This window comes from Bos taurus, chromosome 10 (genome assembly GCF_002263795.3).
Source record: "Bos taurus isolate L1 Dominette 01449 registration number 42190680 breed Hereford chromosome 10, ARS-UCD2.0, whole genome shotgun sequence".
NCBI classification, from domain to species: Eukaryota; Metazoa; Chordata; class Mammalia; order Artiodactyla; family Bovidae; genus Bos; species Bos taurus.
Window position 1 is genome coordinate 26,311,893 of NC_037337.1, and position 142,177 is coordinate 26,454,069.

At 43.0% G+C, this 142,177-nt stretch overlaps 7 protein-coding genes, 1 long non-coding RNA gene, 9 other non-coding genes and 2 pseudogenes across 19 annotated transcripts; 10 read left to right on the plus strand and 9 right to left on the minus strand.

Moving 5' to 3' along the window:
- Positions 1 to 7,751: 7,751 nt before the first annotated feature.
- LOC783267 (ribonuclease 7) lies at positions 7,752 to 9,413 on the minus strand. The gene has a single exon (XM_015473107.3). It carries the CDS (start codon positions 8,502 to 8,504, stop codon positions 7,998 to 8,000), a length of 507 nt encoding a protein of 168 aa, XP_015328593.1. The 5' UTR covers positions 8,505 to 9,413; the 3' UTR covers positions 7,752 to 7,997.
- A 15,133-nt stretch (positions 9,414 to 24,546) lies between these two features.
- LOC783301 (heterogeneous nuclear ribonucleoprotein A1-like) lies at positions 24,547 to 35,482 on the plus strand (annotated as a pseudogene).
- LOC132346352 (uncharacterized) lies at positions 26,030 to 34,056 on the plus strand. Its single transcript, XM_059890791.1, has 2 exons — positions 26,030 to 26,659; positions 28,233 to 34,056. The coding sequence occupies exon 2, from the start codon at positions 28,233 to 28,235 to the stop codon at positions 29,307 to 29,309; it is 1,077 nt and encodes a 358-aa protein (XP_059746774.1). The 5' UTR covers positions 26,030 to 26,659; the 3' UTR covers positions 29,310 to 34,056.
- An 8,633-nt stretch (positions 35,483 to 44,115) lies between the features above and the next one.
- On the plus strand, positions 44,116 to 45,699 carry LOC282340 (ribonuclease, RNase A family, 1 (pancreatic)). 2 transcript variants are annotated; one of them, XM_005211462.3, is made up of 2 exons: positions 44,116 to 44,226; positions 44,896 to 45,699. In XM_005211462.3, the coding sequence occupies exon 2, from the start codon at positions 44,921 to 44,923 to the stop codon at positions 45,371 to 45,373; it is 453 nt and encodes a 150-aa protein (XP_005211519.1). In that variant the 5' UTR covers positions 44,116 to 44,226; positions 44,896 to 44,920; the 3' UTR covers positions 45,374 to 45,699. The 2 variants fall into 2 exon arrangements, with proteins under 2 accessions (XP_005211519.1, NP_001014408.2); NM_001014386.4 differs by having other exon boundaries at positions 44,116 to 44,160.
- Positions 45,700 to 56,692: 10,993 nt separating this feature from the next.
- On the plus strand, positions 56,693 to 66,567 carry LOC132346353 (uncharacterized). The gene is made up of 2 exons (XR_009496160.1): positions 56,693 to 57,348; positions 66,315 to 66,567. It is a non-coding gene; the product is annotated as an uncharacterized lncRNA (long non-coding RNA).
- On the minus strand, positions 58,438 to 60,066 carry RNASE6 (ribonuclease A family member k6). Of its 2 annotated transcripts, none has more exons than XM_010809076.3 (2): positions 59,829 to 60,066; positions 58,438 to 59,231 (listed from the first exon to the last, which is right to left on the minus strand). In XM_010809076.3, the coding sequence occupies exon 2, from the start codon at positions 59,224 to 59,226 to the stop codon at positions 58,762 to 58,764; it is 465 nt and encodes a 154-aa protein (XP_010807378.1). In that variant the 5' UTR covers positions 59,227 to 59,231; positions 59,829 to 60,066; the 3' UTR covers positions 58,438 to 58,761.
- Positions 66,568 to 72,512: 5,945 nt separating the features above from the next.
- Positions 72,513 to 75,128, minus strand: LOC100296953 (epididymal secretory protein E3-beta pseudogene; annotated as a pseudogene).
- A 4,220-nt stretch (positions 75,129 to 79,348) lies between these two features.
- On the minus strand, positions 79,349 to 101,088 carry RNASE4 (ribonuclease A family member 4). The gene is given in 2 exon segments (NM_001040590.1): positions 79,349 to 80,605; positions 100,959 to 101,088. A coding segment is annotated over 1 exon segment (444 nt). The 5' UTR covers positions 80,589 to 80,605; positions 100,959 to 101,088; the 3' UTR covers positions 79,349 to 80,144.
- ANG (angiogenin, ribonuclease, RNase A family, 5) lies at positions 84,501 to 101,074 on the minus strand. Its single transcript, NM_001078144.1, is given in 2 exon segments — positions 84,501 to 85,108; positions 100,959 to 101,074. A coding segment is annotated over 1 exon segment (447 nt). The 5' UTR covers positions 85,091 to 85,108; positions 100,959 to 101,074; the 3' UTR covers positions 84,501 to 84,643.
- ANG2 (angiogenin 2) lies at positions 89,281 to 101,119 on the minus strand. Its single transcript, NM_001099396.1, has 2 exons — positions 100,959 to 101,119; positions 89,281 to 89,889 (listed from the first exon to the last, which is right to left on the minus strand). Exon 2 carries the CDS (start codon positions 89,869 to 89,871, stop codon positions 89,428 to 89,430), a length of 444 nt encoding a protein of 147 aa, NP_001092866.1. The 5' UTR covers positions 89,872 to 89,889; positions 100,959 to 101,119; the 3' UTR covers positions 89,281 to 89,427.
- Positions 101,120 to 101,523: 404 nt separating this feature from the next.
- TRNAP-UGG (transfer RNA proline (anticodon UGG)) lies at positions 101,524 to 101,595 on the minus strand. The gene has a single exon. It is a non-coding gene; the product is annotated as a tRNA-Pro (tRNA).
- A 1,136-nt stretch (positions 101,596 to 102,731) lies between these two features.
- On the minus strand, positions 102,732 to 102,821 carry TRNAY-GUA (transfer RNA tyrosine (anticodon GUA)). Its single transcript is given in 2 exon segments — positions 102,732 to 102,767; positions 102,785 to 102,821. It is a non-coding gene; the product is annotated as a tRNA-Tyr (tRNA).
- Positions 102,822 to 104,392: 1,571 nt separating this feature from the next.
- Positions 104,393 to 104,465, minus strand: TRNAT-UGU (transfer RNA threonine (anticodon UGU)). The gene has a single exon. It is a non-coding gene; the product is annotated as a tRNA-Thr (tRNA).
- A 20,806-nt stretch (positions 104,466 to 125,271) lies between these two features.
- TRNAL-UAG (transfer RNA leucine (anticodon UAG)) lies at positions 125,272 to 125,353 on the plus strand. Its single transcript has one exon. It is a non-coding gene; the product is annotated as a tRNA-Leu (tRNA).
- Positions 125,354 to 126,938: 1,585 nt separating this feature from the next.
- Positions 126,939 to 127,020, plus strand: TRNAL-AAG (transfer RNA leucine (anticodon AAG)). Its single transcript has one exon. It is a non-coding gene; the product is annotated as a tRNA-Leu (tRNA).
- Positions 127,021 to 130,190: 3,170 nt separating this feature from the next.
- Positions 130,191 to 130,280, plus strand: TRNAY-GUA (transfer RNA tyrosine (anticodon GUA)). Its single transcript is given in 2 exon segments — positions 130,191 to 130,227; positions 130,245 to 130,280. It is a non-coding gene; the product is annotated as a tRNA-Tyr (tRNA).
- Positions 130,281 to 130,859: 579 nt separating this feature from the next.
- Positions 130,860 to 130,949, plus strand: TRNAY-GUA (transfer RNA tyrosine (anticodon GUA)). The gene is given in 2 exon segments: positions 130,860 to 130,896; positions 130,914 to 130,949. It is a non-coding gene; the product is annotated as a tRNA-Tyr (tRNA).
- Positions 130,950 to 133,627: 2,678 nt separating this feature from the next.
- On the plus strand, positions 133,628 to 133,718 carry TRNAY-GUA (transfer RNA tyrosine (anticodon GUA)). The gene is given in 2 exon segments: positions 133,628 to 133,664; positions 133,683 to 133,718. It is a non-coding gene; the product is annotated as a tRNA-Tyr (tRNA).
- Positions 133,719 to 135,474: 1,756 nt separating this feature from the next.
- TRNAY-GUA (transfer RNA tyrosine (anticodon GUA)) lies at positions 135,475 to 135,564 on the plus strand. The gene is given in 2 exon segments: positions 135,475 to 135,511; positions 135,529 to 135,564. It is a non-coding gene; the product is annotated as a tRNA-Tyr (tRNA).
- Positions 135,565 to 142,177: the final 6,613 nt, after the last annotated feature.

Below are 142,177 nucleotides of genomic sequence, written 5' to 3' on the forward strand. Positions count from 1 at the left end.
AACCTTTGTTGGCAAAGTAATGTCTCTGCTTTTGAATATGCTATCTAGGTTGGTCATAACTTTCCTTCCAAGGAGTAAGCGTCTTTTAATTTCATGGCTGCAGTCACCATCTGCAGTGATTTTGGAGCCCAGAAAAATAAAGTCTGACACTGTTTCCACTGTTTCCCCATCTATTTCCCATGAAGTGATGGGACCGGATGCCATGATCTTCGTTTTCTGAATGTTGAGCTTTAAGCCAACTTTTTCAATCTCCACTTTCACCTTCATCAAGAGGCTTTTTAGCTCCTCTTCACTTTCTGCCATAAGGGTGGTGTCATCTGCATATCTGAGGTTATTGATATTTCTCCCGGCAATCTTGATTCCAGTTTGTGTTTCTTCCAGTCCAGTGTTTCTCATGATGTACTCTGCATAGAAGTTAAACAAACAGGGTGACAATATACAGCCTTGACGTACTCCTTTTCCTATTTGGAACCAGTCTGTTGTTCCGTGTCCAGTTCTAACTGTTGCTTCCTGACCTGCATACAAATTTCTCAAGAGGCAGATCAGGTGGTCTGGTATTCCCATCTCTTGAAGAATTTTCCACAGTTTATTGTGATCCACACAGTCAAAGGCTTTGGCATAGTCAATAAAGCAGAAATAGATGTTTTTCTGGAACTCTCTTGCTTTTTCCATGATCCATCGGACGTTGGCAATTTGAACTCTGGTTCCTCTGCCTTTTCTAAAACCAGCTTGAACATCAGGAAGTTCACGGTTCACATATTGCTGAAGCCTGGCTTGGAGAATTTTGAGCATTACTTTACTAGCGTGTGAGATGAGTGCAATTGTGTGGTAGTCTGAGCATTCTTTGGCATTGCGTTTCTTTGGGATTGGAATGAAAACTGACCTTTTCCAGTCCTGTGGCCACCCCCCACCTAAACAATATCTCCCACCACAGGGCACAGCAGGAAAAGCTGGAAAGCTAGAAGGGGATTATTTCACAATGAGAAATTATAGCTGTTTTGGAGTCCATTCCAAGAATGGGTTCGTCACCCACGGCACACCAGGCGGCAATGTAGTGAGAACCGTGCTCTGGGAGTCCGGGACCTGAGACTGGAGCTGAGCTGATATTCCACTGCCAAGATGCATCCGTCTGACCCTGGGACCGCTCTGGCCCTCAGTCTACTCAGGTGTGTAAAGCTTGTGTGCAGTTCATCCTTGAGTTCAAGGTCACTGTCTACATCTTTTATGAGTTGAAGTGTTTTCTGTGGCATCAAGAGACTTCTACCCTGGCCTGCATTTTATTTCTGTGCCATCTCCTGTCTCCTCCTGGCCACATGGAGAAATTTGCCCTTTTCTAAACACATGGTGTGGAGAAGGCAATGGCACCCCACTCCAGTACTCTTGCCTGGAGAATCCCATGGACAGAGGAGCCTGGTAGGCTGCAGTCCATGGGGTCTCGAAGAGTCAGACACGACTGAGCGACTTCACTTTCACATTTCACTTTCATGCATTGAAGAAGGAAATGGCAACCCACTCCAGTGTTCTTGCCTGGAGAATCCCAGGGATGGGGGAGCCTGGTGGGCTGCCGTCTATGGGGTTGCCGAGAGTCAGACACGACTGAAGTGACTTAGTAGCAGCAGCAGCAGCAGCAAACACACGGTGCTTTGCCAAATGTGTCTAGTATCTCTTTCTGGCCTTTTTTCTGAATTGCCCTTCCTCTACTCCTAATGATGGGGTGGGAACCCTATTTATGCTTAGAAGTGTTCCCCAGGGAACTCTGCTCTGGAACCTTCACCGACTCCCCCTCACTCCACCCCTTTCCTCTTGTTGCTTTCTGATAACTCCATCCTCACCTCTCCTAGAGTTCTTCTCAAGGTCTGGTTTGTATTACGACTTGAGAGGCTGCTTCTGTTGGGGAGAATTCTCAGCACTTGTGTCTTAAATAAAAGTCTGTGATTTAGTTTCTTAGCCCCTCTTAGAAGACAAGTATGTGGCTCTGGGGGAGACTGCAGATCTGACATTCCTAGAGCCCTCAGGTGCCCTGCCCTCCTCTCTTACCAGCTGTTTTCTTTCACACAGGCGTGGCTGGTCAACAATTAATGCCCCTGTGATAAGTCACCAGAAGAACTGGCACAAGTGGCTATCCCTGATATAAAGGGTGGGGTCACTGGGGCTTGTTCTAGGGGAGAAGCAGGGCCAGGAAGGGGAGCGGCTTTCCTAAAATAGTTGAAGCCCAGAGACCACTGAACAACCCAGGTTAATTAGATAATTAAATAAGCAGATCTTCTTCAATCAGGAACAGCAGACACCCAAGTCTTTCTTTTCTCAGATATCCTGGGCAATGTCTGACCTCACATTAAGAAGACCTAGGACTGGGAATTGGAGTGGGAAAGGACATATGGAGAATGTGTGTGTCCTTGGGCTGAGGAAATAGTGATAATGTGAAAAGGCTAGGAGGTGGAAGCAGGAGACGGGGGCCCAGCCCTGTGTGCACCCAAGTCCAGACTATGGACTGCACCTGGCGGGTCACAAGGGAGTCAGCCACCCTCTGGGAAAGGGCAGCCTGTGCTCAGGTGTTGGAACCCCTCCCCATTTTTATCTTTTGACTGCACCCCGTGTCTTGTGGGATCTTAGTTCCCTGACCAAGAATGGAACCTTGACTCTTGGCAGTGAAAGGACAAAGTCCTAACCATTGGTCCACCAGGGAATTCTGGAACCCCTTTCTTTCCCAGTTTGGGCTGCTGGCTGTATGAGGGTGGGATGGACAGGAAGAGACAGGGGAAGTCCTGTAAAATGGGGATCATCAACAGGGACCTGCACAGCCTTGAAAGCTTTTTACCTTTCTGCAGTTGATTTGTCTTGAGAGGTGAAGTGTTGGGGTGTCAGCAGGAGGTGGAAATTAGGAGAAGACTGTACAGCCCCCGGGCAAGGGGCTGCTCAGTAAAGGTTGATAAATGCAAAGCTTTGTGACAGGCTCGATGGGCCACTTGGGCTGTTTGACTCCTCGGGAACTCCCAAATTACCTCCATCCACGGTGACCTCTGTCTCCATGGAGTTGGCTTCAGAGGACCCAGAATCCAGAGCCCCACTCCTGAAGCAGAGCCAGGAAAACTGTATAAGCTGGGAGAGGGGCAAGTGCCCTACCCGAAAGGAGAGTGTGGGGGTGTGGGTGGGCCTGGCCACAGCCTCTCTAAGGAGGTTCCTTGGGGCCCGGGGCCCAGTGGTGTGGTAAAGTAGTTCTAACCTTCCTGGGCTGCCTCTGAACTTAAGGGGATTTCAGGGGTTAATTTCCAAGCATTCTGTGAAGGGGACAAACATGGACTTCCCTTCACTTTCTCACTTGGGCCTGGGATCAGCCAGTCGCTGATGTGGCTTCATGATGTGATGTGGTCTCAGGAGCCTGCCTTGAACACACCACCCTCACAAGCATGAAGCCTGGGGCCCTGGATAGTTCAGTCATGTTTGGTGACAGGAAGAGTGTGGATATTGCAAAGAGTGGTAGGAACCCTGACACTACACAGTCCCTTCTCCAGGAGGACAAGCTCAGGATCCCAAGGGCTTGGGTATGTCAGTCATATTCAAACTTTTCGAGGCTCAAGACACCATCCACTTGCTTCTCATTTGCCTACAACTGGATTTCCTCGGCAACATCATCCCCTTTACACTCAGGCTTATCATCAGTCTTCTTGGAGAGATATCAGAGTGTCAGGAACTCTATACCTCTATTCAGAAAAAAAAAAAAAAAAAAAAAAAAATCCATGTATATCCACTCTGGTCAAATGAAGTTGCTTAATACAAAGATCAAAGTCTTATTCTGTGTTTGGAAATAAGGCTTAATTCAGTTTTACTGGGTTTTAGATGGTTTTGGATTCTTAAGGAGGAAGGTAAAAGAAGAGAAAAGCCAGGAGCTTCTGCATAGAGATGTGGAAGAGATAAGCAGGGGAGGTAGCTCAGAGAGGGAGGCTGAGATCTGGAGGAAGGAACTTTTATGAGGAAATTGTATTCCTGTCCCTCCTATGCCCCTAAATATTCTCCTTTTGCTTAAATGTTTGAGAATCAACTCTTAAGCATTCATGTCCAAACACTTTCAGTGTCTGAGTCCGAATGGAGGGAAGGGAAAGGAAAAGTTCCCAGAGGATGAGATCTTAAGCTGGAGATCCCTGACACCTACTCCCTGCCTGCATCCTCTTGCCCAGTTCTCCACTCTGACCTATCATAGGCCAGTGTTAGAGCTGGGGAAGAGACCTAGTTTAGGAACAAGAATAGCTCTTTGCATAAATCCCACAGACTCATTTTCCAATTCTTCCCCCCACCCCCTGCCTTGTCATGCTGCCATGAAAAAATGGGTTAAGGGAGAGAAGTATGAGGAACAAACCAGGAATCTACACCCCTAAGTTTTCTGAGGATAGTTCAGTTCAGTTCAGTTCAGTCACTCAGTAATGTCCGACTCTTTGCAACCCCATGAATTGCAGCATGCCAGGTCTCCCTGTCCATCACCAACTCCCGGAGTTCACTCAGACTCACATCCATCGAGTCAGTGATGCCATCCAGCCATCTCATCCTCTGTCATCCCCTTCTCCTCCTGCCCTCAATCCCTCCCAGCATCAGAGTCTTTTCCAATGAGTCAACTCTTCGCATGAGGTGGGCAAAGTACTGGAGTTTCAGCTTTAGCATCATTCCTTCCAAAGAAATCCCAGGGCTGATCTCCTTCAGAATGGACTGGTTGGATCTTCTTGCAGTCCAGGGGACTCTCAAGAGTCTTCTCCAACACCACAGTTCAAGAGCATCAATTCTTCGGCACTCAGCTTTCTTCACAGTCCAACTCTCACATCTATACATGACCATTGGAAAAACAATAGCCTTGACTAGATGGACCTTTGTTGGCAAAGTAATGTCTCTGCTTTTCAATATGCTATCTAGGTTGGTCATAACTTTTCTTCCAAGGAATAAGCGTCTTTTAATCTCATGGCTGCAGTCACCATCTGCAGTGATTTTGGAGCCCAAAAACAATAAAGTCTGACACTGTTTCCACTGTTTCCCCATCTATTTCCCATGAAGTGGTGGGACCAGATGCCATGATCTTCGTTTTCTGAATGTTGAGTTTTAAGCCAACTTTTTCACTCTCCACTTTCACTTTCATCAAGAGGCTTTGAGTTCCTCTTCACTTTCTGCCATAAAGGTGGTGTCATCTGCATATCTGAGGTTATTGATATTTCTCCCGGCAATCTTGATTCCAGCTTCTGCTTCTTCCAGCCCAGAATTTCTCATGATGTACTCTGCATATAAGTTAAATAAGCAGGGTGACAATATACAGCCTTGACGTACTCCTTTTCCTATTTGGAATCAATCTGTTGTTCCATGTCCAGTTCTAACTGTTGCTTCCTGACCTGCATACAAATTTTTCAAGAGGCAGATCAGGTGGTCTGGTATTCCCATCTCTTGAAGAATTTTCCACAGTTTACTGTGATCCACACAGTCAAAGGCTTTGGCATAGTCAATAAGGCAGAAATAGATGTTTTGCTGGAACTCTCTTGCTTTTTCCATGATCCAGCAGATGTTGGCAATTTGGTCTCTGGTTCCTCTGCCTTTTCTAAAACCAGCTTGAACATCAGGAAGTTCATGGTTCACGTATTGCTGAAGCCTGGCTTGGAGAATTTTGAGCATTACTTTACTAGCATGTGAGATGAGTGTAATTGTGTGGTAGTTTGAGCATTCTTTGGCATTGCCTTTCTTTGGCATTGGAATAAAAACTGACCTTTTCCAGTCCTGTGGCCACTGCTGAGTTTTCCAAATTTGCTGGCATATTGAGTGCAGCACTTTGACAGCATCATCTTTCAGGATTTGAAATAGCTCAACTGGAATTCCATCACCTCCACTAGCTTTGTTCGTAGTGATGCTTTCTAAGGCCCACTTGACTTCACATTCCAGGATATCTGGCTCTAGGTCAGTGATCACACCATCGTGATTATCTGGGTCGTGAAGATCTTTTTTGTACAGTTCTTCTGTGTATTCTTGCCATCTCTTCTTAATATCTTCTGCTTCTGTTAGGTTCATACCATTTCTGTCCTTTATCGAGCCCATCTTTGCATGAAACGTTCCCTTGGTATCTCTAATTTTCTTGAAGAGATCTCTAGTCTTTCCCATTCTGTTGTTTCCCTCTATTTCTTTGCATTGATCACTGAGGAAGGCTTTCTTATCTCGCTATTCTTTGGAACTCCACATTCAGATGCTTATCTCTTTCCTTTTCTCCTTTGCTTTTCCCTTCTCTTCTTTTCACAGCTATTTGTAAGGCCTCCCCAGACAACCATTTTGCTTTTTTGCATTTCTCTTCCATAGGGATGGTCTTGATCCCTGTCTCCTGTACAATTTCATGAACCTCAGTCCATAATTCATCAGGCACTCTATCTATGAGATCTAGGCCCTTAAATCTATTTCTCACTTCCACTGTATAATCATAAGGGATTTGATTTAGGTCATACCTGAATGGTCTAGTGGTTTTCCCTACTTTCTTCAATTTCAGTCTGAATTTGGCAATAAGGAGTTCATCATCTGAGCCACAGTCAGCTCCTGGTCTTGTTTTTGCTAACTGTATAGAGCTTCTCCATCTTTGGCTGCAAAGAATATAATCAGTCTGATTTTGGTGTTGACCATCTGGTGATGTCCATGTGTAGAGTCTTCTCTTGTGTTGTTGGAAGAGGGTGTTTGCTATGACCAGTGCATTTTCTTGGCAAAACTCTATTAGCCTTTGCCCTGCTTCATTCCGTATTCCAAGGCCAAATTTGTCCGTTACTCCAGATGTTTCTTGACTTCCTACTTTTGCATTCCAGTCCCCTATAGTGAAAAGGACATCTTTTTTGGGTGTTAGTTCTAAAAGGTCTTGTAGGTCTTCATAGAACCGTTCAACTTCAGCTTCTTCAGCGTTACTGGTTGGGGCATAGACTTGGATTACTGTGATATTGAATGGTTTGCCTTGGAAACGAACAGAGGTCATTCTATCATTTTTGAGATTGCATCCAAGTACTGCATTTCAAACTCTTTTGTTGACCATGATGGCCACTCCATTTCTTCTGAGGGATTCCTGCCGCAGTAGTAGATATAATGGTCATCTGAGTTAAATTCATCCATTCCAGTCCATTTGAGTTCGCTGATTCCTAGAATGTTGACGTTCACTCTTGCCATCTCTTGTCCGACCACTTCCAATTTGCCTTGATTCATGGACCTGACATTCCAGGTTCCTATGCAATATTGCTCTTTACAGCATCGGATCTTGCTTCTATCACCAGTCACATCCACAGCTGGGTATTCTTTTTGCTTTGGCTCCATCGCTTCATGCTTTCTGGAGTTATTTCTCCACTGATCTCCAGTAGCATATTGGGCACCTACTGACCTGGGGAGTTCCTCTTTAAGTATCATATCATTTTGCCTTTTCATACTGTTCATGGGGTTCCCAAGGCAAGAATACTGAAGTGGTTTGCCATTCCCTTCTCCAGTGGACCACATTCTATCAGACCTCTCCACCATGACCCACCCATTTTGGGTGGCCCCACGGGCATGGCTTAGTTTCATTGAGTTAGACAAGGCTGTGGTCCTAGTGTGATTAGACTGACTAGTTTTCTGTGAGTATGGTTTCAGTGTGTCTGCCCTCTGATGCCCTCTTGCAACACCTACCGTCTTACTTGGGTTTCTCTTACCTTGGGCGTGGGGTATCTCTTCACGGCTGCTCCAGCAAAGCGCAGCCGCTGCTCCTTACCTTGGACGAGGGGTATCTCCTCACCGCTGTCCCTTCTGATCTTGAGCGACTGAACAGAACTGAAGTTTTTTGAGGATGAGATTCCAGTAAAACAGAAACAAAAATTTGAGAGATCACCATCTTTCTGGAGCTTAGACTATTAAGGTATCACCTGAACTCCCCAGACCCCCATCCTCTCAGAAAAACCTGAGCTAGCAAGGGCCCCAAGAGATATCACAAGAGAACAAGCTGAGCAGAGGAGGAGTGGTCCAGAGGCCTGGAGAGGGAGTTACGGCAGGACCCAAGGCCAAGGAAAGATAAAAATATTAAGGACCTTGTCCAGATGGACAGGAACCAGCTTGAATTTCTTAGAGTACTTTTTCTCAGGAGGCTCACAGGCCACAATATAAGAAGCATTCCTTTCCTCCTCATTGTACCTGCAGTCTGGGTATTTCTCTGAGGTGAGCTTACACTCAATCAGGGATACAGGCATCTGGCTCTGGTGGAAGTTATTACGGCCATTCTTGCAGGCTATGTTGGGCATCTGACAACTGGTGGTCACACTGGAGAAGGACTCATGCAGGAAGGTTTTGAGGTCTTTGCAGCGTTTGGAGAACTTGTTGATTTTGTGCATCGCGGCACTGCAGCCTTGAGGACTGGGCTGCACGTGCTGAGTTTCAAACCACTGAGCTGGGGTCATGTTCCCAGGCCTGGCACTGACTGCGTCCTCGGCCACCCACAGCCCCAGCAGCAGGAGCAGCAGCAGAGGGCAAAATCCTGCTCTGGCTGGCACCATCTCTCTTAGGGGGCACAGTTAGAAGGGAGGACTGGGGTCTCTGGGGATAGAGAGCAGGAGGTGAAAATTAGCCCTCCTGAACCTGCTCCTTCCAGCTGATCACCGTCTCCCTCCCCCTCCATCTCCTTCCTCCTTCTGCCTGTGTCTTTCTCTTTCTGTCTTCTCCGTGTGCCCACAGCTGCTATGACTCCACCCCATACACCTAGCGCTCTGTTCCTCTCCTTCATTCATTCTGTCCCTTATGCCTCCCACTCCTTGCTCCATCTCTTCTCTCTCTGTGTCCTTCTCTCTGTGTCCCTGAGTCCCTGTGTCCCTATTTGTTTCTCTGTCTTATCCACTCCATGACTCCATCCCCATCTCCTCCAGAGCCCCATTTTGTGCCCCCAGCCCCCAGCATCTCTCTCCTCTCTCCCGTGTGTGTCTTCATCCCTCCACATTGAGTCCCTTTGTCCACCTTGTCACTCACCTGAGGGTATACTTATCTGAGTAGAACCCATCCCTTCCCTGTCTTCTCTCCCCACCCACTGCAGGCCTCACCTCCTCAACAAGTCCTTGTGCTGTGGTGCCTGCTCAATCGCACACACCTCCCCTCTGCTGGGACTCAGATCTCTGAGGGCCTCTTCTTACTACGAACTTCTTAAGAGCTGGCCTGACCTGTGGTGCTTCTATTTGCGGGCCTGGATCAGGAAGTATATCAGTTCAGTTCAGTTGCTCAGTTGTCTCCGACTCTTTGCAACCCCGTGGACTGCAGCATGCCAGGCCTCCCTGTCCATCACCAACTCCCAGAGTTTACTCAAACTCATGTCCATTGAGTCGGTGATGCCATCCAACCATCTCATCCTCTGTCATCCCTTTCTCCTTCTGCCTTTAATCTTTCCCAGCATCAGAGTTTTTTCAAATGAGTCCGTTCTTTGCATCAGGTGGCCAAAGTATTGGAGTTTCAGCTTCAGCATCAGTCCTTCCAATGAATATTCAGGACTGATCTCCTTTAGGATAGACTGGTTGGATCTCCTTGCAGTCTAAGGGACTCTCAAGAGTCTTCTCCAACACCACAGTTCAAAAGCATCAATTCTTCAGTGCTCGGCTTTCTTCACAGTCCAACTCTCACATCCATACATGACCACTGGAAAAACCATAGCTTTGACTAGACTGACCTTTGTTGGCAAAGTAATGTCTCTGCTTTTTAATATGCTGTCTAGGTTGCTCATAACTGTTCTTCCAAGGAGTAAGCGTCTTTTAATTTCATGGCTGTAGTCACCATTTACAGTGATTTTGGAGCCCCCCAAAATAAAGTCTGTCACTGTTTCCATTGCTTACCCATCTATTTGCCATGAAGTGATGGGACAGGATGCCATGATCTTAGTTCTCTGAATGTTGAGTTTGGAGCCAACTTTTTCATTCTCCTCTTCCACTTTCATCAAAAGGCTCTTTAGTTCTTCACTTTCTGCCATAGGGTGGTGTCATCTGCATATCTGAGGTTATTGATATTTCTCCTGGCAATCTCGATTTCAGCTCGTGCTTATCCAGCCAGTGTTTCTCATGATGTACTCTGCATATAATTTAAATAAGCATATAAGTTAAATGCAGTACTTGGATGCGATCTCCAAAATGACAGAATGATCTCTGTTCTTTTTCAAGCCAAACCATTCAATATCAGAGTAATCCATGTCTATGCCCTGACCAGTAATGCTGAAGAAGCTGAAGTTGAATGGTTATATGAAGACCTACAAGACCTTCTAGAACTAACACCCAAAAAGATGTCTTTTTCATTATAGGGGACTGGGATGCAAGGGTAGGAAGTCAAGAAATACTTGGAGTAACAGGCAAATTTGGCCTTGGAGTACAGAATGAAGCAGGGCAAAGGCTAATAGAGTTTTGCCAAGAGAACACACTGATCAGAGCAAGCACCTTCTTCCAACAACAGAAGAGAAGACTCCACACATGGACATCACCAGATGGTCGACACTGAAATCAGATTGATTGTATGCCAGGGTCCTGCCCCGGCTGATCCAGGGTATTCGAAGGAGAGACGGCATAGGCGAGGATCAGGATACAATAGCTTCAATTAGATATTAATTAAAGATATAAAGAGTAATAGGATGAGGATAGCTCAGTAGGAAAATTCAGTGGAGAAAAGAGGCTGAGTGGCTTGGTTTACGCGGGAGACCAATAAAACTTCAAGACAAGAAGTTTGCACCACTTACGTAGGCCACAGGCATCCTTCCGTTCTCCCGAAGGAGAGGAGACACTGAGGCCTCCCCGGTCGGATCTTAGAAGCCCAGGCACAATTAGTAAGCATGGTGGGTTCCGCACTCCAGATGGAGATTCAGCCAGAGTGGGAGAGAGAGCGACATGGGGAGACCAGTATTTCGAGAAACTGATCCCAATTCTTTATTTTCCATGGTCTACTTTTATACACTGAGATGTTATGCAAAAGTCACGCGGGGTCAGCAGTCCTGACTTTTATCAAAGTCAGGTGCTTCATACAAATGTATACAGAGGTCTTAGGGGTGTTACATCATCTTCTGGCCAGGGGGGCCTGCTGACAATTTACGACCCTCTCCTTGTGACAGCGGTCAGTCAATCAGGACACTTATTTCTCCAGGGCTGATTATTCTCAAAACAGACGCCACCCAAATAAAGTTACATTCCTACAGGGTGAGGGTGTAGTGGGTTTTAGTTAAGGAAAGAATTTACTTAGCCTAAGGTCTAACGTGATTAATATCAAAGGTTAATACTTATTCCTTCTATATATTCATTAGTGTGTGTAAGGGCAGGGGATATGGAGACTTAGCAACAAACATTGGCTCAACAAATGAAAAACCCTTCACCAACACAATTTCTAATTAGCCCACTATACTTATACTTATAGTTTTCTAACCTCTCTAAAGAACCTGTTTTTAGAGGGTTTAAAGCATCTCGTGCCTCTCACGGTTGGGAGGCTGTGAGCAATCACATGTGGCCCGATGAGCCTGTCAGGCAGGCTAGAGAACCTTCAGAGGAGTTTGTAGGTTAAAACACTCTTGTCACACCCAAGAGTTTTTATTGACTGGAGCTCTAGGTTAACTCCTTCTCCGAAAGAGGTGGTGGGGGACAGCCCCCCGTAAAGTCAGAGGTGTAGGTAAGAGCACAAAGTAGTAAAGTAGGCAGGCTCTGGTTATGGGGGTAGACGCTCGAGGATTTCCAGGGGGACGCCTGAGGCTCGATCCTGCCTTTGCGTATATCGAGCCTCCTTCCTCATGACCTTTGTCACGGGCGGAGTACCTCACTCTGGCCCCCAACAATTGTATTCTTGGCAGCCAAAGATGGAGAAGCTCTATACAGTCAGCAAAAACAAGACCAGGAGCTGACTGTGGCTCAGATGATGAACTCCTTATTGTCAAATTCAGACTGAAATTGAAGAAAGTAGGGAAAACCACTAGACCATTCAGGTATGACCTAAATCAGATCCCTTATGATTATACAGAGGAAGTGAGAAATAGATTGTAGGGACTAGATCTGATAGACAGAGTGCCTGAAGAACTATGGACAGAGGTTCATGACAGTGTACAGGAGGCAGGGATCAAGACCATCCCCAAGAAAAAGAAATGCGAAAAGGCAAAACAGCTGTCTGAGGAGGCCTTACAAATACTGTGAAAAGAAGAGAAACTAAAGGCAAAGGAGAAAAGGAAAGCTATACCCATTTGAATGCAGAGTTCCAAAGAATAGCAAGGAGAGATAAGAAAGCCTTCCTCAGTGATCAATGCAAAGAAATAGAGAAAAACAACAAAATGGGAAAGACTAGAGATCTCTTCAAGAAAAATACAGATACCAAGGGAACATTTCATGCAAAGATGGGCACAATAAAGGACAGAAATGGTATGGACCTAACAGAAGCAGAAGATATTAAGAAGAGGTGGGAGGAATACACAGAAGAACTATGCAAAAAAGATCTTCACAACCCAGATAATCACAATGGTGTGATTCCTCACCTAGAGCCAGACATCCTGGAATGTGAAGTCAAGTGGGCCTTAGGAAGCATCACTACGAACAAAGCTAGTGGAGATGATGGAATTCCAATTGAGCTATTTCAAATCCTGAAAGATGATGCTGTGAAAGTGCTGCACTCAATATGTCAGCAAATTTGGAAAACTCAGCAGTGGCCACAGGACTGGAAAAGGTCAGTTTTCATTCCAATCCCAAAGAAAGGCAAAGCCAAAAATGCTCAAACTACTGCAAAATTGCACTCATCTCACACGCTAGCAAAATAATGCTCAAAATTCTCCAAGCCAGGCTTCAACAGTACATGAACCGTGAACTTCCAGATATTCAAGCTGGATTTAGAAAAGGCAGAGGAACCAAAGATCAAGTTGCCAGCATCTGTTCATTGGATCATTGAAAAAGCAAGAGAGTTCCAGAAAAACATTTACTTCCTCTTTATTGACTATGCCAAAGCCTTTCACGGTGTGGATTACAGCAAATTGTGGAAAATTCTTAAAGAGATGGGAATACCAGACCACCTGACCTGCCTCCTGAGAAATCTGTATGCAAGTCAGGAAGGAACAGTTAGAACTGGACATGGAACAACAGACTGACTCCAAATTGGGAAAAGAGTACATCAAGGCTGTGTATTGTCACTCTGCTTATTTAAGAGAGATAGAATGAGGTAAAACATAAAACAGTTGAGTTTGCGGCAGAACCAACTCAAGGATTAAGAGGGATTAAGGATTAGCCCTGAGAAGTGAAACGCCCATGTTGAGGAGGTATTGGGGGTGACAACACTGGCTGGATCGGATTGCAATGGGAGAAGGCATCAGGACTGTTTAATTCAAGGCTCAAAGCAAGTCAGCCAGTAGGTCAAGAGGCTGAACTGAGTGACCCCATGAAAGACCCCACTTAAGTAAATGTGAGGCTTATCCCCTGCTTGATAAGGCTGAATCTCTTCACCTTAGATTCCGGCATGTCTTCCATATCCACGTGACTTGTCTCTTGATAATAGCCTCCACCTAAATAATATCTCCCACCACAGGGCACAACAGGAAGAGCTGGAAGGGGGAAATCCAAGGTTAGAAAAAGGGTATTATTTCACAATGAGAGACTGTAGCTGTTTTGGAGTCCATTCCAGTTCCCCACCCACGGCACAGGCTTTGCTCAGGCATCCTAGGCAATGTTTGACCTTGCTTTAAGAAGAAACAGGGCTGGGAGCTGGAGTGAGAAAGGACATGTGGAGAATGTGTGTGTCCTTGGGCTGAGGAAATAGTGATAAGGTGGAGGCTAGGATGTGGAGTTGAAAGATGGGAGCCCAGCTCTGTGTGCACTGGTGTCCAGACTGTTGACCGCACCTGTAGGTCACATGGGAGTCAGAGCCACCCTCTGGGAAAGGGCAGCCTGTGCTCAGGTGTTGGAACCCCTCCTCACTTTTATCTTTTGACTGCAACTCGTGTCTTATGGGATCTTAGTTCCCTGAGCAAGAATGGAACCTTGACTCTTGGTAGTTAAAGGACAGAGTCCTAACCATTGGTCCACCAGGGAATTCTGAGAACCCTTTTCTTTCCCAGTTTGGGCTGCTGGCTGTATGAGGGTGGGATGGACAGAAAGAGACATGGGAAGCCTGGTAAAATGGGGATAATCAACAGGGAGCTGCAGAGCCTCTAAAGCTTTTTACCTTTTTGCAGTTGATTTGTCTTGAGAGGTGAAGTGTTGGGGTGTCAGCAGGAGGTGGAAATTAGGAGAAGATTGAACAATGTTTCCCTGGGGAAGGAGCTGCTCAGTAAATGTCAATAAATGCAAAGTTTTGTGACAGGCTAGATGGGCCACTTGGGCTGTTTGACTCCTAGGGAACTCCCAAATTATCTCCATCCACGGTGACCTCTGTCTCCATGGAGTTGGCTTCAGAGGACCCAGAATCCAGAGCCCCACTCCTGAAGCAGAGCCAGGAAAACTGTATAAGCTGGGAGAGGGGCAAGTGCCCTACCCGAAAGGAGAGTGTGGGGGTGTGGGTGGGCCTGGCCACAGCCTCTCTAAGGAGGTTCCTTGGGACCTGGAGCCCAGTGGTGTGGTAAAGTAGTTCTAACCTTCCTGGGCTGCCTCTGAATTTAAGGGGATTTCAGGGGTTAATTTCCAAGCATTCTGTGAAGGGGACAAATGTGCACTTCCTTTCACTTTCCCATCCAGGCCTAGGATCAGCTAGTTACTGATGTGGTCTTGGGAGCCTTCCTTGAACACTCAAGTTGGTCCTCCCATCACCCCTCAGGAGAATGCAGACCAGGGAAATGGATAGCTCAGTCATGCTTGGTGACAGGATCCCCGAGCTTGGAATCCCAAGGGCTTGAGTATGTCAGTCGCGTTCCTGTCTTCTGGGTCTTTGACACCATCCTCTTGTTTCTCATTCGCCTACAGCTTGAGATCCTTCCCAACACCATCCCCTTCACTCTCAGGCTTTTCAACAGTCTTGGGAGATTTCAGGAAGTCAGGAACTTCATTTCTCTGTTCCAAAAAAGTCCACTTATATCCACCCTCATCAAATGAGGTTCTTTAATAAGAATATAAAAATTGTATTCTATGTTTGGAAATAAGGCTTAAAGTATATGCTCAGTATGGTTTCTAAATGGTTTTGGATTCTTATGGAGGAAGATAAAAGAATAGGTGAAGCAGGGAGCTTCTGCACAGAGATGTAGAAGAAATGAGCAGGGGAGGAAGCTCAGGGAGGGAGGCTGAGACCTGGAGACACAGCATAGCTTTGACAAAGATGCATCCATGCCCCTCCTGAGCCCCTAAATATCCTCAGACCTAGCAAACCTCTTCTCACCTGATTGTTTGAGAATCAGTTCTTAAACATTTATGTTCAAACACGTTCAGTGTCTGAAGCCAAAGGGAGGGATGGGAAAGGAAGTGTCCCAGACGAAGGAAGCTTCAGCTGGAGATCTCTGACTCTGCCTCCCTCCCTGCAGCCTCTTGCCTAGTTCTGCTTATGACCTGTCACCACTCGTAGGTCAGCTTTAGACAGTCTGTGGAGTCTCAAGGAGTCAGAGTTGACTGAGCGATTGAACAGCATGCACAGCCTAAATACAGAGATTCCGGGAAAAGGATCCTGCAGCAGGATGGAGCTCTGTAGAAGACAGGAAGAGCTAGAGCTGGGAGAAGTGTTGCTCATTATCTTAGCTTAGCCTCCACCCCGTGCTTTACATTCTCCACATAATTGCTAAAAGCTAGTTTTTCATCTCCTGAGCCCACATGCTCTAGAGGCAGTGTTCCACAACTAGAGAAGCTTGTATACCGCAACGAGAAGTCCTTGTGCTGCAACAAAAGAAGCCCATGGGCCACAATGAGAGAAAGTCTGCACACAGTAATGCAGATCCAGCGCAGTTAAAAGCAAACAAGCCAAACCAACCAACAAAAAACTTGTCTTTCATCTCAGGCTTAGAATCGCATGTGGAATTACTGGATGGAAGAAAATGAATTAAAAGATATCATCTTGGTGAGGTTAGCCAATTTCCCTCTGGGGGAAATTGGGCATCTGGATTGTAGAGGGAACCAGGGTGGGTGAGGTCAGGGACAGCACTGACTTCAGATATATCTTTGGGTCTTTCTTCCTTCCTTCTTTTCTCCTCACTGCCCTCTCCTTCCAATCACTGGTCACCTCTTTGCCTGCCTCCACTTTTCCATCTTTTCTCCTTCTAATTATTCTCTGCTTCCTTACTTTCTACATGTGACAAGGAACTCTGGAATATTAATGAGTGTGTGTGTGTGTGTGTGTGTGTGTGTGTTTGGGGGGCTGTCCTTGAGATTTTACAAACCTTCCTTGTAAAATAAAACCCTCACCCTCTACATACCCCTTTCTTTGCAGTTTTAAAGATCATGTGGAAATGAACAAAACCACTCAGATGGGAACAAGAAGAGTGAATTTATTTAGTTTATTGTAGTCAGAAATCTTGAGAGTCCCTTGGACTGCAAGGAGATCCAACCAGTCCATTCTAAAGGAGATCGGTCCTGGGTGTTCTTTGGAAGGAATGATGCTAAAGCTGAAACTCCAGTACTTTGGCCACCTCATGCGAAGAGTTGACTCATTGGAAAAAACTCTGATGCTGGGAGGGATTGGGGGCAGGAGGAGAAGGGGACAACAGAGGATGAGATGGCTGGATGGCATCACCAACTAGATGGACATGAGTTTGAGTGAACTCCGGGAGTTGGTGATGGACAGGGAGGCCTGGCGTGCTGTGATTCATGGGGTCGCAAAGAGTCGGACACGACTGAGCTACTGAACTGAGTCAGAAATCAGCCACTATCCCTTTTATTTGTCAAAGACTCAAAAGCAGGGAAGTGGGAAACTTTTATTGGTGGAAAAAGAAGTTTTCAGATGTGCTCTGAAATTGGAGCTGCTGGCATGGAGCTGGAAGTGGGCTAACTAGAAGCAGGACAACCTACAGTTAGAGATGCATATTTGGTTTTTTCCAGTAAGTCCTAATATGGGGAAGCAGAGACAAAAATTAGGAAGCTTTAACTTAGTAATCTAGTCACAGCTGTTTGAGGCCAATAGACCACCTGTTTTGCTAACTCTAGCAGCTGCTGTTAATGACACTACCTTTGCCCTGGATGGAATATCATTGTTTGGCTTCCTGGACTGGTTTATGACGTAGAGTAGGTTTCCTGGATTTATTGATGCTGATTGTGGATCAGAAGTTTATCTTAAATATAGTCTGGCTGTTGTCTGTTCATGTATTTCGGTCTCTCAGTCCCTCTTTGTGTTCATTCTCTCACTTTCAAGAGGTTGGTCAACTTGTGAAAAGCAAGAATTCCAGATCTTCATTGCTCAGGAACAGTTCTGTTATCTTCATAGTCAACTGTATTGTAAGATCTTCTTGATCTTTCTATTTTTGTAGATGATCATCATGGTGATCATCTGATGAGAGAGGGGCTGCACATAAGCATTTAAGACTGTACAGCAGACCAGCATAATGATCACTATCACTAAAACAAAAGAAATTAATAGTCTCTCTGAGGAGCTTCAAAACCAGAAAGTCCAGCTGTCCAACCCAGGCCAAGAGACATATTCCATAGGTCATGAAGCTCAATCTTAGACATCCAAATAGCTTTTCTTTAAAGACAATGGAAGGCCTGTTAAATTTGCCTATTTCATTGACAAATACAACAGGAAGTATTAGTACTGGCCCAGGCATCACCATGACTAGCCAACAAGAAATCTTAAGCAATGTGAGTCTGTCACTACTCATGCCAGTGAGCTGAGACTGACCTCTAATCCATCTAAGGCAAAGGTTAGTGTCATTAACAGCAGCTGCTAGAGTTAGTAATAGGCTTATTATTTTTTAAGATTTTATATTAAAGTGTAGTTAGTTTATAATGTTGTGAAAGTTTCAGGTATACAGCAAAGTTATTCAGTTATACATACGCATATATCTATTCTTTTTTCAGATTCTTTTCCCATATAGGTAATTACAGAGTATTGAAGATAGTTTCCAGGCTATACGATAGGTCTTGGTTGATTACCTATTTTATTTATGTATAGTGGTGTGGATTTTTTAATCCCAACCTCCTAATTTATCCCTTCCCCCAGTAGTAGGTTTCTTAAAGGTTTTCTGTTTGTATGATTCCCACTGATGGGAACACTGTTCTGATTATTCAAATAAAAATGAGCCTGTAACTCACCCAAGTATTAATAATCCAGAATGGCATCATCTTGGCTTTGTATCTAAGCAGGAATTTCCAGTCTTGGTGATTTATAGAATTACAGACAAGTCTTGGAATACTATTCCTAATGATCATGAGGTGTTAGTCTGAGGCAAACAGGACCAGGCATCCTGATCACAAAGGAAGTAGTATCCCGGAGAGGTATGCGGAGATCCAGGGAAAAAAGTGCTGTTTATGACATGAGGTTGGAACCAAGGCCTTACATAACATGTTTGGATTTCTACTAGTCTTTTTCAGGTTTGGCTCACCACCCTACAAAGATTGTTGAGTTCAAATTTGGAATTATCTAGGGTCTGAACAATAGATTTTATTAACTGAGGGTCTTTTTCTGGGAGAGAGTGCATGCTTGACCACTGGTCACTGGGCACTTCAGTTGTGTGAAGGACACTAGCAGAGTCACCGCTTGACTTGTTTGGAATCAATTGTTCAAGTGGGTGCAAGTAGAAATGCCATTGACTGTGATCACCTGTGGCCTTATTTGATGAAATTGGAATTGCTCAGAGGGCTTTATCATGGGAATCTGGTGATTGTTGGTATATTCAGCAGTCAGTAAGACTGAGAACAGTCTTGTGGCTACCACTTGGGATCATCTGAAAATGGCAATTGAATGAGTATTTCCTTTTCTTTTTAACTTCATTGAGATATAATTGACAAATAAAATTGTAAGATATTTAAAGTTTACATTGTGACAATTTGCTATATGCAAACATTGAGAAAGAATTCCTTCCACTGAATGAATTGACATGTATCACCTGATGTATTTATCATTTTAGAATGAGTCTATTCTGACCTAACAATTATAATGTCAGGAAGAAAAGAGAAAAAGGCTCTTTATAGGTGAATGACAGTAAGCAATCTATAGAAAATAATAAGAATTATAAGCAAGCAGATAAAAAAAAAACCAAACAAGAATTGGATAGAAGTTTTGGTCCAACATACTGGCTAGAGGCTGTCCACTATCTGTGATCATCTGTTCCAAAGGTCTTAGGCTAGCTGTCTACTTCTGAAGATTAGTGGTTTCTGAAGGATCTCTGAGAATCCTCAGTTTGAGATCTTGTACTGAAATAGCCCTCTACTTACATGAAATTCTAAATTGCTGTAGTTGTGAATTGTGAACCCAGTAATTGATTTCCTATAGTTTTACTGCTGTATTTGTTGTTAACAGTATTTTGATAAGGTCCCTTCCTATGAGGTTCAATAACAATTTTTCTCTGATGTGTCTTTCAATAGATAAAATCCTCTGATTGAAAATAATGCAGAAATTGTTTAGAAAGATGTTGTGGGAGTGTGGCCTTAATCTGTTGGTGACAGGACTGGGTATATAGCATAAGAGTCCCTCAAAATATTTTGCCGTATCTGCATATGGTAGGGATGAGTCTAGAATTGGAGGTGAAATTTCAAATGCATGTGCCTCTGTGGGTTAGTCGCTCAGTCATATCCAACTTTATAGGATCTATGGACTGTAGCCTGCGAGGTTCCTCTGTCCATGGGACTCTCCAGGCAAGAACAGTGGAGTGGATTGGCATTCCCTTCTCCAGAGGATCTTCCCAACCCAGGGATCAAACCTAGGTCTGCTGCATTGCAGGCAGGTTCTTTACTGTTTGAGCTACAGGGAAGTCCCAATGCATATGCCTTCCAGTTATCAATTCATAGGGGGATAATCTATGTATTCCTAAGAGAGTTGTCTGTTAGGCCATAGAGATAGTGGCCAGGAGAAGCTGTAGTCAAGAAAACTCAAAGATTTCTGAAAATATTGCTAGTTTTTTTGGCCACACCTTGCGGCTTACGGAATCTTAGCTTCCAAATCAGGGACCAGACTTGGGCCACCACAGTGAAAATGCTTGGTCCTGTTAGGTAGGTAGAATAGGGAAAAGGAGTCCTAAATGGCGGTGACTATAAGACAAGGAAGGTCAAAGGAAGATCCGAGGACCAGAGTGAAGACTTCAGGCAGAACAAACAGCACTCCTGGCTAAGCCCAATTTGCATAGGGCAGGCCCAGGTGGAGGAAAAAACATATAAAAGGAGGAGCCAAAGCGCTTTCTCATGGACTCTCTCTCCCGAGGGCATGTGCATGCTCTCTCTCTCTCTCTTTCTCTCTCCCCACGCACTCCTCCACTCTCTTGTCTTCGAGTCTTGGATTCTCCTGCTATCTTCTAAATAAAATGGAGCTGTAACACCGATTTGCCTAAGAGCTGTAACACGGTTTGCCCAAGACCCGAGAGCTGTGATGCGCCGAGGGCTTTAATGTCCGTCGCTCCAATTCTTTGTTGTGACGAGACAAAGAACCGAGGAACATACACTCGCGTGACAGTCCTAACCACTGCATCGCCAGAGAATTCCCAATAGTGCTAATTTTATTTTATTAAAAAATTTTTTATTGGGGTATAGATGATTTACAGTGTTGTGTTAGCTTCATGTGTATGTCACTCGAGTGTATGTTCCTCGGTTCTTTGTCTCGTCACAACAAAGATTTGGAGTGACGGACATTAAAGCCCTCAGCGCGTCACAGCTCTCGGGTCTTGGACAAACCATGCTACAGCTCTTAGGCAAATCAGTGTTACAGCTCTATTTTATTTAGAAGATAGCAGGAGAATCCAAGATAGCAGGAGAAGAGAGCGGAGGAGCGTGCGGGGGAGGAAGGGAGGGAGGGAGGGAGGGGGAGAGAGAGAGTCCGTGAGAAAGCGCTTTGACTCCTCCTTTTATGTTTTTTCCTCCACCTGAGCCTGCCCTATGCAAATTGGGCTTAGCCAGGAGTGCTGTTTGTTCTGCCTGAAGTCTTCACTCTGGTCCTTGGACCTTCCTTTCACCTTCCTTGTCTTTTAGCCACCGCCATTTTGGACTCCTTTTCCCTATTCTACCTACCTAACATGTACAACAAAATAAATCAGTTACACATAGACATATATCCACTCCCTTTTAGATTCTTTTCCCATATAAGCCATTACAGAGTATTGAGTAGAGTTCCCTGTGCTATACAGTAGGTCCTCGTGATTGTGAAAGTTACTCAGTCATGTCCAACTCTTTGTGACCCCATGACCTTTACAGTCCATGGAATTCTCTAGGCTAGAATACTGGAGTAGGTAGCCTTTCCCTTCTCCAGGGGATCGTCCCAATCCAGGGATCGAACCCAGGTCTCCTGCATTGCAGGCAGATTCTTTACCAGCAGAGCCATAAGGGAAGAACATACAGTTGGTCCTTGTTATCTGTTTTATATATAGTAGTGTGTACAAGTCAATATCAATCTTCCAACTTATTTCCTCCCCACTTTACTCCCTGGTAACCATATGTGTATATATATATATATATATATATATATATATATATATTTTTTTTTTTTTTTTAAGTCTGTAACACTGCTGTTGTTCAGTCGCCAAGTCCTGTCCAACTCTTCATGACCCCATGGACTGAAGCATGCCAGGCTTCCCTGTCCCTCACCATCTCCCAGAGTTTGCCCAAGTTTATGTCCATTGCATCTGTTACTGTTTTATAAATAAATTCATTCGTACCTTTTTTTAAGATTCCACATATAAGAGATATATCATATGATATTTGTTTTTCTTTGACTTATTTCACTCAGTATGACAATCTCTAGGTCCATCCACCAATATTGCTAATAATAATTTAAGGATGCTGTTAGTCCTTTACAGAATTTCCAGAAGATTGTGTATGAAAAAAGGACAGCTTTCTTTATTTCTGTTTTTGCTATTATTTATTAATTTGTTTTTTTGTTGCCTTCAGTTTTTGAGTAAGAGGTAACACCATAGAGAGTTCTTTTATAATTGTTCCCATAAAGCTTGTGCCTCAATCACTTGATATTAAAGTTGGGATGCCCTTAGAAGAAGAATCTAAACCAAGCAGCTTTTTTAGCAACTGTAAAGCTGTAGCTTTTGGGCAAAGTGAAAGTGGCTCAGTCCTGTCCAACTCTTTGCAACCCCATGGACCATAGCCTGCCAGGCTCCTCTGTCCATGGAATTCTCCAGGCCAGAATATTGGAGTGGGTAGTCATCTCCTTCTCCAGGGGATCTTCCTGCCCCAGGAATCAAAACTGGGGTTCCCTGCATTGCAGGCAGATTCTTTACCAGCTGAGCTACCAGGGAAGCCCCTTTGGCAAAGATACAGTGCTATTAGATACAACTCATCCTGAAACTCTACATAAAATAACTAAAACATTTAAATCCCATGGAGTGTAGAAGTTAGGGGAGTATCTAAAGGTATCCAAAGGGCACTTGAGGTTTTGGTTCATGACCATGACCAACCTTTACAATTTTCCCAGAATTCTGTTGTTGACAGGTAACAGTGACCCTGTTGGGACTAGGGCAGGCCAGCACAGAATACATCAAGGTGACATATTGATTATTTTGAATTAAAATTACAAAGAAACAGCCAGTGCAAAAAAGAAACTCTGATCCTTTTCTTTGTTTCCCAGAAAGCAGTAAATAAATATCCCATGCGAAAGGTCTCCTCCCTGTCTAGGAGGCAGAGAGATATCTTTATCCCCAAAGATAAGGAAACCAGGGCTGAGAAGGCTGTAAAACTACCCTTGTTATTTCTTTACTAAGCAACTGCCCCAAGCCCAAACTCTGTTTAGATTCTTTACTAAGACTAAGTTTCTTAGCTCTGTCCATTCCTCACAAATATATTGTGCTTTTTGTGTGTGTGTGTGTGCTTTTTTAATCTCATCAGTATAACAGCTACCTGCCTTGGACACTTCGTAGGTCCTACTTCTTTTATTATTAATTAATTAATGTTTATTTTTGGCTGAGTTGGGTCTTAATTGCTACACACAGGCTTTCTCTCTCTGCAGAGAGGGTGGGGCGGCTAATCTCTAGTAGCGGTGCTAGGGCATCTCATTGTGGTGGTTTCTCTTATTGCGAAATGCACGCTCTAGGTGCACAGGGCTTCAGTAGTTGTAGGTTGTTGTTTTTGCTAAGTCACGTCTGACTCTTCACAACGCTATGGACTGTGGCGCACCAGGCTCCTTTGTCCTTCACTATCTCCCAGAGTTTGTTCAAATTCATGTCCACTGAGTTGGTGGTACTATGTAATCATCTCGTCCTCTGCTGCCCCCTTCTCCTTTTGCCTTCAATCTCTCTCAGTATCAGATAGAGCACAGGCTCAATTGCCAGGAAGCATGTGGGATCTTCCAGATGAGGAATTGAACTGGTGTCCCCTGCATTGCAAGGTGGATACTTATCAGCTCCTTTTTCTATGAGACCTCTATATACACAAAGTAAGTCTGTCCCCTTATTCCTGTTAATCTGCATTTAACCTACTTATTAGAATAGCCAAAAGAACTTGAGAGAGGTAGGAGGGACATGTTCCCATCCCCAGCAATTGGCACAATCAGCATGATACTGCCCAGACTCCTCTTCCCCAGAGGCTGTTGTAGCTGAGAGATCCTGGGACACCTGACAAAAGCTGGCAGAAAGTGGGATTTCTTATCCAGCAACCTCCTGGATATCTGCCTGCAGGATTAAGTGGAAAGGAAGTTGTGAGAGTCCCTTTTCTCTCTTTCTAAATTTAAATTACCTGAAAAAAAAAATACTTTCAGAATTAGTTTCCTGGACATAGTGACTCTGGCATTGAGCCTTTTCTTCTCAGAGATGGTCACTGTTTGTCTTTGTCTTTTGTCATTGTCATAAGGAGGAAAAACTATGGGGCAGAACACTGGCATAGCCTGATGTTCAAACTGGCCTCACAAGACTGGGAAGTTAATGGTTCTCATCAGACTGGCATCTGTTTGGACAAACTTTGCTGTGGGTCTCCTATGTAAAGACAAGCTGAGATTTTTCCTTTCGTCTTTTTCTATATCCTGAGAGCTTGGCTTTGTAACCAACAAGAATATTCTCTGTGGTCTCCACCATCCAGAGAGTACACTTACACTTACCAGGGTGCAGTTTCGTGGGTCAACCCAATAGCCAGCTCTCAGGGGAATTTTTCAGGAGTCCAAGTCTGTAAGGGGTTTCTGTCAACTTAATTTTTGTTGCTTTTTCAGTGTTTGTTTAAAACATGCCATTCCAGTAGCACCCTTACCTGGTATCACAGATTAGTGGGTCTGTCACTGGAGGCATTTCACATTCTCCTGGGAAACTAGAGACACCATTTTCACTACACCAGGTGCTACCGCCTGTAGCACCGAAGGCTTGTACTTTCTTAGACTAACTCTAGGAGTAAACTTTCTGGGTCTTGTGAAGGCTGCATACTCTATTTTGAGATGTAAGCCATGGAAATGAATTGATTTGAGTTGCTATTTAAGATGAAGATCCTACTCATCGATGACCAGATGATGGATCCTTTGAATTAGGAAATGGCAACCCACTCCACTGTTCTTGCCTGGAGAATCCCAGGGACAGGGGAGCCTGGTGGGCTGCCGTCTATGGAGTCGCACAGAGTTGGACACGACTGAAACAACGTAGCAGCAAGAGAAAAAAATTGTTTTAGTGAACTCTCTTTCTAAAACCAAATTTTAAAAGTGGACAAAATGCAAGCAAAAAATGTATACAGGCTTACCTTGAAGATATTATGGCTTTATTTCCAGATTATTGCAATAGCGTGAACATTGGAATAAACTGAGTCACATGATTTTTTTTGTTTCCCAGTGCATATACAAGTTATGTTTATACTGTACTGTTGTCTATTAAATGTGTGAAGCATTATTTCTTTAAAAAAAATATGTATACCTTAATAAAAATACGTTATTGCTAAAAGATGCTAACCATCATTTGAGCCTTCAGCAAGTCATAATATTTTTGCTAGTGGAGGATCTTGCCTTGACAGCTGACCAGGGTGGTGGCTGCTGAAGTTTGATGTGTCTTCAACAGTTTGTTAAAATAAGACAACAATGAAGTTTGCAGCATCAAATGATTCTTCCCTTCAAGAACAATTTATCTAGCCTGCAATGTTGTTTGATAGCACTTTACCCACAGTTGAACTTCTTTAAAAACTGGAGTCAGTCCTCTCAAACCACTGATTTATCAACTATGTTGGTGTGTGTGTGTGTATGTTAGTCGTTCAGTCATGTCCAATTCTTAGTGACCCCATGGACTGTAGCCCACTAGGGTTCTTTGTCCATGGGATTCTCCAGGCAAGAATACTGGAGTGGGTTGCCATTTTCTTCAGGGGATCTTCCCAACACAGGGATTGAACCTGGGTCTACTGGATTGCAGGCAGTTTCTTTACCATCTGAGCCACCAGGGAAACTATATTCGTATTGTAGTCTAAATCCTTTGTTGTCATTTCAATAATCTTCACAGTATCTTCCCCAGGAGTAGATTCCATTTCAAGAAACCACTTCTTTTGCTCACTCATCAGAAAGCAACTCCTCCTTCGTTAAGATTTTCTTATGAAACTACAGCAATGAAGTCACATCTTCAAGCTCTACTTCTAATTCTGTTTCTGACCTTGGGTGGCCTTGGCCAGGAGTGGCTTGAAGCAAGATCTCATATCCTCAACCAAAGATTGAAACCAGGCTTCACCTTTCTGCCCGTGGACACTCCGAGAAAGCATCGTTGAAGTCTTCCCTGCCTCCACTGCCATCATGTCTAAATCAGAGTCTCTCAAAGAGCCGGAACAGCTGCAGAAGCTCTTCATCGGAGGATTGAGCTTTGAAACAACTGATGAGAGTCTAAGGAGCCATTTTGAGCAATGGGGAACGCTCACAGACTGTGTGGTAATGAGGGATCCAAACACCAAGTGCTCCAGAGGCTTTGGGTTTGTCACATACGCCACGGTGGAGGAGGTAGATGTGGCCATGAATGCAAGGCCACACAAGGTGGACGGAAGAGTTGTGGAACCAAAGAGGGCTGTCTCAAGAGAAGATTCTTGTTAGGTAGGTAGAATAGGGAAAAGGAGTCCAAAATGGCCGTGGCTAAAAGACAAGGAAGGTCAAAGGAAGGTCTGAGGACCAGAGTGAAGACTTCAGGCAGAACAAACAGCACTCCTGGCTAAGCCCAATTTGCATAGGGTAGGCCCAGGTGGAGCAAAAAACATATGAAAGGAAGAGCCAAAGCACTTTCTCACGGACTCTCTCTCTCATGTGTGTGTGCTCTTTTCTTTCTCTCTCTCGCTCTCTCTCTCTCCTGCTATCTTCTAAATAAAATAGAGCTGTAACACTGATTTGCCTAAGAGCTGTAGCACGGTTTGTCCAAGACCCGAGAGCTGTGACGCACCGAGGGCTTTAATGTCTGTCACTCCAAATCTTTGTTGTGACGAGACAAAGAACCGAGGAACATACACTCGCATGACATCTATAGTGCCGTGACTCAGATTTAACCTGGCTGAAACAACCTCTGCGTGGAAGAGGCCAAGCACAGCAGGAGCCCAACTCTGCAAAGCTCCTGAGCTAGAAGCAGAAGGCAAAGAAACCCAGCCCAGGGGAAGGCCCATCGTGCTGGAAACCCGGACAGCGAAAAACGAACTCAGCAGAAAACTCACGCAGCCCGGTCTGAGATTCCAGAAGACCTCCTGTTAAGGTAAGAGATCCTCGCTCCTATGGCTGGAGGGACCTTTACAATCTCTCATTTCTTGTTTCCTTGAACCTCCCGCGACAGGCGGGTGGCAGGGGGCACAACTAAGGGACTCTGGAGAGGCTACTCCTCAGCATGTCCCAAAGGCGCTATCTGCTGAGCCCCAGTAGCTGTTACACAAGCCGGTGGGGGTTCTTCTGTCCTTTCTCTTCTCTGTGCCAAAGATCAGTCCAATGAAATTGTGAGCACCGGTCAGATATTTAGCAAATTTTCCGGCGGGCTATGAATGGGATTCCTTGACACGTTTTTCCCACTGCTTTTTCCTCCTGTCCTTCAGCTCTCTCCTGGGACTCAAGCCCGGCCAAAACTAATGAAACTCAGGCTCTGATGCCTCATTGCAAAAATTCATTGAGAGACAAAGTGATAAGAGGTAGATTTGTTAGGATCCAGAGAGGAGCCACCCTTTAGGGTGTGAACCATTGCCGAGGGCAAGGGCTGTGGCCATGGAATTAGGCCTGGCTAGGTTTTGTGAGGGGATGGAATTCATATGCTAATGAGTGAGAGGATCATCCCAGCCATTGGGGAACCACCCACTCCTCCCTCTTCTGACCTTGTGCCTTGGAGCTGTCCTGCCACCTCTGGGTGTGTCTGTTGGTTTATAGATTGGGGATTAAGGTTTACTTGAATTTGACTTGTCATCTTGGACCCAATTGATTTTAATTGGTTTACATTATACCCTTGTGCTATGTCATTCTTTCAAAGTTTGTGCTCTGCCCACTTCCCTCCTGTTTCATGCTCTTTTCCTGAGCCCCATCTAGACCCACAAGGTTGCCTCTACAATCTTCTGGAAAGACAACCAGAAAATAGTTGGCCTTGGGAGGGAAATACTCTATAATATCCAACCCCCTAATCCTACCCAATACTGGGCACACTGGAGATCTTGGGGACGCCCAAACTCCAGTCCGGGGGATCCCAGGAGGTCATCACGCCTCGACCTGCCCGCAGATTCAGTCTCTAGGAGGCTGTCACGCCTCAGCCTGCCTGGGGATCTGCACCCTGACCCAGGGACGCCCGGCTCTCAGGTTGCAACAGTTCTGGGTAGGATGAACTTACATCATATCTATTCCCATCCGCAGTGGGCAAAACAAACCTCTTAATTCTACCCAGCATTGTTAACACTGGAGATCTTGGGGACGCCCAAACTCCAGTCCCGGGGGCGGGGGGGGGGGGGGTCCCAGGAGGTCATCACGCCTTGACCTGCCTAGGGATCGGTTTTTGAAAGGTTGTCACGCCTCAACCTGTTTGGGGATCCTTTAGTCCCAGGGGTCCCAGGAGGTCGTCATGCCTCGACCTGCCCAGGGACCCAATCCTCGGGAGGTCGTCACGCCTCGACCTGCCCGGGGATTCAGTCTCTAGGAGGCTGTCACGCCTCAGCCTGCCTGGGGATCTGCACCCTGACCCAGGGACGCCTGACTCTCAGGTTGCAACAGTTCTGGGTAGGATAAACTTCAGAAAGACTCACCCTTAAGGAAATCGAAAGAGGTCTTTTTCTTTTCTCCCTGCCATGACTGTCTTTCAGATGGGAAGTAACCAATCCACTTCCCGGCAGACGCCCTTGAAATGTATCCTTGAGAACTGGAAGCTGTTCGACGCTCTAGCTCTAAGGAGAAGTCGTTTGAAATTCTTTTGTGCCACTGCGTGGCCACAGTATCCACTGGGGGACGAGGAACACTGGCCTGAGGATGGAACTTTAAATTACAATACCATCCTGCAATTAGAATTATTCTGCAAAAGACAAGGGAAATGGACAGAGACCCCCTATGTCCAAATTTTCTTCCGACTAAGAGATATGAAGGAACTCTGTCTTAAGTATGGGATTGTAGTATGCCCTAAAAGTGAGCCCACTAGGCAAATGGTGTTAGGCACAGGCAACCAAGAAAAGGAACCCCCTCGTGAAGGTTCACCTCCCACAGCTCCCGAGTTGCCTGGTGCTCCTTCCTCATACCCAAACGTGCCCCCGTATCTGGGAGCACCTCCTCCACAAAAGCCAGCTCGAGTATGTCCCTTAGTTGAAACCGGAGGAGAATTCGGACCAACCCGGGTCCATAAGCCTTTCTCCCTCTTAGAACTAAGGCAGATCAAACAAGACCTGGGAAGCTATACAGATGACCCAGGCAAATATATAGATACATTCCAACATATTACCTTGGCCTTTGACTTGACGTGGAAAGACATCGTGGTCATATTTAGTCAAACTTTATCTGATCCTGAACATACCAGGGTCTTAAAGGAAGCCCAGAAGTATGCAACAGGGCTCCACATGTCCAGTGATAGATACCCAATAGGGGGAACTGCAGTCCCCTCCTCCGATCCTAGTTGGAATTATAATGACCCTGAGCACATCTGGGAAAGAGATCATTTTCTAATCTGTGTGAAGGCAGGACTGAAAGCAGCCCAACAAAAAGTAATTAGCTATGCCCAGGTCTCAGCAATAACTCAGGAGCCCAATGAGAACCCCATTGCCTTTCTGGAGAGGCTAAAAGAAGCACTCCAAAAGTTTACCAACCTGGACTTAGACTCTTACGAGGGACGGGTGATTTTAAAGGACAAATTCCTGTCCCAATGTGCATCAGATATCAGAATTAAGTTACAGTAGCTACAACAGCAGGACCCTGCTGCCTCTTTAGATGAGATGGTCCAGACAGTCACCAATACCTTTTATAACAGAGAACAGGAAAAGGAGGCCAAGGCCCAGGAGAAGGAGAGAAAGAAAGAGACAAGGCATGCCCAGATGCTGGCCGCCTTCCAGAGAAGCCCTATGGCAAACCCCAAGTCCTTGAAGGATAAGGCACAAGACAGATGCCTGATCTGTAGACAGGCGGGGCATTAGGCCAAAGAGTGTCCAAACCCTGACAAGTCTCCTAGAACGGCTTGCCACAAATGCCATCAACTGGGACATTGGGCGGCACTCTGCCCTGGGGACCCAAGAGCCTCAAGGTCAAGCGCCAAGCCTACCTTCACGATGGTTCAAGAGGACTGAAGCGGCCTGCTCCAGCCAGCCCACCTGTCACAGATAACCATCACGGGGCTGGAGCCAAGGGTGCAACTGGATGTGGCAGGTAGGTCCGAGAATTCCTTGGTTGACACAGGGGCGACCTACTCTGTCTTGATCTCCTACTCTGGAGCCTTCTCCTCCCAAACCTGTACCATTTTGGGTGCTACAGGAAAAGCAACTACTAAAAGATTCACCCGAGCACTTCTTTGTTGCTGGGATGGGCAAATATTTTCCCACCAGTTTCTGGTGGTCCCTGAGTGTCCTACTCCCTTACTGGGAAGAGATATACTCACTAAGCTGGGGACCACCCTTGTGATGGGAAGTTTTTCAGCCCGTAGAGCTCTACAGCTCCTGGTTACTACTGAAGAACCCATTACACCTTCAATAGAGAGGGACCAAAACCTACGGGAAGACAAAATTAACCCCCAGGTGTGGGACCAGGGTATTCCTGGACGAGCCCACCAAGCTGAACCGGTCATCATTGTCCTCCGAGATCCCACTCGAATTCCTAATTGGAAACAATATCCTCTCAAAAGAGGGGCTCGGGAGGGACTACAGCCTTTAATAAATAAATTCCTTGCTTGTGGGCTATTGGTCCCCACCAGTTCACCATGTAACACCCCAATCCTCTCAGTAAAGAAAAAGACAGAACCTGGCGACTGGTTCAAGATCTCCGGATCATAAATGAAGCTGTAGTCCCCCTCCATCCCACAGTACCCAATCCCTATGTAATCTTGGGGAGAAATCCCACCCAGTGCCAAGTGGTTTACAGTCTTGGATCTCAAAGATGCTTTTTTTTTTTTTTTTGCATACCACTGGCTAAAGAATCCCAATACCTTTTTGCCTTTGAGTGGGAGGCCCCAGGAGAAAAACACCAACAGATGACTTGGACAGTATTAGCTCAGGGGTTCAGAGATAGCCCCCACCTGTTTGGACAGGCCCTTAGCCGGGATCTCTTAGATCTGGACCTGGGACCTAATGGGAAAATATTACAATATGTAGATGACCTACTAATCTGCTCTCCAGATGAGAAAAGTGCCCAACAACATGCAATTCAGGTTCTAAATTTCTTGGCAGAAAGGGGATATAAAGTCTCCCGTGCTAAGGCACAGATGGTCGAGACAAAGGTCACTTACCTGGGAGTTCAGATTACACACGGGTCCAGGAGGCTGTCCTCTGATCGGGTACAAGGAATCCTCCAGTTGCCCTCCCCCACGACTCGAAAACAATTGCGAGCTTTCCTGGGGCTAACTGGTTATTGTAGAATCTGGATACCCAATTATGGTCTAATTGCCCAGCCCTTATATGAAAGCTTAAAGGGATGAGATGATTCAATCTCACTGATGTGAGGAACTCCTCAAAAGGAGGCAGAGGCTACACTAAAACAGGCCTTAACTCAGGCACCTGCCTTGAGGTTGCCAGACCCAGAAAAAGCATTCCAACTTTATGTCCATGAAAGAGAGGGAATAGCCTTGGGAGTATTAACTCAAAGGTTGGAATCTGAGCCCCAGCCCGTAGCTTACTTATCCAAGAGGCTCGATCCAACTACCTGAGGTTGCCACCCCCCCCCCCCCCCGCACCTTCGAAATCTTGCAGCTATTGCAATCATGATAGAAGATGCTTTAAAACTCTCCTTTGGGGGCAAACTAACTATTTTTACCAGCCACCAAGTAAAACAACTCCTAAATGGGAGAGGCCATTTATGGATGTCTGATCAAAGAATCCTCAGATATCAAGTAATGTTGATGGAAAATCCAGGCCTCACTGTATCCCCTTGTGAGGTTCTTAACCCAGCCACCCTCCTCCCTACCCCCGAGGGCTCTCTCTCCTTTCACTCTTGTCTAGAAATCTTGGACCACTGGACAAAACCCCAAGAGGGATTGTCAGAAGATCCTCTAACCAATCCTGAGGAAATCTGGTACACTGATGGAAACAGCTTTGTCTTGGATGGAAAAAGAAGAGCCGGGTATGCAGTAGTCTCCAATTTTGAGACCATAGAGGCTAAGCCTCTGCCACCAGGTACTTCAGCCCAATTAGCTGAGCTCATAGCCCTGACTCGAGCTTTAGAGCTGGGAAAAGGGAAAAGAATAGCCATTTACACTGATCCAAGTCTGCCTTTCTGGTGCTACATGCACATGTGGCTGTTTGGAAAGAAAGGGGCCACTTGACCACCCGAGGGTCCCCAATCAAATATGGTGATCAGATTCTTGGAGGCAGTCCATCTGCCCACTGAGGTTTCAGTCTCCCACTGTAAATGACACCAAAAAGAGAGCATAGAAGTGGCACGAGGGAACCAAGCAGCTCATCAGGCAGCTAGGAGAGCAGCATTACAGAACCATGACCTAATAGGGATTGCCACCTTAGTTCCACAGACTAATTTGCCAGAAACTCCTTCATATACTGAAAGTGAGATTCTTAAAGCTAAGAGCGAGGGCTTTCAAGAAGATCATATGGGGTGGTTCCAAAAGGAGGGACTCCTTTTTCTGCCTGGAAACCTCCAATGGAAGTTGGTTAACTCCTTACATGCCACTACTCATTTAGGAGAAAAGGCCCTCCAAAGATTACTAGAAAGGTCCTTCAGAGGAACAGGCCTCCAAACAACTATAAGACAGGGGGTCTCCTCTTGTCCCACTTGCCAGTTAAACAACCCTCAAGGAGCTCGAAGACCCCAGCTGCCCAGCCCGTCCAACGATGTGGGGCCTACCCAGGAGAGGACTGGCAGATGGCCTTCACCCAGATGCCAGTTTCTCAAGGGTATAAATACCTATTAGTTATGATAGATACATTCACAGGATGGATTGAAGGCTTTCCCACCCGGACCGACAAGGCTGAGGAGGTAGTTAAAAAACTGCTCCATGAAATCATTCCAAGATTTGGTCTGCCCAGGTCATTACAAAGTGACAATGGAACATCATTTACTTCTAAGGTCACCCAAGGAGTCTCGAAAGCATTGGGCATTACTTATTATCTCCATTGTGCCTGGAGGCCTCAGTCTTCAGGAAAAGTAGAAACAGCCAATCAATTCTTAAAATCAGTGATAAAAAAGATAACACAGGAGACCTCCCTGGGATGGAAGGAGGCTTTATCAATAGCTCTCCTCCACACCCGCATTGCCCCTAAGGAACAAGTTGGTCTTAGTCCTTATGAGATGCTATATGGGAGACCTTTTGTTTATGTCAATGACCTCTTCCTAGATCCAGAGGTTCAGACCCTCTAGTCTTATACCATAGCCATTGGGCAATTCCAACAGGATATACGCTTGTGGGGTATGAACCAGGGCCCAAAAGATTCTAAGGAGTCCCCACTATGTGCTCCAGGAACTCAAGTCCTAATTAAAGTCTGGAAAGATGGGTCCCCAAAGGCTCAACTCCAGCCCACATGGAAGGGCCCCTACTCTGTAATACTTTCTACCCCCACAGCAGTCAAGGTACCAGGACATGACTCCTGGATTCACTACTCACGAGTCAAGCCATGGAAGAAAACAGAAGAGGACACTTGATACACCTGTGAGCCCCTGGGAAATCTGATACCTATTCAGAACTACCAGTGAGTGCCATTCTAATGAACACCCCCAAAATCTGGTTTCTGGGGATAAGATTTCTCAGGATAACTCTAAGAAGCCAACACAGCTTGACAGAGACTGTACTCCAAGACAGACAGGAGATAGATCTTCTGATCCCTGAACAAGGAGGGACTTGAGCTACCCTGGCGACGTGAATTTAAAATTGACCGATATCCCTACTAGTCCTTATTATGCTATATTGATGATGATTATGATTATTCCATGTACTGTCAATTGGCTAACCTGTTTTGTCTCTGCCCAGGTCAACCAGCTACAACATGCAGGGCCGGTTCAACAAAAATATAAAACTGCAGCTGACCACAGAAAATATCACACACCCTTGGACACCGCTATAAGGACTCTGAAGCTTGAGACTAGCAAGAGGGGGAGGCCCAATACCCCTCGCTGTCCCAGTTCAGCAGGAAGTAGCCAGAAAGACCTCGACGCCCCTATTCCCAAAGAATTGGGCCTCCAATCTCTTGAGGGGGGAATGTTAGGTAGGTAGAATAGGGAAAAGGAGTCCAAAATGGCCGTGGCTAAAAGACAAGGAAGGTCCAAGGACCAGAGTGAAGACTTCAGGCAGAACAAACAGAACAAACAGCACTCCTGGCTAAGCCCAATTTACATAGGGCAGGCCCAGGTGGAGGAAAAAACATATAAAAGGAGGAGCCAAAGCGCTTTCTCACGGACTGTCTCTCCTGCGTGCGTGCGCTCTTTTCTCTCTCTCTCTCTCTCTCTCTCACTCTCCTGCTATCTTCTAAATAAAATAGAGCTGTAGCTGCCTAAGAGCTGTAGCATGGTTTGTCCCAGACCCGAGAGCTATGACGCGCCAAGGGCTTTAATGTCCGTCGCTCCAAATCTTTGTTGTGACGAGACAAAGAACCGAGGAACATACACTCACGTGACAATTCTCAAAAACCTGGTGCCCACTTAACTGAGAGATTTTTTTGGTGGCATTAAAGAAGACACTGAAGAACATCATCTGAGAGATTATTTTGAACAGTATGGGAAAACTGAAGTAACTGAAATCATGACTGATGAAGGCAGTGGCAAAAAGAGAGGCTTTGATTTTGTAACCTTTGATGACCATGACTCCGTAGACAAGATTGTCATTCAGAAATACCACACTGTGAATGCCCATAACTTTGAAGTGAGAAAAGCCCTGTCTAAGCAAGAGATGGCTAGTGCTTCATCCAGCCAGAGAGGTCGAAGTGGTTCTGGAAACTTTGGTGGAGGTCATGGAGGTGATTTCAGTGGAAATGACAACTTTGGGGGTGGAGGAAACTTCAGTGGTTGAGGTGGCTTTGGTGGCAGCCATGGTGGTGGATATGGTGGCAGTGGGGATGGATATAATGGATTTGGTAATGACGGAAGGAATTTTGGAGGTGGTGGAAGCTACAATGATTTTGGCAATTACAACAATCAGTCTTCAAGTTTTGGACCCATGAAAGGAGGAAACTTTAGAGGCAGGAGTTCTGGCCCCTATGGTGGTAGAAGCCAATACTTTGCCAAACCATGAAACCAAGGTGGCTATGATGGCTCCAGCAGCAGCAGTAGCTATGGCAGTGGCAGAAAGTTTTAATTACTGCCAGGAAACAAAGCTTAGCAGGAGAGGAGAACCAGAGAAGTGACAGGGAAGCTACAGGTTACAACAGATTTGTGAACTCAGCCAAGCACAGTGGTGGCAGGGCCTAGCTGCTACAAAGAAGACATGTTTTAGACAATACTCATGTGTATGGTGAAGGAAATGGCACCCCACTCCAGTACTCTTGCCTGGAAAATCCCATGGATGGAGGAGCCTGGTAGGCTGCAGTCCATGGGGTCGCTAGGAGTCAGACATGACTGATCGACTTCACTTTCCCTTTTCACTTTCATGCATTGGAGAAGACTATGGCACCCCACTCCAGTGTTCTTGCCTGGAGAATCCCAGGGATGGCCTGGTGGGCTGCTGTCTCTGGGGTCGCACAGAGTGGGACACGACTGAAGCAACTTAGCAGCAGCAGCAGCATGTGTATGGGCAAAAAACTCGAGGACTGTACTTGTGACTAATTGTAAAACAGGTTATTTTAGTTTCTGTTCTGTGTAAAGTGTAAAGTGTAAAGCATTCCAACAAAGGGTTTTAATGTAGACTTTTTTTTTTTGCACCCACGCTGTTGAGTGCTAAATGTGATAGTCTGATCATGATGCTGAATAAATGTCTTTTTTTTTTTTTATGTGCTGTGTAAAGTTAAAAAAAATAAAAGAAACCAGGCCTCAGCAGTGAGCACTGAATCCTAATCATTAGACCACAAGTGCCAGCAGATAGTGAGAAGTCCCTGGCTTATCTGCTTTATATAAATGAATTCAACAAAGAGATGGAAGATAGTGAAACAGTGAAGTGTTTATTAAGAGGAAAAAAAGATACATGTGAATAGATATACACTGGTGGGGTGGGATAGGGATGGGGTGGCTCAGAGAGACAGTCTCACTCTTGCAGTGGTTTAAATCACTTACATGGAGCACTTCTTCCTGGTTTCCTCTGGCCAATCATCTTGCTTTGCCTGGCTCTGAGTCCCTCTGTTATAAATTCAAGTCCTCTCCTGTTTGCGCAAATCTCTTAGCCAAGACGGATTTCGGCACAGAGGCCTGTGGGAAGGTTGACACCACCTATTATGCAGTGGTATGCCATCTTTTCAGCCCCTGAGGAGCCTTTCTGCACATGTGCAGTTGGAAAGTTCTCTTTTACCTCAAGAATGAGAAATATGCAATCTCTTTATCTCTCTCTTTTTTTTCCTTTTGAACTTTTCCTTTTGTGCCAACAAATGTACAAATAGTCAAAGTTATGGTTTTTTCAATAGTTATGTATGGATGTGAGAGTTGGACCATAAAGAACGCTGAGCATGGAAGACCTAATGCTTTTGAACTGTGGTGTTGGAAAATACTCTTGAGAGTCCCTTGGACTGCATGAAGATCAAACCAGTCAATCCTAAAGGAAATCAGTCATGAATCTTCATTGGAAAGACTGATGCTGACACTCCAATACTTTGGCCTCCTTATACAAAGAGCTAACTCATTGGAAAAGACCCTGATGCTGGGAAAGATTGAAGGCAGGAGGAGAAGGGGATGACAGAGGAAGAGATGGTTGGATGGTATCACCGACTCAATGGACATGAGTTTGAGCAAACTCCTGGAGATGGTGAAGGACAGGGAAGCCTGGCGTGCTGCAGTCCATGGGGTTGCAAAGCACTGGACACGACTGAATAACTGAACAACAAATGGAATATACCGGATTAACAATGTTGTGATAGTGTATATATATATATACATACATGTATCCAAGCTTCCCTTGTAGCTCAGCTGGTAAAAAATCTGTCTGCAATACAGGAGACCTGGGTTCAATTCCTGGGTTGGGAAGATCCCCTGGAGAAGAAAATGGCAACCCACTGCAGTATTCTTGACTGGAGAATCTCATGGACAAAGTAGCCTGGCAGACTACAGTCCATGTGGTTGCAAAGAGTTGGACTAAACCAACCAACCATACATGTATCCATTCTCCCCTAATCCCCCCTCCCATTCAGGCTGCCACATAATGTTGGGCAAATTTCCATGTGCTATACAGTAGGTCCTTGTTGGTTATCCATTTTAAATATAGCAGTGTATATGTGACCATCCCAAACTCCCTAATTATCCCTTCCCTCCAGCAACCATAAGTTCCCGGTCTCTTTATCTCTTATCTGGGCAGGACTCAGCTCCTCCTTTCTCCTACCACGATCTTTACCTTGGAGTATCTGTCCACAGAGGATAGACTTCAGCTACTCAGATTGGTGCCCATCTATCTCAGTTCTTTTGCTATTTTTACCACATCTGTAGAGACTGCCTCCACTAAGAGGGAGTCTTCATCCCCTGAAGTATGTAGGTTAATGAGAGCATATCCTGCTTGATAACCTCCAGTTTCAGTTTTAAGATATGATCTGTCAACAAGTAAAATTAGGCCAGGGTTATCATTAGGAGTCTAGAAATCTGAGATCCAAAAAGTTCTCTGTCTGAGATAAGATGATCATGAGGCTCCCCTTCTTTTGGTCAGAGAAGAATGGTAGGATTCAGGGTGCTTTAGTGGTGAACAGTATGTGAGATGTGAGAGTAATGTATTCTAATACCTTAGCTGGACTTGCTGGCTGGATATTTATACAAGGCCTCCACGTGGCACCATCTTCCTCACAACGTGATGATTGGGTCCAAGTGTGGGTGTCCCACAACAGAGAGGGAAAGCCAGGCAGAAGCTGTCTCACCTGTTATGACCTGGCTTTTTAATTTATTTATTTTTGAACTTTTTATTTTGTACTGGGGTATAGCCGATTAACAATGTTGTGATATTTGCAGGTGAACAGCGAAGGGACTCAGCCATACATATACATGTATCCATCCTCCCCCAACCCCTACCAGCCAGGCTGCCAACTAACACTGTGCAGAGTTCCATGTGCTATACAGTAGGTCCTTGTTGGTTATCCATTTTAAATATAGTCATGTGTTCACGACCTGCCCAAACTCCCTATCTCTTCCCCTCAGCATCCATAAGTTTATTCTCTAAGTCTCTATCTTTCTGTTTGTAAATAAATTCATTTGTATCATTTCTTTTTAGATTCAATACAATATTTTTCATTTGACTTACTTCACTCAGTATGACACTCTCTAGGTCCATCCGTGTTGCTGCAAATGGCATTATTTCATTATTTTTAATGACTAAGAAATATTCCATTGTGTATACTTACCACATCTTCTTTATCCATTCCTCTGTTGATGGACATTTAGGTTGCTTCCATGTCTTGTTATTGTAAACAGTGCTTCAGTGAACATTGGGGTGTATATATCTTTTTGGATCATGTTTTCCTCTGGATATATGCCCTGGGGTGGGATTGCAGGGTCATATAGTAGCTCAGGACTTCTCTGGTAGATCAGATGGTGAAGAATCCACCTGCGATGTGGGAGACCTGGGTTTGATCCCTGGGTTGGGTAGATCCCCTGGAGGAGGGCATGGCAACCCACTCCAGTATTCTTGCCTGGAGAATCCCCATGGACAGAGGAGCCTGGTGAGTTACAGTCCATGGCGTTACAAAGAGTCAGACCCAACTGAGTGACTAAGCACAAGCACAAGCACAAGCACGGCAGCTCTGTTAATGGTTTTGATGGTTTCCATAGTTTAATTAAAAGCTTAAGGGTGGGAATTCCCTTGGTATTTTCAATGCAGGGGCCCAGCTTCAATCCCTAGTCGAGGAACTGGGATACCACAAGTAACTCCCCATAGCCAAAGAACAAAACAAAACAAAAACAAACAAACAAATTAAAAAAAAAAAATCCAAGGATTTGTCCAGATTGCCATACACAAACAGGCAAAATGAAATCTTACTTTGGGATGCCTAGGGGGTAGACTATTGAAGAACCTTATTTGGGTCGCTGAAAGCCTGTTCATATTTCTGCAATTCTGAAATCTTGTTGGACCAACTCCCTGAAATTCTTCTTGCACTGGAAAAGTGAAACAAGAATGACTGTTTTCATGCAGCTATGCCCAACACCTTAGTGGGATGCTAATACAAACCATCCTGTTGGGCACCTTTAGGGCAGGCCCTGTAACTTATTTCTGTACTTCACTGAGGTTGAATGAATGAATGAGCAAATTCTAAATTGGTTACTGTGAGTAACCAATGAAGATCTGTAGAGTTGATATGAAGGTTATTTTAAACTGAAGATATTTGAGACCCAGCAGATGCAGAAAGAAGCTTTTTCTGAGCTTCCCTTTCTGAATAAAGGCAGAATCTTCTGATAGTAAAGCTGCTATACATCCCTTTAGTGGGGAGTTACACCCAGGAAGAAAACAGATCATTCACACTTGCATTAGACAAACATTAAAACAAATTATTTTCCATCCCATTTATTCCCATAAAAGCTCATTTATCTTTCCTTTAAAAAATCCATTTATTTCCTGTAGAGTCCCTATTTGCTCCCCTCTGCCCCATTAAGCTGATGTAAAGTATAAACCTTTTCCCTAGCAGTTCAGGGAACCACTTCTATGTTCTTCCATATGCATATGCATAAACTTTGTCATTTCTCCTTCTGTTAATCTTAAGTCATTTTGTCAGTTAATTCACAGGGTTCATGACTGTACATAAATGAGTATAGGAAAAGTTTTCCTTCCAATACCCCTCAAGATGGTATGAGTACAATCTAAAGACTAAGAGACAAAGAAAACCTGGGTGGTGAGTGAATTATGGAAAGGAAAATAAAAGCTCACACGTCACCACATCTTCTTTGGCCCCACTTCCCCTTCCAGATTTAAACACATTAGAAAAGAAGGTTTACTTTACCAAAGATTTCTTGGATTTCATGTGGCAAAACAATTAAAAAATTTTCCCTTAAAGAATTCTGGTGGTCCAGGGGTTAAAAATTCGACTGCCAGTGCAGAGGACATGGGTTCAATCCCTGGGCCAGGAAGAGCACATATGCCTGTGAGCAACTAGGACCCTAAGTCACAACTGCTGAAGACCATGCACAGAGCCTGTGCTCCATCACAAGAGAAGCCACCGAAACGAGGAACCCATGTGCTGCAATGAAGAGTAGCCCCACTCACTGCAACTAGAGAAAGCTCTCACACAGCAATGAAGACCCAGGACAGTAAAAAATTGTTTATTTATTTATTTATTTTCTTTAAAATCTCTTAAAAAAAAAATTCTGTTCTTTCCATCAAGTTTCCTCTCCTCTCTCTTCCTCCTATCTTTCCCTCCCCACGGATTTGAAACTTCCTGCTGTTTTCGGCTCTGGATTTTAGCAAGGCAAAAGCCAGGCAGTTATTGACTCCACCCCCTGTAGAAAGCAATTCCAAGATCACCTAGTTTTATTTAAACAGATTCCTTGTGGGAGGTTTTAACCCCACTCTCTGTGAATAATAACAGGCTTTCTAAGCACTCTGCATCTTACCTGGCCTGTGTACTCAGTAGCACAGTCTTGTCTGACTCTTTGTGACTCTATGGACTGTAGCCCGCCAGGCTCCTCTGTCCATGGGATTTCCCAGGCAAGAAGACTGAGGTGTGTTGCCATTTCCTCCCCCAGGGATCATCCTGATCCAGGGGCTGAACATGTGTCTCCTACATCTCCTGCATTGGCAGGCAGGTTCTTTACTACTGAGCTATCAGGGAACACTGCTTCTTACCTTATTTTGTCTTAAAAACAAGTCTAAGAGAAACATGTTATTATCACCCCATTTTAGAGATGAGAAAACTTCCCCAGTGCTTAAGGTGCTAAACCAGGATTTGGATTTGTTACTGAGTCCAAGCTTGCTCTGTTCACCATATGATAGGACAATAAATCTGAGAGACTAGGTGTTGAGACACAGAATACAACTTTGTTGGGGGAATGTGTAATTTCCTTGGTTATGTCTCACTACAGCAAATATTTGAAATGACAGACCAGTGTTACAGCTCGGTTACAGCTTAGTTTTATTTGGCAAGCAAAGGATAGTACACCTTCGAGGTGTGAGGGCAGGCAGACCCCAAAGGAGAGGCCTCAGTCTGTCTTGGCTTCCTCCTTTCATTCATTTGTCTCCTCCCTGCTGAGCCTGCCCCATGTAAATTGGGCTGGCCAAGAAGGGGATGTGTTTGTTTCACCTGAAGTTCTCACTCCAGTCTGCAGGTTTTCTTTTGTTTCATTTTTGCGGGCTTTTTCTTTTCTTCATCTTTTAGCCACCACCATTTTTGACTCCTTTTTCCTATTCTAACTACCTAACAACTTTATTTGGACAGTCAGCTGACCAAGAAGATGGCAGACTAACATCTCAAAATAACCATTTTGTTGGGGCCTGCATGCCAGGTTCTTTTATGGATCAGCGATGGGGGGTGAGGTGAGGAAACAAAGTTGGAAGTGAAAGTGTTAGTTGCTCAGTCATGTCTGACTTTTTGTGACCCCATAGACTATAGCCCACAAAGCTCTTCTATCTGTGGAATTTTCCAGGCAAGAATACTGGAGTGGGTTGCTATTCCCTTCTCCAGGGGATCTTCCCTACACAGCGATGGAACCTGGGTCTCCCACATTGCTGGAAGATTCTTTACTGTCTGAGCCACCAGGAAAGCTAAAGTAGAAAGACCATTTATTTCTTGCAAATACCTTCTAGAATGGCAAGTCCCAGGTGGGGATATGTGAGTTTCACTTCCTTACAGACACTAGTGTTAAAGAACCCACCTGCCAATGCAAGAGACATAAGAGACACAGGTTCAGTCCCTGGGTTGGGAAGATCTCCTGGACAAAGGCATGGCAACCCACTCCAGTATTCTTGCCTGGAGAATCCCATGGACAGAGGAGCCTGGTGGGCTACAGTCCGTAGGTCACAAAGAATTTGACATGACTGAAGTGACTTAACACAGACACAGCCTTTTCACAGGTGGTGCGAAATGGAATATCTCCTGCCATATCAATAAGAAAGGATGCCACAGGTATGTGCAATTCCAGCCCCCCCTCCCCCAAATATGAATTTCTGAGCCACCCCGGGCAAGCAGCAGGCAAGTGGCACCGTTGTCTACACAAGGAACTCAAGAATGTCTCAGTCCTTCACAGGTGGGCAGGGCCAGGTTATCTTCCTGTCAGCTAAACAAAGGCACTTTAAGGGTATGACTTCCCTGGTGGCTCAGACAGTAAAGCATCTGCTTACAATGTGGGAGACCTGGGTTCAATCCCTAGGTTGGGAAGATCTCCTGGAGAAGGAAATGGCAACCCACTCCAGTATTCTTGCCTGGAAAATCCCATGGACACAGGAGCCTGGTAGACTACAGTCTATGGGGTCACAAAGAGTCGGAAATGACTGAGCGACTTCACTTTAGTTTAAGGGTGTGGGGGTGGGCAGGATTCTACAGCCTTTATGTATGCTATAATAACAAAAGTAGCGAAAAAAAACAAGGATTAAAGTCATAGAAACAGATCCAGTCCAGTATGGAGTCAAAATTAACCTTTCTCGGTTACAGACCGAGACAGTGTAAAGCTAGAACATAGAAATATTTTGATAATTCATGCTCCAGAGTGAGTAAAATTATACTCCATAAAAAAGTAATAACTGTATATGTTTATATATATCTGAGTCACTTTGCTGTACACCTAAAACTAACACAATATTGTAAATCAACTATACTTTAATGTGAGTAAAAAGTGAAGTCAAAAAGCTCAGTGGTGTCCAACTCGTTGCGACTCTTTGCGACTCCCTGGACTGTAGTCTACCAGCCTCCTCCGTCCATGAGATTTTCCAGGCAAGAATACTGGAGTGGATTGCCATTTCCTTCTCCAGGAGATCTTCCTGACCCAGGGATTGAACCCAGGTCTCCCGCATTGTAGGCAGACACTTTACCATCTGAGCCACCAGGGAAGTCTATACTTTAAAAGTAAATAAATAAAAACAAAATTGTCTCTCAGCAAATACAGGTCTCTTTCTGGGAGGAGATTCTACTGCTAAGAAATATGATGTTCTCTGTTTCTTCTCTAAAGGGGATTTTGCATTTTGGCTTATCTCAAATTCCTCTCCTCCACTCTGGCCTACAGGAAGAGAGATCACTGTAGATAAGAACAGTCACACGTTCTTTTTCAACAGCCCAGGAGTGTAGAAGAGGCCAGAACTGGGTAAGGTCACACAGAGGCTTCCTTTTCCTCCTCCGTGTTCAGGTACTGTCATCTTCTCCAGATCTAGGGAGCCTTCCAGCTAGGGGCAGCTGGACACCTCTCACCTCCTCGCCACCCCCTTCCTCTTGCCACCCTTTGCTCTCACCACTCCCTTCCCCCTGCAGATGCTGATGGGAGTCAAGAAATTCTGGCCAAAGCGGCTTCAGGATTCCGGGGGAGAGAGATGACATCCCATGCCTTCCCCTTCCCATGATTACTTGTTATGTGACTTTTGATAACCTCCTCGTGCTTCCCAAGTGGTGCTAGTAGGAAAAGAACCCAACTGGCAATGCAGAAGATATGAGACATGAGTTTGATCCCTGGGTTGGGCATGGCAACCCATTCTAGTATTCTAGCCTGGAGAATCCCATGGACAGAGGAGCCTGGCAGGCTATAGCCCATAGGGTCGCAAAGTGAAAAGTGAAAGTCATTCAGTCATGTTCGACTCTTTGTGACCCTGGAATTCTCCAGGCCAGAATACTGGAGTGGATAGCCTTTCCCTTCTCCAGGGATCTTCCCATCCCAGGTCTCCCACATTGCAGGCAGATTCTTTACCAGCTGAGCCGCAAGGGAAGCCCAAGAATACTGGAGTGGGTAGCCTATCACTTCTCCAGAGGATCTTCCTGATCCAGGAATTGAACCGGGGTCTCCTGCACTGTAGGCGGATTCTTTACCAACTGAGCTATCAGGGTCACAAAGAGTCAGATACAACTGAAGCCACTTAGCACACATGCCTGGGCTATTTAGTATGGAACATGGATTTGGTTGGAGTTTGAGCATCAATACTATAGTGGCTTTCTCTGCTGCTTTATAGAGAGAAAAGTTCTTATCAGCAAAGGCTCACTATCCCCAGCAGTCCCCCCAAAAGGGTGTGCGTGTATGCTCAATTGTGTCTGGACTGTAGCCTGCCAGGCTTCTCTGTCCATGGAATTTCCTAGGCAAGATCTGGAGTGGGTTGGTATTTCCTTCTCCAAAGGATCTTCCCACCCCAGGGACAGAACCGGAGTCTGATGAATAGGCAGGCATACTACCAGGCCAGGTGTCCTGGGCAATTCCCCAACCTTTCCTCGCTTGACCTTGTTTTCCTGTGGACTGAGACCAAGATGCCCCTCCCACCCTTCTTGGAAGCCAAGCCCCCTTTCACCAGTATAAGGTCCACACCTCTGGAAGAGAATGATTGCAGAAACTGCCTTCTCTCTCTCAGACATCAAACTAGAGACCCAGGTAAGCAGCCCAAGAAGTGGTCTCAGGAGCTGCTTCTGCTTGAGGGTTTGAGAGGGAGGATCCTAGGTGAGTGAGACTAGCCTGAGAATTGGGCTGGGCAGACAGGGGCAGGGAGCAGAGCTGGGGTCAGGAATGGAGCACACAGGCTGCAGAGAGCCCACAGGGTTGGAGAAGGAGAAGCCTCCAGGTTGGGGGAGGCTTGAATCTCTCATAGGAATACAATGGTGTCCTTTATGGTATGGGGTCAGACACAGGACAGGGACTGAGTTTCCCTTGTGCTGGAGGACAACAGGGCTCTGTCAACTGTGATCCGGATGAATACTGGTGGTTATTTTGGGGGTACAACTTAGCTTATTCAAAATCTGACTTTTTTATTTAGTGGTTTATTCAAAAGGATCCCCTAATGAGCTGCATGAGTGCTGGGTACAAAAGTATTTTATTTTCCAAATGTATTTCATATCAAAAGACTTTCTGTATTCAAAGACAGGACTGCTAGGATTTTAGATCATTTTGGGGGTCACCACCCAAAGGGGAGGACGACACCTCTGTAGGGAGTGGGAGTCAAATGTTTGTGGGAAGAGTATATGTGTCTCCTTACCTAGGAAAGCTCTTAGGAACAGGGACATCTTTCTGGTTGACCGGCAGGGAGACTGTAAGCCAGGGAGGCTACAGGTGGGAGCTGGGGTTCTCTTTCGAAGGCGATGCTTTTCCTCTTCTCCCCCTTTTCTCATTCAGGTTTCTCCAGGGGAGTGCGGTCATCATGGCTCTGAAGTCCCTGGTCCTGTTGTCGCTGTTGGTCCTGGTGCTGCTGCTGGTGCGGGTCCAGCCTTCCCTGGGCAAGGAAACTGCAGCAGCCAAGTTTGAGCGGCAGCACATGGACTCCAGCACTTCCGCTGCCAGCAGCTCCAACTACTGTAACCAGATGATGAAGAGCCGGAACCTGACCAAAGATCGATGCAAGCCAGTGAACACCTTTGTGCACGAGTCCCTGGCTGATGTCCAGGCCGTGTGCTCCCAGAAAAATGTTGCCTGCAAGAATGGGCAGACCAATTGCTACCAGAGCTACTCCACCATGAGCATCACCGACTGCCGTGAGACCGGCAGCTCCAAGTACCCCAACTGTGCCTACAAGACCACCCAGGCGAATAAACACATCATTGTGGCTTGTGAGGGAAACCCGTACGTGCCAGTCCACTTTGATGCTTCAGTGTAGGTCTCTACCTAAGGCCAGAGCAGCAAGATGCACCACTTCATCACAAAGGCACCTGCCTCTCCCCTCATGTTTCCTTGTCCTGGGGGCAATAGCTCAAGTTAGTTAGGGCTCTTATCTCTGCGCACCTTACCAGAAACACACACACAGGATTCCCTGGCATGAAAGCAATAACTCAAGCTAGTTAAGTCTTCTATCCAACCCACACTTGCTCCCCTGGCCTGAGTCTTGCCCCTGGTGGTTTGGGGGGTGAGGAGTGGGTTGTGAGGTGGGACCTGTGTTAACCAAATCACTGCTTCTTTCAATAAACATACTTGCAACCACCTGAATTCCTGATGCTGTCCTCACCTGGGTATTGTTCATGTGATTGCTCTCTTGCCAGGGGTGAGAAGCGTGAATCAGGTTATCTGTGGTAAGAAGGGAATGCAATCCTTAAATGCCACCTCTTCTGACTTTTGGTTTTCAGTGCCCTAAGATAATTCCTCTCTTTGTAGGTTCCTTGACACCCAGTATAAATGTGTGGGTGATTTTAAGATCTATAGTCTGGGACACTGTCATGCTGGGTGAGCTGACAGAGGGTGAAGCTCACATACAAAAATCTCTGGCACAGAAGAAAAGATCATGTGATCCAGGAGAGACCCTGTTTGGCCTCAGGAGCAGAAGAAGACTATGAAATTATGACCTAAGATTTCCATTTTCCTTTTTTTGAGGGAGCTATTACTAAATCAGAAAGATGGTCCTCTCTTACTTGCAAACTTGGAATTCTTCATTCAGAAGCTAGAAAGGACCTCAGGGATCACCAAATGTGGGGAGGATTTCAACTAAGTAGATTTCAGCTTGTGGACCAACTCTGGTTAGAAGTACCTGCCTAGAATGTGTACAAAAATGCCTAAACAGTGATATGATGGAGCAGTGGTCTCCACAAAGGCTTCAAGGAGGTCAGTGTATATGTGCCACCCATTGGCCATCCCTACCTAAAGAAAGCCCTGCCTTTTACAGGGGGAAACCTGAGTCTGAGAAAGGTTAAGTGACCTGCTCCTGGCAGCTGCTAGTTAGTGTCAGATTGAGACCAAACCCTGGGTGTCCCGGCCTCCCTGTCGTTGCTCTTTCTGCTCCTGGAGTCTCCTCAAGGTGAAATCCCCCAGTCTCCCTCCTTCACTGAGAGCTATGGAGTCACAGCTTTCCCTGCCTGAGCTGCTGGGGGCTCTCACAGGTTCCCAGGGCACTTGGCTGCGAGCCTGCTCACTTCTCGACAACCCTTTATTATATCCATTGAAAAGACTAGACTCGGCTTTTGTCACCGTTTAATCATCTCATATGACTTCCTGTTTATACTTGCATCTAGCTCTAGACAAGGTCATAAAACTGGAGAAAGATCCCACTGCCAACCAGTTTGACCAGTTCTTTCATCATGTGTACCACATTTATAAATGGTGGAATTGATCGTGTGTTTTTAGGTAAAGTGGAAGCTTAACCCTGGGGTCTCTGGGGGATAGGGGTGGACAGCTGATTCAGTGGCAGTAGGTATCTCACTCCTCACAGTGAGAATGGAGGAAGAAATAAAAAGGAAACTTTGTTTCTAGATCTGTTTTCTTTAGATAGAATTTTTCTTAAGTTCTTCTATTGTTTCCAAAACAGCAGTTCCTCTTTTTCCCTCCTCCTAGAGCTGAGAGAACACTTTAGTGGAGGTTTGAACATTCACTTGGAGTTTTGCTGCATCTATTCTGCACAGTCACCAGCTCTGACTACTGGTTCCCTGCAGGTTCTGGGCCAGGGGACCCTGTGAGCCTCCACCTGGGGAATAAGGTGATAGGTGGTAACAGATGGTCTGGGTGCAGCCCTGCACAGCCAGGGAACCAGAAGGTGTGGGTGGGGGTAGGTTGGGAAGTGCTCTAAACAGGACACCTAAAGGGAAGAGATCAAGTCTTGTCCTAGAGACATCAGGCAGAGTCAAGGAGAAACAGCAGTTGGGAGACAAATCAGAGATCTCTTTGTGGGGGACCTCCCTGGCAGTAACCGGTTAAGACTCCAGGCTTCCACTGCAGGAGCCTGGGTTCTATCCCTGGTCTAGGAACAAAGATGCCGCATGCCAGGTGGTGTGGCCAAAAAAAAAAAAAAAGGTTTCCCTTCTGTGAGGGAGTCTTGCTACCCCATAAATAAAGGAGTACAAACCTCTTCCAGAAGACTAACCCAGGCAGATTAATCTGAAAACTGAGGTGCTAACATGTGAAAATGGATGGGTATCTGCATCATGACAGAAATGACCATATCTAGCTATTCTTCTAAGAAGGATAGTGTTAATTTTCAGAAGATTCTTCAAACCAAACAAGCTCTAGGAATTCTGCATTCTTGGTGGACAGGTAAAATGCCTCCCAGCACACTCCTTGCTCCTGCAGTCTTACCTGTACCAAAAAAACCACAGTGTCTTCTGCCTCTTTGGACAGGCTGATTTTCTCCTGCCTCTCTCTCTGGTAAATTTCCCTTCAATTCCAGCAGCCAATAGTCTTCCAGCCTGAAACAGATCAGTCATCCACACCTTAACTGAGTCCTTCAATGAACAGAGTACAGGACTAGCACTTTAGGTTCTTTCTTTCCAAGCGCTGTCTCGTCAGTATTTTGCACTTTGAGCTTTCTCTCTAACTGGAAAATGAAAGGCGGCTCCCAATCCCCACTCTTGCCTCCTTAGCCTGATTCAGCCCTCGCAGAGCAAGTGGGAGCACCAAGGGGTGCTCATCTTCCTGTCTGTGATGAAAGGCACATCAGTACTGGTTTGGGGAATTGATCACGAATGTGAGACAGCCCTCCATGTGCATGATTCATGATGCATGATGGAGTCCTGGTAGAAGGTACAGAATGAGAGTGAACTTCCTGTAGATTAGACCAAGACACTCCTGGAAGCACTTCAAAACTGTCTCCCAGGAGCTACTTTCTAGGGGACAAATTGCAAGCACGTCTGCAAAGCATTCAGTAAATTCCCATGTACTTTGGGTTTCTTTGTGGCTTGTAACAAGTGTAGGTAGGATAGTTTCATCTCACTTCCTCAATGCCTTTGAAATATATTCAAGGTGTTGTGTGAATCAATGGTTCATTTCTTTTTCTTGCTGTGGATGTTCCACAGCTTATTTATCCATTCACTTGTTGGACATTGGCACTGTTTCCATTCGGGTGATTATGGAGATAGCTGCTTTGAACATCTAAGTACATATTTCTGTGTGAATTGGTGGAAGAATAAACACAGAAATCAATGGAACAGCATAGAGAGACCAGAGACATACCCACACAAATACAGTCAAATGATTTTTTTTTTAATTATTTTTGGCTGTGCTGGGTCTTTATGACTGCATGCAGGTGAGTGGAGGCTACGCTCTAGTTGCAGTGTGAGGGCTTCTAGCTGCAGGGCTTCTCTTGTTATAGACCACTGGCTCTAAGGTGCCCGGTCTTCAGTAGCTGCAGCACTTGGGCTCAGTAGTTGTAGCTCATAGGCTATAAAGCAGGGGCTCAGTAGTTGTGGCGCAAAGGCAGCAGCTTGTAAAGAAACATATTGAGGAAAGAACTGATTTTTAAAAAAATATCCTGTGTTATATTAATTTTGAGAGAATTGCAAGAGTACATGGAGAATGTAAAAACAGTTAAGTACTGGGCACCATACTACTGAGTTTAGGTAAAATACCAGGCTTGCCATAGAGGCTGCCCACCAATCCCGAAAGCCCAAGAAAAGAAGATGGAATTCTGGAAAAGCAGAGCTCTCTTTCTTGTGAGAAAAAAACAAAGCAAAACAGATGTTTCTCCTACTCCTGAGTAATCTGATTTAGTTATAACCCTCCAGGTAGTCAACAGCACCCAGGGAACTAGGCATGCCATCATTTCTGATCTTATTTTCTCATCCTATTTTACCTCCAAGTCTCATCCCTACTTCCTGATACCACATTATAATTCCCTCTTTTTTCTAATCTCCTGTGCCTTCTTCATCACCTGTACTGTCCCAGCTTCAAGGCTTCCACCTACCCAAGGTCTGACTGAGAGCAGATCCGTGTGGTGGGTCTAGAACTTAGAAGCTATTGTCTGTGAAATCCCCCAAACCACTGGTAGACACCACAAAACAGTTGTCCTGAGAGTAGGGAACAGGTTAACTTTATGCACTGTATCCTCACTTCAGAAAAGTTGTCAAACTGCATTTAAAGACCTAAATATAAGGATGCCTTAACAGATGCTACTTGGTGACTAACCACCTCCACCATCGCTTAGTTCCTTGGGATGCTTATGAAACTTCTTTTTATAATCTCTTTTACAGGTTGAATTGTGTTCTCCCCAAATTTATATGTTTAAAGCCCTACCTTGTTGGAAATGTGAGATGCATTTGAAGTGAAGCGCTTTAAAGAAATGAATAAATTAAAATGAGCCCTTGCTGCTGCTGCTGCTGCTAAGTCGCTTCAGTTGTCTCCGACTCTGTGCGACCCCATAGACGGCAGCCCACCAGGCTCCCCCGTCCCTGGGATTCTCCAGGCAAGAACTGGGCCCTAATCCAGTGTGACTGGTGTCCTTATAATAAGAGGAAATTTGAACACAGAGAGACACCGTGGGTGCCAGGCTGCTGTGGCAAGTCACTATGGTGGGGTCGGGAGAGCAAGACAGGAAGTTTAAAGCTGGCTAGAAAGGGGGCTATTTGAGGATTTTTTTAAAAGAGGGATAAAAAAACTTTCCTTAAAGCTTGTAATCATCCAAAAGGAAGATGGAACTACTTTTATGATATACCAGGAGTTTCATTAAACCTCTTTTATATGTATGCTTGTGTCTACATTAGGTCATTCAGGTCTTGAAAGTGTTGTAGCCATGTGTTCCTGGAAACAAACTCACTCAGAAGGACAATGCAGCTCTTGGAGTGCAGTTTATTACACTGGCGGGCCCCAGGCAGAGTCTCCTCTTAGCCAAGGACCCCGACCAGTTTTTGTGAAAACCTTATATACCCTAAGTGTACTTGCTCAAACCCACCTCCCCAAATTCCTTGAAACTAGTCTGGACAAGGTAAAAGAGAGATACAATCAAAGTTAACCCACGATTCATGTGTCACAAGACTAGATAAACAATGGATATTTATCAATAGGCCTGTGGTCATATCCCAATAAACATAATGAAATGTACCGCTTTGTTCTGTTACAGAGATAATTAGCATATTCTTTTAGGCAACAGAGAGTCCAAGTACAAGTCCTGAGGCTCTTTTATCCGGGGGATCTGGTTTTCCATTGGTATGCCATTTCTATAGACACCGGGCACAAAGTTCAGAGTCCATTGGGAGGGTGACCATGCATGTAGCCTAATGTTCAGAGCCTGGCCTAAGATGGAGTCCAGCTCTGTCTGTTTCCTCCTTCAAACCCACTCTGAGAACTAGTAATAATCACTTTTTGTTAAACATTCCAGTTTTTTTTGGTTGTTTTTTCCACATAGCTTAAAGATACTATTGACTAGGTCTTTTTGACATTTCTATACCTGGTGATTTTCAGGGTGCCAGACAGACTGGAGTTTGGTAGATTCTGTAAATGAAAGTAAGTAGACATAATATCTTATCTTAGTGTCGACTTAAAAATTAGCCACAACCTTAAAGTAGAGAATGTTTTACTTGATGTGAATGTTTAGGACCCCCAGCCTAGGAGAAAGCATCTCAGTAGCCCTGAGAGACTGCTTTGAGGAGGTGGGAGAGGGAGTCAGGCTATATGCAAGTTTGCAACAAAGCAGACAGGCAATCGGAACATCAAAGATTATTGTTAAGTAAGGAAAACCAGCGGAGAAGGCAATGAGACCCCACTCCAGTACTCTTGCCTGGAAAATGCCATGGATGGAGGAGCCTGGTGGGCTGCAGTCCATAGGGTCGCTAGAGTCGGACACGACTGAGTGACTTCACTTTCACTTCTCAGTTTCATGCATTGGAGAAGGAAATGGCAACCCACTCCAGTGTTCTTGCCTGGAGAATCCCAGGGACAGGGGAGCCTGGTGGGCTACCGTTTATGGGGTCACACAGAGTCGGACACGACTGAAGCAATTAGCAGCAGCAGCAGCAAGGAAAACCAGACATCAAGTTAAGGGATTTAGTGTTCTACATGTGGGAGGGCTTCCAAGGTGGCACAAGTGGTAAAGAACCTGCCTGCCAATGAAGTTAAGATGTAAGAGATCTGGGTTTGATCTCTGGGTCTGGAAGATCCCTGGAGAAGTAAATGGCAACCTACTCCAGTATTCTTGCCTGCAGAATCCCAAGGACAGAGGAGCCTAGTGGGCTGCAGTCTATAGGGTCACACAGAGTCAAACACGACTTAGCAGCAGCAGCGACCTATGTATGGGAAGATGCAAGATTCTGAAATTATTGAAGTCATTCCTTGCATATGCATCTCAGTTATCTGGGGCCAACATCCTGCATTTTTACAGAAATGTTCTTCTCTTCTTGAATTCCCTTAGGTCACAGAGGGCTGTAATCACTGATTACTATGAGATCCTTAAGTTCCTCATGTAGGGAGTGGTGCTGCTTGTTGGCATGATTCATAAATTCACATTTAGGGGCCAGAATCTCAGATAGCTGTGGCATTTCTTGCCCACCACATGGCAGGAAATATTTCATTTCATGTTAGTAAATGAGGCACTGATTATCTGCAAAGGTAAGTAACTTGCACAGGTAGTAAATGTTTGTGTTGAAATTGTTTTTAAAATTTTTATTTTGAAATAATTTCATATGTACAGAATGGCTGCAAAAATGATACAAAGAATTCCTGTATACCATTTGTCTATATTGTCTAAGCAATAACATCTTTCCTATTTGCTTTATTTTTGTTGTTTAGTTGCTAAGTTGTGTCCAACGCTTTTGAGACCCCATAGACTGTAGCCCGCCAGCCTCCTCTGTCCATGGGATTTCCCAGGCAGGACTACTGGAGTGAGTTGCCTTTTCCATCTCCAGGGGATTTTCCCAACCCAGAGATCGAACTTGTGTCTCCTGCATTGGCAGGCTTTTTACCACTGAGCCACCAGGGAGCCTCATTTGCTGTATTAGTCATATATTTATGTACAGATATATAATTTTTTTCTGAATGTTTGAGAATAAGTTATGGACATGTTGCCCTTTTTCCTAAGTACACTATACATTTCCTAAAAACAAGAACATTATTTTTACAAGGGTTTAATATAAGTATGCTTATCAAAATCGGGAAATTTGCACTGAAACTATACTATTATCTAACCTGCAGACTATATTCAACTTTCGTCAACTGCTATCTTTAACAAAAGAAAAAAAATTTTTTAATCTGTTTCAGAATACCATCTAGGCTCATACCATGCATTTAGCCATGTCTCTATAGTCTCTTTTAATACGTGCTGTGAAGGTGCTGTGCTTAGTTACTCAGTCATGTCTGACTCTTTGTGATCCCCATAGACTGTAGCCCGCCAGGCTCCACTGTCCTTGGGGATTTTCCAGGCAAGAATACTGGGTTGCCATGCCCTCCTCCTGGGGATTTTCCCAAGCCAGGGATCGAACCCAGGTCTCCCGCATTGCAGGTGGATCCTTTACCATCTGAACCACCAGGGAAGCCCTTTTAAAATATGTGTCTCTGATAATTCAGTCTTTCTTTGTCTTTCATGATTGCGATGTTTTGATGGTTATGGGTTGGTTCATTTGTAAAATGTCTTTAAATTTGTAGTTGTGTAACTTTTTTGGGGGGTGTGGGGCACATCACGAGGCACGTGGAATCTTCCTTCTCTGACCAGGGATCAAACCCACACCATCTGCACTGGAAGCATGGAGTCTTAACCACTGGACTACCAGGGAAGTCCTATACTTGTCTAACTTTTTCCACTCCTAATTGGAATTTGTTTATGCATTTTAGCATCTTTTATTTATTTATTAGAAGCCCACCAGTGGGAATTCCCTGGGGTTTCAGTGGCTGGGACTCTATGCTTCCACAGGAGGGAAGAGAGGTTTGATCCCTGGTTGGGGAACTAAGATCCTATTGAAAGGTTGTTGTTGAATCACACGAAGACACCAGGACTCTTGGCCCCCAGAGGAGAAGAATTCAATCTGGAGCCAGAGACGAGGCTTGATCGCTCAGAGCTTTTGTGTAATAAAGTTTTATTAAAGTATAAAGGAGATAGACAAAGCTTCTGACATAGGCATCAGAAGTGGGCAGAAAGAGTACCCGCTTGCTAGTGTTAGCAATGAAGTTATACACTCTCCAATGAATCCAAAGAATGTCTGGAGGTTGTAAAGACCTCACCAGACCTACTCCCATAATTTACATTTTAAGATAACAGAATTATCCAGAAGGTTTAATCCAGAGACTGTCCTCAGGCAGGATACATTATTGTTATATAATCCTAAGGAATGTAGAGAAGGAAAAAAAGGTTTGTCCTTTCTTCCTCCTTGAGAATTCCAGATCCCTCTCTCCTTGGGGACCCCTAGACTCCTTATCAACCTGCCTAGGAAATGACTCTAATTATGTGTGGCATGGCCAAAAAAAGAAAAAGAGAAACCCACTGGTGTCAGGCATTGTACTAGGAATTGTCAGGCAATGTACTAGGAGTTAAGGATCTAAAATTATAAATAACATTGCTTTTTCTTTTTTCCTACACAATGATGTGCTTTCATACCAATCAGATTAGCAAAAATGCTGGACTGTTACACTTTTATGTTTTGCCACAGACAAATAATTGAGCTACAAAGACTCATATACCATAGTTTCTGGTGAGAGAGTGAAATTAAATGACCAATGGTTCAGTTACTACATGTGTGTAACAAGTTATCCCCAAACTTGGTGACATAAAACAATCATTTCTTATGCTCCCAGTGATCCAACAGTTCAGATAGGACATAGTGGGAGCAGCTTGTCTCTGTTCCAATGTCTGAGGCTGCAGATGGAAGACTCAGAGGTTGGGAGCTGGAATCATCTGAAGGTTTATTCACCCATACGTTGGATGGTTCATGTTGGCTGATACCTTAGCTGGACCTGCTGACTGCATTATCTATACAAGGCCTCCACGTGGCACCATCTTCTTCATAGCATGATGATTGGATCCAAGTGTGGGTGTCCCACAACATAGAGAGAAAGTCAAACAGAAGCTGTATCACCTGTTATGACCTGGCTTTGGAAGTCATACAGTGTCATTCTCACCACATTCTGTTCATTAGAAGGGAGTTTCTAAGACTAAGCCATACTCAAGGAAAGAGAACATAGACCTTTCTGATAGAGAATAGTCAATATGACACTCTAAGAGGTGTATAGAGAATGAGATATATTGAGATGGACATCTTAGAAAAACACAAACTGCTCCAATCAGTTTGTGAACAAAGAAGAACAAAGAATATCTCTTATCACCCAGTTATATAAGGATTAGGTTGCAACCCACGGCAATTGCTCTCTGACAGGGCACCCTCTGGGGAACTGAGGATGAAAAACAGGATGAGATACTCTGTGCTCTGAATTAACAGGCCCCTGGATAGTTATCTCAGGAATAATGTCAATGACTCCTGATTCTTGCCCCTTCTCATACATAAAAATCACTAAAATCATTAATTTGAGATGTCTGTTCTTTGTGATTAACAGTAATCTTTTACCAAGATGTATGCTTGACTGTTTCCCTGGTGGCTCAGTGGTAAAAAATCCACCTGCAATCCTCCCTGTAGAAGAAAATGGCAAGCAATTCCAGTATTCTTGCCTGGAAAATTCCATGGAAGAGAAGCCCAGTGGGCTACAGTCCACAGGGTCACAAGAGTCAAACATGACTTAGGGATCAAACCACCACCACCACCGTGCTTGACTTTGTATATTCTCTAGCCAAAAAATTCATGTATAAACTGATTCTTCCCCTACCTCTTTGAAACAGTTCCTCAGAACTAACTGAGAGGCTGTCTCCCAGGCTCTAGTCCTCAGTAAAACCATGAATACAACTTAAACTCTCAATTCTTATGCTGTGTGTCTTTCTTTCAGTTGACAAGTTTGAAGAAAATATGGCAATATTTGGCAAAATTAAAAATATATATGACTTGGAAATTCCACATCTAGATATACCTTGGTAAAAACTTTTGCACACAAAGAAATGTACAAAGATATCACTACAACACTGCTTATTAGAATAGAAATTTGGGAGCATCCCAAAAATCCATCAACAGATGATTGATAAAAAAATAATGGTTTATTAATACACAGGAAAAAACATCAGTAATAAAAGATCAATAAGATGCATTTTAATACTGATGAATCTTAAAAAAAACACTGCTGAATGAACAAAAACAACTTGCAGAATGATTTGTATTACATGATAATATTTATATAAATTATCTTAAAATTGTACATGGAAACTATATTTTGTTTATGAATATATTATACATGAGGTATAAGTATAAAAAATGGGACTGGAAACACCCTAAATTTATGATTTCATTTGAGAAGAGTTAAGAGGAATGAAATGGAGAGAGGAATAAAATGGACTCCAATGTTTTTATATATATTTTTTTAAATGGTAAGCAAATAAAAAGCAATATCTATTTGTGTGCTATATATTAGTATTTATCGACAGTTTAATTTTTGAAAAGTAATTAATCACATTAAAAATGAAAGGAGGGCATGAGAGAGGGCAAGATATGATAAAATCTATCAAGAAGAGTGAGGAGCTCCAGAAGAATTCCCCTCCTCAACAGCATGTGCTCTCCCTTCCCATGAGGTTCTTGGGCCTTTCTTCTGACACCCACACACAGGCTTCCTCTATGGGCTTGCCTCATGTGTAAGCATCACCTTTTCTGTTTCTATTAGCCCTATGTAGATAGTGTGCAAGGGATAGGATACCCACTCCAGTATTCTTGGGCTTCCCTGGTGGCTCAGTCAGTAAAGAAGCTGCCTGAAACACAGGAGGCCTGGGTTTGATCCTTGGGTTGGGAAGATCCCCTGGAGGAGGGCATGGCAAACCACTTCAGTATTTTTGCCTGGAGAATCCCCATGGACAGAGGAACCTGGCAGGCTGCAGTCCATGGGGTCACAAAGAGTTGGATGTGACCAAGCACAGCACAGCACAGATAGTGTGGCATTTTCAAAACAACAACAAAAAACCCCCCAAAGCATTACAAATTAAAGAGTATTGAATATATCAGTGAAACGGTTTTCAATTGTATTCTTCTCCACTGCGCCCCCAATGGAACTAGTTAAAATAGCTTTCTAAGTCAATAAGTAAAGCAGTAAGAGGGGCATACTGTTTTTATTGGCTCCACCTCCTGTAGTCAATATGAAATTTTAAAAGTACAATGTCATCTGACCTGATACTCAAATTCTGCTTCCATACCATGTGGGTAAGAGAGATATATGAATTGTCTACTTAGCTCATTTTCCCTGGGAACTGTGGCATCTCTAAGCCAGCACTAATGGTCCTGGAACCAGGCTTGGCCCTGGGATACCACTAGAGACATGGACTCTAAAACCCCTCAGGGTTTCCTGTCTTTTGAGGCTCATATTTTTGCGGGGCTCCCATATGTTCATGTGTAACTAAAATTCTTTTCTTCTGCTAATCTGTCTTTTTATTACAGAGGGGTCTAGGCCAAGAACCTAGAAGGGTTTGTGGAAAATTATTTTTTCTCCCTTCCTCCTAAGACCTAAATTCTTAATCCCAGTCCTTCAGTTTCTAAATCAAATACCTATTCCAGGACACAGCTTCCACTCAAACAAGGGTGTGGGCAAGTCAGACTCCCAGTGACAAACTAAATGTGCCCTCCCAGTAGGACCTCTGTCACAGTACTTCCTCCGTCACAGTACTACTGACTCTGCCACCCACGCACCCTCTATCCCGGGGCATCCTGTACTGAAGGCTGTTAGAGCCTTCCTGGACTCTCTGCCTTCTAGCTGCCAGGAGCAGCACAGCACCGGCTGTGACTACCAGGAACGCCTCCAGACACCGCTTCCTCCTGCTCCATGACAGCTTCATGATGGGTGATTAGGAAATAAGACACACAAGTTGAAAACGAGGTACAGTGTCATTAGGGTGAACCATACGCACTTTCTCTTACCAAGCGTTGGAAGCGGAGGTACAAAGGGAAAGAAATCCTATGACACACGATATCATAGCAGGAACTGAGGCAAAAGATCGGGCACCCACCAGAGTGAGCAATGTGTCAGGAGCCAGAGTCTAAAGGGTATCGATGAGTCTGACCCCTCAAAGGGACAGCTGAATGAATGTCACAACTCCCTTAGGCTGATTAAACCTCTTGTTACAGTAAACAAAGATGTATATGATTAAAAAAAAAAAATCTGTTCCAAAACCCCAATGGGTAGAACAAAAATGTTTTTAGTTTCCCAGTGCTTCCCCTGCTCCGCACCCCGACTCCCTCCGTGATCGATACTTTCTCTTTGTTCATTCTAGTAGAGAATGGGAGACTTGACTCTAAGGTTACTGTGGATTATTATCACTATTATTTTTTTTATTATTATTTTTGGTTGAGCTGGGTCTTTATTGTTGCTCACTGGCTTTTTCTAGCTGCGGTGAGTGGTGGCTACTCCTTGTTGCGGTTAGTGGGTTTCCGGTTGCAGGGGCTTCTCTGGTTTAGTGGCACAGGCTCTAGGCACAGGGGCTTCGGTAGTTGTGGTGCATGGGGTGAGTTGCTCTTCAGCGTGTGGAATCTTCTCGAACCAGAGATTGAACCTGTATCCTCTCTACCACCAGGGAAGTCCCCTTCAACTATTTATATTTAAAACATTATCTGATTAAATATAGAAATAAATAGTTAAGATCTAGGATGCCTCAGTTACCAGTGTTAGAACCTGTGTGTGAAATACCATTAGCACTCTGTATCAGTGCCACCTCCAACAAACACAGACAAGTATTTCAGGGGAAATATGTAAAGCTATGAGCAGAGCTTGAAGGGATGGAGAATTTTCTTTCTCTTTAATCCCAGAAACACAAGGAAGAGGGACATGGCCAAGGCCCCAGTTGCTAAATAATCTCAAAGTTTGCCTAGGGCCAAAGTAGTTCTTGGAATGTTGGCAAATGCAGGCCTAGATAGCTCCAGGCTGGCAATGACACGAAAGGGATCTCAAACATACTTATACACACACTCATTATAATGCAACCAAAAATGGTTTTATTGCTCTGAACACAATACAGCAAACGTTGGCCAAATTCCTAAGGTTAAAAATATGGAGGTCTGGACCCTCCTTTACCCTTTTATCTACTACCTTCCTTCAAAACACAGAGCTCCAAGGCAGAAAAGCATCTGACTTTTTTTTTGTTGTTCCAACTCTGATCTGGTATCCTCATTTTTTCCACTCTAATTTTTCCAATACTCTCCTTTTTCCTTCTATGGGAACCAGGAAAATCAATAAAAGACAAGAAAATCAGAGGAGATCATAAGAGAATTTGTGCTGAGCGAGAAGCAAAGTGATTTAAACAACCTTATCTAAGTGTACAGGAACCAGATGATAAGGGGGGTCGGTCTTCTGAGGGGGGTCACAGGCAACAATGAAGAACTTGTATTGGGCGTCGTCGTGGTAGCGGCAGTCAGGATACCTTCCCGCGATGAAATTGCACTGAGTCAGGTTGACAGGCTTTGGACTCTGGTGACAGTTGTGCCGGCCATTCTTACAGATGATGTTGGGCATATCACAGACGGCAGTCACATCCTGGAAGACGTTGTGCAAAAAGGTGTTTTCAGGTTTACAGTGCTGAGTGTAGTTATTGACACCACTCATTGCCTTGTTGCACTGGAGAAGCCTTGGCTGTATGTGCTGAATTTCAAACCAGCGAGCCTTGGTGAGACCTTTTGGCACAGCACAAAGTGGACGCACTGACCACCACATTCCCAGCAGCAATAAGAGGAGGGAAGAACGTCCCAGAAGATGTGGCCCCATCTTTTCTGTGCAAGGAGAGAGAAAATAGATCGTAGCAGTAGAAGCAATAAGAGAGAAATTATTGCTCATAACCATTCATATTTTCACTCTGCCTTTTAAGATTTCATAGCTCTTTTTTTTTTTTTTTTTTTTAACCATCTCCTTTCTCACTTGAGTCTCACAATTTTGAAGAAACTAAAGCCCAGTGAGGAGGAATTTGAGGTAAGACAACCTTTACTCTGATTGGTATATCTTGTTCTTCTCTTCGACCTGCATTCCTTTGATGCTTGATGCTGCCCACGTCAGAAACCTTGTCTCTTCCCAGGACTTCCCTGGTGGTCCAGTAGCTAAGACTCTGAGCTCCCAATGCAGGGGGCCCAGCTTCAATTCTTGGTCTGGCAACTAGATCCCACATGCCACAGCTAAAGATCCAGCATGCCACAATGAAGATCAAAGATCCTGCATGCAGCAACTAAGACCCAACACAACCAAATAAATAAATAGTTTTTACAAAGGAAAAGAAACCTTGTCTCTTGCTTCCTGAAACATTTACCCACCTTCTATTTGACCTGGATCTCCCAGTTATCTTCACCGCCCACTCGCTCCCCAGCTGTGGGGCTTACCAGGTCTCCACGATGGGGCTCCAGCAGCAGTACTTAGTCCCAGGACCAGAAGCTTTTGTCTGTTGTTCTCCTCCCAGGCATGCTAGGTCTGCCTGTGTGGGGAAGGGTTCTGAACCCTAAGAAAGAGAAACCTAGAGCTTGGAAGATGAATTTCTTGTGGACAGTATGGATGAAACACTTAGATTTTCAAACCTGCTGTTTAAAATAGTATCAATTACACTGTAGACACAGGGAGAGTAAGCTTATTTTAAAAATAATGAGACTCAAAACACAGTTTTGAGGAACTGATCACTTCCTGATATGAGATGGTGTTTCCTTCCTTACTTGAACTTCTTTTTTTTTTTTTTTTTTTAATGATTTCAGTTCTTTAGGAGAAAATATACATGAAAATCTGATGTAATAACTGCCACATACTTGGTATGTGGATTTCAACAATAGACTTGAATGAACTATTCATTTATGTGTATGTTTTTTAGGCCAGCTACTGAGCTACTCTGATTCATGAGCTCATGATAGAGATAGGTTAATGGACTAATACATAATATATTAATAAATATAAGTAGCACTTACAGCTGTGATCAAGGTAATTGTCTGGAGACAGTAGAAAGGAAGTATTTTTGGAAGGCACTAACACCTGCCCTGAGTTTTGAGGATTAATTAGAAGTTAGGTAAAGAAGATGGCAAGGGCATCCCAAAGAGGAAACTGTGAGAAGAGACCCATACATATGAAGCAGGGCGCATTTAGGGTATTTGCCTGATAAACCTTTTCGTACCTTTTTGTTGGGGCTGCAATATCTTTATTCAGAACCTATTGCCTCATAGACGACTCACATAAAAGTTTCCTACATGGACTCTTTGTTTATAGTCTCTTTTGCTTCCAATCCATTCTACACATTATTTCCAGATTAACATTTCTTGAACATAAATGTAACAGTGAAACACTCTTGCCCAATACTTTTAATGGCTCAAATAATCTTCAGGGTAAAATTTAGTCTGTTTATAGCAAAGTTACAGGATACAAGGTTAATACACAAAAATTGATTGCTTTTTTATATACCAGCAATAAACAATTGGGATTTGAAATAAAGACACTAACATTTCCATTAACACCAAAGAAAAATGAAATACTTAGGTGTAAATCTAATAAAATATGTACAAGATCAATATGAGGAAAACTATAAAACTCTGATGAAATAAATCAAAAGAGGATATAAATAAATGGAGAGATGTTCCATGTTCATATTGAAAGGAACCAGAACATGTCATCCCAAAATATGGCTCTTTGACATAAAAATTATTTTGTATTGAAGGCAATTAAGAATCATGAAGTGCAAAACAAGCTTCCCTCTTTCTGTCCAAAGGCAGAAAATAAATTTTCCTTTTACTGGAGAGAGACTGTCATCATCCCAGTGAGGACACCAGTAGAATCTGCAAATGAATCTCAAAAACTATCTTTTTAGTTACTTCTTCACCATTTACTACGCAGAGATAGTATGGTGAAGGGGTATACCAACTCTGGTCTCTGGTATACTATCCAGAGACCAAACCCCTTTGTTTTGTCAATTCTTTACAGAGGTATTTTTTCTTTGTCTAAAGGGTATAAAAGCTTCCTGCTGTGTTCACTTACTTGGATTTTCATTTTCCTGTGAATGCTCCCATGAGCATGTGAATATTTAATAAAAATTGTATGCTTTTCTTCTATTGATCTTTGTCAGCTGAATTTTCAGACCCAGCCAAGGACCATAAGAGTGCTAAGGAAAACTTTCTTCCCGTACAATGACATTATGCACTTGTCAAAAATGTGTACAGCAAGAACAAATTCTAGTGTAAATTGTGGACTTTAGTCAATGTATTTTTTAAAAAATAATTTTATTGATTTATTTGCTGCATCTGGTCTTAGTTGCATCACGTGAGCTATTTTGTTGTGCCTTACGGACTTTCTAGTTGTCACATGTGGGTTCACTGCACCCAGACTCGAGAGCACAGGCGCAGGGGTAGGCTTAGGTGCTCTGTGGTATGTGGGATCTCAGTTCCTGCACCGGGGATTGAACCTGGGTCCACTGCACGGCAAGGTGGATTCTAACACTGGGTCATCAAGGAAGTCCCAGTATTAATGTATTAATACTGACTCATCAGTTGTAACAAGCACTACAGTAAAACAAAATGTTAATAATAGGAAAATTGGGAACTGTGTGGTTAGGAGAAGAGAAAAGGAAGAAGAGGCATATGGGAACTCTTTGTACTTTCTACTCAATTTTTCTGTGAATCTAAAATTTTGTCCTGGGGACTTCCCTGGTGGTCCAATGATGAAGAATCTGTTTTCCAATGCAGAGGACAAGAGTTCGATCTCTGATCCGGGAACTAAGATCCCACGTGCTGTGAGACAAATAAACCTGAGCACCAGACAACAGGAGAAGCCTGCCTAACACAACTAGAGAAGCTTACACACTGCAATAAATACCCAGTACAGCCTAGATAAATAAATAAATATCTTTAAAAAATAAAATAAAATTGCTCTGAACCAACAAGTCCATTAATTTAAAAAAATGTTTTAAGATGTCTGTTTGCCTAGCACTCAAGTATCTTTTTCTACAGCCTATGTATTAGAATAGTCTCCCTTCTCCTTGAAGTTCCACAACTTGATTGTATTCGAAGTCTACTACAGAGAAAAACAATATCAAGTTATCCATGTCCCTAGATAGGGGTCCCCTAATCCTGACCTCACATCAGAATTGCCTATAAAATTTTTTATAATGTCAAGATCCTAGGCCTACTGAATTTGAATTTGGGGGACTGAGGTCTTTGCATATCTATGTTTGATTAACTCCACAGTGATTCTTAGTAGAGAACCATTTTTCTTGGCTGACACTGATTTTCACCCAATGGCCAAGTTTTTAAGACTGGGCCTATGCTTGACTCCTGAGATAATGTTTCCACTTTGTCCTAATTCAGGCAGATGAATTCTTGTCTTGCTATAATAAGTAAGGTGCAAGACAGATGGGGGAATATAAGAATGGGGGAATATACCTCTCTTAACTCTCTTAAATTATCCCAAACCTTTGAAGTGTAGGAGAGAAAAAATATCTTTTCCTTCTAAGCTTCTAAATTCTTGGCTGGGGTCCCTGTAACAAAAGACAGATTAATAAGATAAAAGCATACAAATTTATTTAGTATAAGGAACATAGGAACACTTCTTAGGAAATGAAGACCCTAAGAAGTGATTAAACCTAAGCATTTTTATGCTAGGTTTGACAAAAAGTGGGAAGACACGGACAGACGTGAAAGAACAGAGGTACAAGCTAAGTGTAGTAAGAAAGGAGAAACTTTCAAGACCTATTCATCTAGATCAGAGATAAAGATTCTCTTTTCCCCTTAGGCATAGGGAGGGCTCCTCTCACATGAAGATCTCTTGATCTGCTTCAGAAGGTCAGAAAATCCTTCCTGCACTATCTTCCATCTCTCAAATTCCTTTAGCTTGAAATATTCCATAAGCTAATGCGTGCATGCTCAGTCATGTCTGACTCTTTGTGACCCTGTAGGCAAGAATATTAGAGTGGGTGCCTTTTCCTCTTCCAGGGGATCTTCCCCACTTAGGAATAGAATCTGCATCTACTACGTCTCCTTCAGTGGCAGGCATATTCTTTACCATTGCACACCTGGGAAGCCCTCAATATGCCATATTCAGTAGTAACATGTCCTGAATCCCATCAGACGCTCCCTATGCAGGAAATGGACCCCAGTGATTGGCTGGGCCCTTGTGCCAGCCCTAAAATTCTAAAGCAAGTTCAGGGCATCTGATAGGGTCTCCATTATCTATGTTTTCTCCATACCCATGCCTCATTGAGAAGGGATTAGGTCTATGGCCTGTTATTTTGTATATTCTATTCTCTAGTCCTTTATTTGATTGCTGACTGCAAAAGTAACAGTCTCAAAGCCCTGTCCTGAAATAACAGATCAGTCTTCAATCTAATACTTATTATAACAATTATCAACCATATTCAGACCTCTTAGAATGCTCCTTCTTTCATGGTTGCTGATGTATTTCTGTGTCAGGCATCCAGCCAGTGATGGCCAGAACGATGAGTCAGAGGCTGATGCTAGGTGATGAGTTCCAAGTTCCTTTGTGAGGTTTAGTTTTATTGTTTCTGTGGAATTGAATTCCTGACACTGAAGACGGCCTTCAACTCTTAGCTCATTGGTCAATTTGGGTGTGTGATACAGTTTATTCTTTGGCCTATTGCTGTATCAGACTATTTCTTGTGCCTTCCTTCTTCTTTTCACATCAGTCATAATGATCTCCATACATTTTCTAAACAAGATGCTTGCTCCTTGAAAGGAAAGCTATGACAAACTTGGTATATTAAAAAGCAGAGATATCACTTTGCCCACAAAGGGCCATATAGTCAAAGCTATGGTTTTTCCAGTAGTTATAATATGGATGTGAAAGTGGACCGTAAAAAAGGCTGAGCACCAAAGAATGGAAGCTTTTGAGTTGTGGTGCTGGAGAAGACTCTTGGGAGTCCCTTGGACAGCAAGAAGATCAAACCAGTAAATTCTAAAGGAAATTAACCCTGAATATTCATTGGAAGGACTAATGATGAATCTGCAGCTCCAATACTTTGGCCACCTGATACAAAGGGCTGACTCATTAGAAAAGACCTTATTGCTGGGAAAGACTGAGGGCAGGAGGAGAAGGGGATGACAAAGGATGAGACAGTTGGATGGCATCACCAACTCAATGGACATGAACTTGGGCAAACTTGGGAGATATTGAAGGACAGGGAACCCTGACACCCTGCAGTCCATGGTGTCTCAAAGAGTTGGATACAACTTAGCAACTGAATAGCAACAATAACAGAAGAGAAAGCTGTCCAAGACTTGGAAATGGACAAAAGAGATTACTGGGAGTCTTTTCATTTAGTACCAGGATTTGTCTAGCAGACCCGCTGTGGATGAACAGACACTGTGAAGGTGTATACCTTTGATTTGCAGAACAGACATAAACTCATAAAATGATAACAGTGCATCATTCCTGTTAATGCTGATGCAAATGAATTTTATCCAGCTAAGAATATACATTTCTGTAAACTAAAGTCACATTTGAACTGTTTATTTGGATGTTACTGACTTCCTTATTGCTGATGAATTTAATAAATTGGGTTTATTTATGAGCTTATTCAATGACATGAATTTATTATTTAGACTTTCTTGATAGCCACAATTTTAACTTTAAAAAAAATTCACACTTCACAGTTTTACAGGTGTTATTTCTTTTTCCTGGATCATCCTTTCCAACCTAGTCTGCTTGGTTGCTTACCCATCTTTGTAGACCATGCTCATATATCCTCTCCTCCAAACTTTCCTCTCTCCAGGCCCAGAACTCTTCCAGCTCTTAATTGTTCAGACCCTGTTAGCACTCACTGGATTCTATTTTCATTGTTAAATTATATTACAATTATACCAAAGTATAATTGAAGTGTAAATTCAGTTAGAAAACATCAGATTTGCTGTCTTGCTCTTCTGCTCTTTGCTCCAGGTCTTCAAAGCAGGGTGGCTTTTACTAACCACACATTTACTTAATAGTTTTCCCTCATTCCTTCTAATTGAGTTAGAATTTCTCTGTGAAGCAAATTGACTTCTAGCTTTGGACTTATAGCTACTCGTAAGGTTATGTGGGGGGAAACAAGAATACCTGCCTCCCATTTCTCAAATGGAAATTTAGGATTTTTGATGAGTGTCATAAGATACTTTATTGCTAGGATTCTTCAATATTTGAGGGGAGGATTTGAGGATTATAAAATGCAAAAAGTTCATGAAAGCAAAAAGGGATAGAAATTTTCTCAGAATGCAGAACAAAGTGTGAAGATGTCACAGCAAGCCATCTTTCCCTTTTCCCATCTCATACCTGCTCACCATCAGCAGTATGGATGTGAACTAGAGTGCTTTGTTGGATCAGAAATAAACTTTGTATAAGAATGTTTATGGAGTTGTTATAATTTTGATGTGTGTAATATCTTGTTAAAATATCTATCTTTGAACAAGACCATTGAATAATATCTTTGTCCCAGAAAATGCTGACTCCTAAAATATGGGCTATCCCATGTGACAGACAAAATCTGAAATTTTTCCAGTTAGAGTATCTTTAACATAAATTACTTTGGGACCACCAACCCTACTTTGTAAAATGAGTTTTGACTAGATTAATAGCATCTTTGATAATTATGTGCATATGTGTGGTAATTATATCACAGCCACTAGACCAATGACTGTAAACTTCTCTGAGAATTTGATGAAAGCCATTGATTTGCTGTCCCCAAATGGAAACATACCAAGAAGAATCCATATAATTTCAGTGGGTTTGTTACTAGGAAGAGCCAATTTTTGCTCCATGTTGGATCTGCTTCTTCGATTTTAACCTTTGCTTTTTGCTGCTTTTGTTATTATAATCATGCTTAATGGTCTGCTCTTCTGCTTGACTATTCACAGAGAGACAATCTGACCCTGTCCACCTGTGACTGGCAGAAAAGAAATTAACACCTACCCACCCTGAAGCTGGCCATTCCCGGAAACATTTGTGAGACTTATGACCTTTTTACTTTACTTCCTCAGCTTCTCCACACCTCTCTGTTCTATAAAAAAACCAGATATCCCCCCAACAAGATGGTTCTTTTGAGACATTAGTTGGCCATCTTCTCCTCCAGCTTGCTTTCTGAATAAAGTTGTATTCCTTGCCTTAACACCTCATCTCTGATTCATTGGCCTATTGTGCAACAAGCAGATAGACCTTGGACTTGGGAACATGGTTCACGGACTTCTTGAAGTCCCCAGGTTATAAGAAGCTGTTCTAGAGAACTTGACTCCCTTGACTGCATGGAAACTGGCCTTTTCACCTTCTACCATAATTGCTTAGCACAGCATTTATCACACAGTAGGCATTCTATAAATGCTATTGAATAGATAAATACATGAATGAATGAATAAAATATGAGAAAAATTTTAACCATACAAAGCAGCATATGCTAAATGCCAAATGTGTGATGTAAATGAGTTAAGAGGAAGGGGTCATCATGGATTGGAGCCCAGCAGCTTCTCAGTGGCCATGAACTGAACTGGGACATAAACACAGGGCAGATTGTCACCAAGTGGCAAGAAGTGAGAACAAAGTTTCAGTGGCTGGAATGTGCACGGCATATTCCTGGAACTGTAAGTGGCTACATATGACTACTACTAAGGGAACAAGTAAAGGGAGTGATATCAGATGAGCCTAGAAAGCGGGGCACAGGTCAGATTACGAAGATTGTGTGCTTGAAATTGAGCAAGACCTTGCAGAATCCTCCGGGTACAAAAGTCTTTCCGTTTCTTGTTTGCAGAACTTCCCCCTTTCCAAAGAGCAGATGCAGACAGTTACTAATTAGAGAAGTGGGGAAATGGAGAAACGAAAGAAAAGCAGTCAAGAAATAAGTCCCTGCACAGCAAGAGAAAGAGAACACTTTAATAGAGAAAAAAAGGAAGTTGGAGGGCTATAATAAACAAAGAGTCCATGGCTTTTCATTGGCAGAATCCTTGCCAGGAAAGTCCTGGCTAGCCCTGCTAGGCTCTGCTCTGTTCACAGGGTGTGAGAGCTCCCTCTTCTGGTCTTCCAGTTCTATTTAATTGAGAATGTGTGTGTGTGTGCCTGCTAAGTCGATTCAGTCGGGTCCAACTCCGTGCGATGCTATGGACCAACGCCTGCCAGGTTCCTCTGTCCATGGGATTCTCCAGGCAAAATACTGGAGTGGGTTGCCATGCCCTCCTGTATTGTTTACTAATTTTTTTACAACTGTTAATAATTTCTTTAAAATTCATTTTCTTCCTATACTGCTTTGAACCATCATCATTTAACATTTTAATAAAAACAAATTTTAAAGAATTTTAAAAGTGAGGTATTCGTGAAAAATTATTGTAGGAGAGCTGAAAAGACAATCCTAAAATATGACTCTAGAATACACCAGTATTATCTAGAATACACCAGTTTATCTAGAATAAACCAGAATACACCAGTACATTTTAAAGCAGTATTTATCAAGTAAGAAAAACAATATGTTTCCCATATGTAAATTGATCATTGATGAAGAACTATTACCACCAGAAAACTGAATTCACCTCTTGGTGGATGTGAGGTGAGTGTAATCTCCTCGGTTCTATCTTGTCACAACAAAAATTTGTAGCCACGGACATTAAAGCCCTCAGCATGTCACAGCTCTCAGACAGACCATGTTACAGCTCTCAGCTCTCAGATAGACTGTGTTACAGCTCTCAGCCCTCGGACAGACCGTGTTATACCTTTCGGACAGATCAGTGTTACCACTCTGTGTTTTATTTAGAAAATAAAAGGAAAATACATCCTTGAGGCTTTAGGGCATACCGACCCAAAAGACGCGAAGAGAGATCCCCAGCCCTTTGGCTCCTCTTTTTATCTGTTTTTTCCTCCCCTTGGGCGTGCCCTATGTAAAGTGGGCTAGCTAGGATGCTGTTTGTTCTACCTGAGGTCCTCAGTCCCATCCTTGGACTTTCCTTTGTTCTATTTTCATGGGCTTTTCTGTTCCTTGTATTTTAGCCTCCGCCATTCTGGACTCCTGTTTCCTATTCTAACTACCTAACATGGATGTCAAGCCAAAAGACACAATCAAGGCAAAGATCAGGAGCAGGAAAGATTTATTACTTGCAGCAAGGAGCCTGGTGGACTACAGTCCATAGGGTCGTAAAGAGTTGGACACGACTGAAGCAACTTAGCACGCACACAGCAAGTTAGGAACACACCAGAGATTTTTCCCAAAGCAGTCTCCGCAAACAGCATAAAAGGGGAAGTTTTAAGCTAAGGGTACTTGCATATTACTAAGCGGCTTGAGCAGAGAATTCGGTGTAGAACTGGGGAACTGTTGATAGAGTCCAAGCTTTAGTTGACTGAAGTCAGGACGGTCAACAGCATCTTTCTGTCCTGCATCTGGAACTCAAAAGACTTTATCAGATTGTTATGTATGTCCTTTGAAGAGGAACTGAGACACTGTTTTATTGCTGAACAATTATTTCTTGATTGCTTTCCCTTTGTTCCCTTACTTCCCTTAAGATCTTGTGGCCAAGTCTAGACTACAAAATGCCTATGGCTAAAATGGTTTCTCTTCTGTTAAGAAAGCCCTTCCTGGTTCTCTTTCTCTGGGGACTCCCTATCCTATCTGCTTTTAGAACTATTGTTTAATACTAATCTCTTGTCAGTTTGGTTGGTAAAGTTCTTTATCTCCCAGGGTTCTGCTCATTCCCAAGTAGGCTGAAAACACTGCAAAGCTGAGGAGCTCTTTGGAACATGATGACCAATCTAGATTCACTGGCCACTCATTGAGGCCCGAGTTCTAGGAAGGTGTTGCTGAGAGGAAAATTTGTTTCCTTTTTCCCTTGGAACTTAACTGGTACAATAATTATATTATATGAGATATTGACAGGAGAACAAATAAATGTTTAATAACACGTATAATAGCAGAGACCCGGAAAGCTGAGTAACTCACCAAAATGGCTGATGCCATCACCTTAAACACCATCTTTAGCTAAAGACGAAAGGAGATGTTGAGGGTGAGGAATCTATGGAAGATGATCAAGAAAAACACAGTAAACAAGGATAAGGTTGTTTTGCAGATTTATTATTGCCTTCTCCATCGGTAAGTTTCTAGAGTATGAGTCGCCACCACCCACCTTCCTGGTACAGCAGGAAGACACTCTTACAAATGGAGATTTCCCTTTTACCTGTAATTGTCTCTTGTGTGCATTCTAAGTTGCTTCAGTTGTGTCTGACTCTCTGCAACCCTATGGACCATAGTCCACCAGGCTCCTCTGTCCATGGGATTCTCCAGGCTAAAATACTGGAGTGGGTTACTATGCCCTCCTCCAGGGGACCTTCCTGACCCAGGTATTGAACCCATGTCTCTTCTGTTTCCTGCATTGGCAGGCGGGTCCTTTACCACTAGCTCCACCTAGGAAGCCCAAATGTCTCCTACAAAAGAGTTAAAAAAATAACTTCTATTTGGTTTTCAGAATGTCTCTCATATCTGCTGATTCTTAAAAAATAACCAGGCTAAAATGATCCCTATGCCAAAGAGGCATATTTCAGGGTGGAAAATTCTGCTTCCTTACAGCATGCAAACTAATTTAAAATATCAGCTAATTTAAAATTTTTATATTATTGTTGTTCTGTCACTCAGTCACGTCCAACTCTTTGTGACCCCATGGACTGCAGCACTCCAGGCTTCCCTGTCCTTCACCATCTCCCGGAGCTTGCTCAAACTCATGTCCGTTGAGTCAGTGATGCCATCTAACTATCTCGTCCTCTGTCATCCCCTTCTCCTCCTGCCTTCAATCTTTCTCAGCATCAGGGTCTTTCCTAATGAGATGTCTCTTCACATCAGGTGGCCAAAGTATTGGAGCTTCACCTGCAGCATCAGTCCCTCTAATGAATATTTAGAGTTGATTTCCTTTAGAATTGACTGGTTTGAACTTCTTGTAGTCCAAGGGACTTTCAAGAGTTTTCTCCAACACCACAGTTCAAAAGTATCAATTCTTCAGCATTCAGCCTTCTTTGTGGTTCAATTCTCACATTCATATGTGCCTACTAGAAAAACTATAGCTTTAACTAGACAGACCTTTGCCAGCAAAGTAATGTCTCTGCTTTTTATTATGCTGTCTAGGTTTGTCAAGGTATAAAAATGTTTATACCTTGGTCTTTTTTCTAGTTGTTTCAAAGTTTGAGTCATTTGTTGATGCTGGAGACTGAATAATAGTGTTTAGTATTTCTCCTTCACATACCTGCCCTGGGCATAATTATATGACATGAACATTTCTCTTACCCTTTGTCTCTATCCCCTATTTAGCAAACAAAACTACTGTGGACATTACTTACTTCTGTCTTCAACATTTCCTTCTCCCATATACTTCCTCTTTCCTTCAACAGAGTGTAAGTCTTAAGCCTCACTCTTGAACAGAATTTCATTTTAAAGTCCTCTAAGGGTCAGGAAGCAACAGTTAGAACTGGACATGGAACAACAGACTGGTTCCAAATAGGAAAAGGAGTCCGTCGAGGCTGTATATTGTCACCCTGCTTATTTAACTTATATGCAGAGTACATCATGAGAAACGCTGGACTGGAAGAAACACAAGCTGGAATCAAGATTGTCGGGAGAAATATCAATAACCTCAGATATGCAGATGACACCACCCTTATGGCAGAAAGTGAAGAGGAACTCAAAAGCCTCTTGATGAAGGTGAAAGTGGAGAGTGAAAAAGTTGGCTTAAAGCTCAGCATTCAGAAAACGAAGATCATGGCATCTGGTCCCATCACTTCATGGGAAATAGTTGGGGAAACAGTGGAAACAGTGTCAGACTTTATTGTTTTGGGCTCCAAAATCACTGCAGATGGTGACTGCAGCCATGAAATTAAAAGACGCTTATTCCTTGGAAGGAAAGTTATGACCAACCTAGATAGCATATTCAAAAGCAGAGACATTACTTTGCCAACAAAGGTTTGTCTAGTCAAGGCTATGGTTTTTCCTGTGGTCATGTATGGATGTGAGAGTTGGACTGTGAAGAAGGCTGAGCACCGAAGAATGGATGCTTTTGAACTGTGGTGTTGGAGAAGACTCTTGAGAGTCCCTTGGACTGCAAGGAGATCCAACCAGTCCATTGTGAAGGAGATCAGCCCTGGGATTTCTTTGGAAGGAATGATGCTGAAGCTGAAAGGCCACCTCACATGAAGAGTCGACTCATTGGAAAAGACTCTGATGCTGGGAGGGATTGGGGGCAGGAGGAGAAGGGGACAACAAAGGATGAGATGGCATCACTGAGTCGATGGATGTGAGTCTGAGTGAACTCTGGGAGTTGGTGATGGACAGGGAGGCCTAGCGTGCTGCAATTCATGGGGTTGCAAAGACTCTGACACGACTCAGCGACTGAACTGAACTGAACCTTACAATGGCAACCCACTCCAGTGTTATTGCCTGGGGAATCCCAGGGATGGGGGAGCCTGGTGGGCTGCCATCTATGGGGTCGCACAGAGTCGGACACGGCTTAGCGACTTAGCAGCAGCAGCAACCTTACCTTATATTTCTGCCAAGTGAACATGATTATTAGCAGATAAACTGATTTATGTTCATATCTTCTACTTGATATTTTATTCATCAGGAAACATATGACCTTAACTCATCTAAAATGCAGTACCCTCCTTACAGATACTTTTAATGAAACCTAGAGAGAGCAGACAATTGCTGGGCACTTGTCATGTTTGTTTTCTCAAAGTTAAAATACCAAGTCAAAGGATGAGGAAGGAATAAAATCATTGTTGACTGAGCACCTGCTATGTGCCAGGAACATGCTAGATATTTTATACCTAATCAGCTTTGGCCACACCCACCAATCTGGGTGGAACTCAACATGTCCCCACCATCAAAGCCTACGTCACATCTTATCTCCTGCTTAGTGCATAAATAGTTATACATTCATCACACACAGAAACCTATTACACACAGGAGACAGACACATGTAACATACTTTAAACCTATAAACAGTACAAATCACATTTAAGCATAAGCTATATAACACACACTTAAAACACCTGTACTAATCACACAACACATACTCTGTATACATACATACATGCCATACACATTGGAATGATATAATTTATTTAGGGATGGGAAGATCATTCAGTTTGCAAAGGTATAAGGAGAATCCATATCAGGAAAATTCCTAGGATAGTAAAAAAAGAGACGCCATATGTGCAGAACCTTAAAAAAAAAAAAAAAAAAAACAGAAGAAAATCAGATAAATGAGAGGGGAAGGGTATTCCAGGCAGAGAAGCAACATGGGCAGTTATGAGAGCAAGAAACCACGTGAAAAATGCTAAGTAGTTGAAAAACGTCGGTACATAAACGTAAGGGCTCTTGATGTAGGCGGGGCCACCACTTGGGAGCACTGAACACTGAAAGCTGTGGCTGTGGGTGGACTTTCTAGTTGCTGATATCTTCTAATAACCGCATGTCCTCTATGCCATCAACAAACGCATTCCTGCTGCAATGGAATTCAATGTAGCTGTAGCTCTTGTAATCTTTGTAATTGCCTCTGCTGTTCTTCCGGATGCACTTGAGTACCTCGAAGGGATATGTGGCCCATATATATACATTTCTGTGGCGGTCTCCCCAGTTCCTCATGCATATATGTACAATTTTGTGCCATAAGGTATAGATGAAGATGTGATAGTTCTTGTTTTTTGGAATGCATCTTTCCCTCATCAGATCATTGCATTTGTACTTGCTAAATTCCCAATTTGTGCTCAGGTGGTGCTGTTTCATAAATTCCCTCCAGGAAAGGTTCTGGCTGTGTACAAGGAGCCCACATAGAGGAAACAGCAGAGCCAACAGAGAGCCTAGGGCCTTTAGAGTGGATGCCATTTCAGTCACCAGGACCACCTGTGGATCCACAGGGACGAGAGAAGAAAGCATTATCTCAACACTGCCCTAAGAGCTGAGCTCCACCTTAAAATTCCTTTCTCTGTCAGTGTAGGCACCTGGACCCAATTTTACCATTTGGTTTCCAGGCTGGAAGATAAGTCTCATTAGATAATAAAGTTTACAAGAAATGAAAATATGCTACAGCCTGTCTGAGACAAGAGCAAAGTTGTAAAAAACTAATGAAGTTTATTTTGACAGTTCCAAATACCTCTTGTCTGCCCTCTCTTCTACCTGAATTAAGGAACTTATTTCCCTTTAGCTAACTGTTTTGCATCCAGATCAATTCATAAAGGAGTGTATATCCTTAAAAAATGGGATTTTAAGCTTTATGTTTGTGAATTGCCAAAGGTTGTCACCTTTAAAGGGTATGCAGAAGATGAATAGAGACTTGGGAGATATTTTCTCAGCAGGAGGCTTTGGTTCCCTGAAATCCTAGGCTGCAGCTACAGTGACTCTGAAAGATGTTGCTTCCCAGGATCTCGTCTTCCTTATGACACTTCCCCAAAGCCTGTGAAACAGGCTATCACTTCTGACTACACACACCCCTTCTCAGAAGCCATTTCCCTAATTATTGTCATTATAAATGATCTTGATCTGTTGTTAAGAACGTCATCACAATGAGCTCCAATTTTGAACTATTGTTCTAATCAATCAGGTACCAAGATTGAAATTGCCCACACAAGAGCTACTGTGTTCAAAATTAGGACAGAGAGTTGCTTGAAAAAGTCTCCCCTTTAAACTAGCTCTCTGCCCTCATTTACCATGAGGACTATACCTGGCCCTGTGGAATGTCTATCCTAGTTCTCAACTCTGAGCATGATGCCCCAAAATGGGCCTAATCATCTGTCCCTCAGACTTGCGAGAGTCTTATGAGATATATGCATTGAGAGCATTTGTGAGAATGTCAAGTGCTACATCAAACACAGCATAAGGGATAGGTGCCTTCTCTTTTGTGATACCCTATCCCTGGCTCAGAAGGCCTAAATAGGTTGAGAAGATCAGGATTCAAGCTGCTTCAGTGTATAGTTGGCCCTCTGTATCCACCTGTTCTGCACCCAGGGATTCAACAAACCACGACCATAAATTAAAAATATATATATAAAAAAAATCCAGAAAGTTCTAAAAAGTAACACTTGAATTTGCTTTGTGCTGTCAGCTAATTCCATAGCATTTATATTGTACTTACAGCTATTTACATAAAATTTAAATTGTATTAGGTATTATAAGTAATGTAGAGATGATTCAGATATATAGATTAAATGCAAATGCTATGCCATTTTATATAAGGGACTTGATGCCTGGATTTTGGTATCCTGGGCATGGGGGTCCTGGACCAATACTCCATAGATATCAAGGGACAATGATATTATGCTTAGGAAGATTGAGGAGGAAGTCGGAGGGGTAGAAGAGTGGGGAGAGGCTCTAAGAATTGTATCAATGAGATTCACACAGAATTGAATTCAGGTCATTGGTACTTACAAGTTGGATCACTGTCTGTTCTTAATCCCACCATCTTAATTTCCCCGTCCAGCAGGGCCTTTCCCTCCAAGCATCCTCAGTACCAGCCCTTCTAACCATAACTCACCCTATTTAGATGCAACACTCCTGTCACTGGTCGAAGTGGGGATCAGTTTATGGATCTGAAGAGCAGAGTGTGTCTTTCCCCTTTCGTTAGAGCCAAGAAATCTCAAAAGTGAAGGAAAGATGGAAGGAATAGCAGTGGGAGGTACAGCACTCCAATTACTTGGCAGTAGTTGTGGGGAGGGGGGTAAGACAGACTTACTATGAGAACCAGTTCCTGTATTTTCTCATCTAGAACACTTGGGTTCACTCTGAGAATAGCCTGGAGCAAAGGAGTCAAACTTCAAAGACTGACCTGTGGGCATTAAGAAATTATAAGGCCCTGGATAACCCCAGAGGGGGGTTTCAGGAGACAACCAGAGATTTGGCTCCTAAACTGGTTTCCCAACAAAATTCTAGGAGAAATTCCCTGGATGGTTACGATCCAGGGGAATTTAAGTGAGGGAAACTGCACCTGAAATTGTAAACTTCTGGACTTTCATTGAGAATTGAAAAGTATCTAGTCAAAGGCACATTTTGCAGATAAAGTGAGATCCTCAAATGTGTTTTCTATTAACATTTTTCTTCAAGGGCTGTTTCTAGCTAAGTCTCCTGGGCTGAATTTCTCACTGGGCCACCTTGTTATCAGAGTATCACGAAGTGTAGCAGAATATACCACCCAAAGTATGCCTCTGAGGGGAGTAACATTTGCCTCCCCAGAATATGTCTCTTTGGCAGGTGGATTATTTTGAGCTGAAAACAATCAAGGTCCAAAAGATTTTGAAAGAACATTTGACCTTCTCCCTAACTACCTAAAAGAGTTATGGACAAAGAATATCACCTGCCATTCCAGGAAACAAAGGATGGTGAGGCCATCAAGCCAGCAGTCATTGCAGTAGTTGAATTCAGGATGGAGATAAACAGGATACAGGCCTAGATAGGTAAGGTGTATATCAGGGAAAGATTTTGGTGAGTCTAGACTCTTGCATCTTTCTGTACAAGGAAAAGTGCTAAATTTGTTAAACTTGAGTTGCCTGGTTTTTCTTTAATTGACAGTAATCTCTTGATGTTCCAACTATTTGTGGCTTTTTTGGGGGAAAGTTCCTATATATCCTGGTTCTTCCCTTACTTCTGCAAAACAGTCCCTCAGAGCTGAGAGGCTGTCTCCCAAGCTTAAGTCCTCAGTAAGTCCACTGAACAAAACATAATTCTCAACTTTTAGATTGTGAATTTTTTTTCAGTCAACAGAATGTAGATAGAAGACTTATTTCAGGAAGAGAGCTATCACCATGGATAATTATAGTATAACATGAACTGGATGTGTAGACAGGGAGGTCTGTTAAATTTTTTTCTCTGTTCCCATGATCTCTGCAAGGTTTAACAAATATTTGTTGACCAAATGTTTGCTCCTTTCAAATTCTGCTGAATTGCTCCCTTCCCTTTGTAGTCCCCAAATACTATCCCCAACTTTTGCTTCTAGCTAAAAATGTTATTTGAAGTAGCAGCTTGGTCCATTTATCAAGTTTTAATCAGCTTTCCTGGGTATCTCCTATGCATATGGGAAATATCCATGTTGTTAAGCTTCTGTTTGTTTTTTGTTAAAAAAAATTAATAAATAGAAATCTCATTTAAATGGAGTCAGGAGACCAGAAGGGGAAGCTTTCACACTCTACAAGGATAGCAGAGCCAGTGGGAAGAAGAAAGATTGCCTCTTCTGGCTCAGATCTTAAGAGACTGTTGCAATTCAGCCAATGAAAAGTCACATGCTCTTTGCTTACTGTAGCCCTCTCAACTTCTTTTTCTCCTCTATAAAAGAGTTCTCCTCTCCATTTTTGCTGAGGATTTGCATGTGGCTTACCATGGTTGCCTCCCCAAAATTACAATTCTTTGCTGATCCCAAATAAACTTTTTTTTTTTTTTGCTGGAAAAAAGCCTGGTGGTCTGATTGTCTTAGGGCAACACTTACCTTTGTTAATTTATTTTTTATGACAGAGGGGAACACAGACAGAACCTAGAAGGTAGAAGAAAAATTATTTTTCTTGTCCTAGAGTTAGAATATTTAGTTATATCCAGAATATTTAGTTATATCTTATCTTCAAAACTTGTTAGTAGCAATGCCATCTTCTTTCTTCTCTCTTTTTGGCCATGCGGGTTGACTTCAGTTCAGTTCAGTTGTTCAGTTGTGTCTGACTCTTTGCGACCCCATGGACTGTAGCACACCAGGCTTTCCTGTCCATCAACAACTCCCAGAGTTTACTCAAACTCATGTCCATTGAGTTGGTGATGCCATCCAACCATCTCATCCTCTGTCTTCCCCTGCTCCTCCTGCCTTCAATCTTCCCCAGCATCAGGGTCTTTTCAAATGAGTCAGTTCTTCACATCAGGTGGCCAAAGTATTGGAGTTTCAGCTTCAGCATCAGTCCTTCCAATGAATATTCAGGACTGATTTCTTCTAGGATGGACTGGTTGGATCACCTTGTGGTCCAAGGAACTCTCAAGAGTCTTCTCCAACACCACAGTTCAAAAGCATCAATTCTTCAGTGCTCAGCTTTCTTTATAGTCCAACTCTCACATCCATACATGACTACTAGAAAAACCATAGCTTTGACTAGACAGACCTTTGTTTCCAAAGTAATATCTCTGCTTTTTAATATGCTGTCTAGGTTGGTCATAACTTTTCTTCCAAGGAGGGTTGACTTGCAGGATCCCAATTCCTCCACCAGGGATCTAACCCATACTCCCTGCAATGAAAGCTCAGAATTCCAACCACCGGACCACCTGGGAATCCCCTTGTTTCTTCTCTTCAAATGGGAAATAAGTCATCAGAGTTAGATGGGGACATGTTGGTATTTACAGAAACTCTGGTGCAATTTAAGCCCTAGCTCATTATTCCCCTGAATAATGGGGAATTGGGCACCAATAGACTGGAGAGGGGTTGTCTCAGGGAACATTGTAAATCCAACTACTCTCTAGTTCTTTGGGTGAATGAAGAGGGGGAGTAAAAAGGCAAGAATTCTGGGCACCTGGGTATGGAGGACTTGAGAGATGATTCTAAGAAAAGATAAAATGGCCATCATGTTCCCATACATTTCAAGAGTTCCCAGCAAGTTAGTGGTATCCACTGATGACCTAAATCAAGCAGTGGCTCAAGGAGTGTAGGAGCTGGAGGGAGACACTACTAGGGCTCATATGTGATGCTGCAAACTACAAAAGACCCATTTTATGTCTTCTAATAGCTCTTTTTCTGGGAAAAATCCCAAGTTAAATTGTTCTAAGAAGTCAAATGAGGGGCAGTAGTTTCTCTTCCGGAGAAGGCAATGGCAACCCACTCCAGTACTCTTGCCTGGAAAATATCATTGACAAAGGAGCCTGGTGGGCTGCAGTCCATGGGGTCGCTAAGAGTCCGATGCGACTGAGTGACTTCACTTTCACTTTTCACTTTCATGCATTGGAGAAGGAAATGGCAACCCACTCCAGTGTTCTTGCCTGGAGAATCCCAGGGACGGGGGAGCTGCTGGGCTGCCGTCTATGGGGTCGCACAAGTCGGACTGACGCGACTTAGCCGCAAAAGCAGCAGTTTCTCTTCAGTTTTCACGTGCTTCACTACCGTTAACTCAAAATAAAGTGAATGAAAGTGAAGTAGTCGTGTCTGACTCTTTGCGACCTCATGGACTGTAGCCTACCAGGCTCCTCAGTCCATGGGATTTTCCAGGCACGAGTACTGGAGTGGGTTGCCATTTCCTTCTCCGGGGGATCTTCCTGACCCAGGGATTGAACCCAGGTCTCCTGCATTGCAGGCAGACGCTTTACAGTCTGAGCCACTGGGGAAGCTCAAAACAATCCACATGGCAAAGTAGCACGTCTTATGAAGGACTCTTCTGAACCCCTAATTTTTTTAACAGGGGGGCCATATAGCAGTGTAAACATAAAATGTGCTAACAGGGTAAATCCTATGGGTTCACACCACACACACACACACACAAATACATGAAAGGGTAACCACGTGAAGTGGTAAATATGTTAATTTGATTATAGTGATTATCTCAGGATATATATGTAAACCAAATCAAGTTGTACATCTGAAATATAAACAATATATGTCAGCTACAATTCAAATGCTTTCAGTTCAGTCCTTTCACACATACACATACACTCTCCTTCTTTAGTAGCTAATGTCTTTATACATCTCTGTTCCCCAATTTGCTTCTAAATATTCAAAGGGAGAATGCATGAGAATTATCTTAAGAGGAATCATTCCCTCTGAAGCAGATGAAACAAAGCTTTGTGTGTCGTGGTCACTAATATGATGGGCTTTAGTCTTGACCGGAGTTTATGAAGATATTAAAGCATGTGCATGTTTATAAACTAGAGAAGAATTAAAAGAGGATAGGAGGAAAAAATAATCTCACACACAAGAACAAAGTCTTCTTAAATACCTGGAATTGAAATTATCTTATTTTCTTTATTATAAGGAACATATGAAAAATCTTTCAGTCAGGAAGAGTGAAGGAGTCTTAATGATCTAGCACATGTTAATACTCTGACTTACTAGGGTGACTCAAAAGTTTGGGAAGGGGAAAAGAAAATTCCTTGTATCATTTCTTGATCTTATTAGATCCAAATACAGCTAGTTTGCCACATAATACAGATAGAGCTCTCACGTTGCGAGTATATATTTCCAACTTGTTAATGCTTCTCCCAAGAGCTGACTTTTAGGAATAACAAAAGCCATGTATTAAAACTTTCAAAACTCCTTGTGCTGAAGTGGGGAAAGCACTGAATGAGTAGCCTGTTAAACTAGACTTTTGTCTTAGCTTTTCTACTAACTTTTCAGTCTTAGTAAATCCCTTCACTTTGAGCTTTTGTATACTGTAACACTAGGACCAGCATCCCAAGGGTGCCATGGTATTAGAATGAGATAGCTTAGATGAAAGGACCTTGAAATTCTTGAAATTCTATGTAATGACTAAATTCCAGATGATAAGATCAAAGATAGCAAAGCTGACCAATATTATAAAAGAAAGCATATTACAGAAGAGCCCAGATTCATTATAAGTTTGTGTCTCATCTTTCTCTGTCATGCAATGTGTTTAACAGAATGGGTTATATAAAGAAGAAAAAAACAAAGAATCAGGGGAGTCGGCCTGGGACAGCTCAAATGCTTACTCATTACTATTTAAGGAGTAAGTTAAGGGCCAGCTGCTGGGCCATAACCCCTGTTGAGTGGTATCTACTTGTCAAAGTGCACAGGCACTTCCGGGTTACCCTCACAGGCAATGACAACACGTCTGGTGCTGGCCTTGGCCCGGTATCTGCAGTTGGGAGCCCTGGAGCTTCCTGTCTCCCTGCAGTCTGTGACCCTCACTACACCCTCATGGCAGTTCATCTGGCCATTCTTGCACTGAATGTTGGTGGTGCTGCAGATACTACGGATGTTCCAAAGATCTTCATGAATGAAAGTGTTGAAGCGCTTGCACTGATGTGAAGTCATCTTCCGTCTTTGCATCATCAAATTGCAGTAGCTGTCATTGCCTCCTGTCTCATCAGGGTCCACATGTTGCCTCAGGAATCGTTGGTACATGCGATCCTGGCCATAGGAGGGCTGTACCAGCCCTAGCCCCAGCAGGGTCAGCAGCAAGAGCAGAAGAAAGGCCTGGGTCCTCTGGAGAGCCATCACTGCCTTGGAGATGCCTAGAGAAGACCAAGGGGCAAGAAAAATCATCCCAGGTTCAATAGGAAGTGAGCAACCCAAAGCAGCAAGGAGAATTTTTGGAGCAACAGACAGGGCCTTTTTCTACACATCCAGTCTAAGGTTTAGGCCCAGCTGAGTTCCTACTTTGATACATATGGTTACTACTGTCCTTTGTTTTCAAAGATGCTGCTTCATGATGGTGGATCACACTGTGTGTGATTATAACGCTGATGAGGGATTTGCATCTTATTCCACCTACAGCCTATCCTTAACAATAACGATCAGGATTAAACATAACTATCATTCGTTTAAATGCCACCTTCTCTGTTCACAACCACGTTTTGCCTGTGCACAGAAAGACCCAAAGCTCTGTGTCACATTGCTGTGTCTGCTGCTGCAGATATGCGATACGGAGTTAGGAGAGGGAAGTGAAGGAGTTGTGGGAAGCAGGGTGGCAGGAAGAAATGATGCTCAATTTACTCCTCACCCCAGGACCACTGGATGCAACTTCTGAAGATACACTTAGCACTTGGGTAAGAGCTTCATCACCACAATGTACTTTGCGTTGTCTGTCCCAAAACTAAGTGTGCACAATTCTGTCTCCTTTCTCTCATTCTGCTTCTTTGTGACCAACAACATGGTTTAGCAACATGACTAGCTACAGAGAAGATTTTACTTTTCAAACAAGAGCATGGATGGCCTCAGTCACAGTAACCAACTGATTTAGTAAGACAAAGAAAAACACTATGAACAGAGTTCAATGTAGACATCCATGGGTGCCTCTCAAAGTTCCACCTACAACAGAAAATTAAATGATCTCCAAATCCTTCCAACACATACTTTTTGGTTAGAGCTTGCCCCAAAGGCTTTCTCCACTGAACACGATGATCTCAGTAAGAACTTCTTTTGATACGGTGGTCCCAAGGACCTAGTTCTGCCACACTAACTGTATGGCCTTGGGAAAATTACTTAACCTCTCTCAGTATATTTCTCAAAAGTAAAATAAGCATAAAGGTAATACCTACCTCTAGGAATGTTGTGAAGAAATGATAAAATCAATGTAAAGTGCTTATCATAATGCCTAGCCTATGCTAAGTGTTCAGTAGGGGTCGGCAATGATTATTTTTAGCATTTCCATTTTTTCTTGGTTTCCTTTATTCTCTTCATTCTGCTAAAATGACAACTATACTTAATTGCACATGTTATAGACACCCTCCCTCTTATACTGTAGAGAACCTATATTCCCAAGACATTAGAAGGCTTTTTTTGCAGCTGAAATATCTCAGCTACTAGGATTTATGCTGTGTACCTACACGAATGTTTCCTCTTCAAAGTGCATGGAATTTTCTTCCTTGCCTGTCGCTCTTTTTCTAAGGACTTGACTATTTTGAGTTCTTTTTCTCTTATCCTTGCAAAGTCAGCAAAACATACTGGAATAGGATTTCAATTTCACAAATGATTGACCTAAGATAAAATGACTTGCCTGTGATTAATACTTCATTCTAAATAGCTTTTTGGTTGTGAGAGAACAGGAGATCAAGAGCAAAAAATACTAGGAAGGGCTGGCTACTCAGCTGCTAGCTCCATCAGCAAGTGGAGAAGCACCTTGTCTCATTGCCACATGATTTCCTGGGAAAGTGTCATTTGTTCTAACACCAGGGCTGAGTATGTGATAATAATGCTCTAAGCTGATGCTTGGAGATGTGAGGTTTCAAAAAAATTTTTTTCATTTATTTAGCTGTAGTTGTGGTGCAGTTCCGGTACTGAGCAGTACCACTGCTCAGTAGCTGTGGTGTGTGGGCTTAGATGCTCTGGGCCACGTGGGATCTTAGTTACCTGATCAAGGATCAAATCCCCATCCGCTTCATTGCAAGGTGAATCTATTAACCACTGGACCACCAGGGAAGTCCCTGGAGATGTGAGTTTTCACAACTATGATGTGATCAATATAGTAATGGTCCAAGCCTTTGACCTTCCCCATCGAGACCATAGGATTTCCCTGGTGGCTCAGTGGTAAAGAATCTGTCTATAATGCAGGAGATGCTGGTTCAATGCCTGGGTGGGGACGAGCCCCCTGGAGAAGGAAATGGCTATGCATTCCAAAATTCTTCCAGAATTCATAGGATTCTCTGGAAATCATATGGACAGAGGAGCCTGGAAGGCTACAGTCCATGGGGCTGCAGAAAAGTCGAACACCACTTAGCGACTAAACAACAACAGTCAAGACCATAAGAGGGCAAGAGTCTGTTTGGAAGCCCCCTTTACCTCAACAGATGGTACTGGTTGGAGAACCCGAGAAAGAGTTCTAGTAGTCTACTACTACTACTACTACTAAGTCTCTTCAGTCGTGTCCGACTCTGTGACCCCATAGACGGCAGCCCACCAGGCTCCCCTATACCTGAGATTCTCCAGGCAAGAACACTGGAGTGGGTTGCCATTTCCTTCTTCAGTGCATGAAAGTGAAAAGTGAAAGTGAAGTCGCTTAGTCGTGTCCAACTCTTAGTGAGCCCATGGACTGCAGCCCACCAGGCTCCTCCGTCTTCTCCAGGCAAGAGTACAAGAGTGGGTTGCCATTGCCTTTGCCAGTAGTCTACTAAGCACTGGAAATTTCTTGCTTCCTAAGGGCTTTTTTTACTTTATAATAGTAAGACAAATTTTCCAAAAGAGTTTTGGAAAATTCTTCTTCCTACTTTGGAGAGAAATGACAATGTTTTCAATTTTGAAATAGATGAAACTTTGACCTACTCTTCCATCCCTTCCTCCATAAATTGAATACTTTCTGTGAGGCTGGGCTCTGTGTGATACCAGGACACCAGCCTCTAACCCAGGTATTGAGGAAACAGGACTTTTGGTCCATCTCAGGACATGTAGGCATCAGGGGAGGCCACCATGGGGAATACTGTGACCATGATAGTCATTCATAAGATGGCAAAAATAATGATGCATAATTGTAGTTTATTAACTACACTCTAAATAAGATATCCAGGTCTCTGTTGATTAAATTAGGTAACACCAAATTCATAGATTAATTAGCATATTTTACAAAGACTGTCTGTTAACTTAGGCTTTTATTTACTTGAAGTGAAGTGAAGTAAGTGGCTCAGTTGTGTCTGACTCTTTGCGACCTCATGGACTGTAGCCTACCAGGCTTTTCTGTCCATGGGATTTTCCAGGCAAGAGTACTGGAGTGGGTTGCCATTTCCTTCTTGAAACCATATCAAATTGAAGAATAAAGGATAAGCTTGGAATTTTTCTAATACCTCCCCAAGACCTCAGAGTTGCCAGGCATCAGTTGATAAAGGAAAAGATTAAAGAGAAAATAAGGTAGTAATCAATTTTTTGATCTTTATATGAAATAACCATGAGAATATCCTGGGAGTGTTCCATTCAAAGCACTATCAAATTTCTTCCTGCTTAAGGGAAGAGGTGGCTACCCTGAATGGATTTTGTTATTTATGCAGGATTTCAAATGTGTTCATGTGTGTGTGTGAGAGAGAGAAGGAAAGAAAATGTAATTAATCTATTGGTATTTAGTCCCAAAGGGCTTCCCAGGTGATGCAGTGTAAAGAATCTGCCTGCCAATGCAGAAGACACAAGAGATGTGGGTTTGATTCCTGGATTGGGAAGATCCCCTGGAGGAGGAAATGGCACTGGAAAATTCCATGGACAAAGGAGACTGGTGGGCTACAGTTCACAGGATCCCAAAGAGTGGGATATGACTGGATGACTAACACACACACCCCTTCACAGAAAGGTAAAGTGCACCCCCTGAATGCCTGAAAAGGAACTGACTGATAAGGAAAGAGGCATTGCTCTACCATCCAACCCTCTCAGGTGAACAGAGAAAATGCAGAAAGATCAATAGACCAAGAATCAGTGAGAAGACTTTGATTCTTACTGATTTGAGAGACTTTTTATTTATGAAGCATATTGTAAAGCAGAAAAGATCAGCAGCTCATTTTCTGGATTCTGATCAATGAATGTTGCTGCAGTGTAAGGGGAAAATGCAAGGAAGGAAGAGCAGAGCCAGCTCTGGGCTAGTGGCGTGGAGTGATAAAGGACTCATCAAAGTGGACGGGCAAGCCATTTTCACAGCCGACAACAATGACTCTGGAGTCTTCTGTGGCTCCGTACCGGCATGGAGGCCGGGAGGAACCTCCTTTATGCTTGCAGATGGTGATCTGGAATTCAGACTTGCTTATTCTGAGATCGCCTCTGTAAGGCTGTCCATTTCTGTCCTCACAGATGGCCTTAATGTCATTCTTGTTGCCATGAATAAAGGTGTTGCGGTCTTTGCAAGGTCTGGTCAGGCGTCGATTTTTCATCATGTTAAAACAATATTCGTCATTCCGGCCCTTTGGTTTGGCATCGTAGTGCTGGGTCAGGAAGTGTATGTATCTGTAGTCATCTTGAGCCGGGGCCACTGGGGTCAGACCCAGACCCAGTATGAAGACCAAAAACAGGGGGCTCAGGACCATGACCATCTCTTCCAACAAAGGCTCCTGCCAAGGGCAAAAAGAGATGCAGTAGGGCACAGAACAGCATTGCCAAACTAGGCTAAAAGGATACGGATTTGTTTTTATGATGGGGTGCCATGAATCAGGTATCCTCTGTCACTAGGTATATCTTTTTTTTTTCCTTTCCTCAGTAGTCTCATCTGTCTTGTCAATCAATTTCTTTGGAAAGTCAATTTAAAATTAGCTGAACACAACTTCCAAATGCAAACACTGTTTCCTATCCCTGAAGATCAGTGAAAATTTACATTTCTAACATTAAAAAAATCCATTCACACTCTTTAATTCATTTATTAACTGGGTACCAGACACCATGCTAGGTCCTAGAACACAAAGACCATAAGACATACCAAGTGCCTCCCTAATACAGGGTGCAGCACCCACGGGGAGATCAGCCACAGGGAAGGGATCAGAGCACCAATATACAAAAGTGAGACAATAAGATATACGCTGAGAGCTATGAAGATGAGGGACTTTCAGGAAACTTGAACCCAGGGAAGGGCGATCAGAGAGGATTGTTGAAGATGGATTCCAGAGCAATCAACCCATCAGTTGATTGTGAGGAGACCAGTGAAAGTTTCACCAGGAGGTGAATGGAAGCAGAAGTATAAGAACTAATTCCCCAAGGAGTATGTGTTTCATGGCCAAATGTGGAATTATTACTATTTAGAAAGAACAGCGGAGAAGGCAATGGCACCCCACTCCAGTACTCTTGCCTGGAAAATCCATGGACAGTGGAGCCTGGTAGGCTGCAGTCCATGGGGTCGCTAAGAGTCGAACACAACTGAACGACTTCCCTTTCACTTTTCTCTTTCATGCATTGGAGAAGGAAATGGCAACCCACTCCAGTATTCTTGCCTGGAGAATCCCAGGGATGGGGGAGCCTGGTGGGCTGCCGTCTATGGGGTCACACAGAGTCAGACACGACTGAAGTGACTTTGCAATAGCAATAGCAGAAAGAACAGGGACAAGTGTGGAAGAATCTGTGTCATACTTGGGAGTGGGTCTGGGGTCAGCTCTTACAGAGAACTGGAGGAAGAGGAATTCAGGCTTCCTCTTGAGAGCTTCTTGCACTGGGAACAGTTTGGATTATTCTCAGAGAATATTTTCCAGTTTCCCTGAAGGCCTAGGTGGACAGTTACATAACAGGCAAGTGGTATTATCGTGTGCTTAAACAAATAAACAACAAAACACTTCAGACCTTTTCATTCAATAAAAGGCTTTATAATTTGCTGTATTGATTTCTTAACATCTTCCTCAAAAGAAGAGACAGCTGCCATCATCACTCAGGAGCAGTCAACTAAAACTGTAAAGCTCACGCATCCCAGGAATGGTGTGTCACAGACACTCAGCACAGCCAGAGAGTAAATACTGTGCTTCTTGCTGGGACATGATTTTAACTCAATGATAGATAATTAAAAATAGAATTAGACAGGCATAATTTATAACAAAATAGAAAACAAGTTTCTTATGAGCCACTAAGATTTTATTTCTTCTGAAAGTTGAGAACTGGAGCATTGCAAGATGCCTATTGTTTGTAGCAGGTAGTTTCTGACTATACCATCAGTTCTTTGGAGGAAAATTGAAAGGATAGGGCCTTTTTAAAAAAAACCACCATGGTCCTACTTCACATTTTACAAAGATATGTGAATGTCCTCGTGTCTAACAATAAAAAGAACTTTCCAGTGTTAATTGCAAACTGATTTGTATAACTTGGTTTTTCAAATTGTTTTCCAATGAGTAACTCATCCAATTTATAATTGGCTATGTTTTCTCATCAGTCATCACACATGCTGAGAAATTCTTAGACTAGGATAAAAATCTGATCTTCAATTTATTTTTAAATGTGCTATAATCTTTATGAATCCTAAACTTAAACAGAAGTGGTATAGTGTCATGGATATTAAATTATTAATTTTTATACTGTGCTTTTCTTGTTGTAAGTCAATAAACATATTTTCATATTAAGTATTTTTGTAGCCCTTAAAGAGGCCATGAGTTGTAGCACTAAACCTGTAGTGATGCTAAACAATCCTGGGAGTACAACTGTGAGTCTAGAAAGACAAAAGGATTTGGGATTCTGTTGCTTACATGGGAAGGCATGTCATAGGGTGAGCTTTCTAATCAGCCTCTGACATTGATCTGCCTTGTCTGTTTTATTGCTGTTCAGTCACTCAGTCGTGTCCAACTCTTTGCAACTCCATAGTCTGTAGCATGCCAGGCTTCCCTGTCCTTTACATCTCCTGGAGCTTGCTCAAATTCATGGCCATTGAGTTGGTGATGCTATCCAACTGTCTCGTCTTCTGTTGTCTCCTTCTCCTCCTGCCTTCAATCTCCTTGCAGTCCAAGGGACTCTCAAGAGTCTTCTCCAACACTACAGTTCAAAAGCATCAATTCACTGGCTCAGCTTTCTTTATGGTCCCAAGCTCACATCCATACATGACTGCTGGAAAAACCATAGCTTTGACTATACAGACCTTTTTCAGCAATGTGATATCTCTGCTTTTTAATATGCTATCTAGGTTTGTCATAGCTTTTCTCCCAAGCAGCAAGTGTGTTTTAATTTCATGACTGCAGTCACCATGCACAGTGATTTTGAGCCCAAGTAAATAAAATCTGTCACTGTTTCCATTTTTTCTCCATCTATTTGCCATGAACTTATGGGACCAGATGCCATCCTAGTTTTTTGAATGTTGAGTTTTAAGCCAGCTTTTTCACTCTCCTTTTTCACCTTCATCAAGAGGTGTTTTAGTTCCTCTTTGCTTTCTGCCATTAAAGTGGTATCATGTGCATATCTGAGGTTGTTGATATTTCTCCCAGCAATCTTGATTCCAGCTTGTGCTTCCTCCAGCCCCGCATTTCACCTGATGCACTCTGCATATAAGTTAAATAAGCAGAGTGTCAATATACAGCCTTGACATACTCCTTTCCCAATTTTGAACCAGTCCATTATTCCATGTCTGGTTCTGACTGTTGCTTCTTGACCTGCATACACGTTTCTCAGGAGGCAGGTAAGGTGGTCTAGTATTCCCATCTCTTTCAGAATTTTCCAGGTTGTTGAGATACACACAGTCAAAGGCTTTAGTGTAGTCAATGAAGCAGAAATAGATGTTTTTTCTGGAATTTCCTTGCTTTTTCTATGATCCAGTGGATGCTGACAATTTGATCTCTGGTTTCTCTGCCTTTTCTAAATCCAGCTTGTACATCTGGAAGTCCTCAATTCATGTACTGTTGAAGGCTAGCTTGAAAGATTTTGAGCATTACCTTGTTAGCATGTGAAATGAGCCCAATTGTACAGTAGTTTGAACATTCTTTGGAACTGCCCTTCTTTGACATTGGAATGAAAACTGACCTTTTCCTGTCCTGTGGCCACTGCTGAGTTTTCCAAATTTGCTGGCATAATGTGTGCAGTACTTTAACAACGTCATCTTTGAGGATTTGAAGTAGCTCAGCTGGAATTCCATCACCTCCGCTAGCTTTGTTCATAGTGATGCTTCCTAAGGCCCACTTGACTTCACACTCTAGGATGTTTGGCTCTAGGTGAGTGCTCACTCCATCGTGGTTATCTGGGTCATGAAGACCTTTTTCTGTATAGTTCTTCTGTATATTCTTGCCACCTCTTATTAATCTCTTCTGCTTTTGTTAGGTCCATACCATTTCTGTCCTTTATTGAGCCCATCTTTGCATGAAATGTTCCCTTGGTATCTCTAATTTTCTTGAAGAGATCTCTAGTCTTTCCCATTCTACTATTTTCCTCTGTTCCTTTGCATTGTTCAGTCAGGAAGGCTTTCTTATCTCTCCTTGCTATTCTTTGGAGACCTGCATTCAGATGGGTATATCTTTCCTTTTCTCCTTAGCCTTTCGTTTTTCTTCTTTTCTCAGCAATTTGTAAGGCCTCCTCAGACAACCATTTTGCCTTCTTGCATTTCTTTTTCTTTGGGATGGTTTTGGTCATTATGTCCTCTAAAATTATGTCTCTGAAAGATAAATTTAACATCCCAACCTTCACAGAAAGGAAAAGTCTGCCCCCTGTTACCTGAGATGGAAATGACTGATAAGGAAAAAGGCATTGCTGTCCCATCCAACCCTCTCAGGGGGAAACTGAATAGAGAAAATGGGGGAAGATCAATAGACCAGGGATCATTGAGGAGACTGATTCATGCTGATTTCAGAGAATTTTTATTTATGAAGCATATTGTAAAGCATAAAAGAAAAGATCAGCAGCTCATGTTCTGAGTTCCTAGCAATGCATGTTGCCATAATGCGAGGGGGAAATGCAAGGAAGGAAGAGCAGAGCCAGCTCTGGACTACGGTCTTGGAGGGATAAAGTTCTCCTCAAGGTGGATGGGAAAGCCATCTCGACAGCGAATAACAATGACCCTGTTTGCTCTGAAGGCTCTATACCGGCATGGAGGCCGGGGGGACCCTCCTCTATGCCTGCAGGTGGTGACCTGGAAGGGAGACCTGCTTCTTCTAAGACCGTTTCTGTAAGGTTCTCCATTCCTATCATCACAGACGGCCCTGATGTCATCACTGTTGCCATGAATAAAGGTGTTGGTGTCTTTGCAGGGTCTAGTCATGTTTCGTCTCTCCATCATGGTATTACAGTATCTGTCATCGTGGCCTGTTGGGCTAGGATCATAGTGCTTCCTTAGAAATCCCCTGTACGCATCATTTTGGGCCAGGGTTTGTGGGGTCAGGCCCAGATCCAGCATGAAAACCAAAAACAGGGGGCTCAAGACCATGACCATGTCTTCCAACAAAGGCTCCTGCAAAGGGCAAAAGGAGATTAAGTAGTGGACAGAACAGCATGGCCAAATTAGGCTAAAAGGGCAAGGGCTTTTCTCTCTGACAAGGTATCATGAGTCAGGTATCCTGCATCACTACTTAGTGATATTCTTTTCCTTTTCTCGTTAGTTTCATCTGTTTTGTCTATTGATTCCTTTAAAAAATCAATGTAAAGGTCTTCTGAACACAACTCCAGCCCCAGCTGAACTTTCCTATCCCTGAGGATCACTGAAAATATACCTTTCTATCAGTTGTAACATTACAAAATCCATTCACACTCTTTAATTCAGTTATTAGCTAATTTAATAACAAACACTATGTAAGTCCCTACTGGATACCAGGCACCATGCTAGGTCCTGGAAGACAAAGACCATTAAGACACACCAAGTGCCTCTGTAATATGGGATGTGGCATCCATGGGGAGGGGATGGGAGCACCAGTTTACTGAGATCAGACAGTAAGATGCTGAAAGCTATGAAGAAGAGGACTTCTTTGGAACCTTGAATCCCAGGGAAGGGGCGATCAGAGGATTGTTGAAGACAGATCCCAGGCATTCAAATCCATCAGTTGACTGTGAGGAGAGCAGTTGCACCCTGAGGTGCTGAGGTGAAGGGAAGCAGACCTAATTCCCCAAGAAATAGGTGGTTCATGGCCAAAGGTGGAATTATTATATAAACTACCATACAGTTGTGCTCATTTCACATTCTAGCAAGTTATGCTCAAAATCTTTCAAGCTAGGCTTCAGCAGTATGTGATCCTAGAACTTTCAGATGTACAAGCTGGGTTTCAAAAAGCAGATGAACCAGAGATCATAACACTCTAATGACAGAAAGTGAAGAGGAACTAAAGAGCCTCTTATCAAACATGACAAAGCTAGCTTAAAACTCAATGTTAAAAAGACTAAGATCACGGCATCTGGTCTCATCACTCTAAGGCAAATAGAAGGGGGAAACGTGGAAGTAAGTGATAGATTTTAATTTTCTTGAACTCCCAAATCACTGCAGACGGTGACTGCAGCCATGAACTTAAAAGACACTTGCTTCATCCTCTAGCTCTTACAGAGGACTAGAGGAGGAGGAACTCAGGCTTATTCTTAGGAGCTTCTTGCACTGGGAACAAACAGGATGATTCTCAGAGGATATTTTTTCAGTTTCCCTGAATACATACCTACGCTGATACACAACAGGCAAATGGTATTACCATGTGGTAAAACAAGCAAACAAAATACCTTAGATCTCTTCATCAAATCAAAGGCTTTATAATTTCCTGTATTGATTTCTTAATATCATCTTCAAAAGAAAAAGGCTGCTATCTCCTCTCAAGAGCAGTCAACTCAAACTGTAAAACTCAAACATTTTAGGAATGGTGTGTCACAGACACTCAACACACCCAGAGAGCAAATACTGTGTTTCATCCTGGGGCACAATTTTAAGTCAGTGACAGATAATTAAAAATAGAACTAAATATACATAGAATATAATAAAATAGATAACAAATTTCTTACAAGTCACTAAGATTTTATGTCTTCTGAAACTTGAGAACTGAAAGATATTTGTTGTTTGTAGCAGGTAGTTTCTGCTCTACCTTCAGTTCTTTGGAAAAAAATGTGACAAACAGGGCCTTTTTATAAACCACCATAGTCTACTCTACATCTCACCAAATATATGTGAATGCCCTCACATCCAACAATAAAAATAACTTTCCACTGTAAATTGGAAACCGATTTTTATAAATTTTGTTTTTCAAATTGTTTTCCCATGAGTAACTCATTCATTTTATTATTGGCTATGATTTCTTGGCAATTATCACACATGCTGAGAAATTCTTAAATGGGACAAAGATTTGACCTTCAATTTATTTTTAACTGTACTATAATCTTTATGAATTCTAAATTTAAAAATAAATGGTATAGAGTCATGGATATTAAATTATTTTTATATTGTGCTTTTCTTATGTGTAAATCAATAAACATATTTTGCTGTTAAATATTTTTATAGCCCTTGAAGAGACCACCAATTATAACACCAAACCTGTAGTGATGCTAAACAGTCCTGGGAGCACAACTGTGACTCTAGAAAGACAAAAGGATTCAGGATTCCGCTGCTTACATAGGAAGGCACGTGAGCCTACACAGGAAGGTTGAGCGAAATGATCTCTCTTTCTAATCAGCATCTGGCATTGATCTACCTTGTCTGTTTTATCTTATCTATAGACAAATTTGGTATACTACCAAAGAATTACCAAATTATACCCTAAGATTCTTTGGTCATTCCTCAATACTGAAAGAAAGAAATAGCCTCTGAAATGGTTTCCATTAGGCACATAAGAGTATCATTTGTAATAGAAACAGCAAAAGTATTTTGCAGAGGTTAACGAGAATCCCATGGACGGAGGGGCCTGGAAGGCTACAGTCCATGGGGTCGCTAAGAGTCGGATAGGACTGAGCGACTTCACTTTCACTTTTCACTTTCATGCACTGGAGAAGGAAGTGGCAACCCACTCCAGTGGTCTTGCCTGGAGACTCCCAGGGACAGGGGAGCCTGTTGGGCTGCTGTCTATGGGGTCGCACAGAGTCGGACACGACTGCCGTGACTTGGCAGCAGCAGCAACAAGAAAGTGGTAGACGACTGGGAGAGTCACGCCTAAAAGAGTAACAAGCCGTCCTACGGGGCTACTGCTCCGCCACAGCCGCTGGGCTGCCATGCTCCCCGTGCACTGAGCTCTTTACCTTTACGTGGTGTTTCAGTCTCCTGGGTGTGTTTTCTTTTCCTACTTTTTTGGAAGACACTTTTCTTGAACTGTGATCAGTTAAGTCTCCTGCTCTGCAATGCACAAATATTGCCTTTTAACGTCAAAAGGAGTTGTAGAATGGCAGGCTGTCAAGGGTGGAAGTATCCTTAATGGTCACACTGTGAACAGAGGGCAAAATCTGAGTTCACAAATTTAGTAGAACCTGAGCTGATAGTACCCCAAAGAGTCATTAGGTGGCAGTGGTGGATAGGAATGTTGTCTCCCTTGCTTGGCGGTAACAGTGGGTCCTTGTAGGCAGAATCAGTATTGTACAGGGAATATTGCTGATCACAGAAGAGGGTGTGAGCTGGCAGGCCTGGCCACAGTCTCTGTCCAAACACTCTATGCCTTAGATATTAAGACCAAGGACACCTCACTAGATACGAGTGTCAAAACAAAAGTCACAAAGCTCAGGATATCACAAATAAAGATTTAGCTGTCATCAGGTTTCATGCCTGCCATTCCCAAACCATTATTCATGGGATCTTAAGCAAACAATTACCTATTTACTTATAAATGTTTCTTGCATCCCCATTCAGTCACTCAGTCGTTACCGACTCTCTGTGACCGCATGGACTGCAGCCCACCAGGATCTTCTGCCACAGCATTATTCTGGCAAGAATACTGGAGTAGGTTGCCATGCCCTCCTCCAGGATAAGTGTTTCCTACTGGCGCATAATCTACAACAGGGCAGAGAGCATATTATTCACCTTGAATCATACTACATGCCTCACAGCACACCCGAAATATATATATTTTTTAAATGACTGATTACATTTTCCTCTCCAAACCTAAATTTGCTTATCTATAAAATGAGAGTTGCTCACTGTAAAAGTCTGAAATTCCATGGTTCTCATTAAGGCATCAGGGAACATTTCTAGTTTCATAACAAATGTCCAGTGACCATGGAATTGTAAAGATAAGTTTGTATGGATTTAGTTGCTGGCACAGCCACCAGCTGAAAGAAAGAGATGATAGGATGATGTGAGCCCAGTCTCACTGGTATGCATCTTCCCTTAAGGCTCAGGGTGTAAGCCCAGCCCTCTTCACCTCTAGTTAAGGCGCTGACCCTACGTCAGGCCTTGGCACCCTAAAAAGGTAGTTGTTTGTTGGAAGGTTGAAGGCCTTCATGTTCCAGTCTGGGGAGGTAAAGAAATATCTTTATTTCTGGTTTACAAAATTTGCAAAATTCATCCTGAAACAACTCAGCTGAAGTTTGCTTAGACTTATTGTAATTTTGACTCCCTGAGACATCCAGAAACCAAACCCCAACAAACACACTATGGCCACCTCTAACATCTGCTCCCCGACTTCACACATTGTTTTCCGTTCTCACATGTTTGCAATTCTAAACTTCTGGAAACGAGAGGTAAAATGGAATTGGGAAAAAACAAATAAGAGACAGAATGTTTGTGGTACAGAAGTGAATCTGCCTAGGCAAATGGTACAGAGCCTCACATTTGGTCAAGGATAGTTAGACTCCTTTACACAGATCCTTCAGGACCCAAGCACATAATTGGCAGTGGAATTTATTTCAAATATACTTTACATTTTTATCCTGTGTCTCAAACTAATCCCGTGGTCTTTGTAAAAAGTAACATTCTTGTCCTCTCCAACAGACAGCATTTTGTATTCAAGGGAGCCATCAAACTTCATGTACCAGAGAATTACCCCAACCTTTGATGATGAGTAATTACGGTCAGTGCACCTTCTTTTGACCTTGGGGTGTGTTCCACTTTGCTTTCAAAGAGCACCCAAAACTTTCTTTCTTCCTTTTTTGCTGTACCACACAGCTTGTGGAATCCTGGTTCCCTGACAAGGAATTGAACCCATGCCTTTGGCAGTGAAAACATGGCATAGTCCTGCTTGGATTGCTAGGGAAATCCTCCAAAAGTTTCTTAAAGAAGTTAGCAGGGAAGTTTACAAGTAAACAGAGATTGGACTTCCCTGGTGATGCAGTGGCCAAAGCCCGACACTCCCATGCCTGGGGCTGGGGCTTGATCCCAGGTCAGGGGACTAGATCCCTCATGCCACAACTAGGAGTGCCAGCGCCACAACCAAAGATCCTGTGTGCTGCCGCAAGGACTGACGATCCCTGTGCCACAGCTAACACCTGGTGCAGCCAATAAACAAATAGATATTTAAGAAAAAGAAAACGAAGAGCTAAAAATACACTTTCTGTTTCTTTTCTTGTTCAGCGTCATACAAAACCTATATTTCGGAGGTAGGGGTGAGATGGGGCTCCAGATACCCTTCAGCAAACAGCTTTCCCCAGGCTTTGGGGATTTTATCACAATTTAGAAATCTGTCCTAGCCCTCCACTTGCTCCCTGCTGCTGCTAAGTCGCTTCAGTCAGAGACGGTAGCCCAACAGGCTCCCCCGTCCCTGGGATTCTCCAGGCAAGAACACTGGAGTGGGTTGCCATTTCCTTCTCCAATGTGTGAAAGTGAAAAGTGAAAACGAAGTCGCTCAGTCGAGTAGGACCCTCAGCGACCTCATGGACTGCAGCCCACAAGGCTCCTCCACCCGTGGGATTTTCCAGGCAAGAGTACTGGAGTGGGGTGCCATTGCCTTCTCCGCCACTTGCTCCCAGTGGCACTAATTTGCCTTTATCTACATATAGGATATCCCCCGAAGAAATCTGTTTTCATTTTAAACTTTGGAATCTAATTCATTTTCTTCTGAATTCGTGAGATTGGGCCCAGAGGCTTTAAAATACGGGAAAATAGTTTCATTAAAATGGATGGATGGCTATAGTATATAAACAAAAAACAGACAAGTAAAACAATGGATTACCCAGATGGAAGAATCTTACAAAAATCTGGAAGTTTCCCTCCAACTGCAGAGGGGTTCCAGCTATTTGTTCCTGGAGATGGGTTCCAGCCAAGTGAATCTGGAGGTCCCTCCTGGTTCTGATCACACAGTGATCAGATGAACAGGGTGAAGAGACCAGGTCTGAAAATTCCCAACCCTGACAGTGACACACAAACCAAGGACACTGCTCTTGAACAAACAATGAGAGTCATTCACCTCTTCCCTGGGCATGATTTGGTCAACTATTAACCCATATTTGGATTAGAGATTTGTTCTAGGAGGCAAAGTTTGATAAATGTGGCCTTTTGTCCCCAAGTTGGCTTTTTCTGACATCCCTGGTTCTTACTCCTGCCCAAGACAGGATTGAGGTTTTATTGTTCCCATGCAATATCTGGATCCCAGAGATGTTGTTTCTTGGGCCAGTTCCAAGAACTTCCTTGTAGAAGCCTGCAGAGAAGATGGGGTTCCCCAGGAGGGTGCTGCTCCACTGTACTTTCTGTTTATCCACAGAATTTGGTCTCATGAACAGGTGCTAAGTAGGTTTTATAGAACCGGGAAAGCACTTCCAGAGAAGGTTATGTGATAGCTGTTAGCACCCTGCACCTGACCTCAACCTCGCATCTGTTAACCGTCAGAAATATCCTTATCATATTCTTGGGTTTCTCTTTCCTTTCATCTTTACCTGTCCACAAATGACTGTGAGTGTCTAATCTTCTGCTGTAAAATTGAATAACTCCACCATCAATGCAAGAGAAGGCAATGGCAACCCACTCCAGTACTCTTGCCTGGAAAATCCCATGGGCAGAGGAGCCTGGTAGGCTGCAGTCCATGGGGTTGTGAAGAGTCGGACATGACTGAGCGACTTCACTTTCACTTTTCATTTTCATGCACTGGAGAAGGAAATGGCAACCCACTCCAGTGGTCTTGCCTGGAGAATCCCATGGACAGAGGAGCCTAGCAGGCTACAGTCCATAGGGTCGCACAGAGTTGGATGCAACTTAGTAGCAGCAGCAATCTGTCCATAGAACTGACAATGCCAAAAGCAAGTTGGTGAATAATGAATGATTACTTTTATTCTAATTGTTTTTCTTTTCACCTTGATACAATGAGGTGATGAAAATAGGAAACAAGATTTTGAAATAAAAAGAAAATTTTACTATTTCATTAAAATGCATCTAAATGCTTACTAATATGCCAGCAAATTTGGAAAACTCAGCAGTGGCCACTGGACTGGAAAAGGTCAGTTTTCATTCCAATCCCAAAGAAAGGCAATGCCAAAGAATGTTCAAACTACTGCACAATTGCACTCATCTCACAGGCTAGTAAAGTAATGCTCAAAATTCTCCAAGCCAGGCTTCAACAGTAGGTGAACCGTGAACTTCCAGATGTTCAAGCTGGATTTGGAAAAGGCAGAGGAACCAGACATCGAATTGCCAACATCCGCTGGATCATCGAAAAAGAAAGAGAGTTTCAGAAAAACATTTACTTCTTCCTTGTTGACTATGCCAAAGCCTTTGACTGTGTGGATCACAACAAACTGTGGAAAATTCTTAAAGAGATGGGAATACCAGACCACCTGACCTGCCTCCTGAGAAATCTGTTTGCAGGTCAAGAAGCAAGTTAGAACTGGACATGGAACAACAGACTGGTTCCAAATCAGGAAAGGAGTATGTCAAGGCTGTATATTGTCGCCCTGCTTATTTAACTTCTATGCAGGGTACATCATGTGAAATGCCAGGCTTGATGAAGCACAAGCTGAAATCAAGATTACTGGGAGAGTATACCTGTGGCGGATTCATTTCGATATTTGGCAAAACTAATACAATATTGTTAAGTTTAAAAATAAAATAAAATTAAAAAAAATTCTTTGAGTTTACAATCACAAAATGTTGACAGTTTTACATTATGTACATATACTGCTTTATTAATATGGCCATTAAATTATTACGGAGAAAAATGCAAAAAAAAAAAGATTACTGGGAGAAATATCAATAACCTCAGATATGCAGAAGACACCACCTAATGGCAGAAAATGAAGAGGAACTAAAGAGTCTCTTAATGAAAGTGAAAGAGGAGAGTGAAAAAGTTGGCTTAAAACTCAACATTCAGAAAACTAAGATCATGGCATCCAGTCCCATCACTTTATGGCAAATAGGTGGGGAAACAATGGAAGCAGTGAGAGACTTTATTTTCTTGGGCTCCAAAATCACTGCAGATGGTGACTGCAGCCGTAAAATTAAAAGACGCTTGCTCCTTGGACGAAAAGCTATGACCAACCTAGATAGCATATTAAAAAGTGGAGACATTACTTTGCTGACAAAGGTCCATCTAGTCAAAGCTATGGTTTTTCCAGTAGTCATGTATGGATGTGAGAGTTGGACTATAAAGAAAGTTGAGTGCCAAAGAATTGATCCTTTTGAACTGTAGTGTTGGAGAAGATTCTTGGGGGTTCCTTGGGCTGCAAGGACATCAAACCAGTCCATCCTAAAGGAAATCAGTCCTGAATATTCTTTGGAAGGACCGATGCTGAAGCTGAAACTCCAATACTTTGGCCACCTGATGGGAAGAACTGACTCATTTGAAAAGACCCTGAATCTGGGAAAGATTGAAGGCAGGAGGAGAAGGGGATGACAGAGGATGAGATGGTTGGATGGCTTCACAGACAGGATGGATATGAGTTTGAGTAAGCTTCAGGAATTGGTGATGGACAGGGAAGCCTGGTGTGCTGCAGTCCATGGGGTCTCAAAGAGTCGGACACAACTGAGCAACTGAACTGAAATGCTTACTCAAAATGCCTACAATGAGAAGCTACAGTTAACCTTCCATATCCACAGGTTCCCCATCCTCAGATTCAACCAACTATGGACCGAAAATATTTGAAAAAAATTCTAGAAAGTTCTAAAAAGCAAAATTTTAAATTCACTGTGTCCCAGCAACTGTTTACATAGTATTTACATTGTATTAAGTATTATAAGTAATCTAGAGATCATTTAAAGTATAGGGAGGATGTGTGTAGATTATTTATTAGTACAAATACTATGTCGTTTTATATAAGGGGCTTGAGCATCAGGTTTAGGTCCCTTGGCAAGTCCTGGAACTAATTCCTGTTGAATAGTGAAGGACTACCCATAATCTATGATTAATGAATGCTATATCTTTTTGTCAGTAACTTCAACAGATGGGAAGTGCCATGGTGGATCAGACCGAAAAGCGTCTGCCTGCAATGTGGGATAGCCGGTTCGATCCCTGTGTTGGCAAGATTTCCCTGGAGAAGGAAATGGCAATCCACTCCAGTACTCTTGCCTGGAAAATCCCATGGATGGGGGAGCCTGGTAGGCTACAGTTCATGGGGTCACAAAGAGTCGGACACGACTAAGTGACTTCACTTACCTTACCTTCAATAGATGGGAAACAATTGCACTGCCAATTGAAAAAAATGCTCATATATTTAAAAAATGTTCTGACAGCTTGAACTTAAAGCCATCCCCTTTATTTTGAAATGTCTTTCACTCTCTCCTTCAAACCAACAGTTTCCCTGCACAAAGACACAGGAAGCACGGGTTCTCCTTCTATGGACTTAGTGCTAGTGTACTTTGCCCTTTATACAGAGTACATATGTTTAGTTCTGTCCTCAAGGGTAATTATAAAAGTAGGTGATGGAGGGAAGAGATTAATCTATAAATTTCTTCATAACAAAAAATTTTAGGTCTCTAAGTGTGAAACTTATCTAGTAACAGAAGTCAATGGTTAAAGGAGGATGAAGCCCACATGGAAATAAGGATTACCCTTCTACCTCCAGGAAGCAGAAAACACTATTGAGTTCGAATGGGGACAAAGTCCTACTGGCCTACCTATATTTCCAAATAAAAACAAACATTAAACATTCAGTTTTCAACAGACTCTGGATTTTGTGCCCATTTGCTCTTTCGCAATTGGAGAAGGAAATGGCAACCCACTCCAGTATTCTTGCCTGGAGAATCCCAGGGACGGGGAAGCCTGGTGGGCTGCGGTCTATGGAGTCGCACAGAGTCAGACACGACTGAAGCGTCTTAGCAGCAGCAGCAGCTCTTGCCCAGGTATTTCAATGTGTTCTGAGAATAGCTGACCAGAGACTGTTTGCTCAAATAGGGATTCAAAAGAGGGTTTTCACCAGCCTGCTGTGGTCCACTTTCTCAACCATCTAATTTATGAATCATGCTGGCAAATGCTTCTAACAGTAACTGGGTAAACCTCTTAGCTTTGACTGCTTATACACTCACATCTGCTCTTTTAACAATAGCCAGAGCCATTCCTCTTTTTCTAGAATGATTTTCCCAAGCCAAACTAATTTGGCTCAAAAGAGGATGTTGAGGGTGGGGAGGAAAGTTATGGAAAGTTATGGAAAGTTACCAGGAAAAGCACAATAAACAAAAGTAGGGTTGTTATGCAACTTAAGTCTTTGGCTTCTCCACTTGGCAAGAGTTTGTAGAGATTTGGTCATCATCTTCTTCCCGGTACAGCAAGGGAGACGTTCTTACAAATGGAGGTTTCCCTTATAAATGTAAATGTTTCTTGTTACAAAAAGGTAACTCCTACTAGGTTTTCAGGATTTTCTCCTTGTCTACTGTTTTTTAGAAAACAACCAAGTTAAAATAATATGCCAAAGAGACTTTTTGGGGTAGCAAATTCTGCTCCCCTACAGCTCACTTGAGATTTCCCCAGGCCCCCAAATTCTGTTGAAAATCGCTTTTACTGTCCTTCCTAAGTAAGCCTGTGTCGTTATCATTTGGTGTGCTGTCACAGAATAAGAAAGTTGAGGATCCCAAGGTTCCACTAAGAAAGTTTAGAGAAGAGGTTGTTGGCAAAGTGTCTCAAAGAATTTCACAATTCAGGCTGAAGACGGGTTAAGGGGGAGAAGACAGAGGAGAAAAGGAAAACACGAGTTCCCAAATGTCAGTTATGGTTGCAAAAACTTGACAAGTTAGGGTTCGTAAATCTGGCGATCATCCTGTTTTCCTAAGGAAGTGTAGCCCTCGGATTTCCCTTCCGTTCACCAATTCTGCGGTCACGCTTACAGCCTATGTTCTAGGCAACAGGCATTTCATGCTGGCAGCTCTACTCAGCTGCAGAAAAGAAGCAGCGGAGTAGGAATGTGGGCTGGAAGACCGCATGGCAACCCCACTCTAGTATTCTTGCCTGGAGAATCCCAGTCCGAGGAGTGGGGTGGGTCACAGTCCGTGGGGTCGCAAAGAGTCGGACACGAAGGAGAGACTGTACACAGGAATGTGGGATCCCTAACTGCAGAAGAACCTTCCTTCCCATTCCTCAGCCCCTCCAGTCCGCAAACGCCTCCCTACAGAACTCCATTCTGTCTCTGCTAAAAAGGGACTCCCTCGCCCAAACTCCCGGATAAAGCTACCGAAAAAGGAGTAGAGGAGGAGATGAATGAGCGGGAGTGTGAACCTACCTCGGCCTCGGAACAAATCTGCAGAAATGGGCAAAACGGTGGAAACAGAAGTTTTTCTCACCCGCTTCTTCTTCCCTGTAACGACGACGTCGAGTCGGGAGAAGATGCACAGAGGTGGAGAAGGGTCGGGGTGCGAGGCTTTTTGTAGTTGGGACAGCACCCCACTTCTCCTAGGAGGCGCCTCCCGCCAGGACCCGCCTCCAAAGCAGGCGTCAGAGCAACCCTCGTTCTAGGCGGAACGGGTGGGTTTCTGCCTGGGCTGAGCTTGAGCTTGGAGGTCCGAGTCCGACGCTCACTGGCCAAGAGGACACGGAGCTGAGGGGGCCTGCAGACTACAGGACCGTGGCCCCCGCTCCAGGGAGCACGGCTGCCTCTCCCATGCGTCTGCTGGCGAGAGTCCTGTAAGCCAGGCAATTTGACCCCGCACACATAACAGCTCCAGCTACCACATGTTCGATCAGTGTACATCTTTTGTAAAATAGTTCGGAACGCGGGAAAATTTGCACAGAACAGAGCTTTTTTCAGCAATAGCAAAGTTGGGGTGGAGAAGGGGAAAAAAGGAATTGGGCTCGTCCGGGATTTGAACCCGGGACCTCTCGCACCCAAAGCGAGAATCATACCCCTAGACCAACGAGCCACAGTAAAAGTAAAGCGCAGAGACTGTCTCTGAATCTTACTTCTCCGCCAGCAATTGGCTGCCTGATTACTCTGAACTTCTAGTTTCTGTGTAGAAGTTTACCTTTGATTTTGCTTAGCTGTTCTTTATGAAGTATCATGTCTGACTCTGCCCTCACTTATCCTCCTCCATCCGCGTCCTGGACCCCTCCAGACGCCAGATGGGGTGAGGAGAGGCAGCTTTTCAAGACGTTAGTCCCCGTGTTTGAGCTCCAACAAGCCCCTCCCTGAGGAGTCTCTTTGAGTTCCAGACTGGAGGGAACCTGGAGAGAACCGAGTTGCAACCCGAGGGCCCGAGCCGGGGTCGATAGCAAGACTGTAGGGTCCTGAACACCAGGACAGATGCCCAGAATGTGTAGCTGTCCGGCTGCTACTACTTCGCGAGAGTGTAAAATCCTAGGGGCAGGAATGACGGGCATCAAAATACGGGTAGCCAGTATTTTGATCTATTGGAGGTGAACCAGTCTGGGGCGTGTTCGTAAAGATCAGACTCCCGAAGTTTCCTTGAATGGGAATCAAATGTTCCATTTCCCCACCTTTGCTTAAGTTGTTTCCACAGTTTGAAATTCTCTTTCCCAGTCACATCCCAATTTACGTCAAAGCCTATTCCTCCTTCCTGCTCCAGCTCAAAAAAATTTTTTTCGGTTGTTGTTGGAACTAAAAATCTGTTAACAGCTGACTAAATTAAAAGGATCTCCTCACGGAATGGATTTGTGCGTGTAGAGTGAATGACGGTCTCAGGGGGTTGTCCCACAAATTAGAGCTCTAAGGACCGCAGAATATAATATATATTCAGTACCAACGAGTGGTGTTGGATCTTCAACTTTTGAACCTCAGGCGGCAACCTAAATTCAGTTAGACCATCAAACTCAGAAGTTCTTCAGATGGTTGGAAGAGTTGGTGCTCACTTCCCCTCTTCTGAAAACCGTGCCCAACAGGACCGTTTTCAAGATAACAAAACCATCTTTGCAACGGGGTAAGGTCTGTAGAAAAATACCCTAGAACACTTACAACGTAGTGAGAAATTGAGAGTGAGGGCTCACGAAATTGAGAGAGAGGGCTCACCAACTAGTTGCAACCCCCAAAATACTCGTTTCTTCCTTCGAGCCGGAATCGAACCAGCGACCTAAGGATGTCCACACTTGGAATTACTACAGTCCTCCGCTCTACCAGCTGAGCTATCGAAGGAAGCACGAACATTGAATACTTAAAATTTTGTATTGAGAACATTGATAAACAGAGGTTCTGGCACAATAGCCTACTAGTTGCCAGTGTGTAAATTCCACGTAGCCGACCAGTTTAGGAGAAAGTCCTTCATCCACACTTCTACGGACAACCCCTCTAGAGCTGGATTCTCCTGCTTCAGAGAGGGGCTTTCAAGCAGGCCTAACCTGTGAGCATTTCACTGCCGTACCTAGAGCCTGTGAATCTCGAGGCCGCCCCAAGCCGTGGCGATCTCCTGGCCTGTTGTCTTCACTTAGCGCGCTGCCCCGGGCCTCCTGGCCTGATGGTGTGTGTCTAAAGTGGGAGCAGACACCCGGGCATTGGAAAACTAAGGGCTGAGGTAGTGTAACACACAATTCTGATCGCGCAACTGCGAGCCAAGAAGGGCGGGCCTTAGAGCTCCGGCCTGGGCCTCCCTTTTCCTCAATTCCCATGCTCGCCTCCATAATCCAGGAGCGTTTGCACAAGCGAGCTGCTTCTCCTTTCCGTTTACACGTCCACAGACTAGCAGAGGTAGAGGCTGTGACGTATAATACATAGCTAAGCCCAATGTTACTATGAGAATTGACTCTTGGAGAAACTATTTTAAGGTTTTCAAAGAGGTAGCCACAGATTCTTTGAGTCAATAATAAATTTAGTGACACGAGTCTCGACCCTAATTTTCCCGCTGAGATATTGAAGTGTTCGAAAACCCACTGAAACATGGAACCTTGTCGGACAGCCTATATTCTCCCAAACGCTTAATCGGGACAGCGGACGCTGGGGAGAGGACTTGGTTCTGGACTCCAGACCTGCTCAGAGCGGGTGAAAGGGTTCGATCCTCAACCGCCCTTGTGTCCCGCCGCGGCACGGGCCGCCCCCACCGCTCTTGCTGTGGTCCCGCAAAGCCAGGGCGTCCTCGGAGCCTGGCAGCACTTGCCGCAGTTTGTAACAGACTGCCACAATCAGGGCGGCAAAGCAGCCCGTGCCCCCTACTGCTGCTGCTGCTGCTGCTAAGCCGTTTCAGTCGTGTCCGACTCTGTGCGACCCCAGAGACGGCAGCCCACCAGGCTCCGCCGTCCCTGGGATTCTCCAGGCAAGAACACTGGAGTGGGTTGCCATTTCCCTCTCCAATGCATGAAAGTGAAAAGTGAAAGTGAAGTCGCTCAGTCGTGTCTGACTCTAGCGACCCCATAGACTGCAGCCTACCAGGCTCCTCCGTCCATGGGATTTTCCAGGCAAAAGTACAGGAGTGGGGTGCCATTGCCTTCTCCGTACCCCCTACTATTGGAACCTAAAAGTAAGTGTTCTTTTTTTTTTTTTTTTAATTTTTTAAATTTTATTTTATTTTTAAACTTTACATAATTGTATTAGTTTTGACAAATATCAAAATGAATCCACCACAGGTGTAAGTGTTCTGCTCGGGTGTTTATTTGGGACATCTGGAAACTGGCGGGAAATTATAATTAGCGGAATTTCCGCTGGAGTTGAAGTTACGCGAGAGAGGCGGGTAGCTGGTGAAGTAGATTTTAAAAAGAGTCAAAGAATTGCCCAGTAGGCCCCAGCGAGATTTGAACTCGCGACCCCTGGTTTACAAGACCAGTGCTCTAACCCCTGAGCTATAGGGCCTTGCAAGTGACCGACATCCCTTGCTCTCTAAAACAGCTTTTATGCTGGACCTTTATTAAGGTGCCTGTGTGTACTGGGCAAAAAAACCTGAACGTCGTTTCAATCTGTTGTTGCTCAGCCGCTCAGTCGTGTCCGATTCTTTGCAACCCCATGGACTGCAGTAGGCCAGGCTTTCCTGTCCATTATCTCCCTGAGTTCACCCAAACTCATGTCCTTTGAGTCGGTGATGCCATCCAACCATCTCTCCCCTTCTCCTCCTGCCCTCAATCTTTCCCAGCATCAGGGTCTTTTCCAGTGAATTGGCTCTTTGTATCTGGTGGCCAAAGTATTGGAGCTTCAACTTCAGCATCAGTCCTTCCAATGAATATTCAGGTTGATTCAGGATTGACTGATTTGATCTCCTTAGAGTCCAAGGGACTCTCAAGAGTTCGAAAGCATCAATTCTTCAGTGCTCAGCCTTCCTTATGATCCAACTCTCACACTCTTGCATGAATACTGGAAAAACCATACTTTGCTTATCTGTCCCTTTGCCAGCAAAGTGATCTCTCTGCTTTTTAATACGCTGTCTAGGTTTGTCAGAGCTTTTCTTCCAAGGATCAAGAGTCTTTTAATTTCATGGCTGTAGTCACCGTCCATGGTGATTTTGGAGCCCAAGAAAATAGTCTCTCACTGTTTCCATTGTCTCCCCACTTATTTGCCATGAAGTGATGGGACCAGATACCATAATCTTAGTTTTCAGAATGTTGAGTTTTAAGCCAGCTTTTTCACTCTCCTTTTTCACCTTCATCAAGTGCTCTTTACTTCCTCTTCACTTTCTGCAATTAGGGTGGTGTCATCTGCATATCTGAGGTTGTTATTTCTCCTGGAAATCTTGATTCCAGCTTGTGCTTTAGCCAGTCCGGCATTTCGCGTGATGTACTCTGCATAGAAGTTAAATAAGCAGGGTGACAATATACATACTCTTGATGTACTCTTTTCCCAATTTGGAAACAGTCCCTTGTTCCATGTATAGTTCTAACTGTTGCTTCTTGACCTGCATACAGGTTTCTCAGGAGGCAGGTAAGATCCCCATCTCTTTTAAGAATTTTCCACAGTTTGTTGTGATCCACACAGTCAAAGGCTTTAGCGTAGTCAAAGGAGCAGAAATAGATATTTTTCTGGAATTCTTTTGTTTTTTCTATGATTCAGTGAATGTTGGCAATTTGATCTCTGGTTCCTCTGCCTTTTCTAAATTCAGCTGGTACATCTGAAAGTTCTCAGTTGAAGCCTAGCTTGAAGGATTTTGAGCATTACCTTACTAGCATGTAAAATGAGTGCAACTGTGCAGTAGTTTGAACATTCTTTGGCGTTGCCCTTCTTTGGTACTGGAATGTAAACTGACCTTTTCTTGTCCTGTGGCCACTGCTGACTTTTCCAAATTTGCTGACATATTGGATACAGCATTTTAACAGCATCATATTCTAGGATTTGAAATAGCTCAGCTGAAATTCCATCCCCTCCACTAGCTTTGTTTGTAGTGATGCTTCCTAAAGGCCCACTTAACTTCCCACTCCGGGATGTCTGGCTCTAGATGAGTGATCACACCATCGTGGTTATCTGGGTCATGAAGATCTTTTTTGTATAGTTTTTATCTGTATTCTTGCCACTTCTTCTTAATCTCTTCTGCTTCTGTTAGGTCCACACCACTTCTGTCCTTTTTTGTGCCCATCTTTGCATGAAATGTTCTCTTGGTATCTCTAATTTTCTTGAAGAGATCTCTAGTCTTTCCCATTCTATTGTTTCTCTCTATTTCTTTGCATTTTCACCTAGGAAGGCTTTCTTATCTCTCCTTACTATTCTTTGGAAATTTGCATTCAGATAGATATATCTTTCCTTTTCACCTTTGCCTTTCACTTCTCTTCTTTTCTCAGCTATATGTAAGGCCTCCTCAGACAGCCATTTTGCCTTTTTGCTTTTCTTTTTCTTGGGGATGATTTTGATCACCGCCCCCGGTACAATGTTACAAACCTCTGTCCATAGTTCTTCAGGAACTGTGTCTATAAGATCTAATCCCTTGAATCTATTTGTCACTTCCACTGTATAATCATAAGGGATTTTATTTAGGTCACTATTGGAACTCTGTAGTCTCTTGCTGGGGACAGTGCAATATGGGGTCAGTGACAGGAACTACCACTAGATTAAGAATGTAGAAATTTGCCCAATCCAACATAGTCTAATGTAGTGAAAGTTTTCTACCCTCCACCCTCTGCAGATTGTGAAAATCAAGAAGGGAAATTCTACATAGAGGAAATTGTTGACCACAGATCTCTCAGATTAAATTTCGACATCCACATTTGGTTTTCTGTTTGACTAAGGACTTGCACCAAAGGGCAACCGCCTGCCCCAAGGTCATTACATTAGCGATTTCTCCACAGCTCAAGTCTTAGTGCCAGAATAGGCATTCATTAATTCATTCATCCCTTTATTGGATAAACACTGAACTCCAGTTCTGTGCTAGGCGAAATGAGACATCTAGATTTGGTCTTTACTTTGAAGCCAGTGGATAGTCTTATGGTATAAAAGAATGTTAGCTTTCATGAAAGAGAACAATGAGAAGTAGCTGTGTCAAGTGTGAGAGAGTGGTAACAGTGCTAGGGTTCACAGACCTGCAGAGTGAGCCATCACAGAGGCAGGCCTTCAGGAGGGGATGGAACTTGAACTGCACTTTAAGGGCAAGTTAAGACTTACACAAGTTTGGAGACAGAGTGATCCTTGGTAGAGAAAAAAATTATGAGCAAAGTTGGAGAGAAAGACCTTGGCATTTAAAGTGCCAAGGCAGAACACTGGCTGGGGCAGATGCCAGCCCTTGTGGAAGTGAGGTATCATAAAATAGGTTAGCAGGAGACTTAGAAAATTCTGGAATGAAGTTATACCCCTTTAAAAATTGAACAGGGAAATTCACAAGGCATGAATATGAACATTGGTTTGAAGGGGAGAGAGAGAAACCAAAGTCAAGGGAACACCAGAGACTGGCCATGGTACATATTGTCAAACATAAAATGTAGGAGAATAATAGTTATGGGATTGGAAAGGAAGGAATAAATGAGAGAGATACAGGAAAGGGAGAGTCTGCTGAAGCTAGATATGAATGAAGAAATAAGAGACAATAAAGAGGAAAGAAGGGTGATTCTCAAATATCATACTTTGAAGAAACAAAATGATACTGAAAAAAGAAAATCTAAAGGAGAGATGGGTATCTGGAGAAGGCAGAGGGGTGAAGAAATGTTAAAATTTAGGCAGGCTGGATTTGAAGAGTAGATGGAGGATATAGGAATTTATGACAGCTAGGGTACTCTTGTGTCTGGAGTTCTGTAGATTAAGTCAAGGCTAGATCAAATTACAGAGGTCATTCATCGAGTCAGAGCCTGTAAGAATTATGTGCTCTTGAAGGAAAAGAGTACAAAGAGAAAACAGCAAACACCTAAAAATAAGCTTTCTGAATAGCCCCGTTTCAGGCCTTTGGAGAAGGCAATGGCACCCCACTCCAGTACTCTTGCCTGGAAAATCCCATGGACAGAGGAGCCTGGTAGGCTGCAGTCCATGGGATCTCTGAGGGTCGGACATGACTGAGCGACTTCACTTTCACTTTTCACTTTCCTACATTGGAGAAGGAAATGGCAACCCATTCCAGTGTTCTTGCCTGGAGAATCCCAGGGACGGGGGAGCCTGGTGGGTTGCCGTCTATGGGGTCGTACAGAGTCGGACACAACTGAAGTGACTTAGCAGCAGCAGCAGGCCTTTGCCATATTGAGTGTGTCCAACATTTTTTTTTTTCATTCAACATTTTAAAAACATTTTCCTTACTTTTTTGTAATTTCAATATTATTAGTAAGATTGTCCTAGAAAACTTGCTTTCCCACCTGGCAGCTGAGAATGAGGATGTGACCTAGCTCCACCAATCAGATGCATCCAGAGAAGATTTCAGTTTAGAGGTGTAAATAATCTTCTTTACTCCTCTAATCCAGGAGTTAATAATTCCACAGGGAAATCCCGTATATGTCCAGTGATGAAGGTGTCAGGTTCTTGGGTTTGGGATTTCTTAAATCTATAGATCATTGCCTTTCTTCCATCTGGAAAATTCTCATCCATTATCTTTTTAAGTTTTTTTTTTTCTCTACTTTTCTTTCTCCATTCATGAAACGAATTATATATTAGACCTTCACACCCTGTCCTTCATCTCTTAACCTCTCTTTCATATTTATTGTCTTTTTGTCTCCATACTCATAATCAACTACTGCTGTATTTAACCAGCTGTTAAATCTACCCACTGAGTCAACCGTAATTATAAATTGTAATTTTCAATTTTAGACGTTTTGCTTCTTTTTCAAAACAACTAAGCCAAATTCTATAATTTCATATTATTTGCAGATACCTGCCAGGTTTTTAAAAATCTTTTTAAACATAGCAATTATATTGTTTTAATATCTATGATAATCTGTATTATGCTATCTGTTGCTTTAGTTGATTCTTACTCATGTCGAATTGTTTCCTGTGTAACTGTTCATCTTTGAATGTATACTGCTCAATATCTTTGCAAAATTATAAGCAGTGAATTTTTGAGGTCAAGATGAAAGTTTCTTCCTGGAACAAAAAAAATTACATGGCTTTTGTTTCTCATATGTAACTGAACCATTATCAGCCCAAAAGGACTCTAAAAAGAGTTCATGGTCAGACATTCCTTCGGCCTCCAAGATGATGTAAGGCCAAACTGCAAATCAGAGAAAAAGAATACCTGTAGTCCTAGCTTCGCAGTAAAAGTTGAAAGCTCTTCTTTTTATTTTCCCTTTCTAAGCTCAGCTGATTTCTGCTGAGCTCCACAACAATTACTGTAAGTGAAAGGTTAACTTCTTATTCGTTCTTATCTTGTGGGCATAACTCTCTGGGGTCCCAACTTAATATTTGGAAGAATATCTTAGAATTTCTACTTTTGGTGGGTGCTGAACCTTGGCATCTGCCCTTCCTTTTTCTCCCACCCAAAGGTACTGCCAAAACTATAACCCAATTTTGCAGTAATTAGCAAATGTCTTTGGAGAAGGCAATGGCACCCCACTCTAGTACTCTTGCCTGGGAAATCCCATGGACAGAGGAGCCTGGTAGGCTGCAGTCCAGGGGTCGCTAAGAATCGGACATGACTGAGCAACTTCACTCTCACTTTTCACTTTCATGCATTGGAGAAGGAAATGGCAAGCCACTCCAGTATTCTTGCCTGGAGAATCCCAGGAACGGGGGAGCCTGGTGGGCTGCCGTCTATGGGGTCCCACAGAATCGGACACAACTGAAGTGACTTAGCAGCAGCAGCAGCAGCAGCAAATGTCTTAAGAGCTACAAAGATTAATGCTTTCCTTACCTCTCAGATTTCATCTTTTCCTTAGATTCTGGCCTATTTGTTTCTTGTTATCATATTAGTACTTTGATGCTTTTACAAAGATTTGGTAAAATCTTATCCAGTATTTTTATCATTTTTCCTCAAGGAGGTTGGTCCAATTTAATTAGCCCACAATTACCAGAAAGGAGATTAGAGTGGTAGGAGCTATAACATCAATCATATTCTACCACGTGGACTGAGAAGCAGAGAATGCATTACTCTAGAAAGGGCCTAAGGGAGAGAAAGCACAAAAAAGAGAGCAGTGATAGTAAAAAAGGAAGCCTTGTGTACCTTCCAAGTCCCTAGTTATGACTCACTCCAGAGGCCTCACTGTATTCCCTCTTAGAATCTATGAGACTTCCCTGAATTTTTACAGCAATTCTCCCTTCTATTTTAGGAAAAATTATTTTCAACTTAAAATAACACTGACGGAGAAGGCAATGGCACCCCACTCCAGTACTCTTGCCTGGAAAATCCCATGGACGGAGGAGCCAGGTAGGCTGCAGTCCATGGGGTCACTAAGAGTCGGTTACGACTGAGTGACTTCACTTTCACTTTTCACTTTCATGCACTGGAGAAGGAAATGGCAACCCACTCCAGTGTTCTTGCCTGGAGAATCCCAGGTATGGAACCTGGTGGGCTGCTGTCTATGGGGTCGCGCAGAGCTGGATACGACTGAAGCGACTTAGTTGGACCAAATAACACTGAAGGTATTAATACATGTTTCTACATTATAACTTTTATCTTCTAATATTTGGATCAATATTTATCAAATGGCAGTTATATGTTGGCCACATATACAGATCTCTGCTCCAGTCAGCTTGGTCTACTTATAATTCCCCAAATATAACTCACACCTTTTCCAGTTGTGATCATTTGTTAATTATTTCTTCAACTAGAATGATTTTCCATTTCTCCATACCTGTCAAACACTACTTATCCTGGAAAGATGATCTCAATGTTCTAATTCACAGTATCTTTGCTTTTTTACCAAGTAGATTTCCTCTCGTTTCCCCTCTGAAACCTATGAACCTTTTTCATCTTTGCTATTCCTTCTTCTTCACTCTCTCTCTCAGGATTTTGAACAGGACACATGTAATGGAGGTGTTCCCTAGCACCCAGAAGTAAGCATCCAGAGTGCCATTACTCATTCAACTACACTCAATCAGTTATGAAATTATCAGACTGTTCTGTCTTTCCCGAATTTCTTCATCTTATATGATATATTGTTGAAAGAATGCACCCTTTTATTTTTTTAATCTTCCAGAGTTACTTCTAAATTCTGTTTTCCTATCTATGTCTATGTCCACCTTTTGGAAATGCTACAAAAGATACAAAGAAAGAACTGAAAGAGATGGAAAAGAAAAAGGGAAGGAGATTCTATTACACTTAATTATAAAGTGCTTTATCTTGTTTTTAGAATTCAGTGTGTTAGCATACCATCAGCAGTTTTAGTACACTATCAGCAGTATGTGAACCGAGAACTTTCAGACGTACAAGCTGGATTTAGAAAAGGCAGAGGAACCAGAAATCAAATTGCTAACATAAGCTGTATCACAGAAAAAGCAGGGGAATCCCCCCCCCCCCGAAAAAACCATGTACTTCTGCTTCATTGACTACTCTATAGCCTTTGACTGTGTGGATCACAACAAAATGTGGAATATTCTTAATGATATGAGCATACCAGACCACCTGATCTGCCTTCTGAAAAACCTGTACACAAGTCAAGAGGCAACTGTTAGAACTGGACATGGAACAACAGACTGGTTCCAAACTGGGAAAGGAGTATGTCAAGGCTGTATATTGTCATCCTGTTTATTTAACTTATATGCAGAGTACATGGGGAGAAACACTGGGCTGGAAGAAGCACAAGCTGGAATCAAGATTGCCAGGAGAAATATCAATAACCTCAGATATGCAGATGACACCACCCTAATGGCAGAAAGCGAAGAGGAAGTAAAGAGCCTTGATGAATGTGAAAAAGGAGAATGAAAAGGCTGGCTTAAAACTCAACATTCAAAAAATGAAGGTCATAGCATCTGATCCTATTACTTCATGGCAGATAGATGGGGAAAATGTGGAAACAGTGTCAGATTTCATTTTCTTGGTCTCCAAAATCAATGTGGATGGTGACTGCAGCCATGAAATTAAAAGACATTTGCTTTAAGAAAAGCTATGACAAACTTAGACAGTGTATTAAAAAGAGAGACATACTTTGCCAACAAAGGTCTGTACAGTGAAAGCTATGGTTTTTCCAGTAGTCATGTACGGATGTGAGAGTTGGACCATAAAGAAGGCTGATCACCAAAGAAATGATGCTTTCAAACTGGTGCTAGAGAAGACTCTGAAGAGTCCTTTGGACTACAAGGAAATCAAACCAGTCAATCCTAAAGAAATGAACCCTGAATATTCATTGGAAGGGCTGGTGCTGAAGCTGAAGCTCCAATATTTTGACCACTCATTGGAAAAGACCTTGATGCTGGGAAAGATTGAGAGCAGGAGGAGAAGGGGGCAACAGAGGATGAGATGGTTGTATGGCAACACTGACTCAATGGATATGGGTTTGTGCAAACTCAGGGAGAGAGTGAAGGACAGGGAAGCCTGGTGTGTTGTAGTTCGTGGGGTCGCAAAGAGTCAGACAAGACTTAACGACTGAACAACAACAACAAGCAGTTTTATGCACTGTATTCTCAGCTCCTTGAGGGGAAGGTTGTATGGGTTTCCAAAATACCTAACAAAGTGACCAGCACACAGTGGTATTAATAAATACTTGAAATGGAGGGCAAACTACTACACAGATATGTTCAGGGAGTAAAGGATATTATTGCCCCCAGAAATCTGGAACCCAATAGATTCTTTTAGTTTCCTCTTCCTGAAATTATTGGTAAAACAAGCACTGGAAATCTCTAAGAGACTTCTAGCTCTTATCTAATTTAAATTCCAGGATACTAGTCTGAATTCAGGGCCAGTTCTCATTTTATATGGTCACTAAATGGTGTACCTAACACTAACAGAGATGAATGCCCCACCCACCCAACACACACAGAGTATCCTTACAGAAAAGAGAAGAAGTTACCTAAAAATAAACATATGGTTACCTATTGAGACTGAGAATATATAAGATAATGTTTATAACAAAAAGGGTGAAATCCGTTTAATGTGGCATGTACATTTAGCCCTACTGGGGCAGATTTCCTTTGAAAAATGTCTGACCTCCTTTCTCAGTCTAATTCATAATTTCAGACCCTCAAGCAGACACACTTTTCAGTGAGAGAAGCCCCACCTAAAAAACTTATTTGCCTAACAGGGCAACCTTTGTTTCCTACACATTTGTTCAGTGGAAAGTACGTCTTCCTGAGGGTTTGGCATCACACATTAGGACTGTGAAGGAAAGTCAGGCATTTCTCATAGGAAATTTGCCCTAGTAGGGTTGAATACCAGAGAAGGCAATGGCACCCCACTCTAGTACTCTTGCCTGGAAAACCCCATGGATGGAGGAGCCTGGTGGGCTGCCGTCTATGGGGTCGCACAGAGTCGGACACGACTAAAGTAACTTAGCTGCAGCAGCAGCAGGGTTGAATACATACGTTAGGAAAACAAGGAACACTTTCAATCTCATTTTATGGAGCCAGTATCATGCAGATACCAACAACAGACAAAGATAGTACAAGAAAGGAAAATTACAGGCCACTATCAATGCAAAATGCTAGCAAATTGAATTTAACAGTATATTAAAAGGATCATCACAATGACCAGGTAGGATTTATCTCTGGGATGCAGAGATGATTCAACATGTGTGAATCAATCAACGTGATAAACTATATTAACAGGAAAAGAAGAAAGCCACATGACCACCTCTGTGCTATGCTTAGTCGCTGTCTGACTCTTGCAACCCCATAGACTGTAGCCTACCAGGCTCCTCTGTCCATGGGATTCTCCAGGCAAGAATACTGGAGTGGGTTGCCATTTCCTCCTCCAGTCCAACTGTTTAGGACACTATAGACTGTAGCCCTCCAGGCTGCTCTGTTCATGGAATTTTCTAGGCAGTAATTGGAGTGGGTCGCCATTCCCTTCTCCATGACCATCTCTAGATGCAAAAAAAGCATTTGTCAAAATTCAACATCCATTCATGATAAAAAAAAATACTCTTACTAAAATAGGTATAGAAAGGACTTATCTCGACACAACAAAGGTCATATATGAAAATTCCACAGCTAACAAACCATAATTAATGGGGGAAACCTGAAATCTTTCCCTCAGAGATCTGATACAAGGCAAGAATGCCCACTCTCACCACTTCTATTTAACACAGTACAGGAAGTCCTAGTCAGAGCAATTAGACAAGAAAAAGAAATAAAAAGCATCCAAATTGGAAAGAAGTAAAATCATCTCTGTATAGAGATGACATGGTTATATATGCAAAAAATCCAAACTACTGAGCAACAACCAAAAAAACCTGTTAGAACTAATAAGTGAACTCAGTATAGTTTCAGGATATAAAGTCAACATGCAAAAATCAGTTGCATTTCTGTACACAATAACTATGCAAATAGGAAATTAAGAAAACAATCCCATTCACAACAGCAATAACAACAACAAAATACTTAAGAATAAACTAAAGAGGTGAGAGCTTGAACTTTCTGACCTGTATCAAACTCAAGGACATCACTAGTCAATTTCAAAACAACATTTGATAGCAAGTTCTTGCTACAAGCTTGTAGTTTCAAAGTGTTCCCACCCATTTCACAACTGCGTTATCATTTCAAACCCCAATCAATCCTTATGAAATAAGCACCCTTACTTCTTCTAATCCTTGACAAACAACTTATGTTTTTTTGCCTTTGTAAGCTTTCCTCATTTTGTAATCCAATGGAACACAATTCAAGTGTTTCCTTGAATTTGTGCCTCCTGGGCTGCTCTCTTAACAAACCCTCAAAAAAGCATTTTTTTTTTTTTTGGTCTCAATCAGGTCTCTGTTCCTAGAATTCTTGGTTAACAAGGAATAAGATACAAAGAAAAGATAAAGAGGGATCTTATTGTAGGATAATACAAATGTTTTAAACTTTGATTATAATGGTGGTTGTACAACTTGATAAATTTACTAAAATAGTCATTGAATTGTACACGTACAAGGATGAATTTAGGTATATAAATCATATCTCAATAGTTATTTTTAAAAAGTATTGATGGGAATAATAGAAAGAAAATAGCAATCAGGAGACTTAATCTCCTCTATTTCAGAAATTACATTTAACATAAGTGAAATAAACACTGTTCTTAAAATCAAAAATTGCTAGATTTAGTAAAATTAGATCTAACTCTACGCTATTTATAGAAAACATTTTAAATATAAATACATGTGTTAACAGAAATAATCAATAAACAACAGAAATAGAAAAGAGTTTGATCTGTGCCAAACCAAAGACTATAACCCAGGAGACACAGATTCAATAAGCTCTTGAACTGTGTTGCAGTGGCTTACAAATGGGAGAAGCTTACATAGGCAAAAACTTCAAAGTTATGTAAGTTGTTTGTCAAGGTTTAGGATTGGATCTGGCAAGAAATAAAGGTGTTTGTTAAACAAGGATTGCTGCTGCTACTGCTAAGTCACCTCAGTCATGTCCGACTCTGTGCGACCCCATAGACGGCAGCCCAGCAGGCTCCCCCATCCCTGGGATTCTCCAGGCAAGAACACTGGAGTGGGTTGCCATTTCCTTCTCCAATGCATGAAAGTGAAAAGTGAAAGTGAAGTCGCTCAGTTGTGTCTGACTCTCAGAGACCCCATGGACTGCAGCCTACCAGGCTCCTCTGTCCATGGGATTTTCCAGACAAGAGTACTGGAGTGGGGTGCCATTGCCTTCTCTGTCAAACACTACTGGCCAACCACTAATCTTTCAACTATGTTCACAAAAGAAAAGGAAAAGGATCTTTTCCAAACACAAATAATATATATTTTATAGGAACATCCCAAGTTACTTAAACCAGACTTGTTAAAAGCCCTGTTTACCCTTCTCCCACTATTCCATCTTTTCTCCCATTCTCCTGTCCAAGAACTCCTCTATCCAAGACTGGACAGTAAATGGTGTTTTCCCCAGCTTCTCACATGCCTAATATAGGAATCTCTCTCTCTCTTTTTTTTTTTATCTTTGGCTCACATTTTAATCTTAGGTACAACACTATTTCCCTCTTCCTACTCCTCTTTTCATATTCCAGTTTTTGTCCAGTTATAGAAAACCTCCTCTTCCTTCTCTCTTGTTAAAAATAGTAAAGCTCTAATCACAGCTTTTAAGCAAAGTGTAGAAAACATCACACATGCCAAATCCCACTCATAATTCAAGAAAACCATGAAGGGAGCACAGTTGTAAACTAAGGAAGAGTTTGTTATCAGAACATAAGATCTCTGCGGGCAAGGATTTTGTCTATTTTGTTGGGCCTCCTGCCTGGAAAGTAGAAATTGGCATCCCACTCCATTATTCTTGCCTGGAAACCTCCATGGACAGAGCAGTCTGGCAGGCTGCAGTCCCCGGGGTCGCACAGTCAGACAACATTGAGCACTGAGCACACACAGGAGCAGGGCAGCCTACAGACTAAATACTATTAAGTTCTACCGATTTTTTTACTTCTCACTGGGTTGGTAACCTAAAGTAAGCAAAAGTAACAGGAAGCTCCTCATATCTAAATTTTATCTCCCTTACATTCTATCTTTTTAGAGTCGCTTTGAGTTTATTTCCTCTTTGTAAGAGACCAAGAAGGGCCACCTGTGTTCAACAGATAACGCCAGTTTGTTAACTCAAGTACTGTTTTAATCTGAAGAAGGAAAAACTCTTTGCCAAGACAAGTTTAAGCATGTATGAGTTATATGAACACTCTTAGATTCTCCTACTCATAAGAATATCTATTAACCATGCCTTTTCAAGGTTAGGAGTACACTTATACATACCTACATCAAGAAAATGCCATTATACTTAAGAATCAGTAACATTACTCTCAAGCTTTCAAAAGTGCTTTGAAATCCTTCAGAATATCACAAATTTATCAAACCTACTTCTCAGGTATGTACTACTTATCAAACAAAATCTATACACCTGGCTTTTTTCTTATATAACAAATTCAGTTATACCTAATGACATAACCAAGTTTGTTTTTCATGTTTTGCATACAAATGCACTTTTCATTTACAACCTATTTTGAAGTGAAGGTCATTCTACAGAGATTAAAAACAGAGCCATACAGACACAGGCCTGACCCTTCCTAAATGACTACTAGTAATTGGCCCCATCTCTCAAAGTGAGACAAGTTCCTTAACATTAAATAGAAGCCTTCCAATGTTTCTCTCTCCTCTAAACCTCAGACCATGTTTTAATAGATCTTTTGTTCAAAAGGATGCAAAGCACATATTCCAACTAGTATTATGTCTCTAAACTTTAAGATCTTTAATTTTCAAGAAATCAATTTAAAGCCAATAAACATAATCTTGATATTTCAACATACTCCAAAAGAAAACTCTGAATCCATTTTCACATAAGTTTACCATTACACTTATTAAGTCATAAAAGCTTTAAATTGGCAAACTATGCTTTAAATGTTACAAACCAATTAAATGTTTAATTATAAGAAGTTGAATGCTACACTTGACTGTTAAACTACTGGGTTCCAAAGTTAAATAAGTTATTATGAAGTGTACATATGTTACGGTATAGAAGGTGTAGTCAGAAGCTAGCTGCAGAAAAAGAAAAAAAAAAAAAAAAACTTGAGAAACTCTGTATCATGAGTTAACCATAATTCAGAGCAAAATGTTTATGTCTGTTATTAAGGGTAGAAATAAAACACTGAAAACTTGAAAAAAAAAAAAGGTATAAGCAACCATATGTACTTATTTCCTAGGTTGCTAGATGATATTAAAAACTAAATCTCAAAATCATCATAAAGTCTGATAAATGAAACTACAGTAGACAGACTACACTTTTGAAAGTTTTGTAATTTTAGCAAGAATTCAGTGAGGACTTATTTTTATAACACTGATTCGACTACTTGATCAAATCATTCTAAATGGAGGTGGTTTGGGGACAAACCAGAGTAAACGCTGAAAAGTGTAACTCAAGTCAAATATACACAAGGAGGTTAAATCACCTTAGAAATATTTCACTTGAAAAAAGATTCCAAAATGGCTAATCAGAGATATTAGCATACTTAAATTAGTTTAAAACACTGAAAGTTATTTTAAATCAATGTTTTGATGTAAAGAAGTATCACCACCTAAAACAAGAATAAAATAAAATGGATAGTGAATTCCATGTATCTTTTTCTTCACCTATGAGGATGAGATGGCTGGATGACATCACTGGCTCGATGGACGTGAGTCTGAGTGAACTCTGGGAGTTGGTGATGGACAGGGAGGCCTGGCGTGCTGCGATTCATGGGGTCGAAAAGAGTCGGACACAACTGAGTGACTGATCTGAATCTGATCTGATACTTGTGAGGTCAGCTGCTAGAAGCTGATGACAAGCTTGGTCATTCTATAAATTTTATGACAATCAAAGCAAAAACTATGAAAATCAATACTTTCCAATCTACAATATTTTACCTTGACTGTTGAGTTTGAGTACAGGACAGCAAGATGGACGGTAATCTAGATTACACTTCTGGGGTTTTCTCAATTTCCAGGAATCTTATCTCAAATCCCCAATTAATCAATCTTCCTAATTCACAATTCTGATAGAATATATGATACATTCTAAAATAAAACTTTAAAGTTGCTAAAATAAATTCAGTATTTAGTTTCAATCCAAATTCTGAAATTAGCTCACTAAGGAAAAATTAAAAGAATCAGTTACAGTGTGAAAAAATCATTGAAAATCCATATTCCCCAAAATCCTCTTACTGCTCCCTGTAATTTTAAACCAAGTATTACTTGAAATTTTTGTAATTTGAAAAACTTGTAACTCTTAGAACTCTGAAACTGTCAGTTTTTTTGTCAACTAATTTCTTCTTAAAATCAGTGAACTATGAAAGTCATGTTTCACAAAAAAGTAAAATTCTATGAGTTTAATTTTAATAAATTAATTTTATTCATGCTATTAATATCTTAGGAAGGACTATTGTAGAGTTAGAATCATACTATTTTATTACTTTCTACATTAGATGTCAAAAAATATTTCTAAATGATTACACATAGTATACAAATATTCATATAATGTAGACAAAATGTGTAACTAACACCAATGAGTGTGTGTGTCTCTGTGTTAAGGGAGAACATTCACTCCCAGTATCATGTGTAGTAAATATTTACCAATCCACCTACAAGGACATGTTTGCAATTCTTCCATTACGGGCTGATTGCTGCTAGCAGATGCTATTTTGAGAACAGCTGGTGTAGTCTTTGAGTCCCATACAGTTAAAACAAGCAAACAACAACAACAATAAAATTCAAATTCTTAGATTCAGGAACACGCCTGAAATCATATCCACAATGGCCACCCAGCTCCATTTTGAGTGCCTAAACCACAGTTACCCCATTTTGACTTAAAAGTCTATTCTTTTCTTTAATGGTTAAAGCAGATGTACAACCCATGTTTGACAGGTCATAAGATAGACTGTTCTAGTTAGCATAAAGTTCAAGCCAAATTGTGTATAAGCTAGAATAATGTGCCTATACCTCAATATATGAAAATTATTTCCATCATATAGATATGTTAAAAGTAAAAAATGGAAAAGACATACTATGAATATTTTTTTAAAAAGTTGATGTAGCTACCTCAGTATCAGATAACAGATTCTTTATGGTGAGAAATACTATATGAGATATTGAGGAATATTTTATTATTAAAGGGTCAATTCTATACAAAGCACAACATTCCTTTTGGTACCTTTTGGTACATTCATACAATGAACTATTATTTAGCACTAAGACCTATAGGCATGAGCTATCAAGTCATGAAAAGACCTGGCAGAAATATTATGAACTGAATGCCTATGTTTCCCCCAAATTCATGTTGAAACACTAACCTCCAGTGTAATGGTATTTGGAGATGGGTCTTTTGGGGGTACATAGGGTTAGATGACATCATGAAGATGGAACCCTCATGCTGGGATTAGTGCCCTTCTTAGAAGAGATGCCAAAAAGCTAACTTTCTTTCTCACTCTGTACCATGTGAGGACAAAATGCTTGACTGCAAGCCAGGAAGATAGCTTGCATCAGAATCCAACCATCCTAGCACTCTAGACTTCTAGCCTCCATAACTGTGAGTAAATAAAATTCTGTTGTTCAAGTCACCCAATCTATGGTATGTTGTATGGCAGCCTGAGCTAAGACAAAACACTCAAATGCATTTTACTAAGTGAAAGAAGGCCACGGCACCCCACTCCAGTACTCTTGCCTGGAAAATCCCATGGACGGAGGAGCCTGGTAGGCTGCAGTCCATGGGGTAGCGAAGAGTCGCACACGACTGAGCGACTTCTGATTCACTTTCATGCACTGGAGAAGGCAGTGGCAACCCACTCCAGTGTTCTTGCCTGGAGAATCCCAGGGTGGTGGAGCCTGGTGGGCTGTCGTCTCTGGGGTCGCACAGAGTCGGACACGACTGAAGCGACTTAGCAGCAGCAGCAGCAGCAAGTGAAAGAAGCCCATCTTAAAGGCTACATATTATATGATTCCAACTACATGACGTTCTGAGAAAAAGGCAAAACTATGGACACAACAAAATGATCATTGGTTGCTAAGGGTTGTGGGGAGAGAGGGATGAATAGTCAGAGGACAGAAGACTTTTAGGGCAGTGAAACTGTTCTATTTGATATGGTGGATATATGCCATACATCTGTCAGAAACCATAGAATTTATAACACCAAGAGTGATCCCTAATGTAGAGTTTGGGGGAGAAAGGCTCCATGCAAATGTGTATGGCTGAGTCCCGTCACTGTTCACCTGAAACCATCACAACATTGCTAATCTACTATACCCAATATAAAATAAAAAATTTTAAAAATAGAGTGACCCCAAATGTAAACCATGGCTGGGGGTGACAATGATGTATCAGTGTGATTCATTGCTTGTAACAAATGTACCATCCTACACCACCCTAGTGTAGAATGTTGATGGTGAAGAAGGCTGTGCATGTAGGGGCAGGAGGTATATGGGAACTATATGTACTTTTTACTCATTTTTGCTGTGGACTTAAAACTTCCCTAAAAATAAATTCTGTTTAAGCTCTCCCACAATAATCTTGAATTTCTATGTATCTAATAACACATCTTCAGAGGTAAGAAACAAAAGTGGACAGAACTGAGAGAAGAAATAGAAATAGAGAAACACACAATCATGACTGGATATTTGAACAAATCTCTCTCAGTAAGAGTTAAACAAGTGGACAAAATATTAGTGAGATCATTGAAGATTTTATGAGCACAGTAACCAATATGTGGTATTGAGAGGTGACTGGATAGAGTCCTAAAAAAGAAATTTTGAATAAAGTTTACTATGCATATGTCAACTAAAAATTGCCATTTGCCTTCTGCCTCTACAAGGATTAAGTCACTAGCTGCTGCAGTCACTGACCTTCAACACATCCTGAAAGGAGCTCAGGGTGGAGAACAGGAATGAGGCACTCTGTGCTCTAGGAAAAACTGGCAGAACAGGGTATTCAGGTAGTTATTTTCAGGAGAAGATTTTATGAGCTCAAATTCTTGGATCTTCTCACATTTGGAAAAGCACTAAAATCATTAACAGAAACATTTTCTCCTTGTGATTAGCAGTAGGCCTCTGCCAAAATGTGTGCTTGACTGAGCATATCCCCCTTCACTCAAATCATAGAGAATACTGACTTCCCCTATCCCCTGGTGAAGGGAATGGCAACCCACTCCAGTATTCTTGCCTGGAGAACCCCATGGGCAGAGAAGACTGGCGGGTTATAGTCCATGGGATCACAAAGAGTCAGACACAACTGAGAGACTCTACACACCTCACACTTCCCTCCCTCTTCAGAGCAGATAGTTCCTCAGAGCTATCTGAGACACTTTGCTGAGCTATAGTCTCCCTAGATAAAACTTAACTCACAACTCCCACGTTGTACATTTTTTCAGTCCACACAAACTTCAGTCACTCTGCTGACAGAACGGAGGACTGTAGGATTCGTGTCCTGGAAGACATTCTTAGGTCTCCATGATTCAAAGCAGAACACAGGTATTTTGCACACCACTGACAAGGGTGTGCACGCCACCTTGTTGAAGCCTGTAAAACTGACATAATAAAAAACACATTTGGACTTAGAAGATCAAGGTAGTTGAGATTCCCTGCTCTTGGATCAAGATCTTGCAGGTTCATTGTTCATGGACTTCAGACTTTCTAGATTTCAAATCTCGGAGGTTCTTCCACAGATGAGAAAGATCCCTGGTATTGAGTTTCCAGGATGATCTCATTTGATTAATTTGAACATGTGAAGAGCTGTCCATGTGGCCCATTTCTCCTAGTTTTGCCTGTGTACTCACCTGTCATGCCCAGCAAAACAAATACACTTGGCCAGAGACCTCAGAAGATAGCACAATTTGATTTCATTTTTGTGTAGTTCATCTGAGATCTCCAGTGTTTCTAGTCCTGGGCATCCTTGGGTTCACAGTCTATTCATGTCTTACGGGTCATAAGGTGGTCGGTACTGTTCCTTAGTATTGGAAAGACCTTTTCCTTGTCCTTAACAGTTGTCTTTACTATTTTGCCAAGGTTTTCTGCTTTTCCGTCTCATTTATATCTAAGACTTCTCAATTTTCCCCCCCCCTGCCACCATACTGAGCACATATTTCTTCCCTGCACATTGCTTTCGAGACATCTACATATCTTTATATCTAAGGCTTCTCATTTTTTCCCCCACTGCCACCACACTGAGCACACATCTCTTCCCTGCACATTGCTTTTGAGACATCTACAGATCTTTATATCTAAGGCTTCTCATTTTTTCCCCTACTGCCACCACACTGAGCACACACCTCTTCCCTGCACATTGCTCTAGAGACATCTACAGATCTTTATATCTAAGGCTTCTCATTTTTCCCCCACTGCCACCACACTGAGCACCATTTCTTCCCTGCACACTGTTTTCAAGACATCTGCAGATCTTTAACTCCTTTAGTTCACCTTCCTCATTTCTGCTGGAATTCAAAAATTCTACAAAACTGATCTCTGCTGCAATCAATGGTTCTCAAAGCATGGTCCCTGGATCAGTAGCATTTGCATCACCTAAAAACCTGTTAGAAATATAAATTCTTAGGTCCTTGGTCTTCTAAATCAGAAATTCCAAGAGCTGAGTCCAACAATCTGTCTTTTTAATAAACCCTCAGGTGACTGTGATGCCTGCTACATTTGAGAGTCAGTGCTCGAGATGCCCCTCTCCAGTGATGTCTCTCTCCACAGCAGCAGGGAGCTCTGGCCCCAATATGCCTACCTCTTTAACCCTTGAAAATGCATTGTGGTTCATTGACAGAGATCCCACAGAGGATCTGAGTTAGCAGTCTTCCTCCAATCCCTGCTCCCTTCACTTTTATGTTAAAACTTACAGGATTTCAAGAAGAGATCTCTGTCTCTATGCCCAAATTTCCCCTTCATATAAGGACACCAGCCATATTGGATTAATGCCCACACTAATAACTTCATTTTAACTTGGTTACTTCTGTAAATATCTTGTTTCCAAATAAGGTCACAAATTGGGGCACTGGGGATTAGGACTTCTATATAACCTTTTGGAGGGACAAAATTCCACCTACAACAAAGACCACAGAATTTTACAGGAGGCTCTGGGAAAATCCCCTTTATATGTCCAGGGAACCCCCAACACTACCATAGGATTAATTTTCTCTTCTCTTGGGGGAAATTAAGAGACAGTGACAAGTGTCTGTTCTTAAGGAAGTGAGCCAGGTCTGGGTGCTTCTTCCCTAACATAGACTGTATATTTGCAAGAGAGAGGGAGGCACAGAACATGAACATATATAACCTCCCCATTTAAAGCTCTTGGTGGAAATGTGCTCCCCAAATAGCTTTAATGTTATTAAATGGAGGGTGTGATCCGATGTCATCAAGGAGCCACAATTTCTACTTTCTTAGAAGGCAGAAAATCGGTCCAAACATCCCCCAATCCCACCACCCAGCCTTTTGCTGTCACCTATTCCCCGACCCCACCACCACCTCCAAGTCTAGGCAGTAATTGTGAAATAATTCTGCTACAGCCACACAATAGCGAAAGAGATAGCAGCATCTGGCCGTTCTGTTATTTCCAATTTGTTGTGAGGAAAAAAAGCAAGAGTTCCTTTCCGCATAGGGAACACGGAGACTCAAGTGTGTGGACTCTAAACAGATGCTCAACCGTTTGGAAAACTGATGTGTGTGGCTACTCTTCCGTGTGTCAAGAGGAGTGACAGTGTAATGCTAATTTTCTCTCTTTCCGACTCGGTTCTCCGGCTCCTCTCCGTAGGCCTGCAGGCTCGGGGTTCCGGGTAGGATGAGGTGCGGGAGCACGCAGAGTACCAGCCTGGGCTCAGAATCCTGCCTCAGTCCTTGGAGAAGGGCTTCTCTGGCTTCTCCTTCCGCAGTCGCCAGTGGTAATAACCGCTGCATGGCTACAACTGCGCAGGGGAGACAGGACCTCTCTGGGAGACGCAGAAATATATGTTCCAAAGAAAGGGACTGAAGGCTCCCTGGAAGCAAGAACCGATCCAACCTAAAAGACAGCCTTCTCTTGCAACAGGCTGAGTTGGGAAGATTCTGCTTGGGCTGACACTAGGCAGCGGGCATTGATTGGCGTCGGCTTTTGGGGCTCTCGGCCACTAAGAGCAAAAGGGAACTATGGTTTTGTTTCGTTTCGTTTTTTGTTTGTTTGTTTATTTTAATCCTTTAACGCACGCCCTATCCATGCCTCCTGGAGACTCAAGACTGCTCTCCTAGCTTCAGAATCGAAAAGTATCTAACTCAAAATTTAGCAAAAAATTGAAGTCCAGGCACGCGGAGCTGACAGGGAAAGGCAGCTTTGCTCATTCTTACTCCTCCACCACCAGTATCCCCAAATGATATGGATACTAATCACTTTTTGTCCAATCAACAAATAGTTTTTGAGCGCTTACTGGACGCAAAGCAGAAGCTCATGTGACCCACCTTCGGGAAGCTGTTTCAGTCCACACCCTAAGAGCTGCGCTTCCGGAGCGATACTTGGCTTTGAAGTTATTTCCCTTTTACTTCCTCGAGTGAGAAAAGCTATTTGGGTTGGGTGGATACAGGTTCGAGTTCTAGTAGAGCAGAGAACTTTCTTAGTGTCCTCTGGTGATATCTAGAATCAAGATTTGGGGTCACAGAGTAGAGGACAACGCTGGGGGGGAAAAAAGGCAGAAAGGTATAACTAGCGAGTGTAGGGGGATACCTGATGTGAGTACGGTAGCGTGGCCGAGCGGTCTAAGGCGCTGGATTTAGGCTCCAGTCTCTCTGGAGGCGTGGGTTCGAATCCCACCGCTGCCAAGGTTTTGTTTCTTGATCGTGAATGTTCACGACCCACGTCCTCACTACAGGACCGGATAAGGACTTGCCAAAGGGAAAGCATTTAAGCTGAGGCTTTTTCAAGTTGAGAGAAGAGAGGTGGAGAACCTTGAAATTACCTTGAAAGTGCACGTGCCCCACAACGGGCTGCCCCAGCGAGGGGAGCAGGGAGTGAAGTCAGATGGTCTCATCATTTGCTGCTAAGCCAGCAAACTTCGGGCAGTTGCAGAATGTCCCTGTGCAGTTTCTGCTGCTGACTGCCTCTGGGATCCCTACTGTTCCCTACAGGATTATCTCTATTTATCTGCTGCTCTCCTCACTTAAACAGCACCCACTCCCTCACTCACCCTTTCTCTTTCCTTCCCTTCCAGGCAAGGATGGTAAAGTCAGGCCAGTAAAGAAGATGGGTTAAGCTGGAAGAGAATCATCAAGGGAGGCAATTGCTCCTCAGTTTACCATCTGTGCCACCAGGGAAGCCCCATCAGCTCAGGCAAGTGATTTAATTCCAAGGCTTGAGTCACCCAAGGAAGAGTACTCTGACCCTACCTAGCACATAGTGTCCTAGGATGGGTTCACAATCAGAATTTGAGCTCTTTAAGGAACACTCTCACTTTCTGACCCTAGAGGGCAGTGCCTTTCCTGCCCAATATGCACCACTTTTGGTTCCCAAAGGGTGCATTGGGCATGGTTTGGCACCTACTGCACTCAGATTTGAATCCAGGCATCTCCTCTTCCTTAAGCCTTTGAGGAGTCATTGGTTCATTTTAGTAGGTGGAGATGACTGGACTATTGAAGGCAAGCAATAAATTTGTCCATCTGACTTGTTACTCCAGTCAGCTTCTGAAAATGAAGTGATTGTTAGTTGCTCAGTCCTGTCTATTTGAGACCCCATGGACTAGAGCCCACCAGGCTCCTCTGTCCATGGAATTCTCCAGGCAAGTGATAGTTTGGACAGTTCCATATGAATTTTCCATATGAATCAGTCAGCTGATTGTTTTCTGGAGAAAAAATATAAGAAGCTTCTTTTCTAAAGAAATAATTCAGCAGAGCCACATGTGTGCATTCTTTGATGTCTCAGCTGGTGGAAATAGGGGGAGTTATAGAATTCTGTTGGCATCTTTAGGTTGTTGGTTAGATTCCAAATAGGCGCTGGAGCATTTGCAATTGCTCTAAAAACGCCATTGGATGTCATGTTCGTTGAAGATTTTCGTAGCTTTAATTAGCAACAGCCTTCGTTTATCTTTGTAAGAGATTTCTGGCAGACTGAGGAAGCCGCAAGGAATAAAACATAGTAACACTGCAGAAGGCCCACAGCCTAGTGTGTGGTACAGATTTAATTCATTCATTACCCATTTATTCATTCACTAAATTCTTCCCCTTCCTGGGTGGAAGATGAAAAATTCAGAGCCAACGAGGCGAGTAAACTTTTGCAATAAGTGTCCGCTGTGCCCTGAACCCCTTGCTCTTGACGTTTGAAGTTAGGACTTCGAGAACACTTTGTATAAAGCAAAATTGAGATGTAAAGAAAGTACTATCAGAAAGAGTAGTGAATTTGTGTTCAGCATCTGGTAGCGTGGCCGAGCGGTCTAAGGCGCTGGATTAAGGCTCCAGTCTCTTCGGGGGCGTGGGTTCGAATCCCACCGCTGCCAGGGAAAGTTTTTGCCAGTTGCAGAAGACTGAGATCTAAAATGAGACAAATATTCCACCTACTGGGTTAGAGGTGAAAGACTGAGCGTGTGGCAGCGAGGTTCAGTTAAAACTAGTCAAATCCGTTTTCTGGCATGAAAGTTTTGCTAATTAGTGACGTTTTGATTAGTCTTCAAAGATGAATTTCACCAAGGAGATAGGGGTCATCAGAAACAAGTTTTAAGACCTTAAAACGGAAGCTTTAGGTGCAAACGCAACTCCGGAAGAGGAAGCTGTCACATTCCACAAGGGACTGATAAAAGGATAGGGGAAAGGGGGAGTGGTGTCGCCCCCTTTTTCCCCCCTACATTTTCACAGAGGGAAATTCACAGAGGCTTCGCGGGCAGTGTAAAACCGAAATTCAAGAGGCAACTCTTTTGGCAAAAGTGCAGGGCGTAGCCGTTGGGTCCATACTGTCGTCAGAGTACAGTGGTGACTTTAGAGTTAGTTCCTCAGGTCCTCAGCTCTCCATTGGTCTGTTTGCTCTGGGACGCATCTGCCTTCCCACGCCCAAGCCCCATTTCTGGTCTCCTGATGCAGACTCTGCATCTTTCTCTACCAGGAAGGGAGAAGAACAGGGAGGGTCTGAGGGAGTATGTCTGGAGTGTGACTCAACAAAAAGGCAATGTCCACCAGAGGAGGGAGGTGTTTAAATTCTTGTAGACTTGAATCAAGGATCTTGGACAACTAACTTGGAAAATTAGCTCACTGCCCCTACAGCTTGCTTTCAAAAAGTCCGAAAATGTTTTAACCCAGAATCTGAATGCCTGTTAGACATTTTCACCTCTTGAACTGTGAATACAGTGAACTTTGGATCTTTGCCCACATTTCAGGGGTCCAGGAGAGTGTATGGATGGAATTTGATGTCCATTGCAATCCAGGTTGAATTAAAATGTTACACCTTTCTCAGTGTCTTTGGAGAGGCCCATTTTGCAGGAGAGAGCACCCTTAAGCAAAGGAGAGAGCACCTTCGGGAGGTGGTGAAGGAACAAAGATGGCCCATGTCCTTAAAAGAAACGTCAAAAGAAGTTTCCAGTTCCTGGCTGAATTCTCAATATAAGAGTCTGCATATGATTGTTCCTCTTTTGCTTAGAAAACTCACATAACAAAATCGCAATCTTTGTTTAACATAAACATTGCACCCCTGCACTCACCGAGCTGAACTAGAATGAAGAGAAACCCAGAAATGTTCAAATGGTCTCAATTTAAATTCATGACAATGATCTCAAGGGCATCTGCATAATAATCTTACTATTTTTCTCAGTCGCTTCACTGTACCATTCTTAAAGGTTAATCTTTCATTCCTTCTATAATGTCTTTAAAATAGCAATACCTCAGCATCCATTCTCACTCTCAGCTTTCTATTTCACTGAGGAAACGGAAGCATTCACAGGAGAATGTCAGCATGCACGGTACTACAAGGTACCCATCTACAGGCATCTGAGGACTTTTATTCCTCCTGTTACTGTGGATGACCTAGCTAAGATACTAGCTAAGATCATCCCCTCTAACTGCACCCTAGAAGCCATCCTTTACTGCTTACCCAAGAACATTCTTTCTAGTAGCTGTATACATGTAAATGGATATACATGGACAAAATCAATTCATGAATTTTTCAATTAATACTGTTTTCTGTTTGGAGGCGGTTTTATGTAAAAGAAAACTGAGCACGATGTAAAGAAAGTTCTCATATATATGCTCTCACTGCTCCTCTTCCAATATTTTCCCTTCTAATGACAAATTGCATTGGTATAATACATTTTGTTACATTTGGTGAACCATTGTACCATTTTGTTAATAATTAAATCCAGGCATCATCCTAGCAAAATTTCTTTGTTTGCCATTAAAGATTTCTTCAAACCTGGAGAGTAAAAGAGACTTGCAATAAAAGTCCAAGAGAATCTGAGCATGCATAATTATAAACACACCCTGGATAACTATCCTGAACTTTTGGAACTCTTCCTTTATTTTCCCACTGGCTTGTCTCAGCCTGCATTTTAGACAAATGTCTGTTACTCTATACGCTGCTCTCATTGCACCCAGAAAGTGTTAGTTTCATCTGAAAGTGTAATGAGTGGTGAAACTTGGAGAATTAGAAACAAATATACTGCAAATTCTGACATAGAGATATAGAAATAGAGAAAGACAGAAAAAAAAAAATAACAGAGACAAAAAGCAAGAGAAATAGACATAGAAACAAAGAAGAAAACAGTGGGGGGAAAAAAGTTACAGAGAAAGATCAGACCAAGAGGGCTAGACACCCTGAGAGACAGAAAGAAAATGAAAAACAGATACAGCTATATCAGAAGGGGGAAGTTTAAGAGAAAAGCACGAACTTAGGGATCAAAAAGGGATCAGACATACATCTGGTAGTAGGAAGGTGGTGGGGAAAATAAAGAGGGCTGAAGCAAGGGAACTGAAGGGTGCAGGAAGTGGGAGATAGATGCTGGAGAAATAGCTACTGACAAAAATTTCGGGTCTGTGGGCAGAAAAGAAGATCCAAATCCCTAGATTGGCCTCAGCGGGCAGAGCAGAAGAGTACCGACGGGCGTGGTCGTCACCGCGGAACCGAACATCACTTTCTCCATCCCTTCCCAGGAAGCGTCATGAGTGCAAAAAGTCAGACTACGTCTAGGTGAGCAGCGCAGTCCCTGTCTGGAGTGAGTGTTGAGGCGAGGTGAGTACAGAACCTGGGGCGGGAGTTGAGTGGGATGGGGAGAGGCGGTTAGAGGCGGCGATTCTCCTCAAAAAGCCTTCATCGACCCTGCAGGATGCTTTCTTCTGCTCTCTATTCCTCCGCAAGCCCGCCACCAACCAACCCACGCTTCCATTTGGCTGACGCCCCCTTTATCCTCACCTCTTACAGGGTTTCAGACCTAGGATGGCCGGTATCCCACCACTCCGTGTAGAAAGGAGCAGGGGAGAGAAAATGAGTCAACGAGTGACTGTCCAGGCTCAGACATTCTGAAAATAGCCACCTCGGGTGCCTGACAACCACGGAGCTGGCATGTACATCTCTCTTTGACAAGAGAGCTTGCAACTAACCAGAGGCTTGATGTACCCAGGGTCATCCAGTGTGTTGGCCTCTGTCCTTTCTGCAAAAAGGAAGGACCCAGCATGAGCCCATGTGCACCCTTCGATAGCTCAGCTGGTAGAGCGGAGGACTGTAGGTCTACTACATGTGGACATCCTTAGGTCGCTGGTTCGACTCCGGCTCGAAGGAAGTGCCGCACTTGCTTTTTGCCTCATCATAAATGCCACCACCTCCTAGTACCTAGTGCTTCTGCCCTGCAAATTGGCCCCTGCCCGTGCACTACAAGAGTATCTTCATTCTTACTGGACAAAGCCAACAAAGCCCTTCCGGAGTCACTTGTTCCTTCCCCAAATCCAAGGACACATGCCCTTCATCCAAAAGCAACCTGAGTAGACTGCCCCAACTCCTTCAACATCCCAAGTCCTTTAAGCTTTTATTCACGCACCTCTTCCTGGGGAGACAAGTGCCTCCTCTCCCACTACCACTTTGCTCAACGTGGACAGATTCCTGACAAACACATGTCCACACAGGAGCTGCCCACTGAAAGCCCTGGAACCCAACAAGCACATGGGCCATCTCATAGTTCATGGAAAACCAAGGCATTCTTCTTGAAAATCCTCCCACTCAGTTTCCTAGTGGGTGGGATGGAAGGAGGCGCTTAGAGGTGGTGCTCCTTTGAGGAGCAGTGAGGTTCCTGTTCCTTAGTCCCTCTCATTTTTGCAAAAACAAAGGACCCAGTGCTTGTCAGTGGAAAGCATAGATGTGCACCCTTTGATAGCTCAGCTGGTAGAGCAGAGGACTGTAGACCTGATAAATGTGGACATCCTTAGGTCGCTGGTTCGATTCCAGCTCAAAGGAAGTGCCTTAGTTATTTTGCCCCATCATGAGGGCCACTAGTGAAATGTGTCCACTGACATATGCCCCCCGGCCCCAAACACCCCTTTTCTCCTGCCTTAGGAGACTGCCCCAACAAGGCACCCTGTTGACCACCCCCCCCCAAGCCCTTAAAACATTTATTCACCCACCTCTCCCCAGGGACAGCAGCACCTGCTCAGCTACTACCACTTATTCAACATGGATAGACCCAGCCACACAGTACCTGCCCACCACAAGCCCTGGAGCCAGACAAGCACTGGGCCATGAATGGGTCATGGGCAGTGAAGGTGTTCTTCTTGAAAATCCTCCCATTCAATTTCTCTTTCCTACTCGGCCTAGTCCTAGGGTGGTCCCTTGCTTCTCTCTTCTGTCTAGCCCAACTGCAATCTCTGTGTGTCCTTGTCCATTTCTCCAACTTTCTCTCTGACTCTCTCTCTTTACCTTTCTCCCTCATTCTCACATTTGTTCTCTCTTTCTGTGTTTCTTTCGAATAATCCATAAATATATAGACATAGGGAGACAGAAAACCTCCATCACTATTCGTTTTATATACTGTGGGACAGGACTGCCACTCTGAGATTTACCAAGCCACTGCCAACTGTACACCTGCATTGAGAGCCACTGGCATTGGCAGCTGCAAAAGACACCAGGGCTCTCAGGATGGGGGAGAAGGCCTGAAGTCGTAATGAAAACTTCAGAGGCCCGATTCAAGTCTCCTGTCAGAGAACTAGGCTGAGGCCATGGGAAAACTTGAAATTCCTTGAAATTTCACAGCTTTTCTGGTTGCTACAGGAAGCTTTGGGTTCCTTCTGAAAGACTAATGATTGCTCCTGCTCTGTACAATGGTGGGAAAAACACGTGCACGGATTCTCCTGCTGCTTCTGATGGAAGACATAGAAATAGAGATGGAGATAAAGACAGAGACAGAGAGAGACCAAGGGTGATTGACTGCAAGGGGAGGGGGAGATAAAGAGAGAGGAGCAGAGTTTGTGAGCAAAAGGAAAGATTTAGAGTTGAGAGAGCCCTGAGAGTAGGAAAAGTGGGGGTGGAGGGGAGAGCAGATAATGGTGGCTGAAGGCAGCGAGCAGAAGGGGCCAGGGTTTGATGGCTGGATGTGTGATCTGGAGGGGTATACCAACTGTCTTCCTTACACAGGCCACTGGTCTGTGCTTTCTGACCAGCTGGCTTACTTAAGGGCTGGGCCCTAAGGCTACATGGGCTGGGCCTTCCCACCAACCTCCATCCATCCCCACTGAGCCAGGCTGAAGAGGTGGTGGTGGTTGGGGGAGGGTTGTCAAGGCTTGTGGGTGCAGACAGGAAAGCCAAGGTGTGGCCCTTGCTCTTTTCCCTCTGTGGGAGGGAAACTTCTGAAGGTGGGAGATATGTTTGGGAAGCATGGGAAAGAGAACTGTCCATACAACCGTGATGGGCCTCTGACTCTGCAGTCCCGGGGCCCAGCTGCTGGCCTCCCCTGACCCCTAAGCCCACAAACTCCTTTTCAGTTCAGGTTCTGCCTCTGCATTCAGACTGCATTTCCCCACACATTTTCCTCTCCAGATGAGCTGCCCCAGGTCTTCCCATGTCCCACTGCTGAATAAAAGGGGCTGAGCCCAAGGCTGTGGTGTCTCCATGGGGGTGGTGCCACTGCTGTCCCACAGGAGACCTTCAGGAGAAAGGTTTTATTGCTCTGTGGCCACAAAGAGTCCCCAGCCTCAAATGTCATCTTCTGCAGAGACCAGCGAGCAGGGACCAAAAGGAGATTCTAGTGCTTTCATTGGATGTGTCCACAGACACCCCTACCTCCTCCCCCTCCCCCTCTCCATGGGAATTGGAGGTTCTCAGGTTTGGGGGAACTAACTTTGATGTTTTGGGGATGTAGCAGGGGCAGGGGAGTACCCATAGCTGGGAGATGGACTGTGATGACTTGCATACTCTAGGGTGAGCCCCAGCACAGTCAAATTCTCCTATTTGGAGCCTCACAGTGAGCAGTAGGGGACCTCCGTGGACATGGCCCTCATCCTCACAGGAGCAGACCTGTGGGTCTTTCGATCAGGGGTGGTGACACAGGCATTGGAGGGCAGGTGACTTGGGTGTGGCTTGCTACACCTCTGTTCTACCTGTGCTGGGTGGGCGACCATGCACTGTTGGGGAGGAGAGCCCACACCAAATAGGATCTGAAAGGTTTTTCAAAGACTCCAGGTGAGGGCAAGAGGTCCAAGTCGGACAGCAGGGTGCTCTGGCTCCTCCCTTCGTCTCCTGTGCCTATCCAGGAAGCCCACAGAATCTTGAGCTACTTCAGGGAGCAGTCGCCTCTGCCAAAGGAATCCGGGTCTGTGGGCAAAGGAGGGGAACCAAGGTCCCAGACTGGGCTAGCCCAATCAACATCCTTTCTGCATCACTTCCCAGGAAGCCTCACTGCACGGAAAAGTAAGACTAGATCTAGGTGGGCACCGAGGCCCCTCTCTGAAGTGAGTAACACGTAGAGGAGATACAGAACTAGAAATGGGGGTGGAGAATGAGACAGATGGAAAGGGGGAAGGAGCACCCATGGAGGCCCATACTATTCTTTAAGAAGCAGTGAGGCTCCATTTTCTTCACCGCCTTCATTTCTGCAAAAAGAAAGACCCAGTACTTGTCAGTGGAAGTACTTAGTCGTGCACCCTTCGATAGCTCAGCTGGTAGAGCGGAGGACTGTAGTATTTCATGAATATAGATATCCTTAGGTCGCTGGTTCGATTCCGGCTCGAAGGAAGTGCTTGGGTTTCATTTTTTATCCATCACGAAGACCGCTAGCGCCCTCTACCTCTTCCCTGTATATTGGCCTTGGCCCTTTCATCAGTAGATCACCTCCATTTTCACAGGACAAAGCCCTTCTGAAGCCAATTACCTACCTCTCCTTCCTGAAATCCATGGAAAAATGCCCCTCAGCCTAACAACACCCCTTTGCTCCTGCCTTAGTAGGCTGGTTAGCCACCCCCTCAACCTCCCAAACCCTTTAAACTTTTATTCATGTATCTCTCCCCAGTGAAAGCTGCACTCGCTCTGCCGCTATCACTTACTCAACATGGACAGATCCGTGACAGATAAGTGACCACAGAGGAGCTACCCACCACAAGCCCTGGAGCCCGACAAGCACCCCTGCCATCACATGGGTCAGGGACAACCAAGGCATTCTTCTTGAAAATCCTCCCATTCAATTTCCCTTTCCTACTCTGCCTAGTCCTAGAATGGTCCATAGCTTTTCTCTTCTGTCTAGCCCAACGACTGTCTCTGTGTTTCTCTGTCCATCTCTCTCTTTCCAACTTTCTCTTTCTCTCTCTAGCTCTCTCTCTTCCTCACTCTCCAGAGAGGGAGAGAAGGTTACCAGGTTTGGGGGAACTAGCTTTGATATTTGGGGATATAACAGAATGAGAGTGTGCCCATAGTTGGGAGGTGGACTCTGGTGACTTGGACACTCCAGAGTGAGCCCCACCATGACCCCACTCCTCCTGTCTGGGAACTTACAACGAGCAGTAGGAGACCTTCGAGAACATGGACCTCGTCCTTGCAGGTGAAAACCTGCGGGTATTTGGATCATGAGTGGCCACACTGGCACTGGAGGCCACACTTGGGTGTGGCTTGCCATACTTCCGTGCCACATGACCTAGGTGGGTGAGTGACCAAGCACTGTCGGGGTGGCAAGCTCGCACCAGACGGGATCTTAAACGTTTGTCAAAGACGCGGAGCAAAGGCAAGAGGTCCAAGCGGGGTGCTCTGGTCCTCCCTTCATCTCCTGTGCCTGTCCAGGAAGCCCACAGAATCTGGAGCTACATCAGGGAGCAGCCGTCTCTTGCCAAAGGAATCCGGGACTGTGGGCAGAGAAGGGGAGCCAAGTCCCCAGACTGGCCGCAGCATGACCAAGCTTCTGGGTACCTAAAGGTGTGACCTCCCCGCCTAGCCCGACATCCTTTCCCCATCACTTCCCAGGAAGACTCACCGTGAGGAAAAGTGAGCCCAGCTCGTGGTAGCAACAGGGTCAGGTCGAGGTTAAGTGGAGGGGGTGATGACTTCCCAGCACCAGAGCGCAGATATGGGTTTGGGTAAGGGCTGGGGGCGACGCTCAGACACTCCTCGAGGGCCCCTCAGCGGATTCTACCTAGGTGGTAGGATCCTCTGCTTTCCTCCGCAAGCCGGCTCCCACCTCACCCACGCATCCATTTGGGTTTCAGTAACGCCCCCTTTTCCTCACCCTCTTTCCAGTTTTCTGGCCACAGGGGGCTGCTGTCCTGTTCTCTCTGAAGAAAGAGCCTAAGGGAGAGAAAATGAGTCAACAAGTGGCGGCCTGGGCTCAGATTCTGAAAATCGCTTCTCCGGGATGCCTGGCCACCACGGATCCCAGGCGCGTGCACGGCTCTTTGCCAAAGGACTTCCAGCCAACGCAGAGTATGTTGTACCCGGAGCCTCTTGAAGCCTTTTGGCTTTTGCCATTTCTCCAAAAAGGAAGGACCCAGCACGAACGCGTGCGCGCCCTTCGATAGCTCAGCTGGTAGAGCGGAGGACTGTAGATACGAAGCATGTAGACATCCTTAGGTCGCTGGTTCGATTCCGGCTCGAAGGAAGTGCAGCTGGCGATTTTGCTCCGTCGAGAAGGCCGCCGCCACCCCCGGGCGCCCAGCTGCGCAAATTTACCCTTGCAGAGCAGGTTAGTATTTGAACTCTCACAGAATAGGGGCAGGAAAGTCCTTCTGGAGCCACCCTCACGGCGACTTGTGGACTGTCGCCAAGGAACACATTTGCTTCTTCTCAAGTCCACAGCTTTCAGCGAAAAACAACAGCCCCTGGTCCCCCAACCATCGCTCCCACTTAAGGGGACAGTGGTCCCTTTAATGTCCCCCAACTCTCAAGCCCTTTTGCTTTTGCATCTTCTGCCTAGCACAGCGCTGTCTTTGATACCCACATTTCTGAATTCGTTTGCTACAATAGTTTTTTAGGGTGGATGGATTCTTTAGGATTTTCTACATATAAAAATCATAAAATCTCCTAGCAGAGAGAGTTTTATTTCTTCCTTTCCAATTTGGATGCATTATATTGTATAGTATGGTATATACTATATATCATTTTGTTTTGTTTCATTTTGTTTTATTCCATTCCATTTTATTTGCCTGAATTCCTTAGCTAGAACTTCCTGTACAATGTTGAATAGTAGTAATGAAAGCGGTTGTCCACTCTTGTTCCTGAATTTAGGGAGAAAGTTTTCAATGTTTCGCCACTAAGACTGATATTAGCTGCAGATTTTTCATAGGTGTCCTTTATCATATTGAAGACGTTCCCTTGTATTCCTAGTTCGCTGAGTATTCTCATCAGGAAAGGATATCAAGTTTGTCTAATGCTTTTTCTTTATCAATTGGAATGATCATGTGTTTTCCCCCTCTATTTTGTTAACATGGCATATTATATTCATTTTCATATGTTGAACCACTCTTACATTCTTGGGGTATATCCCAACTGGTGTATAATCTTTTTACTTTGCTGCTGGATTAGGTTTACTGGTATTTGGTTGAGGATTTTTCTTTTTGCATTCATGTGGTACAGTGGTATATCATTTTCTTTTCTTATTTTTTTTTCTTCTAAATTTCATATGAGGCTAGCTAGTACTGGCCTCATAGAACAAGTTTGGAAGCATTTCCTCCTCTGCCTTTTGCCTTTGAGGATTGGAGTTAAGTTTTCTTTAAATGTTTGGTAGAATTCACCAATAAAGCCATCTGATCCTGAATTTTTCTTTGATAGGTTTTCAATTACTGATTTAATTTCTTTATTCACTATAGATCTGTTCAGATTTTCCATTTTTCAAAGAAACTTTTGAGTGAATTTTGATAGTTTGTGTGTTTCTAGAAATGTTTCCATTTCATCTTGGTTATTTAATTTGTTGGCATACAGGTGTTGATAGTATTCTCTTACAGTATTTTTTATTTCTGTAAAGTCAGTAGTAACATCTCCATTTTAATTCCTGATTTCAGTAATCTTATGGGTTTTTTTTCTTTTGTTTTTTCCTTTGTCAGTCAAGCTAAAGATTTGTCAGTTTTTTTTTCATCTTTTCAAAAACCAACTTTTGGTTTTGTTGATTTTGTTTTTTAAAATTATTTTTCATTATCACTGCTCTAATCTTTATTATTCCTTCCATCTGCTTGCTTTGTTTGTGTTTAGTTTGCTCTTCTTTTTTCTTAAAATTTTTCTTCTTAAACATGTTTTTCGACCTTAAGATTGAAGGTTAGGTTATTGATTTGAGATTTTTTTTAAAAATGTGCATTTATAGCTCTAAATTTCCTTCTGAACTTGCTTTTGCTGCATCCTTTAAGTTTTGGTGTGTGTGATTTTGTTTTCACTGATCTCTAAGTATTTTCTAATTTCTCTTGTGTTAGCTAATTTGACACGTTTGTTGCTCAAAACTATGTGGTTTAAGTTCTTTCTGCTAGTGATTTGTAGTTTCATTACATGGTGATCAGAAAAGACACTTGTATAATTTCAACAGTTTAATTTTATTGTGACTAGTTTCGTGGCCCAAAGTTTATCTTGGAGAATGTTCCATCTGTATTTCTGAGGGAGGTGTCTTCTGTTGTCACTGGGTGGAATGTTCTATGTGTGGTCTGTTAGGTCTGCACGGTTAGGTTAGCTTACTGCGTTGAAGTCTTCTATTTCCTTATTTATCTTTTGTCTAGTTGTTTCCTCAATTATTTACACTGGGGTGTTGAAGTCTCCAACTATCATTGTAGGACTGTCCAAATCTTTTTTTCATTTAAAAAATTAGAGGTAGGTTTTTCTTATTAACAAGTTTCGCAAGTTCTTAATATAGCTGGATACTATTTTACCTTTATTAGATATGTGATTTTAATATATATAATTTCCCCAACCTATAACTTGTTTATGTGTTGTCTTAACAGTATTTTTTTTTTAAGAAAGAAAACTTGTAATTTTGATGAAGTTCAATTTATCAACTTTTCTTTTATGGACTGTGCATTTGATTTAGTTTCTATTAAATCTGCCTAAATCAAAGTCACAGAGGTTATATCCTATTTTGTACTTTTAGAAATTAAAATTATTTTAGTTTTACATTTCAGTCCATAAATCTTTTTTACTTAGTTTTTATATATGGTCTAAGATGTAGATTAAAGTCCATTTTATCATATGAATCTCCAACTGTTCTTTCAATATTTGTTGAAAAGACTATACTTTTTCTGCTGAATTTCCTTTTCTCATTTAAAATCAAGTGGCCATAAACATGTGGGTCTATTTCTGCACCATTCTGTTTCATAGATATTTGTCTGCCTTTATGTCACTTAGCATTTCTCTCATATATTTTGTCTCTTAGTTCTATGTTCTTTAAGATAGTCTTCAGCCAATCCTGAAGTACCTGTTTTCTCTAAGTTTGCTTGTCTTGTTTTATCCTTCTTTTCACACTGTGGCTATCATACTCAAGGCCAGATTATACATAGGTATGAGTTAACATATATGAATTAAGGACTATGGAATAATCTCTTATTCATATTTTAGATTTGTATTGTATTTCTGGTTCTCTTTATTCAATTCTATGTGCTATTTTTTCTCCTGTAAATTCCTCTTATATAAAATTTGATAATGGAATCTTGTTTTCCTATGTTATTTACTTACCCTTTTAAAATATGAAAAGGGGAAAGACGAAGGGAGAGAAAAGCAATCTTTATTTATTTTAAGAAATTTTATCATAATGAAAAAGACAGTCTTCTGTATTCAATATTTTCTTTTAATTCTATCTCCCCATTCTGATCTGTGATTCCATGTGAATAGCTGTGTTTCTATATTGCCTCTACTACTTTTAGGTCAGAAAGCAAGTTGTTTCTGGGAAGCTTGAATTCCTCCTGGAGTTGATAGTTCATTATAGTTTTACATTTCCTGGCTCTGAGTAGGCCACATGGTATCTGACATTCCCCAGTGGTTGGTTGGCTAATTTTGCGGAAATTGAGTTGCCATCTTTAGGGAAACACTTCTGACATTCATTAATTTTTAACTGCAGACATTTTGTATTTCTAAAAGCTTTGAATTTTCTTCAAATATATACCTGATTGTTGCTACATATTTCTGACGCTTTTTCATTATGAAAAATTCCAAACATTCTAAAAATAGAGAAAATGGTATAATGAATAATGGTGTAACAAACTCATAGTTCCATGAATTATGAAATCATGCTAATTTTATCTATACCTCCACTCATTTTATTTTGAAGCAAATCCCAAGTATCATATCATTTTGCTATAAATTATTTTCTATACAGTTACCACAACAAGAATTTTACTGATGAGGAAAACTAAAGTCAAAGTGATATTAAAAGATGATTAAAATAGAAGTATAATTTGAGAATATTGAAATTCCATCATGCAACAGAATTGTCAAGCTAGTAGTCTCCTTAGTTTAAATATTTTCCTTCTGTTCTCCATATAATGACAGGGAAAGTTTTCCAGGGTGTCTTAAAAGTGAGTAATAAGGTGCAGAACAGAGTAAGAAAGTCACAGGTAAAGAATTAAGCATTTTGACATATGCTTACATATACACAAAACAACACTAGAAAGTTGTGCAATAAAATAATGAAAATGGTTAATTAGGGAAGGGATATAAGATGGATGGGGGGAGGAAGAGGGTTAGAACTTTAAAAATCTATACATTGTTGTATTTTTAAGTCATTTGAGTATGTTTTATATTTTTTAAAATAAATATGATCTTTTCTTCTAGAATGTACTGTTTCATGCAAAAACTAGGATTTTTGAATGATCAAGTCAATATGAAAGTATTATAACAATACCAAGATCACTGTTAATTGGACACATGGCTATGTAGTTTTTTTAAAAATTGCCTGACTTTATAGTTAGAGCCTTAAGTTTTATAGTTCAATTACATGTTAAAAACATATATGGCTTAAGTGTGCGTTACTAGCGCTCAGACTTCATGCGTCTCTCTTCACTTCGACTTGTCTCCCTTGCAGCTCAACAAACAAGAGCCTCAGTTTCTAGTTTAGTTTTGTTCAACTTACCTCAACCAGGTCTACCTGTCTGTGATCTCACTATTTCTTCAGAATCTAAAGTGATGAAACTTCTCATGCCTCATTCATGTTTCCAGTTAGGTGTTTTCTTTTCTCTAAAAAGGAATATGTCCAGAAGAATGGAATTCAGCAAACTGAGTCTCAAGGGGACCTCTGTACAACCAATCCTCCATATTCATGGGTTCTGCATCTGGGAACTCAACCAACCGTGGATTTAAAATAATCAGGAGGGCGGCCTCGGCGTTGCCGCGGCAGTGCGGTTGGCCGGTACCTGGGTGGTGAGCTCGCGTTGTTGGAGGGGCTGGAGTTGTTCTCGGTCCTGTGTTGTCCGCTTAGAGTCATTGATTCCAGGTAAATCAGAGGAACAGACATCATGAACAGAAATAATACAGGAAGTGATGTGATGCCGAAGTTTAACTGTTGTTCCAGAAGTCCAGCATCTGTGGCTCATAACTTTAGGAACTGTATCATTTGCAAGGTCACCTAACTTTTACTCATATTGGGTTGGCCAGAAAGTTCACTCAGTTTTCCTGTAAGCTGAGAGAACCCGCACGGACTTTTTGGCCAACCCAATACAGTAAGTTTTGTTTGTTTGTTTTTGTTTTTTTTTAAATAAATATTGACAGTTTGTTCCAGAAAACCTAAATTGTAAATTGCCTACTCTAAGCTGCCTGATTCTCTGCTTGTGTTCACTGGAATAGGGAGAAGAATTTGCAAACTGATTATGTGAGGGTCCGAAATGTAAAACCGAGCCGTGGGGAGTAGCCTGTTTTTTGCCTGGTGTGTAATATCGGCTTTGCCTGTTACAACTGACAGACATTTTATTAAGTTGAGAATATAGCTGTCATTAAAGACTAAGAATAATCCTTGAGCAGGAAGAATATGAACCCTATGTTTTCCAAAATTACGATAGAGTTGCTGGTTACAGTCAAGTATGGTGAGACCGTCCGTGAAAGGCAAGGACATGGAAAAGCAAGTGGGAGTTCTTTCCAAGAGCTAGGTGGGGTGGCTTTGATAGGATGATGAAGGGAGAGAGATCACCTATCCAGACCAAAGAAATTGAAGCAATACACCTAAATGTAAGTTTTTAATAAAGTAACCTAAAGTATAAAAAAAAAAAAAAAAAAAAAAAATAATCAGGAAAAAAAGTCCAGAAAGTTTCAAAATGCAAAACAAATTTGCTATATCAACAACTATTTACATAGCATTTACATTGTGTTGTGTGTGTGTGTGTGTGTGTGTTAGCCACTCAGTCATGTCTGACTTCTTGTAATCCCATGGACTATAGCCCTCCAGGCTCCTCCATCCATGGAATTCTCCAGGCAAGAATACTGGAGAGGGTTGCCATTTTCTACTGCATTACATTGTGTTAGGTATTATAAGTAATCTAGAAATGATTTAAAGTATAGCTTACCCTTGAACAACATGGGTCTGAACTGAACGAGTCCACTTACTTGTGAATTTTTCGAATAAATACAGTACCTACATTTTCATTTTACATATCCTTAAATTAAGTAGCTATGAGAGAAAGTTTCTTTTCTCTTAAAGATCACAATATGTGGAATCAAAAGAAATCAAAAGGGTTTGAGTACTGATTCTGACCAAACTGTTTCAGGTTTCTGCTCTTGGGTAAGTCATTTATGAATTCCTCTGTTTTTGAGGCAGAAATAGCAGTATGTGGGTTTTCAACTACACAGGAATTGGCATTCCTAAACCTCCCTCCCACTGCATTTTTCAAGAGTCAACTTTATATGGAAAATAGGTGCAGGTTATATTCAAATACTATTCCATTCTGATCAAGGGGCTTGAACACTTATAGTTTTTTTGATATCCCCAGGGGGTTCTGGAACCACTCTGATGCAGATAACAAGAGACAACTCTACTCTTCTTCCTCTCAGCTTAAGACTTAACTGGTTTTCATCTCACAATACCAGCTGCTCCTCAAGTCTAGGGGTCAGAGTAGTTTAATTCACGTATTTGTTGAGCACCTAATGTGTTCCGGGCACTGTGTTTGGTGTTTGTTATTACACTAAAATATAATTCCTGTCCTACAAGTTCAGAATCTGGCATGAGACACAAATAAGAAAGTAGAGTTCCAATTAGGTATTGAGACTTAGTTTAGCAGAACCAGCCATGGATCGTGTTGGAGAGTGGGCAGGAGGTG

What these genes read in the sequence shown, in the direction of transcription:
- LOC783267 (XM_015473107.3), bottom strand. Translation starts at nt 8,504, where the DNA reads ATGGTGCCAGCCAGAGCAGGATTTTGCCCTCTGCTGCTGCTCCTGCTG.
- LOC132346352 (XM_059890791.1), top strand. Translation starts at nt 28,233, where the DNA reads ATGGGAAGTAACCAATCCACTTCCCGGCAGACGCCCTTGAAATGTATC.
- LOC282340 (XM_005211462.3), top strand. Translation starts at nt 44,921, where the DNA reads ATGGCTCTGAAGTCCCTGGTCCTGTTGTCGCTGTTGGTCCTGGTGCTG.
- RNASE6 (XM_010809076.3), bottom strand. Translation starts at nt 59,226, where the DNA reads ATGGGGCCACATCTTCTGGGACGTTCTTCCCTCCTCTTATTGCTGCTG.
- ANG2 (NM_001099396.1), bottom strand. Translation starts at nt 89,871, where the DNA reads ATGGTCATGGTCTTGAGCCCCCTGTTTTTGGTTTTCATGCTGGATCTG.